General features: G+C 54.8%; 3 protein-coding genes and 1 pseudogene across 35 annotated transcripts in view; 2 read left to right on the forward strand and 2 right to left on the reverse strand.

Moving 5' to 3' along the window:
- Positions 1-24,441, reverse strand: part of TTYH3 (tweety family member 3) — a 33,636-nt gene extending 9,195 nt beyond the window's left edge. Inside the window, exons 1-11 of one of the 2 annotated variants that reach the window (XM_024241271.3) lie at positions 24,110-24,439; positions 9,737-9,906; positions 9,498-9,609; positions 9,113-9,333; positions 8,695-8,790; positions 7,153-7,225; positions 6,803-6,878; positions 4,550-4,605; positions 3,782-3,874; positions 701-793; positions 351-487 (exon numbers count right to left, since the gene is read on the reverse strand). In XM_024241271.3, coding sequence (XP_024097039.1) covers positions 351-487; positions 701-793; positions 3,782-3,874; positions 4,550-4,605; positions 6,803-6,878; positions 7,153-7,225; positions 8,695-8,790; positions 9,113-9,333; positions 9,498-9,609; positions 9,737-9,906; positions 24,110-24,232 — 1,250 coding nt within the window. In that variant the 5' untranslated portion in view covers positions 24,233-24,439. Of the gene's footprint in view, positions 1-350; positions 488-700; positions 794-3,781; positions 3,875-4,549; positions 4,606-6,802; positions 6,879-7,152; positions 7,226-8,694; positions 8,791-9,112; positions 9,334-9,497; positions 9,610-9,736; positions 9,907-24,109 lie in introns of both variants that reach the window. The other variant, XM_054545694.2, reaches the window with a different exon arrangement.
- A 21,173-nt stretch (positions 24,442-45,614) lies between these two features.
- On the reverse strand, positions 45,615-96,767 carry IQCE (IQ motif containing E). Of its 28 annotated transcripts, none has more exons than XM_024241235.3 (22): positions 96,521-96,761; positions 88,811-88,858; positions 86,963-87,008; positions 83,260-83,388; positions 82,589-82,723; positions 81,442-81,512; positions 77,286-77,399; positions 77,118-77,168; positions 73,290-73,360; positions 72,242-72,314; positions 71,768-71,817; positions 69,682-69,845; positions 68,096-68,151; positions 65,893-66,092; positions 62,995-63,099; positions 61,126-61,216; positions 57,723-57,890; positions 54,859-54,882; positions 51,345-51,455; positions 50,372-50,493; positions 49,139-49,242; positions 45,615-46,464 (listed from the first exon to the last, which is right to left on the reverse strand). In XM_024241235.3, exons 1-22 carry the CDS (start codon positions 96,554-96,556, stop codon positions 46,343-46,345), a joined length of 2,091 nt encoding a protein of 696 aa, XP_024097003.2. In that variant the 5' UTR covers positions 96,557-96,761; the 3' UTR covers positions 45,615-46,342. The 28 variants fall into 28 exon arrangements, with proteins under 28 accessions (XP_024097003.2, XP_054401645.1, XP_054401651.1 ...); XM_054545670.2 differs by having other exon boundaries at positions 50,372-50,571; positions 96,521-96,731; XM_054545676.2 differs by lacking the exon at positions 96,521-96,761 and adding an exon at positions 96,218-96,347 and having other exon boundaries at positions 50,372-50,571.
- A 3,198-nt stretch (positions 96,768-99,965) lies between these two features.
- BRAT1 (BRCA1 associated ATM activator 1) lies at positions 99,966-117,935 on the forward strand. Of its 5 annotated transcripts, none has more exons than XM_024241233.3 (14): positions 99,966-100,229; positions 101,115-101,257; positions 108,101-108,255; positions 110,617-110,764; positions 111,726-112,098; positions 112,373-112,492; positions 113,523-113,614; positions 113,897-114,015; positions 114,249-114,435; positions 114,680-114,753; positions 115,836-115,938; positions 116,082-116,180; positions 116,372-116,544; positions 117,025-117,935. In XM_024241233.3, exons 2-14 carry the CDS (start codon positions 101,131-101,133, stop codon positions 117,718-117,720), a joined length of 2,466 nt encoding a protein of 821 aa, XP_024097001.2. In that variant the 5' UTR covers positions 99,966-100,229; positions 101,115-101,130; the 3' UTR covers positions 117,721-117,935. The 5 variants fall into 5 exon arrangements, with proteins under 5 accessions (XP_024097001.2, XP_054401642.1, XP_054401643.1 ...); XM_054545667.1 differs by lacking the exon at positions 99,966-100,229 and adding an exon at positions 100,232-100,500; XM_054545668.1 differs by lacking the exon at positions 99,966-100,229 and adding an exon at positions 100,274-100,500 and having other exon boundaries at positions 110,620-110,764.
- LOC112131323 (small nucleolar RNA U13) lies at positions 104,555-104,650 on the forward strand (annotated as a pseudogene).
- Positions 117,936-121,934: the final 3,999 nt, after the last annotated feature.

The following is a 121,934-nucleotide window of genomic DNA, read 5'->3' on the forward strand; positions in this document are numbered from 1 at the left end:
CCTGGGAGGCGGTACAGAGTAGACAGTCTGAGGCCAGTTCTCAGGGCATAGGGCACAGAGCCAGTCTGGGGAGGCAAGAGACCCCAGTCCTCCCCGCTGCCTGCTCCGGACTCCTGCAACCCAGGCCGGGAGCTCCTCCAGGCTGTTTTCCTCCTGTGAAATGAGGATGCTCACCTGGGAACCAGCAGCCTCAGAGACGCTAGAGAGGCCTAGGGAGGGTCACGAGGTGAGGAAGTGTCTGTCCCTCACCTCTGGGACTGGCACACGGGTGTCCATAAAGGCATGCCCCTGAAGCGTCTTGCATGCCACGTGGCCTGGGGCAAGCTCCCGCGACCCCCGGGGCCCCTCACCTCTTCTGCTGCCAGGTGTGCGGGACGCTGCAGACGATGGAGCTGAACATGAGGGCTGTGACGAAGGAGAAGAGGGCCAGGTAGATGAGGCCCTCCACGCCATCATAGCAGAAGCCGGTCAGTGCTTGCACGTAGTCCTGAGGCCGCGGGACGAGATGACAGGATCCAGAGACAGGGAGGGTGGAGGGGGCAGCGTGAGGCCTTCAGCCCAGCCATGGCGGCCTGGACCGCCCCCCAGAGGCAGGGCTGAGGACCCACTGTCTGCTGAGGGTCCCCGTCCTCCTGAGCAGCTGCTCCCCTGTTCCCACCCTACAAGCTGCCATGGCCCTGTCCCAGGCCCTGCCTCTCACCAGATGCAGGCTGCGGCAGTCCACCAGGGCGGTGAGGTGCTGCAGGTTCACCTCCGTGCCATTCAGCACCTCCTGGACGCGGAGGAGGGGGTCCTGGGGGGCACGCACCACAGATGGTCAGCACTTCATTTGGACGGGGGACCTTGAGCCAGCCTCGCTCCATCTTGGAAGCCCCCAGGTCTCCCTCCACCCCATAATCTGAGACTGAGATACCCCCCACCCTGGGGTCTCAGTGCAGGTCCTGAGGACAAGGACTCTGGGCCTTGAGAAACGGCGACCCCAGGCCCCTCCCCAGACCCATGGGGTCCACCAAGGACATGAGGACCCGGAAGCGCCTGCCCAGTGTGGTTGCCACTGCGTGAAGACAGACCTACCTTTATTGTAATGGGAGAAACAGCGAACCCCCACGTGTCTACTGACACGGACCTGCTCTGCTTTTAAAAGTATTATTTCAAGGAACAGTTAAAGACAAGGCAAAAGTCTCATGTTGACTGACAAAACTCTCCATGCAGAGTGAGCGCAGTCCTGTAATGTGTCCATGTGCTCACCGGTGCTCACGTGTGTGCATGTGTGTGCACCTGTGCATGGACACCACCAGCTCTGTCTCATGCCTGGAGAAACGGCTGCACAGAAACACTGCCAGGCTGACAGCAACCTGAAATGGATTTTGGGGCCGGGAGCGGTGGCTCACACCTGTAATCCCAGCGCTTTGGGAGGCCAAGGCGGGTGGATCACTTGAGGCCAAGAGTTGGAGACCAGCCTGGGCAACATGGTGAAACCCTGTCTCTACTAAAAATACAAAAATTAGCTGGGCGTGGTGGCGCACGCCTGTAATCCCAGCTACTCAGGAGGCTGAGGCAGGAGAATCGCTTAACCCGGGAGGGGGAGGTTGCTGTGAGTTGAGATCACACCACTGCACTCCAGCCTGGGCAAGAGAGTAAAACCCTGTCTCAAAAAAAAAAAAAAAAAAAAAGGATTTCGGGATAATAGAGCCTACTGTTATGGGCTGAATGGTGCCTCCAGAATTCCTGTGTTGCAGTCCTAACCCCCAGGACCTCAGAAAGGGGCTGCATTTGGAGACACAGCATTTAAAGAGGTGTTGAAGGTAAACCAAGGTCACATGGGTGGGTCCTAGCCCCATGTGACGGGTGTCCTTATAAGAAGAGGAAAATTAGCTGGGTGTGGTGCAGGCACCTGTAATCGCAGCTACTCAGCAGGAGAATCGCTGGAACCCAGGAGGCAGAGGTTGCGGTGAGCCGAGATTGTGCCACTGCACTCTAGCCTGGGCGACAGAGTGAGACTCTGTCTCAAAAAAATAAATAAATAAAAATAAAAAAGAAGAGGAGATCAGGACACAGACACCCACAGAGGGATGGCCCTGCGAAGACACTGGGAGAAGACACCGTCTACAAGCAAAAGGGAGGCCGTGGAAGAAGCCAGCCCTGCCCAGAGCTGTGAGATGATAAACGTTTGCTGCGGAGGCTGCCACGTCTGGGCTGCCGTGCTATGGAGGTCCCAGGAAACGAATCCACCTCCCTACCCATTCAAGTGCAAAAACACCAAGAGGGAGCTCTAGCTGTAACAGAAATTCTAAAAAGTAACTTTAAATCAAAGCAATGTGTGTGTGTGTGTATTTTTTACTTAATTTTTATTTATATGTGTGTGTATATATGTTATATATATATACAGATACATACAGAGAGAGAGAGAGAGAGACAAACAGGGTCTTGCTCTGTTGCCCAGGCTGGGGTGAACTGGTGCCATCACAGCTCACTGAAGCTTTGAACTCCCAGGCTCAAGCAATCCTCCTGCCTCAGCCTCCCGTGTAGCTGGAATTACAGGTGTGCTTCACCACGCCTAGTTTTTGTGTTTTTTTGTAGAATGGGGTCTTGCTATGTTGCCCAGGATGGTCTTGAACTCGTGGGCTCAAGTGATCCCCTTGCCTCAGTCCCTCAAAGTGCTGAGATGACAGGCATGAGTGCCGTGCCCAGCCCTGTGTGTATATACACATTTGTTTGCTTTTATCTTTGTGAAGAGCTCCTTGGAGAAGGGCCAGCTGCTCCCAAATGGAGTCTGAGACCCACACTTGTGCCCACAGACACCCACAGTGCTGGGGCGGTGTGCACAGGGGCAGGGATCCCCATGGGTGGACCAAACACCTCCAAAGAGATTTTGGTTTTATTAGGAGTATAGCGACATATTTATTTTTTATTATTATTTTATTCTTTGAGACAGAGTCTTGCTCTGTCGCCCAGGCTGGAGTGCAGTGGCATGATCTCCGCTCACTGCAATCTCCGCCTCCCAGGTTCAAGTGATTCTCCTGCCTCAGCCTCCGGAGTAGCTGGGATTACAGGCGCGTACCACTACGCCCAGCTAATTTATGTATTTTTAGTAGAGATGGGGTTTCACCATGTTGGCCAGGCTGGTATTGAATTCCTGGGCTCAAGTGATTCACCCACCTCAGCCTCCCAAAGTGCTGGGATTACAGGCGTGAGCCACCACGCTGGGCCCTTATTTTATTTTATTTTTTTTAACATATTGTAATGCAGAAATGCCTGGGCCCAGAACACTACAGGGAAAAACAAGAATCCTCTCAAATTTCCACAATGCCCCCAGGGCACTCACCCAGAGAATGGATCTGATTCTGTTACTCTCTTCCCTCATCTCTTTCCATTTTCTTCAATTTTTTTTAAATATAAAGAGCTCGTATTACTTTTTAAATAAAGAATAAAGTTATTTTTTAAAAGTTGGGTGTGGTGGCTCACGTCTGTCATCCCAGACCTGAGACCCACCTGGGCAACATAGCAAGACCCCATCTCAAAAGAAATGATTTTTAAAACCTACCAAAAATTCCCAAGGGAAAGGAATGAAGGAGAGAGGAAGGGGAAGAAAAAAGAGGCCTAACGCAGAAAGGGCTGGAGGAGGAAAGAGGAACACCTCCCAAGCCAACACCAGGTCCCCACTCAGCCAGCATGGTGCCATCTCCAAATCTGCCCTGAGCTGTGTTTGCACCACAAATTCCTTTCATGCTGAGAAAAGACGACCCCTGCCTGCCCCAGTGCCTACTCCACAGCCCCTCACCTTAGTGGCCGGCTGCTCCCAGGGGACGGTCCTCAGAAGCTCAGCCACGACATCTTGCATCTCCACCAGCGCCTTGTGGCTGCCCGACAGCTTCTGCTCCAGAGAGGAGACCAAGTCCATGGGTGCCACTGGGTCCGCCCGCCTCTCCCTCCCCAGGACCCTCCAATGTGGGGCCACCAGCAAGGCGTCCAGCCTGGGAGGCCATCAAGGCTCCGCCCTGCAGGCCAACAGGGCACTCCCTGCCCTTGCTTCCCTCGGGACACAACCAGAGACCACAGAGCCCTGAGGTGGCAACAGCCAACCACGCACCCACACCAGCAAGCAAAGCACAGTCACACGGCCCTCAGGATTCAAAGGGTCACGTGCTACCGGTGAAATGACAGGCAGTGCGTACAGGGCTTGACCAGCTGGTGCGGCCGACCTCTTCAAATTCCCCCACCAGGACGCCTGAACACAGTTACCCTACAGAGGCATCCCTGGGGCTCCTCCTTCCCCCACCAAAGCCAACCCAAGGAGCAAAAGCAGTCCCAGCAATGCAGGTGCATTGAGCAGGTCCCCCCGAAAGGCTCTGAGCCAGGTCACCAGGTCACCGGTGTGGTAACTCCAGGGGCCATTGGTGACATCCACACAGCCTTTGTCCAGCTCCCTCCCCAAGTTCCCCAGTCCTGCAGGCTGAGGAGCCAGGCGCCAGGCCTGCTGGGCCCCTCCACACACAGCAATGTGCTTCAGACTCTCCTGAAGCCCAGTCCTGGCCTCCCAGGCTCTCACCTGCTGGAAGGGGTTGGCGGCGCGGGGTGAGCAGGCCAGGTAGTACTGCAGGATGTCTGCGGAGAGACGTCAGGGCAGGCTGAGCCGCAACGGCTGTCCCTGTGAGACTGCGTGCACGTGTGCCTGTGTCTGCACACAGGTCTTCAGGGCACGTCTGCGTGCATGTTTACATGTGTGCATGGGTGTCTGCGTGCACTTGTTTACACATGTGCACGTGTCTGCACGTTTACTTACACATGCACGTGTGTGCACGTTTATGTGTGCATATATACCTGTGTGCATGTGTCTGTGTGTTTATATGTGCATGTCTGTGTGTGCATGTGTCTTTGCATGTGTGTCTGCATGCATTTACACACATGCATATGTCTGTGCGTGTGGCAGTGGGGTCTGGGCTCCCATCAAGCCAGGGTCCCCACACACTGCCCCTTGCCTGGGTTCCACCTTCTGAACTCTTTACAAGTTCAGTTCTTCCAATTATAAAAGAACATTTAAAAAAAATTTTTTTAAAGTTGAAAAAATGATGAAAGTATTTATTAACATAGGAGAGCACCAGGTATCACTGCGGCCACCTGTGCAGTGAAGCCAGCGTGGATGGCCTTGCTGCCTTCTGGGAGGGGCTGTCTGGCCCGCAGGCTGGAGCTCACACTTACATGTGTGCATGTACACGTGTAGGGGGCAATGCTCATACTTGATGAGACCCCCAAAGGCTGCCGGCAGTAGGGACCTGGAGGGACCAGGATGATAGCACCGGGGCCAAGGACAGTGGTGGGTAGCACTGAGCGGTCACCAGCCCTCCCCGTCCCCAGCAGAGCGGGCCCACCCCTCCACCCTCGCCCCCGAGGACAAAGTGAGTGGGCGGCAGATGACTTTTCCTCCGGGAGGCTCTTCAGGCTTTGGTGGAAATGGTTCCTTCAACAAAGGCAGGTAAAAAACCAGCCCACAAGCCAATCCTGTAGCCTCCAGGGACAAAGGGTGGCAGGACGGTCACTTTCAAGGTCATTCAGTAACCCCCACCCCCACAGGGACAGGCCTTCTATTTTCTATTTGGGAACACACAATAATTCCACAATGGGGGCCTGAGAAGCTTAACACACTGACGGCACCCCGATCTCCAGATTCCCACGTCCACCTGCCTCTGTGACGTCCAACACACATCGCAAACCTCCCAAGGGGGCCGAAACTCCCGATGCCCCAGCTCCCTGCCCCCCACCTCCAGACCTGCTCCCCTACCCGCAGTACAGCTCATGGTCCCACAGCACAGAGCTGCTGAGACCAGGGATGCCAACTCCTGCTCTGTCCCTCTCGCTCCCTACATCCAACTGACTGGGAAGTCCTGCCAGCTCCGCCCTCAAAGCCCATCCCTGTCCACCTTTTGCTCCATTTATTCAAGCCCCTGCTGTCTCCTGCTTGAGGCATCCTCCTCACCCACTCTTGTAACCCCTGAGGCCTGAGGAAGCTTTGAAAGGGACCTTCAATCATGGGTCAAATCTCTGCCCTGCCTCCCTCCCTCCAATGGCCTCCCCTGGAATAAAGCGAAGCTTGCCACAGTGACTCAGCCCCACTGGCCTCCCACCTTCCGTTCTCCCCTCGGGTCTGCCTCCTGCCTCGGGGCCCTTAGAAGAGATGCAGCGTCCTGGCTTTACTTTTTTTTTTTTTTTTTTTTGAGATGGAGTTTCACTCTTGTTGCCCAGGCTGGAGTGCAGTGGTGCGATCTCGGCTCACTGCAACCTCCACCTCCTGGGTTCAAGCAATTCTCATGCCTCAGTCTCCGGAGTAGCTGGGATTACAGGCACCCACCACCACACCCAGCTCATTTGTGTATTTTTAGTAGAGACAGGGTTTTGCTATGTTGGCCAGACTGCTCTTGAACTCCCGACCTCAGGTGATCCACCCGCCTCGGCCTCCCAAAGTGCTAGGATTACAGGTGTGAGCCACTGTGCCCAGCCCTCTGGCTGTACTTTAATGCCACCCGTTTGACCTCCCCTGGGCACCTACTCGAAGCAGCCCTGGGTCATCTGCCGCTCCCCCCGCCCTGTGGGCAACCGCCACCCCACACAGTTCCTGTCATTCTTTGCAGAGCCTCCCACTTGGGAAAGGTGGTCCTGTTTGCTCACTAGCGTCTCGGCCTGGGACCTGTCTCCCTGAGACCATGGGCCCACAGGGCAGGGGTGTCTCGGCCTCAGCCACCTCACTCTTTTGGCTCAGCCCAACCCTGGGGAACCCGCTCAGACATGGTTGTGGACACAGACTCACCCCCACTCAGCACCGAGTACTCCTCCACCATTTTGGTCACGTAGGTATCAGGGTCCACACAGAAGTCGCTGGAGCCCTGAGGTGGGCATGGGCAAGCAAGAGGGGGTGACCAAGCTGGGCCTAAAGGGAAGCTCTCAGGGGTAGAACCCAGCCCCTGGAGTCTGCTTTTAACTCAGGAGGGTGGACTGTGAATCTGGGGTTACAGGCGGACTGTGTCCATGGTGGGTCCCCACCGCTCTTGGGACCCAGTGCCCGGGGAAGATGGGAGGGGAGAGGAGTGTGGCTTCCCCTCGTCCCTCCCCCAGTGCCCAGGTCCAGCAGCCGGGGACCTCACCCCCTCTGCCACTCACCACGGACACAGCCAGCTCCAAGCCCAGCGCACCCCAGCTGATGACCAGGGCCAGGACTCCCAGCAGGCAGACCCTGGGGCAGAGACAGCCAGTCAGCAAGCCCCCAGGCCAGGGTGGGGGCTGTGCCACCTGCCGGGCTGCAGGCCAGAAGGCAGGTCCCAGTGCACGTCAGGGGTCAGCCCACACATGGGCTGGGGCTCTTCCTACGGCCTGGCCTCAGCCAGAGCTGCCCACAGCCCAGGGCCCAGATGGATCCCTCTCCTGGGTGGGGTGGGGCTCAGAGATCTGAGCTGGAAGCAGGACTGGAGGGCCAGGTGGCTCTCGGGGCCCTGCCCCTCCTGTCCCCCAGGTCCCTCTCCAGGTCCCTCTCCTGAACAGGCGACAGTGTCCACTTTCACGTGGGTCCCTGTAACCCACTGCCCACGTAGCAGCCCAAGGGGCCTGATAATCTCAGCTAGATCAAGCCCTCCTGTGCAGAACCCTCGCTCAGCAACTGGGGACATAGAGCTCTTGCTATGGCACTGGCCTCTCCCTCATCTGTGCATACCCCACTGCAGGTGCCCCCACCACGAGTCCCCCATATCCCAGTTCAGGCCCCCAAAACATACCCCAGTGCAGGCCCCATACCCCACTGCAGGCCCCACACCCCACTGCAGGCCCCATACCCCACTGCAGGCCCCACACCCCACTGCAGGCCTGCATACCCCACTGCGGGCGCCACACCCCACTACACACTGTCATCCTTCCTGTCTGTCCAGACGTCTCTTACTCCCTCGGGTTCCTGCTCAATCCCTCCTCGCTCAGGTCTCCTTGGGCACGGCGTGAAGCTGCACCCCCCCAACCACCCTACTGCAGGCCTGCACACCACCCCAGCTTTTCCTCTCCGGGGTGCTATCACCTCTGGCCCATGCCACGTTTCCCTCATTCTGCTCCTCTGTGGCCTGTGAGTGCCACGTAGGGGGAGGCTGTGTGTTCTCCCATCTCTCCCAGGCCTGGCCCAGGGAGGCACCAGCCATGGCCGTGCAGCTGTGCAGTGAAGGGCAGTGACAACACCTCACCTCCCACAGAGGAGCTGCCGCTCTCTCTCCCTTCCAAATGAGGAGACCAAGGCCCAGCACCAATAAGCCACCTGCCCAAGGTCACCCTCCTAGTGAGCCAGAGCTGGGGCTGGAACCCAGGCTGCCCCAGGGCCAAGGATGGAAGGGGTGGAGGAAGGAGCCCCAGCCTGGTCTCTGGGTGGCCCCAGGCACTCGGAGACCTGAGCAGGTTGCTTCAGGTCCTGGGCTACAAGTGCCCCACGTGCAGACTCTTGCAGGAAATCAAGGGCTGGGGGCAAGTGTGCTGGGATGCTGGCCACAGGGGCACCGGCCACAGGCACGGAAGGGGCATCTCAGAGCAGGCCCAGTGCAGGGGGGTCCCGCTCAGCCCCCACCGCAGAGCTTGTGGCTAGGATCTGCAGATGAGGTGGGGGAAGGGGTACCATGGTGCCTTGCCCTGCCCCTCCGCTTCGGGCCCACAGGGGGCCGACACCCCCAGACTCACCCCACCAGGATGCCCTTGGAGCTGCGGATGAGGCCAACCAGCACCAGGAGGCAGATGATGACGTCCAGCAGCAGCAGGCCCAGGTAGCCCAGCCACCTGCAGGCAAACCTGGGAGTGGGCCAAGGCACAGGGATGCGGGGCCAGGGAGTGGGGTGCCAGGGGCCCTTGAGGGGGAGCTGAGGCCAGCAGCCTGGCACCCTGGAGGTCATTCAGAGTGTCTGGGTCATGGGGACTGGTGTCAGTTCTTGAGAAAGGCTCCCATTAGGGGAACCCCAGCCACTGCCTGTGACCTCCTCCAGTGGCCCTGGGCCACCCCCGGCCCATCAGGCCTCAAGTACTAGGTGCTGAGAGCAAAACTGGCCCAAGGAGGGTGATGCTTGCCCAGGTGGGGCGGGCAGGGAAGAGGGTCTGGCCTCACCTGTACCAGTCGTAGAGATCCACCTGCTCCGCCAGCACCTCCAGCGACACCGCCGTGTTCCTCCAAAAGGGGATGGCGGCCGTGTAGCCCAGCAGCGTCTCCAGCAAGCCCTGCAGCCTCTGTACGGCTCGCAGGGGCTCGGGCCGCCCGGCCAGCTGCCGCTCCAGGGTCTGCAGGCTGGGCTCCGCCGTGTGGTTCAGCCCCACCGCCGTGTCCCACACCTGCGCCGGACCCGCGGGCGTGAGGCTGGGAGCGCGCCCCCCTCGCCCCAGAGGCTGGGTCCCTCCTGCACAGCCCCAGTCCCGGCTGCCCCGCCCGTCCTCGCGCAGACGTGGGGCTCCGGAGCAGCAAGAGTGCTCCTGGCCCCAACGCTGCGGCCACTCACGCGGTCCTGGACCCCGGCCACCGTGCGGTTGGCGTGGCGGAGCGAGTAGGTGGCCCTATGGATGCCATCACTGGTCTCCCCGTTGCCGTAGAATCCCACTGCGATGCCGGCGCTGGAGAGGGCGGGGGCATGAGGGCGGGGCCTGGAGATGTAGCCCCGCCCACCCATGACACTCCATCCCCGCCCCCTCGGGCCGCCCTCTCTGGCCCCGCCCTCCGGCCCCGCCCCACCGCGCTCACCTGCACACCAGCGTGGCGATGATGACACACCAGGCCGTGCAGCAGCAGTCGGCGTCCAGGTGCTCCTCGCTCTTGCGCCGCCGGCAGCACAGCCAGAAGGAGTAGAAGAGCAGGAAGAGGAGGTCCAGGGCGAGGCAGGCCAGGGCGGCGGCCCCCAGCAGCAGCAGCGCCTGAGGGCAGGCAGGAAGCGGCGCTGGAGGGGTGGACCCCCAGCCCAGAGCCCCACGCCCCGCCCCAGCAGGGGACCTGGCGCAGACTCCCATTTAATTCTGCCCCCAGCCCTGAGAGGTGGGTGGGCCCCATCCCCGACTTGTAGGTGAGGTATGGAGGCTCTCACCACCTCAGTGATGCACCTGGGGTCACCCACGCCTGGACCCCACACCTGGTACCCCGTTCTCGCCATCCTCAAGGCTGCACAGCATCAAGACTCCATAGCCAGTAGGAGGGGCCAGGTGAATCGACTCCAGGCCTCCGTGGCTCCAGCAAGGGCACGTGTCCCCTCCCCACCGGGTCCCCAGAGTCCAGGGCAGGTGCTCAGGACGTCTGCCCCACCAGGCCCCAAGGAGAGGCGCTGGATGGAGGTAGCCAGAGAATGTGGGTGACAAACGAGGACCCAGCAGGCTGGTGAGCCAGCATCCTTGCAGCCACAGCCCCACTAGGGAGGTCCTTCCACCTCTCCAAGCCTGGTTTATCTTCTGTAGAAAGAAGTGCTGCTGAGCTGGGCGAGGTGGCTCACGCCTGTAATCCCAGCACTTTGGGAGGCCGAGGCGGGCAGATCACCTGAGGTCAGGAGTTTGAGACCAGCCTGGCCAACATGGTGAAACCCGTCTCTACTAAAAGTACAAAAATTAGCTGGACGTGGTGACGGGTGCCTGTAATCCCAGCTACTCAGGAGGCTGAGGCAGGAGGATTGCTTGAACCCGGGTGGCGGAGGTTGCAGTGAGCCGAGATTGCACCACTGCACTCCAGCCTGGGTGACAAGAGCAAGACACTGTCTAAAAAAAAAAAAAAAAAAAAAAGTGCTGCTGCCCCCACGAAGAAGCGAAGCCCTAGGGAGGGGGCTGCCGGCATCAGCTACTGTCCTCACCCCCAGCCGGAGACAGCCCCAGGACCCCAGGGCCCATCCCCATCTCAGGCCCAGAACTCTCCTACCTGAGTCCTGGCGGGATCCCCCACCCCAGCTGTAGTCCTGAGGTTTTCAGGTCTGGTAGGGCTGGTAGGAAAATGGGGAGCCTGTGGGGGACTGAACCCCCTCTTGCTGACCATGAAAGTGTTTCTGAGGGGTGAACATGGAAGAGGCCCCATCAGGAGTCTGATCCTGTCTGGGGTCTGTGCACCGAGAAGCCGCACTCAGGGATGGGCACTGTCCATGAAGTGCCCCCACTCTGGATAAGATGGTGGGGCTGGCCCCACACTGCTACAGGCTGCATACGGGTGCCCCATCGGACACACAGCCCTGTCTGGCTCCAAGCACGGCCTTCTGGTGTGGCTCTCCCCAGATCTCTGAACACAAAAGCCAGACCACAGAACAGACACCAGAGCTCCCCTGTCCCGAGGCCAGGCGACCCCCACAGGAAGTGGCTAATTTGATGCAACAGTGACATTTCCTGAGCACCCACTGCGGGGAGGGAGGGTAACGTGGCCCCAGAGCTGTCCCTTCTCCTGGCACTGCACTTGATCTGCCTGGCCGAGTGCTCTCACCCCATTTCATCCACAGGGAAACTGGGCTTCAGAGAAGCTACAGAGAAAGCACACAGGCCCTGCAACCCCAGGTCCCTGGATTCAGCATAGCCCTGACCCCGGCTCAGCCCTCCAGAACCTCCACACACTTCCTGTGCCAGGGGGAGGGATGGGGAGCTGACACAGGGCTGCACCTCATCATGGGGTCAGGGGCTAACTTGGGGGTGCCCATGGGGGGGTGTCAGCAGCTGGGGCCCTCAGTGTGTGGGGTGGCCACCAGGCATACCTGCACTGCCCTCATTGGCACTACTGCAGAGAAACGCCTCCCTCACCGCATCTCAATGCTTCAGCAGTGTGGCCCTCTGGGGCCCCAGCCTTGGCAGCTGCTAGGGCAGATCGTCCCCTGCCTGGCCCCCCTTGGGATGAGAGGCTTAGCCACAGTGGGCACTGGGATTGCTGCTGGATCTCCCAGGAGACGGTTGCCAGGCAGTGGGAGGATGGCGTGTCCTGCCCTCTAGGAAGCCAGCCGACGCCCACACCCGAAGGCGGCCTTTCCACCTCCACCCAGCCAGGGAGGTGCTGACCAGCCCGGCACACCCAGAAATGAGCCGCCATGGTCCAAAGCCACGTCGGTGTGTCTACAGCTGCCCAGCAGCCAGCAATCTGGGCACTGCAGAGCATCAGGGGTGGGTACCCTCCCACTCCTTCAGCCATGCACAAGTGCCTACCGCCCCTGCAATGGCAGGAGGACTGCTGGGCCCTGCACCCCCACCCTCCTGGGGCAGGCCCTGGGGCTGGCACCAGAGCCACTGAAACTGAATCAGCTCTGGGCGGTCTCATGGTCCCAGGGAGCTCATGTCACAGAGGGGTCCTCAGGGCCCAGTAGGGCTTACCCAAGATCACACAGGGAGGCGGAGACAGTCCAGTCACTTGGTGGGGCCTCATATTAACAGTCCCAGGATGGTGCCCATGCTCTGCACTCAGTGGGTTGTCTATAAACGTTAGGGAGCTTGGAAAAGCCACACTCTGGGGCTCCCTGGGTCTGCCCTTGCCTATGTGGGGCTGGGAATGGAGTGGAGGTGCTGACCCCACCGGCTGTGACTGCAGGCCCTGCCAGTAGCCTCCTTATAGCTCAGAGGCCAAGGGCAGAACAGACCTGTAGGGGCAGCTGACCATGCCCCCCAGGACCAGAGCTCCACAGGACCCATGCCCACATCTACACTTCCATCCACAGGGCCTCCCCTGGGCTCCCATGGCCTGGGGGCCATGTCAACCAGCCGCATCTTGGCCCTGGGCTGGTCATACTCCTCCAGCGAGCCCTCCCTCTGCTCTCCACTTGCAGAGGCCTCCCCAGTCCCTGGCTGGAGTCACCCTCGCTCCCCCGAGAGTCACGTGGGACATGACTCTAGGAGGGCCTGTCTGTACTGTACCCCACATCCGGGACTCACAGCCTCGCAGGGAAACTCCTCCTGGGGTGAGGAGCTGGAGACTGGAAGAGCAGGTCAATCCCAGACATGTATTACGCAGAGCCTAAACAGGTATCCTGCTGTGACCTCTGCAGCCACCGGCCTGGCATGTCCACCCAGAGCTCGGGGCATCAGCATGCATCAAAGGGCTTCCAGGTCCAGATCACTTCCTCGGCGGCGCCAGAGCCACCCACTCCCACTTGCCAGATGAGAAAACGGAGGCAGAGCGAGATAAGCCCTGGCCAAACAGGATCTGGGCGAGGCAAGCCGGTCCCTCAGATGGCACTGCCCTGGTGCGGAGGGCTGATGCCCAGGGGCAGTGGGCAGGGGACACCCATGCCTGGTGGGGAGAGGCTGCTAAGCACCAGGCACCCTCGCCCTTGGGGCCACCCGCAGGGTGGTGAGGCAGCACAGGCACTCAGCATCATCATAAGTGAACTGTGAAGCCTGCTGGATGGTGAGAGACGCTGAGAAAAACAGAAAAGGCAGCACAGGAGCTGGAGTACCGGGGAGTCTACGATTTTTTTTTTTTGAGACAGAGTCTCGCTCTGTCGCCCAGGCTGGAGTGCAGTGGCGCGATCTCAGCTCACTGCAAGCTCCGCCTCCCGGGTTCACGCCATTCTCCTGCCTCAGCCTCCTGAGTAGCTGGGACTACAGGCGCCAGCCACCACGCCCGGCTAATTTTTTGTATTTTTAATAGAGACGGGGTTTCACTGTGTTAGCCAGGATGGTCTCGATCTGCTGACCTCATGATCTGCCCGCCTTGGCCTCCTAAAGTGCTGGGATTACAGGTGTGAGCCGCCACGCCCAGCCTTTTTTTTTTTTTTTTTTTGAGATGTAATTTCACTCATGTTGCCCAAGCTGGAGTGCAGTGGTGTGATCTCGGTTCACTGAAACCTCCGCCTCCTGGGTTCAAGCCATTCTCCTGCCTCAGCCTCCCGAGTAGCTGGGATTACAGGCGCCCACCACCAATGCCCGGCTAATTTTGTATTTTTAGTAGAGACGGGGTTTCACCATGTTGGCCAGGCTGGTCTCAAACTCCTGACCTCAGGTGATCCGCCCGCCTTAGCTTCCCAAAGTGCTGGGATTGCAGACGTGTGCCACCGCACCCAGCCCAAGTCTACTATTAAAAAAAAAAAAAAAAAAGAAAAAAAATTATTTTAGAGACAGGGTCTTGCTCTGTGGCCCAGGCTGGAGTGCAGTGGCACGATCACTGCTCACTGCAGCCTCAATCTCCTGGGCTTAAGTGATCCTCCTGCCTCAGCCTCTCAAGTAGCTCGGACCACAGGCACATATCACCACGACTGGCTAATTTTCTTTTTCTTTTTCTTTCTTTCTTTCTTTCTTTTTTTTTTTTTTTTTTTTTGAGACAGAGTCTCTATCACCGAGGCTGGAGTGCAGTGGCATGATCTCGGCTCACTGCAACCTCCACCTCTTGGGTTCAAGCAATTCTCCTACCTTATCCTCCTGAGTAGCTGGGACTACAGGCATGCACCAACACACCTGGCTAATTTTTGTATTTTTAGTAGAAACAGGGAGTTCACCACGTTGGCCAGCCTGGTCTTGAACTCCTGACCTCAGGTGATCTGCCATCTCGGTCCCCCAAAGTGCTGGGATTACAGGCGTGAGTCACTGTGCTTGGCCTCTGCCCTAATTTTTTAAAAAATTTTTTGTAAAGACAGGGTATGGCTATGTTGCCCAGGCTGGTCTTGAACTTCTGGGCTCAAGCAATCCACCTGCCTCAGCCTCCCAAAGTGCTGGATTACAGGTGTGAGCACCACGATTGGCTGAGGCAGCTTTCTCTTGTTCTTGCCTGGATGGGGCCAGCTGCAAACGGAGCCTCACTCCTCAGCCCCTGGGGGCCAGAGGCCAGGCTTTGGGGCCCCCACCAGGACAGCCTCACTTGGCTTCCCCCAACTGAGGAAGGAGATGGCACCTCCCTCAAAGGGAGCCCACTTGGGCTGCCCGGGTCCCAGCCCACCACTGCGAGCACACAGAGCCTGTCCTTGTCTGCTGTGCAGAGCCCGGGTGTCAGGGTGCTCAGGAAACCGGGCAGCTGCTTTATCCCACGTCGGAGCCCCGGCACCCAACGCGCCAGGTCTGAGCCCAGCTGTCTGCGGGGAGCGTGCCGTGGCCAGCCTGACCTCTGCACCCACTTCCCGAAGCCAGATTCCCAGCAGACGGTCTCCTGCGGGGCACCAGGCCAGCGGCATTCCTACGGTGGCCCAGCCACCTCTCTCCACCAGGCTGGCGGCCCCTCCGCCCCTCCCTGGCCCATTCAGAGAAAGAATGGGAACTGTCTGATCAGCAGCTGGGCTCTGACCAAATGGAATTTTCCGTCTGTGGTGGAAGTGATGTAAGGGCTCGGTCAGGCGAGGCGAAAACTGCACGCTGGGTTCCGCGGAGCACATGGGGAGGACTCAACTGCCACTCACACGCCAAGGGGGCTGGGGGCGACCCCCTCCTGCAGCCTCAGTCCCCCTGCCCCCACCCTAGGGCTCCTGGTCTCCTCCCTGGGCCACCCCCTCCTTCTCCAAGCCCCTGCAGCCCCACAGCCACGGACGGCATCCACGGGGGATGCCCCCTCCCACCGTGAGCCCAGACTCCCCCCACTGCCCTGCAGCCCCCAAAACCCCACCAACTCTGGAAACACCCAGCCAGCCAGAGAGCCGGGGCCTGAAGCCTCACTCTGTCCTAGATCAGGTTGCTACCGATAGGATCCCAATATACCCCGGGCCAGAGCAAGACCTCCCTGGACTGGCAGGGATGCCTGGGGCAGTGGCTGGCGAGCAGCAGGCAGAGCTGTGGTGTGGCTCGGGGCAGGGCTCTGTGGCCTCTACACCCAGGCATATGCTGTCCCTGGGCCTGGAGCCTTCCCCTTCAGGGAACCCCCACTGTCCCCAGACACAGGCCATCTCCTCCAGGATGTCCCCAGGATACTAGAGACCCAGGCCCAAACCCGGTGCTGCAGCCTTTGCTCTGTGTGAACCTCGGCTCCGCACTTGTAAGGCGAGACCCCCAACCTGACCTGGCTGCCTGCACAGGTGGGTGGCCCCAACCCAGCCCTGCTTGGAGAAGGGAGGGTCCAGCGAGCCACAAGGTCTTAGGACGGCCACGGGGCAGGAGACTTGGGGAGATGATGTGCACGAGCAGCTGCGAGGCCTGTGCCCCACGCCTGCCGCGGCCTCCTGGCCATGCCCACTCTGCCTCCAGGCCCTGTCTGGACGTGACTCCCATCAGCCACACAGACACAGGCACCCCCCAACGCAATGCCAGGCTCAGCGCCAGCACAGGCCACACCACACCAGGCTGCCGAGGCGGGAGGGCCATGCATGATGGCAGGGCAGGGCACACTGCCTGCCATCTGCACAGGTGGCTGCTGCTGGGCATCCTGGTGGCTCCCGGAGCACCTGGTGGCAGGACCTGGGCCTGGCAGCATGTGAGGAAGCATGCCACTCAAGGGAGGGTGCACAGTAAGTCAGGGCCGGCCTGTGGAACACGCGTCCCCCCCCCCACACACAGGCGGCTGCTCTACATGCACACCCCTGGGAGCAGCTGCCCACCCCGCTACCCAGCGCCACAGACCCACACGCCGCTCTGTCCCACCAACCTGTGGGCTACTGTGGTGCGTGGCTGGGCTGAGGAGGCCCTGGCCCACTGGGAGGTGCTCACAGGGACTCTGATGAGAAGTTTGGCCCGATGCAGCCTCCAACCCCAGCCACAGGCAGTGGCCACAATCCTGCCACCCTGCCATTCCAGCCACAGCTGCTTGCTCCTTGGCTGGACACTGCTGCGGGTCCGCCCTGAGCAGGGAGGGAAGCAAAGACATAGGGCCCGCATCCTGGAGCCACGCTGCTAGGCACAGGGAGTTCCAGAGTCCACAGTCACACAGCGGGGGCGGGTGAGCCCGGCAGGCCAGGCAGCGTGACCACAGCTGAGGATGATGGCTGCCCGTGGCAATGGGAGGGACCAGCGAGCCCCGGGGTACAGCCGCGGGGCACGGTGAGCAGGGGTGACAGGAGAAGCAGCCCCCGGTGGCCAGAGAAGGGGTGGGCAGAAGGTGGGTTCCAGCCCTGCTCAGCCCTGCCCCGCCCCTCGTGCCAGCTCCGTGTGGAAGTGACACAGCTTGGAGGAGGGAAAGGGACAAGCTCCACAGAGGCCAAGCACGAAGTCCACTGAGGGGCCAGAACCCCGCCAGAGGCGCCGGCATGTGACAGACAGACAATATGGTAACAGCCACACAGCCTGACTGCAGTGGGGACAGAGTCACCCCCGGCTTCCTGGACGGGGACGGAGTCCCCACACTGGTGCCGTGGTCCTGGCTGGGCTCCAGGCTAATTGGGAGCATCGGCTTCCAGGGCGCCTTAGCAGCAGCCTGTGCTGGGTGCTGGGGCCCAGGCTTGGACAGACAGCTCGGCCCCACTAGGTCGGGGGCTCCCCTGTGCCCACAGTGCCAGCCCTGTGAGCTCGGAGGCTGTGGGAGGCAGGAAGAGGAACGAGGCGGTCACTGAAACTCCCGCTGTGGGGAGCATCGTGGGCACCGCAACAGGTGGGGGAGGGCACTCTTGGCCCGGGGACAGTGTCAGCCAAGGCCTGGCACAGGGTCCAGGCGGCAAACGTCTTCTGCACGCCGAAGATCTGCTGGCAGCAGGGACCAGCGAGGCCCCGGCCTGAGCCTGTGCGTGTGGCAGCAGCACGGGGCTCCGGGAGGACGTGGCAGGTGAGAGGTGGGAGTGGGAGGGGAGTGACCCCCACCTGCCTCCACGTATGCCGAACTCCAGCCCTGGAACTCCCAAGGCCTCTCCTCCAGAGGAAGCAACAAGGTTTGGGGGTGTCTGAGAGGCTGGCTGGGGTCCCACACCCCAATGCAGACCGAGGGGTTCTGGCCCGCAGCACTGTGAGAACCCCCCAGGTGTCCTGGGCCAGGGGCAGGAAAGGGGCAGGATCCCTAGGGCCAAGCACTTGTTTGGGGAGGACAGGGTGGGCTCGGCGTGTGCGAGCCACTACCACCGCCCCCGTGTCAGGGGCCCCCCACTGGGAAGTGGGTCCCCCACCTTTGCCTCGTGGGTCCCCTCGCACAAGTCGGGGGTCCAGGGTCACAGCCTTTGGCTAGGCCTCAGCCCCCCACGCGGCCAAGCTGGACACGTGGCCCCAGCCCCCACCCATAGCACACTCGGCCCAGGCTCCCAGCGACACTGGCCCAAAATTAAAAACAGATTTTCCACCAGGCTGGGCTTGGGTTTCACGCATTCCATGACGGTGAGCTCCTGGCCGTGCCTGGAGGACGCGCAGCCAGCAGCGGCCACGTGGGAGCCGGGGTCGGGGCCAACTTTGTGTCCCTGTCCCCAACTCCTGAGGTCCGAGGTCCAGGCCGCCAGGCTGCACATGGCCCCACACCCACTGCCCCACGCCCCCCGGGGCTCCCTCAGGCTGGCCCTCACCCTCCAGGAATGGCCTGGAAGGAGGCCAGAGACGCAGCCCTGGGGCTGAGGCTCAGAGCTGCTCCTGCCCGTCTCCCCACAGGCCGGGCCCCTTCCCTGCACCCTGTAGCCGGGGGACCCCAGTTCTCCCACTGCCCACGCCCGCCCTCCCCCTCGTGCAGGGAACAGACACCAAAGAGCTGCAGCAAGCGTGTCTATTTTGGTCCCCGTGCTCCGACACATCTCTCAGCGTGACACCCGGAAAATCCCCTGCTCTCCCCGCTTGTCTGCAGCCCTCTGCACCAGCCGCCTGGGGACCCACTGTGGCTGGGCCAGGCCCATGTTGGCCGAGGGTGTGGGAGGAAGCCGGGCCACCCACAGAGTCCCAGTGCCTTCGGCCTCTGAGGAGGGTGCCAGCCACAGTGCCCCTAGCCGTTCTGCCCCCTCGGGACTGTGCACGTCAGGCACTTCCCATGTCCTTAACCCCAGGCCCCTGGCTGCAGACTTGGTTCCTCTTCTTTAGCCGAGCAGAACTGACGGTGGGGCAGGTGGGGGAAGTGTAGATGCCCCTGAGCCCCCTAAACCTGCACCCCTGGGCTCACGAACTGCGCTGACGCCGTGTCCACTGGGAGGGACGGAGCTGGGTGGCAGCTGGAGCCCGCGCCATCTTCCGGCCCCCCATGCTGGCCGGCCCCCGTTTCTGCTTATGTCGGGGACACAGTGTCCACCTCCCAGAGCCACTGGGTGGCTCTCCAAGAAAAGTGCTTTAGAAACTAGCAGCACAAGCATCCGGGGAGAGCCGCTGTGGCCTGGGGAACCAAGCTGCAGGGCTCCCCGCTCCCCCAGAGCCTGACCAAGAGCCCCTGGCCGGGGGTCAGAGCAGCTGACACTGCAAATCCCTTAGACGGGGCTGGCCGGCAGAGCCCTGCCCAGGGGCCAGGCGAGTTGGGGGCAGGCGAGTTGGGGGCAGGCGGGGGTCCTGCACACACAGACTGGAGTGGCCCCTGGTGATGCTGGAACCGGTGAGATGGGGGAGCCAGCACCCTGAGCAAGAATTACCACCCCAACATCCACAACTACGAAAAGCCGTGAAGACCTCGGGGACTTCTAGAGGGTCCAGACTGCACTCCAAGGAAAGGGCTTCAGAACCCCAGACTCTCCTGGGGACAGAGGTGGCCAGAGCACCCTCAGAACCACAACAACTGGGAGCTCAAATACAGGAACCCTTGATGCGGGCAGCGGCCGGGCCAAGGGTGGCCTGACACCCACCCCCCAGCAGGTCCAGGGCCCACAGCTTCACACCCCCTGGCCAAAAGGCAAGCTCGCCAATCAGAGTCTCCCCAGGAATGCAGACACCGGCCAAGATGGAAATCCTGAGTGGACCGGGACCAGCCATCAGGGGCTTCCTGCCCGCCTCCACCCCCTAATGCAGAGTCCCATTCGCTGCACTCCCCCCAGCCTAGTTCATCAGCTCCTGTCCACTCAGGGATTGCTCCTGAAGCTTCCGCCCAGCTCCCTGGGGGCCTCCGTGTCTGGCCCGCTTCTGTCACCTGTAGCTACAGAATCCTGCCTGGCATGGTGGGATGCTGGACAAGCATCTGGAACACAGTCCAAAGTATGGGACATGTCAAAAGCAATAGGATTCCAGTTCTCAGGGACACCCACCCTACAGCTCTATGCGCTTGGACTGAACCCAGCTGGAGGGACGCTTCTGTCTCACGCTCTTCCCTTTTCCCCAAATATTCCATGAACGTGTACTGCTTTCGTAAACGACAAGACAGGCGACAGGCGACCAACACTGCCGTTTTAACCAGAGCTCATTTCCTTCTGATGAGTGGGGAGGATGATAACACGCCAGCCCTGCCCCGGGGAACTGCCCCCCAGGCTGCAACTGGGCACGAGGCTGACTTCGCCTCATGGCGGCACAGACAGAGGTGCTGTGCTCTTAGGAGCCGGGCTCCCAACTCTGCTAGGAGAACACTGGCCCTACTCCCAGAGCTCAGATCCCCTCTGAGTGGCCATCCAGCCTGGGCTGGCACAGCGCCTGGCACAGAGGGCTCACCAGTTCCTGAGGCAGCACATTCCCCATGTGCAGTTAGACCAGAGTGACCCTCCGGCACATGGGGCTGAGGCCTCTCCCCGAGGCTCAAGCTTCTCTCTGCCTCAGGGCCTTTGCACCTGCCGTTCCCCCAGCCCGGAAGCTCTTCCCCAAGGTCTCTGTATGGTGACCTCAGTCTTATCATTAAGGTCTCGACAGAAACATCTGGGCATTCCAGGCTCTAGTGGAAAACAGGCCCCCCATACTAGGCAAACTGAGGCAGGGCCTACTATCTGCCCTGGAAGGCAGGTGTCCCAGTGAAACCATCACCTGCCAGGGCCGGCACAGCCCATGGAGGAGTCAGAAAGGAGCAGGCAAATCCTAACCCTCTGATTGTCGGCAGCCAGGCTTGCAACCTCCGTGGCAGGCCAGTTAACACCACCTCCTGCAGGAAGCCTTCCCTGACCACTGGGCTCCCACCGCCTGGGTTCGGAACCCACCACAGTCCACAGCTGTTCTCCTGCATCTGGCCTGCCCTGAGCTGGAGGAGACAGTGAGCCCGAGAGAGAGGCTGAGGTCAGCGGGCATGAACTTGATCCCTGCCTAAGGACACGGGGTCACAAAGGGCTGGTGGGAGCTGAGCAGGCAGGCCTCCCCCGAATAAAGCCCAGGACAGCGGCTGGACCACCCAAGGTCACGCAGGAAGAAGCAACAGAGCGAGGGTGCAGGCCTGCGACGCTCTAGCTGAAGAGAAGGCTCTGCTGCCCTCAAGGGCCCCTGCCCTGCCCGGGGCCAGGACAGCCAGACCCACTTGACATTCAGGACTCACTATGCAGCACTGACTGGCCCCGGGCCACGTCAGAGGCCTCAGGCCCAGCCCTGCCAGCTCAGCTGCGGGGCCACCGGGGAGTCTCAGGCCTCCTGTGGGCCTTCAAATCCCCCCTGTGAACAACAGCCCCCCATTCACTCAGATGCCCAGGCAGCTCGGGTGCCCCTCTCGACAGTCACTGGCTGGGGAGCTGCACAGAGCTGACCCCAGATGCCCCTCCACCCCCTGCCCTCCCACAGATCCCTCAGCCCCCATCAGCTCCTAATCCCATGGTCACACCCCGAGTGGCAAGGCAGCCGTGGGGGAATCCGGGGAGCCTGCGACTCCAGGCTGACCGGGGCTCCTCGGGGGGCCGGACAAGGGACCTACAGCAGGGCTGTGGCCCCACCACTTACTCACTATGTGATTCGGAGCCTCGGTTTGGTAATCTGCACAATGGACAATTCTCCCCACCTCCCAGGGCTGTGGGAAAAGTGACTAGTGACAGGCAGTCCCACGCGGGGCCTTGAAACAGGACCTGGCCCTGGTCCCTCCGAGGGTTTCACCAGGGTTCCCAACAGCAGACCACAGGGGCCAGAAATAGCAAAGGACAAAGGCCAGTCCCCCGTGCCACGCCCCCAACTCCCAACACCAGGCCCCACCTCCCCTCCATCCCCCCGCCCCCATAACCATGGGGCAGATGCCCACTCCCCAGCAGGGCACAGCCCAGGTTGGGGCAACACAGAGACAGCTAAGAGGGAGCCCTCAGTCAGGATGGGTGAGGGGTCCACCCCCCGCTACAGCCAGCAAGTCCTCACCAGGGGAGGCAGGAAGGGGCGCCGGCCACAGCCCAGGCCCACCCACTGCCCATTCTCCCAGGAAGGGGGCTCCCGACCCTTGCCTCCCAGGGGTGACCCTACACAGGAGGCACGGCCAGCCCAGATTCAGGATGAGGCAATGAAGGCTCAGGGACACCAAGCAGTTGCCCAAAAGCACCAGTATTGGAAGGGCAGGGGCAGGACGCACGCCAGGACCAGCTCACGCCACAGCCCCTCGCCAAGAGCCGGGAGTGGAGGCGGCGGGGGATGGAGGCAGGCCGGTTTCCACATCGTGAATTATTCAGTGGCTAATTCTGCTCCGTGGAGATGAGGCAGGAGAGAGAGTGAGTCAGAGCCCTCCCACAGCAGAGCAGAGCGCAGCGCAGGGGAGGAAAGGCGGCAGAAGCCAGGGCCTCCCAGGGCCACGGCACCCTGCTGGAGGCCAGGCAGGTCAGGCTGAGCGGAGGGGCCTGGCTACTGCCCGGAGGCTCTTGTGGGCTGCAGACATCATCGCCCCTCACTCCCTCTCACTGCCTGTCTCGAATGTGGGAATGCAGGCACCCTGGAGGGCTGGAAGGAAGTCCAACTGTGGCTGGCAGCTCGGGCAGGTGGCAGCCCAAGGGGCAGCAGGAAACAGCCGCCCCCCACGCCCCAGGGCTGCCCCGGAGCTTCAGAACTGACAAATGGGCCAAACCCTCAGGGCAGAGAACTTTCCAAAGTGAAGCACACCCTCCCTGCAGCTTCAACAGAGTCCTCCAGGGACAAGTGACAAAGCCATCAGCATGGAAGAAGTTCCAGAAGTTCCTGAATGTGCATTGCCCCCACACTGAACGGTCCCCCAGGGCTGGGCTTCTAGAACGCAGGCGTGAGATTTTATACCAATCCTTCCGCCTCCCTCCTCCCTGCTGTGTCTGGGCGTGCCTGGGCCGATCCCTCGCCCCCTTCCTCATCTGTTAGGAAACGTCATCGGCTCAGCTGGGGGGCCTGGGTGCAAGTGAGTGCGAGGCTGGGAGCAGTGGGCTCCCAGGTGCCCTGCTCCTCCACTTCCGCCTCCCTCCTCTGGATGCGGGAGGCCACAGACAACGCAGTTCTGAAGAGTCCAGGTGCTAGGCTGCCTGCGGAATACCGGATTCCCAAGCCATTTTGATAAGCAAAGCCATCCCCACCCCACCATGGGGCTCTGCCGTGATCCGTCCAGAGAGAAACTCCGGGTGACCAGGGACCCTGGTCACGGGGCTTCTGGAATCCGGATCTCTAGGCAGGAAGGAAGTGCCCACAGCTTGGTCCCCTGCCCCGCACTCAAATGACAGTAGCTTGGCGATGGGGGTGGTGCTGGGGCCTGGCATGATGCCAGGCTAAGGGCTCCCCTGGGAGAGTGCTGCAAAGGGCCCCCAGCCGCCCCCCAGGTCTGCCTGGGCTCAGCCGCTTCCAGCCTCCCTGCCTGAGGCCCACGGTGCTTCCTGGCCGCCAGGCCTCCCTCCCCCGGGGGCTACAGGCAGCCTGGTCTCCCACGGCCACACACGGCACCCTGTGTACATCCCACAGCCTGACCGCCAAGCAGGGGGTCATTACCGGCCACAGAGGGCTGGCGGCGGCCCAGGCCATTCACCCACTGGAAGCCTGGCAGTGGGATTCCCCAGGCGGGGGTGAGTGGGCGAGGAGTCTCTGCCTGCCTGCACCCAATGTGCTCAGGCACCCGCTCTGATCTCAGCCTGGGGGTCATCTGGGGAGGGGTCTCTGCTGGGACACAGCACCAGGCCGCCAACAGTGATGGTGGAGAGGCCCTCCACTGGCCAAGGGGGCTCACGGAGTGGGGAGAGGCAGCACCATGAAACCCCAGGGGCCTCAGTGACACCAGAAGGGAAGGCCAGAATCGGGAGGGGGGCCGTGGACCCTCAATGGGGGTCGGAGGGTATTTAGACCTTTAAGGAGGAGGCCATGACCCTGGAGGAAGGGGTCCTAGGACTCAGAAGGGAACCTCGAGAAGGAAGGAGGCCGGTACCTGCGAGGAGGAGGTGGCCGTGACCCTGGATGGGGGAATGAGGGGTCCTTAGGCCCTCGGGGATGGGGGCCGTGACCCTGGGAGAGGAGGGGGCCGTGACCTGGGGGCCCTGACCCCGCGACCCCGAGGGGCCCGTGTCACCTGCTGGTAGTCGGCGTCCTCGGGCCGGAACTGGCTGCTAGTGGCCTCCCAGCTCAGGTCGAAGTGGGGCAGCCGGTGCAGGAGGCTCACCCACCAGGGCGCCGCGTAGCTGACCCCGGCCATGGCAGGGCCCGGCCGCCTCCCGATGCGCGCGGCCTGCGCGGGGCTCCCTTGCTGGCCCGGGGCGCGGGCTTCAGGGACCCGTCGACCCCCGCCTGGCCGCCCGCATCATCCGCGCGCTCCTGGGCCCGGCCCGGCCCGGCTCGGCCCGGCTCGGCCCGGCTCGGCTGCGCTCGGCTCCGCTCGGCCGCCCGCGCCCGCCGCCTCTTTGTTCGCCGCCGCCGCCGCCACCGCCCCCTCCGCGCCCCGCCCGTCCGCCCGCCGGCCCCGCCCCCGATCCTCCATTGGCCCGCCGCCCGCCAGCCCAGCCCCCGTGCGCCACGCCCTCTTCCCCGCCTCTTACCCACCATTGGCCTATCCCCCGCCGATCCCGCCCCACATTTTCCCCGCCCACTCGCTCCTGCGCCTCTATTGGTCCTTTTACCTGATGGTTTTGCCCCTCCATTCGCATCCCCGCCCATTACCCAATGGCCCCGCCCCTCCACGTGTCCCCGCCCTTCGGCCCCGCCTCTGTACCGTCATTAATCCGCCGGCAGAAGCTCCGCCTACTTCCTCGCCTTCTTGGAGGGATGCCTGGCCCCTAAGGCGCTGGAAGACCGACCCTCAGCGCTGTAAGACCCGGGCCAGCCAGTCTTTCCACGTGGCCGTGGGGGCTGGAACCCTGGCTGCATATGCAGCTGCGCTTCATTCCATGAATTCGCTCTTCGTTTGGATCTTTGCACGTTTCTTATTTGACTCGAGGGTCCGGCCTGGTGGGCTGGGCTGGTCTTGGCCTCCCCATTGCACACACAACAGCCCACAGCCCGCAGCGCCCAGCAAGGCACAGAGTGGCCTATCTGTACAATGGACATGATCTGGATTCAGGGCCTGGCTGGGGCACCTAGAGCTGTGTGATCTGGGGCAAGTTACTTAACCACTCTGTGCATCGGTGTCCTTGTCTGTAAAAGGGGATGATAAAGCTACGAGTGTTGGCCGGGCGTGGTGGTGGTTCATGCCTGTAATCCCAGCACTTTGGGAGGCCGAGGCAGGCGGATCACCTGAGGTCAGGAGTTCGAGACCAGCCTGGCCAAAATGGTGAAACCCCGTCTCTACTAAAAATACAAAAATTGGCCGGGCGTGGTGGCGGGCGCCTGTAATCCCAGTTACTCGGGAAGCTGAGGCAGGAGAATTGCTTGAACCTGCGAGATGGAGGTTGCGGTGAGTGGAGATAGCGCCACTGCACTCCAGCCTGGGCAACAGAGTGAGACTCCGTCTCAAAAATAAAAAAAAAAAAATTTTTTTAAAGGTACGAGTATTAAGTGGATCCGCAGGTAGATTCAGTCCCCATCCGGCCTTCCCTCTGGGGAAGGTTGAGTCTTGTCAAGACCTAAGACGAAGACGGTGCCCTGTTCTGGTGTCCTGGGGCCTAAAAATTCAGGCACCTGCCAGGGAGGGCCCATCATTGTCTTTGGACCCACACAGCCTAATTTCCTAACAGGGCCTCCTCATGCCTGTGCCTCCTCCTTTGCTAAAGGGGAGATGGGAGCTGCCAAAGCCAGGAGGAGGGACATAGTACGTGCTTGGGCCCAGGTGCACGCCTCCCTCCCTACTCTAGGGCAGTGGGTGCATCCTGGCTTTGCTTCACCACCTGGGGCCTTATTCCTGGACCTCCTGTGTACTGAGAAACAGGTTTCCACACCCGGGCTCCACCATCTGCTGTGCCCGACTTGGCCAGCTCTGTGGGCAGGCAGGCCTTTCCTGGCAGGAAGGGCTCTTTGCAGGCAGGGACGGTTCTGGGCAGTGTCTTCCCAGGAGGCCTGGACTTCGGCTCATTGACTGCCCTGACTTACCTGTTTTCCTCTGATAGGGCACCAGGCAAGAGGGCCTAGCTGAGCTGTGGTTTCCACTCGCTGGATAACTTGGAGACACTACCCAGCCGGGAAATAACAGCCGGGCAGAGCGGGGAGGTCGCGTTGTCCATCCCTAAAGGCCGAAGAGCCATAAATTGGGGGAGGCGGGGGCGGATACTGGCTCAGGTTCCTCTCTCTCCAATGCCAAGGATGCTGGGAGCTCCAGGCAGAATGAAGCTCCCCCTAACCCCCTAAGACCAAGGCTGCCTCCTTGGAGTGGGTTGGTACCTGGCCAGGTGAGTCCTCTTCTTTGGCACCAGCTGACTGCTCACTGTGAACAGGTGGCGTAGGCAGGATGCCCACTCCTAGCCTGACACTGCTCCAGCATCCAACCTGTGACCTCATCTCCACAGCCAGGGGATCGCCTGCACAGCCCGTGCCCCGGGCTGACTCTGACCTCAGAGTTCTGTGTCGCATAACTCCAGGGATGAACAGGGCGGTCCCTGGCCAGCTGCAGAAATTGTCCTCATGGCCTGGGATCGTTTCTGGTTCCTGCTATTGGCAGCAGCTCCCATGGCCACAAACAGACCTCCTGCTTACCCCCCGACTCCAGTGCCCTCCACACCAGCCTGGCAGCCCTGCCAGGGTACCCACATGCAGGCAAGGGGTACATGAGTTCCTTCCCCTGTTTCCAGAAGCCTTGCAAAATTGTACCTTTTCTTTTGATAAAGCCAGAAAGCCTGATGCAGACATTATGTGAAATGATAACTCAGGGCTGGGCACGGTGGCTCACGCCTGTAATCCCGACACTTTGGGAGACCAAGGCAGGGGGGATCGTCTGAGGTCAGGAGTTCGAGACCAGCCTGGGCAAATGGTAAAACCCCATCTCTACAAAAAAATACAAAAATTAGCCAGGCGTGGTGGCACATGCCTGTAATCCCAGCTACTCGGGAGGCTGAGGCAGGAGAATCACTTGAACCTGGGGGGTGGAGGTTGCAGTGAGCCCAGATTGCACCACTGCACTCCAGCCTGGGCGACAGAGCAAGACTCCATCTCAGAAAAAAAAAGAAAGAAATGATAACTCAGGTGTAGTGGATTGAATTATGTTCCCCAAAAAGATATGTTCAAGTCCTAACTCCTGGCACCTGTGAATGTCACCTTCTTTGAAGAAAGGGGCCAAGAGCAGCGGCTCATACCTGAAATCCGAGCACTTTGGGAGGCTGAGGAAGGAGGACCGCCTGAGGCCATGAGTTTGAGACCAGCCTGGACAACATAGTGAGACCCTTCTCTACAAAAAAATTTAATTAGCTGGGTGTGGTGGCTTGTGCCACCGCAGTAGTTCCAGCTACTTGGGAGGCTGAGGTGGGAGGATCACTTGAGCGTAGGAGATCTAGGCTGCAGTGAGCTATGATCGTGCCACTGCACTCCAGCCTGGGTGACAGGCTCACGCATGTAATCCCAACACTTTAGGAGGCTGAGGCGGGCGGATCACCTGAGGTTGGGAGTTCCAGACCAGTCTGACCAACATGGAGAAACCCTGTCTCTACTAAGAATACAAAATTAGCTGGGCGTGGGGCCATGCACCTGTAATCCTAGCTATTCAGGAGGCTGAGGCAGGAGAACAGCTTGAACCCGGGGGACGGAGGTTGCAGTGAGCCAAGATCACGCCATTGCACCCCAGCCTGGGCAACAAGAGTGAAACTCCGTTTCAAAAAAATAAATAAATAAATAAATAAATGAGAGTCTTTGCAAATGTAATCCAGTGAAGATGAGGTCATACTGGATTAAAGTGTTCTCTAATGCAAAGATGGTGTCCTTATAAGAAAAGATAAACTTGCACACAGACTCAGAGATACAGAGACACAGAGGGAAGCACCCATGTGAACACAGAGGCAGAGTCTCAGGGATGCCGCTACAGCCCTGAATGCCGAGGGGCCACCAGAAGCTGGGACAGAAGCCTGCGGTGCTCCCTCCCTCAGAGCGCCCCGCCTCGATCTCGGACTTCTGGCCTCCAGAACTGTGAGACATTGCATGTCTGTGTTTGAAGCCACCCAGTTTGTGGAGCTTTGTCACGGCAAATCCAGAAATGAATACACCGGCTTTCTCAGAGCTTCCTGGTGGCCAGCGCCCTGTGTCTCTGATTGGTATGGGATGAAAAGGTGCTGATGACTGAGTAATACTTGCAGTGCATTTGGGCCGTGAAATCTATTCCTAAGGGGCCTGTGGAGGAAGAATTTGGTAAAAGGGATCCAGGGTGGAGAGAATAAGGGGCCCACAGTGAAGGTTCTGGAAGAAGACAGCCAGAGTCCCTACCTCACCCCCGTGCAATGCTGCTTGGGATCCGGGTGTTGAAGAGAAACTCCGTGGGTCCCTCCCTCCAGCTTCCAGGAAGGGTAAAGGAGAGAAGGCCAGAGAGAGGATCTAGTGTGCGCTGGGGCATGGAGGACGCTCCGCCCACCAGCCCACCTGCTTTGACCCGACAGTCACTGCCCAGAGCTGTGTGGTTCTTCCCGTCTGTCCTGCAACCACTGTGGCTGGAGGCTGGACTTTAGTCCCACTCTACAGACGGAGCAACTGAGGCCCGGGCCCCGCCATTGCATGGGAGGGCTTGAGAATCACAAGCTGGTCAGGGAACCAGGCTTCAGCCTAGTTCCAGGGGCCCTTCCTCCCTCCCCACTTCTTCCCTCCCTCCCTCCTTCTGTCCTCCCTCCCTTCTCTCCTTCCCTCCTCCCTTCCCTCCCTTTCTCCCTCCCCCACCTCTCTCTTTCCCTCCTTCTCTCCTTTCTCCCTCCCTCCCACCTTCCCTCCCTCCCTCGTTTCCTCCCTCCCTCCTTCCCCCTCCCTCCCTCGTTTCCTCCCTCCCTCTCTCCTTCCTCCCTTTCTCCCTCCCTCCCTCCTTCCCTCCCTTCCACCTTCCTTCCCTCCCTCCTTTCCTCCCTCCCTCCCTCCCTCGTTCCTGCTTTCCCTTTTTTCCCTCCCTCCCTCCTTTCCTCCCTCCCTCCTTCTCTCTTTCCCTTTTTTCCCTCCCTCCCTTCCTCTCTTTCCCTCCTTCCCTCCTTTCTCCCTCCCTCCCTCCTTCTCTTCCTCACTCCCCCTTTCCTCCATCCCTCTCTCCATCTTTCCCTCCTTCCTTCCTTTCTCCCTCCCTCCCCCTTTCCCTCCGTCCTCCTATCTCCCTTTCTCCCTCCCTGCCTCCTTCCCTTCCTTCTTTCGAGTGAAATAGGGATTGTGAGCAAAAACCAGGCCTGAGAAAGTCTGTGAGAGACTGCTGAGGCAGTCTGGCACAGAGGGAGGGGAGCAGCCAGGCCAGGAGCTCCCAGGGTCTTTTCCCCCACACCAGGAAGGCGGCGGGGTTGAGGCTCCGGAATGGTTGTCCGAAGGCCTGCAGGCACCGGAGAGAGGCCAGGCCTGAGCTGAGCGTGGCCAGGCCTGGACCGCTCCTCCAGATGCTGGAGCGGAAGCCAGGACAATGGAATTCCCTGTGTTTGGGCCCCATCCAAAGAGGTTCACATTTTCTGTGGAGACGGACCTCACTGGCCGGGAAGAGAGGGCTGCAGGGCTGGGCTTCCTGGCGCCTGCTGAGATGAGGCTGGGTGACGCTGTGGTCGCACAGCTAGCCGATGCCTGGCTGACCACAGACACCTGGCTGATAGATCTCGGCCACAGGGGAGCCACAGAAGCACCATTTTCAATCTGGGTCTGAGGCAACCCGCCTGCAGCTCTGGAGGCTGGGAGAGATGCCAGCCAGCATGGTCCCCAAGAGGACCATGGAGCAAGCCACGCAGACCTGGCCAGAGTGAGGATGTGAGCACCTCTCATTTATCTGGGCTCATCTGGCCAGCAGCCTCGCCTTGTCCAGAAAGCCACTGGGAGCCAGGAGACCAGTGGGGATGGCCTCTGAGCTGCCAAGAATTCTGCCCCAAGTCCCGTCACTCAAGTCGAGGGTCTCATTCAGAGCCTCCCTACTTGCCACATAAGACTATCAAGACTGGGTCTCAGAGTCCCAAGCCCAGTGTAGATTGAAAATAGTGTCCTGAGGCCAGGCGACTCACGCCTGTCATCCCAGCACTTTGGGAGGCCGAAGCGGGATTGGATCACCTGAGGTCGGGAGTTCGAGACCAGCCTGACCAACATGGAGAAACACCACCTCTACTAAAAATACAAAATTAGCTGGGTGTGGTGGTTCATGCCTGTAATCCCAGCTAGTTGGGAAGCTGAGGCAGGAGAATTGCTTGAACCTGGGAGGCGGAGACTGTGGTAAGACAAGATCACGCCATTGCACTCTAGCCTGGGAAACAAGAGCGAAACTCTGTCTAAAAAAAAAAAAAAAGGAAAGAAAGAAAGAAAAAGAAAAGAAAAGAAAATAGTGCCCTGAGGCCAGACATGGCAGCTCACGCCTGTAATCCCATAGCGTTGGGAGGCCGAGGTGGGAGGATCACTTGAGCCAGGAGTTCCAGACCAGCCTGGGCAACACAGGGAGACCCCATCTCTACAAAACATTTACAAAATAGAGGCTGGGTGCGTTGGCTCACGCCTGTAATCCCAGCACTTTGGGGGGCCGAGGCGGGTGGATCACGAGGTCAGGAGATCGATTCCATCCTGGCTAACATGGTGAAACCCCATCTCTACTAAAAATATAAAAAATTAGCCGGGCGTGGTGGCGGGTGCCTGTAGTCCCAGCTACTCAGGAGGCTGAGGCAGGAGAATGGCGTGAACCCAGGAGGCGGGGCTTGCAGTGAGCCGAGATCGCACCACTGCACTCCAGCCTGGGCAACAGAGCGAGACTCCGTCTCAAAAGAAAAAAAAAGTTAACCTGTCCATGCAGCCCCACCCAGCAGCTAAGTTTTGTTGCAATGAGCACTGTGCTGAGAGTCATGAGACCTGGGACTTATGTCAGGCTTGGCCCAACTGCTATGACCCCTTTGGGAACCCATGTCACCGACAGGGGGACTTAGTGTCCAGTTTCCTATTTTACAGATGGGGAAACTGAGGCTCCAAGAAGGGAAGAGACTCATCTGAAACCGCAGCCCTGACTCATTGAAGAAACAGCCATAAAAAAAGAATGAAATCATGGCTTTTCCCGGAACATGGATGGAGCTGGAGGCCATCATCCTAAGTGAGCTCACACACCGCAGGTTCTCACTTATAAGCGGGAGCTAAGCAATGAGTAAGCATGGACAGAAAGAGGGAAACAATAGATACCGGGGACTCCAAAGTGGGGGAAGGGCCGGGCGAGGCAGCTCATGCCGGTAATCCCAGCACTCTGGGAGGCCGAGGCGGGTGGATCACTTGAGGTCAGGAGTTCGAGACCAGCCTGGCCAACATAGTGAAACCCCATCTCTACTAAAAATACAAAAATTAGCCAGGTGTGGGGCACATGCGTGTAATCCCAGCTACTTGAGAGGCTGAGGCAGGAGGCTCGCCGGAGCTCAGGAGGTCGAGGCTGCAGTGAGCTGTGACTGCACCGCTGCACTCTACAGCCTGAGCCACAGAGCAAGACCTTGTCTCAAAAACATAAAAACAAAAATGAAACAAACAAACAAACAAAAAACGAAATAGGGAAAGCTTTCTTAATGCTCTGATGCTTTCAAGGGATGTTTGTTGTCTGCCAGTAAATTCCTGCTCTAGGGGTGCCGGGAGCCGGCTGCGTCTGAGCAGCATATTCATCAAGACCCAGTACTACCGTCTCTTCCTAGCAGCCCCCAGTGCCCCAATTCCAGGAGCAGTGGGAGGGGGTATCTGGCCGCTCCGTGGGCTGCAACTGGTGACAAAGGCTGGCTGAGTCGCTGTTGGCAGGTGGACCACCGACCCCACTGCCTGAGCTCGGTGAGTAAGACGTCTTTCACCGACCTTCAGAAAGAGGCCAGCAGCGGGCGTGGAGGGAGGCGCTGGGGCAGAGTGGGTGGGGAGGGGTGGGGGGATGGATTCTCACCTCCCTCTCGGGAGCCCTGCCCGCTGCTCTCACAGGACCCACAGGCTGTCACAGGCTTGAGCTGCCGAGGAGACATTGCTCCCCCTCCAAGAGCAGAGACCTTTCGGCCAGGCAACTCCCTAAGCCTTGGTTTCCCCAGCTGTAACAGCAGGAGGGTCATGCTTCCCTCCCTGGGTGGGTACTGGGACTATGCTGGAAAAGGGGTGTCCAAGGCCAGGCCCCACATAACCTGCGTGCTCTGCCCCATGTCCCCTTGGGGTACCCTGTCCTCACCCCACATCTACTATGTCTCTGTCTGGCCTGGGCAAGGGAGTGTCCTGCACCCTCTAGGTTTCAAAGCCTGGATCCGACAAACTTCACTCCAGTTTGCGTGGGGGAAGGCCAGCTCAGTTTCCTTGGCTGGTTTTCTGGTCAGGGCGGGCCCAGGAGCCCAGGGAACCCGGGGTCTCCCTCGCTGGGCCGGGCAGGCTGCTGGGTCTGGGGAGCCTCTGGAGAGCTGATCCTCCCCTTGACATGCCATTTCCAAGGCAGGGGGCCCAGGAGGGAATGCAGGCCCCCCCAGCACCCCCGAGGCTTTGTCCAGAACACAACACCCTGGAGACCCGGCTCAGCGTGGGAGGAGTGCTGTGCGTGGAGGTGGGCGACAGGCAGCCCCTCCGTGGCCTCCACCCCTCGCCCAGCCCCCAGCCTAGGACAAGCATGGAAGGTTCTAGAGGCCGCTCTAGGGGTGGCCTACTTGCCCGGAGGGGCTCATCTCATGGGAGAGGTCTGGAGGCAGGAGGTGGGGCCTTTTTTGGGTCATGTGAAGACGTCCGGGGGCCACCTGGGGAAGCCCTTCAGAGGCATCACCGTCCTGCCCCTGGCAGGGCCGCCTCCTCCAGGCACACCCAGTGCCAGCCGCCGTTCAGGAAGGGCTCTCCAGCTCCACTCCTGCCAGTCTCAGCTCTGGAGGCTCGGAAAAGGAAGTGTCTTGCTCAAGGTCCCCTGGAGCACGGGGCAGCAGGGCCCTGCCCTTTGTCCTGAACTTCTCTGCACCGCCCCAGTTCATCTCTGACAAGGAATCTGGCCTGCTGCCCCCCTGCCAGCCCCTCCCTGGCCTCCCAGGGCCTCAGGACCAAGTCCAGAGTCCTCCCAGGACTGGTGAAGCCTCCACGTCTCCCCCGGGGGTGGGGGGCAGTGCAGGGGCGCAGGGCTCTGGAGAGGAGCAGGCAGAGGCTTCTGAAAGTGAGATGGTGATGGTGATATTATGAGGGCCAGGGCCGGGCCTGGGATAGACGCTTGGGATGTGTGTCTGGGATGAATGGTGTTTTGCTCTTCCAGAGCTCTGCCAGCTGGCATAGGCCCTCCCCGCCCACTGGCTCACAGCTACCCAGAGACAGGGCCAGCACGCCCTTGGGTACAGATGGTGAACCTGAGGCTTGCCACAGGTCGCCCGCGATGGGGGGTGGGGGGTGTTGGGAGGGTGGTGCTGGCTGGAACCCTGGGCTCAATTCTTTTACCTGCAGGCCAGGACCCCTATTTTCCTTCCCAGACATCCCAGCTGGGCCTACAGCCTGGGAGGGGGGACATGGGATGCAGGAGGCCCTGCCGGGCTTGATCAGTCGGGCTAGAGTGGAGGCCCAGCTCTGGGGACCCAGCCCAGCCTCCGTGGACCCCAGAAAGCCCTCTCTGCTCCACAGGGTCCCTGTGAGCACAGAAAGGCTGGGGCAGGAGGAGATGGGGGCAGGAGGAGCAGTAGGAGCTGGGAGGAGGAGGAGGAGGAGGAGCTGGGGCAGGAGGAGCTGGGGAAAGAGGACCTGGGGGCAGGAGGAGCTGGGGGCAGGAGCAGCTGGGGCAGGAGGCGCTGGGGCAGGAGCAGCTGGGGCAGGAGGAGCTGGGGCAGGAGGAGCTGGCCGGGATGTGGCTCCATTCCAAGGGGAGGGGTAGGTGGAATGTGCTCCCCTCTGCTCCCCCGCCTGGCCAGGCCTCCTTCCCCTCTGCGTCTCTTGGCCAACAGCCAGGCTGTCCCCTTCCGGGGGCCCTGGGCTCTCTCCTCCATGGGGTCAGCACGCACATGGTTCCTCATCAGCCCATGATGTTCCCTCCTGCTCCCAGCCTCCCCTTCTCAAATGCAAATCCAATCCTGTTCCCACAGCTCTCAGGGCAAGGTCCCCCCAGCCGGGCCTCTGTGTCTCTCCTGAGCCCTGTCGCCCCTGCCACATCTGACCCACTGTGTCTGGCCACCTTGGGGCCCTTCCCATCCTGGAGGTGGGGGCCCTGCTCCCTTTTCCTCTGGAAGGAGGCTGATAGTTCCCTGGGCCTGGAAGGTACTCGCCTCCCCACCTGCTCAGCTGCAGCCCCGACTCCCTTTTCTGGGATACCAGAACTGCTCTCCAACACTGGGTCTAAACCACCTGGGTCCCCACCACCCTGGAGGGGAGCCCTTGGTTGTGGTCTGCCCCACTTGGGTTCTCCACACCTAAGCCAGTGGAAATTTGGTGAGTAAATGAATTTAGGATGGGTGAAGTGGCTCATGCCTGTCATCCCAGCACTTTGGGAAGTCAAGGTGGGAGGATTGCTTGAGGCTAGGAGTTTGAGGCCAGCCTGGGCAACATGGCAAAAAAAAATAAAACAAAATTTAAAACTTAGCCAGGTGCGGGAGCACACACCTGTAGTCCCAGTTACTTGGGAGGCTGAGGTGGGAGGATCACTTGAGCCCAGGGGTTCAAGGTTATAGTGAGCTATGATTGCACCACTGCACTCCAGCCTGGGCAACACAGCGAGACCTTGCCAAAAAAAAAAAAAAAAAAATTATTTCCTGGCCCCAAAGATCCAGTCCTCACAGAGCTTAGTCTAGTTGCAAACAGATGAAATAAACCCTAATATAATGTGTACAAAGTGCCCTCAGGTGCAATAAATACTAAAACACACACGTGGGCTGGGTGCTGTGAGATTACAGGGAGGAGGAGCTGATCGTGAAAAGCTTCTCAGCAGAGGGTCACCCGGCCGGCTCCACAGGGAGGACATTCCTGGCAGCAGAAACAGCACAGGCGAGAGGCCAGCTGGAGGTGGGGGAGGGCCTGGTGTTTTCGGCAAAGGCCTGCGATCAGGGGTGTGTGGCTGGAGGCGAGGCCAGACGAGGGCAGGCGTGGGGTGCCCCGTGGAGGTGCTGATGGGATCCAGGGTGCCACGTGGGACCTGAGCACGTCTGTGGAGCAAGGGGCTGAGGAACAGCTCACCCTGATTCTGGACTAAGAGTCCCGTAGCAGCAGTGGGGAGGTGAGACAAAAGCCTGGGACCCCAGAATCAGTGGTGCCAGAGGGAGATGAGGCTAGTCTATACTTTTCTGTTTTTCTTTTTATAATGTGTTAGATATCTTTTTTTTTTCTTTGAGACAGAGTCTTGCTCTGTCACCCAGGCTGGAGTGCAGTGTGTCTCCAGCCTCCCAGGTTCAAGCGATTCTTGGCCTCAGCCTCCCGAGTAGCTGGGATTACAGACACCTGCCACCACGCCCAGCTAATTTTTGTATTTTTAGTAGAGACGGGGTTTCATCATCTTGGCCAGGCTGGTCTTGAACTCCTGATCTCATGATCCACCCGCCTTGGCCTCCCAAAGTGCTGGGATTATAGGCGTGAGCCACCATGCCTGGCCAGATATCTTTTTTAAGAAACAAAATGTTGGCCGGACGTGGTGACTCACGCCTGTAATCCCAGCACTTTGGGAGGCTGAGGCGGGCAGATCACGAGGTCAGGAGATCGAGACCATCCTGGCTAACACAATGAAACCCTGTCTCCACTAAACATACAAAAAAATTAGCCAGGCATGGTGGCAGGCACCTGTAGTCTCAGCTACTCGGGAGGCTGAGGCAGGAGAATGGTGTGAACCTGGGAGGCGGAGCTTGCAGTGAGCCAAGATCGCGCCACTGCACTCCAGCCTGGGTGACAGAGTGAGACTCCATCTCAAAAAAAAAAGAAACAAAATGTGACTGTAAAATAGAAATGGCCCATGGGAAAGAGCCAGGTGAGTATGTGAAGTGAGGCATCGGAGTCGGAGCATCCCTCGGGGTCAAAAAGGGAGGAGCATCAGGCTTAGGAGGTGGGAGGATGAGGCAGGGGCTGAGATTGGGAGGCCACTGAGCTTGGCATTGTAGAGGGGTTCTGCAGGCTGAGGCTGAGGGGCGAAGAAGGCCCTGGTTTCATTCTGGGACAGTTCAAATAGAAGTGGGGGATTCCCCTTCCCCCCAAAAAATTATCCTTCATGGCCTGGTGGCTCACACCTGTCATTCTAGCACTTTAAGAGGCTGCAGTGGGAGGATAGTTTGAGCCCAGGAGGTCGAGGCTGCAGTGAGCTATGATCGCACCACTGCACTCCAGCCTGGGTGACAGAGCAAGACCCTGTCTCTACAAAAATAAAAATGAGGCCTGGCATGGTGGCTCACACCTGTAATCCCAGCACTTTGGGAGGCTGAGATGGGTGGATCACTTGAGGCCAGGAGTTCTAGACCAGCCTGGCCAACATGGCAAAACCCCGTCTCTACTAAAAATACAAAAACTAGTTGGGCGTGGTGGTGTGTGCCTGTAGTCCCAACTACTCAAATGGCTGAGGCACGAGAATCGCTTGAGCCCGGGAGGCGGAGGTGGCAGTGAGCCGAGATCGCGCCATTGCACTCCAGCCTGGGAGAGAGAGTGCAACTCCGTCTCAAAAAGAAAAGAAAAAAGAAATGAAAACATTAGCCAGGTATGGTAGCACACACCTGTAGTCCCAGCTACTTGGGAGGCTGAGGCCAGAGGATTGCTTGAGCCCAAGAGGTCAAGGCTGCAGTGAGCTGTGATTGTGCCACTGCACTCTAGCCTGGGGTGCAAGATCTTGTCTGTAAAATAAATAAATAAATAAAATTTAAAAAGTATCCTTCACAAAAGAGGGAGCTGCCTTCTTAAGTCCTTAGAAAGTATCTCATCGCATGAGGCTCTCAATTAGTTTATTTTGACAGCCACACACTGTTTGGGAACCGACGGAGGAGTCTGAAAGCTGGGAGCAATGTGTATGGAGGTCGCCTGGCAGAATCCACTAAAAAGATGTCAGAAATAAATTTAACTCAGATTAGTCATTTTTCCAGGAGCAGAACCTCACATTTGCAAGCATTGGCTGTCTTTGTGAATCAGCCTTTAAAACGTTTAAAAATACAGCCAGCCGTTCCACTGTGGAAACGTGATCATAAAGTCACTACCACCTGGACAACCGTCCTCAGGTCCAGCACACCGGCACTCGTGGCTTGGGGAGAAATGCTCCAATCATGGCACACCCTGTTCAGATTTTTTTTTTTTTTTTGGGGGGGACAAAGTCTTGCTCTGTCGCCCAGGCTGGAGTACAATGACGCGATCTCAATGCACTGCGACCTCCACCTTCCCCGGTTCATGCAATCATCCCACCTCAGTGTCCCAAAGAGCTGGGACCACAGGTGCATGCCACCATGCCCAGCTCACTTTTGTATTTTTGTAGAGAGGGGGTTTCACTATGTTATCCAGGCTGGTCTCACACTCCTGGATTCAAGCCATCTACCCGCCTCGGCCTCCCAAAGTGCTGGGATTACAGGCATGAGCCGCTGCGCCCGGCAGGAGCAGATTTCTCAGCCGTCACGTGGATTGCAAACAGCTTAGATGGAAGTGGAGATGTCGTGCACGGGAAACTGTGTCAGAGGATCCAAAACTCGGGGATGAAGCTGCTGGTGCGGCCAAGTCCCGGGAGCACCACCAGAGGCATGCTCCTAGATCAGTGCCTTCTTTTAGCTATGACTTTAAATATGCATGATTTGTGACCAAATTAACATATTAATTATTCACAAGTTGGCACCTGACACTTTCGTCCACACCTATAAAAAGCTCACACTTTCAAGTTGGTTGGATGGGTTTTCTTCTTTGCAGTCTCCTCTTTGGAAAAGTGGAGCCTCACATAGCTCAGGCTGGCTTGAGCTTCAAGTGCACGCGCATGTGTGTGCATGTTTGTGTGTGTGCATGTGTTTTATGTGTATGTTGTGTGTGTGTGTGCCTGTGTGTACCTGTGTGTGGGATGCAAATTTGTGTATGTTTCTGTCCTTGCAGGTGTGTTTGCATGCATGTTTGTATGTTTGCATGTGTGTTTGTGTGTATTTGTACGTGTGTGTTTGTGTGCATGTCTGTGCGAAGTGTGTTGTGTGTGTGTATCTGAGAGTGCATGCACTGGTGTGTGCATGTTGGTTTTGTGTTTTCAAGTTTGCATTGTTTCATGTGTGTGCATGTGTTGGCAGGCATATGTCTGCTCATATGCAGGTGTTTGCATGTATGTTGCATCGTGGTGTTTTGTGTGTGCGCGTCTTTGTGTGCACGGACATGCAGCAGTCTGGCATGTTCAGGAGTTCAATTTTGTCTTGGAGCCCGTGGGAACTGTCTGGTGGGGTCACTTGGCCTCACTGCAGATGTGGCAGCAGAGTTGAGGGCTGCTGAGGGGGTAGGCCCTGTGGGGCCTGGTGAGAATGGGGAGACAGGGATGATCTCTGGGTTTCCGGCAGGGACAACCATGTGGCTTGTGATGTCCTTTACTGAACAGGGAGCAGGGTGACGAGGGAAGATAAATTGAAGCTGAGCCAAGCTGAATTGGAGGCATCTGAGACAAGAATGTGCGGATGTCCAGTGGACGATCCAGGCAGGTTGGGGTGTTGGGGACGGAGCTGTGGGGACACCCATGCTCAACAGGCAGAGGGTAGGACTGGGTGCCAGAGCAGAAGAGAAATCCCGAAAGCAGGGAGGAGTGATGAGGCGGGAAGGGTGCACTCCCGGGCGAGGGTAGCAGGAGCAGTGAGCGTAGTGGAGCCAGCAGCCCACAGGGTGGTGGCGGGGGAAGTGGGTGAGAGAAGGGAATGAGGCGGGCGAGGCTGCAATGAGGGAACCAGCTCCCTTTGTATATTTTATGCAAGCTGCGCCCCAGCCCACCCACTCACACCCTTCCCTGCTTTCATTCCTTTGCAAGCCGGGCCTGGGAAGGGAAGGGCTGGTGGGGAGGAAGCCCCCAGACAGGGCTGCCATGAATGGCAGCCGCGGGAGCCCTGGCAGCGCTGGACTCTCTCCTTTGAATCCCAGGCTGCTCTGGGGCTTCATTAACGAATAGCTCAGGGGCACCCCCTCCTCTTATTCAGAAAGGGACACAGCACCATGGAAACGTCCCTAGGTTCCTGAAGCAGGCCCCATCTAATGGGGCTGGCCCTCGGGGCTGTCGCTGGGCCCTGCTCCCGGGATCCAATGGGGAGATGCTGGCCAAAGGCCATTAGCTGGCACCCACGCAGAGACATGCCACCCTGTTCTGCAGCCCGTCATTCATATTCCAAGCCCGACAGCAGTGCTGAAAGGAGCGAGGGATTCAGAGGCTTACTTCTTTTTTTTCCTGTGTCCCCCAGGGACCTTGGAGGAATCTCATATTTAAAATTGTCTTGGCAAGAGCTTGTGGTGACTCTCACTCGGTCTTTGAGGAGGCCCTCATGCACTCAGCGCACGTCTGGGAGCACCAAAAACCAGCGGGCCAGATGGGGAAGAGGAAGAGGGTTCTCCCCGTGTGCCTGTGCCTGTGTGCACAGATGTCCACGCTCACATACTTCCACATCTTTCCATACCCCAGCCCACGGCGGGTGGAGGCCTGAGGTTGGACCTTCTCTCTCCTCCTCTCACCAGCTCTAGCTGAGAAGCCCCCACAGTCTGCCTCCTCTCTGCTGCTGGGTCTGAACCCCTCGGGGAGATCATAGCTGGCGACTGCGGTGGCAGCGAGCTTGCAGCGGGCGAGTGCCAGGTGCGCCATGCTCTCCAATGCCACAGGCTCCTTCAGGCCCTACCAGCTCCTCTGCAAAGTGCAAGTCTGCAAATGAACCGCTTGCCAGGACAGCACACAGGCCATCGGAGTGTAAAGATGGGCTCGGGGCAGGCCACAGTGGCTCGCACCTGTAATTCCAGCACTTTGGGAGGCCGAGGTGGGAGGATCGCTTGAGGCCAGGCATTGGACACCAGCCTGGGCAATATAGCAAGGCCCCATCTCTACCAAAAAAAAATTATTTATTTATTTATTTATTTATTTATTTATTTATTTATTTATTTATTGAGACGGAGTTTTCCTCTTCTTGCCCAGGCTGGAGTGCAATGGCTCACTGCAACCTCCACCAAAATAAAATTTTATTTATTTATTTAGACGGAGTTTTGCTTTTGTCACCTAGGCTGGAGTGCAATGGCTCGCTGCAACCTCCACCTCCCGGGTTCAAGTGATTCTCCTGCCCCAGCCTCCTGAGTAGCTGGGATTACAGGCACGTGCCACCACACCCGGCTACTTTTTGTATTTTTAATAGAGACGGGGTTTCACCATGTTGGCCAGGCTGGCCTCGAACTCCTGACCTCAGGTGATTCACTGCCTCAGCCTCCTAAAGTGCTGGGATTACAGGCGTGAACCACTGTGCCCCACCCCTCAAATTTTTTATATTAGCCAGGTGCATACCTGTGGTTTCAGCCACTTGGGAGGATGAGGTGGGAGGATCACTTGGGCCCAGTAGTTTGACTAGCCTGGGCAACTTAGCAAGACCCCATCTCTACAGAAATTTTTTTTTTTTTTTTTTGAGACAGAGTCTCACTCTATTGCCCAGACTGGAGTGCAGTGGCACCATCTCGGCTCACTGCAACCTCCACCTCCCAGGTTCAAGCAATTCTTCTGCCTCAGCCTCCCGAGTAGCTGGGACTACAGGCGCACACCACCACGCCCGGCTAATTTTTGTATTTTTAGTAGAGATGGGGTGTCACCATATTGGCCAGGCTGGTCTTGAACTCCTGACCTCGTGATCCACCCACCTCGGCCTCCCAAAGGGCTGGGATTACAGGCGTGAGCCACTGCACCTGGCCAGAAATTTTTTAAAAAGTGGGCATTGTGGTGCACACCTATAGTCCCAGCTACTTGGGAGGCTGAGGCAAGAGGATCGCTTAAGCCCAAGAGTTTGAGGCTGCAGTGAGCTATGATTGCACCACTGCACTCCGGCCAGGGCAAGACAGCAAGACCCTATCTCAATTTAAAAATATACATATATTTTCACACACACACACACATATATATATATGAGATCGATAGAGAGAAAATAGGCTTGGGCAAGTGCTGGAGCCAACCACAGTAACTGTGGAGGCTTCAGACAAACTCCACCCAGGATTTAGGGCCCCAGGGCAGGCAGCCACAAGCACACAAAGCCACAGATGCACCTTGTTCTATGCAACAAAATATTGGAAAACAAAACCCAGATATCAGCTCCTTTTGGTCGTTTCCATCTGTGTTTGATTCCTTAGTAAATTATTCTTTCCCTGCTCCTGAAACAAAAATGAAATCAAATTTGGAGAAATAACTCCCTCACGCACGCACATTTTTGTGTCCTCATATCTAAGGAATAGATGATATTCGATGGGGGACTGGGGTGTCAACAGATGTATCCGAGGTCATGCGTGGCAGGGAGCTGGCGGTGGGACTCGTCCCTCCAGCTGGCTCTCCAACCCCAAGCCTGCACTACGACCACGGCAAAATGCCAGAAGCCCAGAGAAGCAGGGTTTCTGAAGCGGATCGTTTGTGCAGCCTGAGTACGTGGAGCAGGAGCACACCTGGAGGTACTTAAAGGGAAGTCTTTACGGGGCAATCAAGGCACCCTGCAAAACAACTTTTTATTTAAAAGGCCAATAATGAGAATAATGAGTTGCACAAGAATGAAAACCTTATCCCTTCCAAAAGATCGGCCTATACATTATGTATAAAGTTAGAATAATCCTAAATACAAAATGCCAAAGACCAGCGGGTCCACTCCTTCCTCTCCTAAGCCATCTTGACAGTTTCACATTTCAGCTTCCAGACGTCATTTCTGTTGCTTTTAAGGGTGCTTACCCAGCCGTGGTCTGTACCAGACGGGGCAGTTGGCACAGCGTAGGCGCTGCCAGCAGGCCCTTGGGAGCTTGGCGAGGTGGGAGCCTTGAGAAATAGCTGGCTCGGACCCATGGCGGGGTGTGTGTGTCAACTCCCTGGTCCTCAGAGAATCCCTGAGCCACGTGAGAGCAAATGCTGCTTCCAAAACCAAAGGAAGAATTTTGCAATCGTTTAGACGGGTTAAAATAGAATCTCATTCAGATCTTGAAGGTTATCGGTGCTTTCTGCAGGTTTTTATTGCTCAAAAATGCAGCCATTTTTATCTTGGTGGATCTGAGCCAGGTTGGGCTATCTTTCCCTAATTCAATTGGCTTTTTTTTTTTTGCAAGGAAGGGGGTTTCTGGTCCATCGGAGGGATCAAGGGCATGGTCCTCACGTCTCTTGTCAGGAGACAAAAATAGACATTCAGCAGACAGACCACAGCCAGCGCGTGCGACCAGCGTCGTTTGGCTATTTTAGTCTCTTCTTAATACACAGACAAACGAGCAAAGAAAAAGCTACTTTGTCCAACACCGGGCCCTGGGTTGGAGTTTAGCCCTGCTTGGCTCTGCCCGCTAGTCTCATAGTCAGGTCACTCACCCCAGGCCTGGGGGAACGGTGGTCTTCTCTGGCCCTTCCACCTCTTCTCCCTTGTGGGGACCACCCAAGCCCTCTCCCGACTTGCCCAGAGGCTGCATGCCTCTCTGGCATCACAGTCCGCACAGAACCTGGCTGTAGGACTCCACTGAAATCCCCCCGGTGCTGGCTTTGTGCCCCAGGCACACCCACCTCACTTCTGCCTCCTTTCTGCCAGTTTCTGGCCCGTTTGGTCCCAGCCCCTCCCTGCACTTTCTCTGCAGCTGTGTCTGGTGGGTGATGTGAACCAAGGGACACCCAGGGTCATGGCACTGCCTGGGTACAGTTTGGTAATCATCGGCAGTCTGTCCCTGGCTTCTGAGCCTAGGGCCTCCTCCTCTTTCTCCCCATCCTGGATGAGCAGGACACACTGGGGAGACAGCATCCTACAAAGGCCTCCTAAGAGCTGTGCCCTGTGCCAGGAAAGCCTCCCGTATCTCCAAGGATGTCCCTGGAGCCCTCCAGCTGGTATCTCTGCTGAGGTCCGTGAGCAGTGGGAATAGGCCTCTAGGGGAGGAGTTGGGGACAGGCCTCCAGGGGAGAGCACACCTCCGGGTAGCTGCACCCGTGGCTCACCAGCCCCCTGCACTGGGGCCAGCTTCAGCCTCAGCGGTGTCGGCTCAACAGGTGTGACTGCTGTCAACACAGTGGGGCCAGGCCCTGGAGACTGACATCTTCTGTGGCTGCTTGTTTAAAGGGCATGGGATGGAGAAAGAGTATGTTATTTTAAAGCTGGACTACCTAACAGCCTCTGATAGCAGATACAGCTTTGCTGCTGTTCTTGAAATTCAAGGTGATGTGGAGGTGTTACAGTGACAATCAGGACACCGTGAACAACACCTGCCACCAACGTCGACCCCGAAGTGGTAGATGGGGCCTGCTTTGGCACTTGACGCTGGGGCAGGAGTCCCTTTCTTGGGGACTCACTCTCTACTTCCAGTCTCCCCCGGGAGTTGTCTACTTTCCTAGGCCCTGCCAGCAGCCCCCACAGCTCCGCCCAGCCCACTCCACCGGCTTGCCGCTCCCACGGCTCAGCCCCACTCACAGCTCACGCCTCCCATGGCTATGCCCCGCCCACAGCTCACCCCTCCCATGACCAGGCCCCGCCCACAGCTCACCTCTCCCATGACCAGGCCCCGCCCACAGCTCGCCCCTCCCATGACAAGGCCCCACCCACATCCCGCCCCTCCCATGACCAGGCCCCACCCACAGCTCGCACCTCCCATGGCTATGCCCCGCCCACAGCTCACCCCTCCCATGACCAGGCCCCACCCACAGCTCGCCCCTCCCATGGCTATGCCCCGCCCACAGCTCACCCCTCCCATGACCAGGCCCCGCCCACAGCTCACGTCTCCCATGGCTAGGCCCCGCCCACAGCTCGCCCCTCCCATGACCAGGCCCCGCCCATGACACCCCTCGTATGGCTCCATGGGCTTCTCTTCCCCTCCTGCTTAAGTCCCCGCAGGGCCAGAACCCCTGATCCCCAGGCCCTGGGGCCGCGGGCAAGGAGACCTCTCCGCTTGGTGCTGTCTCCATGGAACAAAGCCATACTGCAGCATTCCAGGACCGCAGAACAGCCGGGCGGGTTGTACCCAGCAAAGGGGACTGGTGACCAGCACTGGACACTGGGCATCAGCTGAAGACACAGGCTTGAGAATGCATTGCCATTTACCCAGCGAGCTTCAAGATGGATGCTGGCTTTTAACAGAGCAGCCCAGCTGCACCAGAGGAGGACATGGCGGTTTACGTATGGAACATTCTCCTCCAAGCCTGAGGCAGGAACGCCCTTTCCATACCCGTAACCCAAAGCTCTAGGCCACTGGTTCCCAAGAGTGAGCACGTCCCGCAGAAACAGCTTGGTTTAACAAGCAGGAGCAGCTGCCACAAGAGAACGGAGGGTCTCCCCCAGCGAACGTGCAGGTGTCTCACTTTCTCAGGGCTTTCGAGGTGGACTGGCTCCTAGGACCTGAAGCTTTGAGCTGGCAAGCAGGGATGGCTGGGACGGCGCCCCAGGGAGTGGACCCGGGCGGGTGGGGTGAAGGCAGGGGTCTACAGAGGGCCTGTGTCAGTTACACAGTCCGTCAAGTTACCAGCCAGTTCAGTGGAAAAAAAAAAATGGACTTGGCAACCCACAGACCAAATAAGGAAAACACGTACACAAGCCAGGCCCCCCGGCTGACTCGCTTCCACCCACTGTAGAAACAGAACCTAAGTGGAGACAGGGGCCAGGCTACGAACCGCAGGGTGGGGCAGGTCCTGCACTTTGGGTGGCCCCATCCCTGAGTGACTGGGAGAGAACAGGCTGGGCTGGGGACACCTGTGTCCTCCTCCCCTAGGGCAGGTGGACATGCAGAGCCTCCTCTCTCCCTTCCACAAGCCACTGTGTTGGGGCCATCGGCCTTCTGACCGCCATAGAGGATGCCCCAGGCTCAGCTTAGGTGACTCAGAAGGCCACCATGCTGCAGAAAAGGCGCCCAGGGGTTAGCCTGTCCCCGTAGACAGAAGCCTTGGGAGAAGCTGTCGGCTGTGTAAGAAGGGGCTAACGTTGGGTCTCTCCTGAGACAGCGGCTAGCCCCGGCAGGGCTCCCCACAGGGGTGCTGTGGAGATACAGACACCAGGCCCGGGCTGTGCAGGGGGTCTAGATGCCCCTGAAGGCCCGCCCAGGTCTAAGGCTCTTCCTCTTGACGCCCCAGCAAGGGCTAATCTCACACACAAGCAAGAGATGGGCACTGGACACTGCGCTTCCCCCAGGAACTCCCTCCTAGGCCTCTGCAGCTGCTGCCTCCAAGGGCTTCTCCTAGGCCTCTGCAGCTGCTGGCTCCATGGGCTCCGCACACCCAGCCCAGCCCAGCCACGGAGCTGGGAGAGCAGAGGCCACACACATGGGGTGACGGGGACTGTCCCAGACACCACATGCAACACGCCCCACCACGAGCCTGTGCTCTCCCTTGGAACGGCGAGCCTGCCTCCTCACCCTCCTCTCCTCCTCTTCCCCAGGTGGCCCCACAGAGGCTAAGGCTCCTGCCACCAGCTTGGGAACAGACATCACCCCGCTGTTCTCAAAACCAAGTGTGATGCTGCTTTTGTGATTATAATTGGGAATTTTAAAAAATCTTGGTCTCCACAGTGACAGAATCCAACCAAACTCCTTCCTGAGAAGGGCAGCTCTGGAGGGCAGTGCCTCAGGGGGTAGCAAGGGTGACAGGAAAGGATGGTGTGAGCGGGTGGGGCATGGAGTAAGATCATTTGGGGACCTGGATGTAAGAGCTCCTCACTGGCTTGGGACAGGCCGTGTTTTGCTGTGGGGATGGGGGAAGCTGGTCTCACACCTTCCTAAGGCACAGCAGGGCGTGTCTGCCTGGCCTACTGAGATCGAGCAAATCCTGGTTGTTGAGGGTGTCACCAGGAAGAGGGGGCATGGTGTTGGTGCTGGCTGCGGATAGCAGCTCCTCATGGTCAAGGTCTTGGGCAGGCGGCAAGGTGCTGTCAGAGAACGTGTCACTACAGGGCTCCCTGGCGTCTGCGAGTTCACGGCAGATGTGTCTGTCTGCACTGAAAATCCACCATCCGAGCTGCAGCTGGAGATGAGGGGGATGCGAGCCGCTGGCCCTCTCCAGAGAATAAAGTAAAGGCATTTGGGTCTTTTTCCACAAACAAAAGCACAAAGAGACACGATGCAGATGCTGAGGTGTTAAGTAGGTATCATCGTTCTTCTCCTAACACGATAAATTATCTTTCCCGTCGTGGCTCCTGTGTCCTTGGCAGCGCTGCTATCACGGCATGGAGACAGTGACGGGGACCTAGACTGGAAAGTTCTTCTTCGTGGGCAGAGATGGTGCAATGACAATATCGTCGGAATCATCGGAGTTGACATCATCCCCAGGTGGAGGTGCCACGGCCTGTGGCCCTGAGGGAGAGGGGTCTGCGGAAATGAACCACAGGGAGAGGGGTCAGCCATGCTGACCTCAGGGGCTGCCACCACGGACACCCTTACACTGTCTGCTCTTCCCCAGCAGGCAAGACGGAGGCCACCCCCAGAAGCAGTAAGCCATGGGGCACAGAGGCCCTCAGGACCAACTCACACACCTGCCAGAAAGCCTCACTCTCCACCCTCAGGACCAACTTACACACCTGCCAGAAGCCTCACTCTCCACCCTCAGGACCAACTCACACACCTGCCAGAAAGCCTCACTCTCCTAGCCTTCAAACTCAGCTCTGAGTATTCTGACCATTTCCCCCAACCAAAACACCTGCAAAAGCAGACATTTGACAGCACCGAGGAAGCTCGAGTACGCACTGGAGGCATTCCCTGAAAGCCACTCCCACAGCAGCAGTCCAGGAGTCTGGGGCCTGGGCGGGCGGCTACCCGTGTGTAGGAGCGTTTCTGCTGGGTGCAGTGGCTCATGCCTGCAACCCCAGGACTCTGGGAGGCCGAGGTGGGAGGGTGGCTTGAACCCAGGAGTTCTAGACCAGCCTGGGCAACACAGCGAGGCCACATCTCAAAAAAAAAAAAAGTCAACTTCCCTGTTAACTCGCTGGCCACTGGTATGGAGGGCAGGAAGGGGCAAGGAACGGATCGCTGTGAGCTTGCAAGCTGCTCGGCCATTCCCCCTTGGATGCTCCTTCATAAGCAACTAGAGCATTCAGAACTTTTAATCCACTCTAGAATGGGACGCCACCTACAGACGGGATGGAGGTGGGTACCAGAGCTGTGGTAGGTAGGGCAGGTCCTACCACAGCAGCAGCCCCAGAGCTCCTCGCCAGGGAGCCTGACTCTTACTGCCTTGAAAGATGAAAGTAAAAAAGTAATGAACTGCTGATGTGAGATTTTAAAAAGGGAAGGAAATGGCAATTCGGCCATGCCGCAGATACTGTAACTGTGTCAGCTTTTTTTTCCTGCAACTTTCAAGAAAATTCATATTAAAGGGGAACCTTATGAAATTAAAAACGTGGTTATCTTCAAAAACAACCAATCAGCTCAAACAAAAGCTTGATTTATACTTTTCACAGAGACATTTCCTTAGGTCAATAAAGCTGAATCCCTGGGTCACTGGGATGAACTTGCCTCTTTAAAATCACTTGCGTTTAGCAAGAGAAAAGGGCAGCATCAACGCACGCTTTAGCCCTGATCAAAGCCTCTAAAGGTCACGAAACACAGGGTCTGGCGAAGCCGGTAGAATCGGCTCCTGGAGAACAACTGAAAGCCTTTTGCAGAGCCCGCGAGTCACAGGCCGGCCCGACCGCTTTGCGTGTCTGTACATTCTCCCCGAAACCCCAGGCTGCTCATCTTTGTGTTGAGCTTTACAAATGGAGGTTTTGGAGAGAATATCAAAGTTCAAAGTTTTCTGGCTCTGACGAAACTAGGTTAAAAAATGAAAAGAATAAAATGTGATTTCATACGTGGTATTTCCAGGTCAAACGTGGTATACAGTTTTTAGCTCGTGCAGGAGACTCTCTAAAACACAGCCCCTAGCGGGACCCCCTGGGGAGGGAAGGCTCTCGGGCTCCAGGTCTGATGCGGGCCTCAAAACGGCCTCTTCTCAACTCCGTGACTGCACGTCAGCACAGGAGGGATCTCCTAGGAAAGTGAGGCCTCCGCCCCCCCCAGGCCCCCACACTGACTGGAGCGGTACTGGGGGGCTGCCGGCTCCCTGGGCCCGTCCTGAAGGGACATTCAAATTAAGGCATGTGGGTCCTGGGCAGGCCTCACCCCTCCTCCACCCCCCGGCCTTCCTCACCCTCACCCTTTGGGCTCAGAAGAGCCTCTTCCTTTGTGGTTTTCCTTGCTGTTCTCTCTCGTCCTTCCCTGACTCCACCCTGGAGACCTAAGGACTCAGCACGGCAGAGCCCTTCGCCTGACACTTCCCACGTGAGACAGCCCCGCACGCCACACTCCACTCCTCAACAGGGTCTTAAGGCTGCCCTTCTCCATATCCCGATAGTCCCGAGTCTCAACAGTGTGCCTCTGCACTCATCCTCCCTTTACAGGAAGTGTCAATGGGGGGTTTCTAATTGCAGGATAAGACACGGGATCTCAAGTCCACACACAGCAGCATAGATTTGGGGTGGAGAGTGGCTTTCGAGCTGTCTAGCCCGTTCTCTACTTTAAACATGAAAGGACTGACGGCCAGAGAAAGGCAGGGCCCTGCTGGGGCATCCCCATCAGCTCTGGACAGAGCAGGGATGAGGCCTCACACGAGGGTGTGGCATCCTGCAGTGCCAGCGGCTTCTTCACTGACTGTTTTTGGACTTTAACAAAGTAGAAAAGGAAACAATAACACGGTTTTACTCAACAAACAAACAGGAGAAATGCTGGCCCGAAAGAGGAAGCCACCTCGGTCCCGTTGGAGCTGAGAGCAAAAATAAAGACAGCAAGGACCTCGGCAATTCCAGGGACAAAGGACAAGCTGGGGCAAGGGGGGCCCTGTTGGGGGCCTTCCTGGCATGAGGCGATGCTTAGTTCAGAGGCAGCTCCAGATGGGACACTCCTCCCTTCCGTCCCGACACAGCCCGGGCTTCCTGGAGGTGGCCACTCTTTGGCTGAGACCTCAGCAGACCAGCTGCCCTGGTGCCAGAATCCAAATGAATGAAATTACCAGGAAGAGCTGCGAGGAAGGGTGGGGAGGAGGCGTCCCCGTGTGTGGCTGAAGCCGATCTCCTCTTGGTAGAAGCTGCGGTGGTGGTTCTTTTACCGGTAGCGCTGGAAAAAAAACAGAAAACGCCAGCTGATTCTGCCTTTAGAGAGTACAAACCTCTCTGAGATTTACGGCAGCCTCAGTAATTTGCCTGGAGGCAGGTATTCCAATGAGAGCAAACACAGCCAGCCCCGAGCCCCACGACCAGCGCTGTACCCGATATGCACCCAGGGTCCAGAAACATCTGGCGGTGAAGAGCCTCAGACACGACCCCGTCCATCTCCTCGGGGAGCATGCTGAGGTCAGGCCAGCACGGTTTTATAAGCTGGCCTCAGACGGCTCCCTTCCCTGTCTCCTGTCTGGGTCAGCCCAGCTGCCATTCCCTGGGGACATGCTTGCAGGCTGCATGGCCCTCCACCTCCTGGCTGGGGCTCGCTGCCCAGGGATGGGTCCCCGACTCCTGAACCCATGGTGTGTCCCAGGTCACGTGGGGTTAGGACCATGAGCTGCAGGTGTGGCCTCGGAGGGAGAAACTGCCCACTCGGAAGTGCTGGGTGGCAGCGCGGCTCCACCATGGAGGCCGAGAACCAGAGCAGTCTGTGATAAGAGGGGAACAAACCCCACGCGGGGTGAAGCAGAGGGGGGTGACAGAGCAGGGCCGTCTCTTCCCCTTACTGTAAACTCCCCCTCTGCCCAGGCTCACTTCAAGGGGTTTTGATTTCTGCAATCAAGAGAGTCCTAGTGAACCCACCAGGAGGCCTGTGGGAACGCTGCCATCTAGACCCTGCACACGTCGCCTGTCGCATGCCGTGTCCAACAAGGAGGTCACATCACAGTTTTCTTTCACAGGGATGACCTATCAGCACAGCCGAAAGCCAGGCCACAGACTGATGGTGACCTGAGCTACACGGTGTCTGAAGCTCCTCTTCTCATCTCCTCCCAGCAGGGAAGAAGCGACTCCGGAAGGGCCTCCCCTGAGGATCACAACTTCCAGCCCACTCCACATCCGTGGTGCAGCAGGGAGTCCTCAGGATGTGAAGCCTTTACTCTGGCTCCAAACCGAGGTCCCGCGGGCAGGCGGCAGGCGCTGCTCCAGTTCCTGCTACATGCCCTGTGCCCAGTGCTCCGGGCCCATTGCGGTGGGCAGCCTCTCGTGCCACCTCTGTGTCCCGCGTCCCTGTGATCCTGACTCACCTGTGCCTGGCCCGGGCCAGGTGTGCCCGCAGAGCAGACTGGATGATGACGATGGCCTCCTCCTGCACAGGGCTGCCCTCGGCCTGGGTGATGGGGCTCGGAACGCGGGGCACGGGAGAGCTCTGGGGCGCAAGGACAGCAGGGAAGATGACTGTTTGGCAGCCCCCTGCCGGCTCCCGGCGCTCTGCCCCCAGGGCACCCTGGGCGTCAGGGACACAGGAAGAGCTCAGTTTCCTTTTCAGGTGGCCCTGCCTCCCGGGAATTGCTGGTCAGTGAGCAGCCTCCTGGTGGCAGGTTCTGAATTTTTAAACTGTAGGGATTCTTATTTATTTATTTATTTATTCATTTATTTTTGAGACGGAGTCTCACTCTGTTGCCCAGGCTGGAGTGCAGTGGCGCGATCTCGGCTCACTGCAAGCTCTGCCTCCCAGGTTCACGCCATTCTCCTGCCTCAGCCTCCTGAGTAGCTGGGACTACAGGCACCCGCCACCACGCCCAACTAATTTTTTGTATTTTTAGTAGAGACGGGGTTTCACTTTGTTAGCCAGGATGGTCTCGATCTCCTGACCTCGTGATCCACCTGCCTCGGCCTCCAAAAGTGCTGGGATTACAGGTGTGAGCCACGGAGCCTGGCCTACTGTAGGGATTCTTAAACAAACACCTGGTCCTCAATACAGAGGAGGGGCCGGCATGGCCTGCATCTGTCTTTAGTAGTTTTTAGCTACATCTTCATGGAGCTACTTGACTCTCCAACAGCTTAAGGCAATCTGGCCCTAACGCCACATCCATCCGGGGCCTGCGCAGAGGGGCCTGTGCAGAGGGGCCTGCGTGGCCAGGGATGGAGTGTAGGGGACACCTGCTGGGCGGGTGGGGATGTGGAGGCTGAGGGGTGCCCTGCGCTTTCTCGGTGGATGGAGTGCGAGATGAGCAGCTCTGGAGATGGCCACTGGGATGTCCAGCACCCCAACATTACCTGGTCTGGGAGGCCTGGCACGCTGGGTGGCTCTGAGCCATGTGCTTTGCTTGCTAAGAGCTTTGTCCGCGCCAGATGTCCCCTGAAAGCTGCCTGAAGCACCACAGCTGCCTGTCAGGGAAGGAAGCAGGGAGAGAAAAGCGGGTGTGAGTGCCCGGGGCAACGGCGGGCGAGAGGGAGGCGCCAAGGGGAGATCTGCCACGGCAGCAGAGAACGTGACTCCCCTCACGGCTGCGCAGCCACGGTCTCTCAAAGAGCCGTCCGTGCTCCCACTCACCCCAGTCCGGGAGAAACTCACCGGCGCCCCAGGGAGCACAGGGCACGGCGCCTGTCAGCACGGTGGGGACTCTGGGAATGGCAAGGGGCCTGCTGCTCACTGCAGTCCCTTTCAGCGGCTAATAGGAGCTGGTTATGTTTTCATGTTGGAGTGTTTTTTCAGGTTAGAATAGTTTATTGGTTTCATCTACTTTCCATAGATGTCTTCTAAATCAAGCAAGGGGCCACAAGACCTCTAAAGTGATCTTAAGAGAATTATTTATCCTTAAATGATTTTCTTAGGAAATGTGGCTGGGTGCAGTGGCTCATGCCTGTAATCCCAGCACTTTGGGAGGCTGAGGCAGGATGATCACTTGAGCCCAGGAAATTCAGATCAGCCTGGGCAACATAGCAAGACCTTGTCTCTACAAAAAATTAGCTGGGCATGGCACACACCTGTCATCCAGTGCTTTGGGAGGCTGAGGTGGAAATATCCATTGAGCCCAGGAGTTTGAGACTAGCCTGGCCAATATGGTAAAAACCTGTCTCTACTAAAAGATTAGCCAGGCATGGTGGCACATGCCTGTAGTCCCAGCTACTCAGGAGGCTGAGGCATGAGAATCGTTTGAACCTGGGAGGCAGAGATTGCAGTGAGCCAAGATTGGGCCACTGCACTCCAGCCTGGGTGACGCAGTGAGACTCTATCTCAAAAAAAAAAAAAAAAAAGACAGGGAAGCTCCGTGAGAAGTTCACGCTCCATTTTCGGGGAAGCACTTATTTTTGAACCATCTGCCTCTAGCTCTGTGAACCCTCCCAGCCTGATAGATGGGCAGCTCTCAAACACGTTAGGAGAATGACAAGCGTGCCCACCGAGCCCCATGCCACGTGAGTTTAGCAGGCTTGCTGCTGTTGGAACAGAAAGCACCTTTGTTTTGTCTTAAAGCTGGGGTGGGAAAAGAGCTCAGCAAAGGAGGGCGAGGCAGCACCAGCTATTAACAATGAATGACCCGCCAGAGTGTGGTGACCACGTGGAGGCTGCCCAGAAGCTTCCGGTAAAGCAGCTGCCAGGTACAGGGGGCTCTGCACCAGCCGGAGGGGTGACAGGGGCACGCATCTCCGTCACGCCACACACTGCACACACACTGGCAAACCCCACGTTCACCACAGCCCCACACAGGCAGCCTCACTGCTGTCTTTACTTAGAGATGAGGACCCTGAGGCATGGGGGGCGCCAGGGAGAGAAGCAGGACGGGGAGATGGCACCCACCATTGATTGGCCCATGAGCCGAGGAGCCTGCATCCCCTCACCTGCTCGCTGGAGGGCATTTACCCCACGCCTCCCATATGCCAGGCGCTAGTCTAGGCACCAGAGGTGTTGTGGCAAAAAGACAGAGCTTGCATTCTGACAGGCGGCTGGCAAGAATAACCACAAAGTGAGATGCCAGGCAGGGGCGTGTGCTAGGAACCGCAGCCGGCTGTGGGGACCGGGAACCTGGGCAGGCTGTGGTGGGTGGACAGGTGGGAGGCTGACGTGCTGGAGACCTCGGGATGAGGGCCTGAGGGCTGCTGGAGGATGGCAGGGACTGTCAGAGACGGGGATGTTGGAAGTTGCCATTGCAGATGTGTAAGATGGGTATGGACAAGGGTGTGTCTGTGGGGCAGGTCTAGGGACTAGAAGGCCAGGCACGGAAGGGCTGCAGAACCGAAGGCTGAGGACTAGGGCAGTGGCGAGCAGGGGTCCCTTCCTCAGGGGCAGTGTGCTGGGCCAGGTGGGCAGTCCAGCTATCTGCTCGTGGAGGGAGCTCGTGTGGCTGTGGCCTGGCCATCAGATGCCAACATGCTCCCACTGCAGCTGCGCGCAGGCCACTGAGCCTGGTGCGCCGCCCACACCCGCGACCATACTGGCTGTCCTGACTGCAGAGTATGAACCCCGTGACATTTGGACAGTATCTGGCTCGTCTGTTACAAGCTCCTCTGGTGCCCGGCACGTGGCAGGAGCCCAGCAAACACTTGTGGATGGGTAATGTGGCCAAAGGGAAGGGGACAGTGGGTGGGGCAGGGGGAAGTCAAGCCCCACCCTGACAGCAGAGCTGTCAACCCTGCTGACATCAGACGCACCTGGGGAGTGTGAGGACAAGCGGGTGCTGAGTCTGCCCCGCCACTGAGAAGCAGCTGTGGGCGAGGAAGAAGGCAGCATGAGAAGCCCTGCGGCCCAGCGCCCGCTCTGACTGACTGGGGCTGGGTCCTCTCCTGCAGTCTAAGTGGAAATACACTGCTGTCCCTGAAGGGGCCCTAGAGGAGAGGGCAGCATCTCAGAGGCCACCAGGACTCCAGCAAAATAAAGATCTCACTTTCTAGCTCCTCCCTAAATAGGGCCATGGCTGGAACCGCACTGTTCATCAATCTGTCAGTTCTCAGGTGTGGGTGACATACTCAACCTTCATTCCAGTTCCATGCCCTCGCCCCGTCTCAGACTCCTTGTCCCACCGGCTCTGCTGGGATGCCCTCCCCTCACTTGCTGGTCTAGCGAGCTCTGATGTGTCCTGCGAGGCCCACCTTGCACGTCACCCCTTGCAGGGACCTCCTGGCCTTTGTGTGCAGGGCCGGCCACCCCCAGCGCCACCCCGGGCTGTAACCACTCGTTCACTTGTGTGTTTGGGCCTTTGTGTCCCAGGGCCTCTGAGACCGCCCCACGCAGGGCTGGTGATCAGTGAACGTGCATGAAAAGAAGGAAGGAATGGAAGGAAGGAAGGAATGAAGAGATTTTGAAAGTGGGAAATTGTCCAAATATTTATTTGATGTTTCTGTTTCTTATGTATTTTATACTTAATGTTGGGGTCTGGTTTGGTTTCATGAAAAGAAGGACTCGCTGGGCACGGTGGCTCACGCCTATAATTCCTGCACTTTGGGAGGCCAAGATGGGCAAATCACCTAAGGTCAGGAGTTGGAGACCAGCCTGGCCAACATGGAGAAACCCCGTCTCTACTAAAAATGCAAAAATTAGCTGGGCACAGTGGTGCGTGCCTGTAATCCCAGCTACCAGGGAGGCTGAGGCAGGAGAATCGCTTGAACCAAGGAGGCGGAGGTTGCAGTGAGCCAAGATTGCACCACTGCACTCCAGCCTGGGCAACAGAGTGAGATTCCGTCTCGAAAAAAAAAGAAAAGAAAAGGTATCAACACATCTTTAAATATCCCCTCACCTACTTTACAACAAAATACAAATCCGAATTTCGAAACTGAAGAAATAAACCTCACTTACCTCATCCAGAACAGCCTTTTTTTTCTGGAAAAAAAAAGAAAAAATATATGAATTAATACGAGAAGGATGAATGTTTCCCCACACAGTGGTTTTCATTCCTTCATCTGGCCAACAGGTGTCGATCAAGCCAACAAGAGGCCTGGCTGCCCTGGCTCCTCCCTCCCGAGCTGCCAGGGCCCAGCAAACAAACGCCTTTGTAAGGAGGACGAAAGTCAGAGGCAGAATTAGGATGGCGGGAATTCTCCAGGAGTCACATGAGGTGGCCCAAGCTGCAGATGAAGGGATGTGTCTGTGCCGTGTGCCAGTCCCCTGGCTGTGCAGAAGGGACTCCATTAGGCCAAGCTGTGCACCTAAGGAGGTGGATGTGGGCCCGATGTGAGAGCTCTCTCACAGCACAGGTGTCTGGACCACCGTCCTCTCTGGATAAGCTCCAGAATTCGGAGGCTGAGGCTGCCTGCTGGGGATGTTCTGAAGGGGGATTTGGTTCAGGGGTCTGGATCACTGGCCCCAGCCTGGCTGGTCATCAGTCACCCTGGGGTGTCTTGGGAAGTTTCTCAGGCTGCAGCTGACACACAGCGTCACAGTCAGTAGAGAGGGTCCCTCGGAGCACGTGTTCTTATAGATGTGAGCGAAGTCCTCCCCGGATGTTGACGCCAAGTTAATCAGCGTGCACTTAATGGCACGGAATGACCACGGCTGGATGACAGGTACATCAGCCGGCTGATTTTCCATAGTCATCAGAGTGCATGGCCCACGTTTGTACTACTGTACACAGGATCTTTCCCTTGGGAGATTAAGGAGGAACTGAGTACAAGGACCAGCACAATATAAGATGGAAGCAAAGAAATATATATACTGAATGAGAGAGAGAGACAGACAGACAGACAAGCCAGCATCTGCTTAGCACCTAAAGAGAAGTCACTAAGTTTTCTCCCACCCTTTTGGGAGGACCAGGAGTTGGCCCCACTAATAAGGAAACTGCTTTTCAGACAAAGACAGCTGTGACATGAAGGACACTAAGGCCACAAGGGGAAAGGTGGTGGGGACAGACCTCATGGAGGCCAAACTCTCCCCTATAGACTGCTGGCCAGTTACCACGGGAAACTCGTTTCTTTAAAATGGCGAAAGCCAGCAGCCATGACCAGGTTAGAAACACAAACAGGGGCCGGCCTGGCCCATCCGTGTCTCGAGGGGATGGGGGTACACAGCCTCGACGTGAGACATTCTTGCCAAAAGCAAACCCAGGTGAATCAGAGCTGGAGACCTTATTTCTCATTTATGGGAAATTAAGGGGACAGAGGAATAAGTTAATGACCCCACAAGGAAACAGATCCAGGACAGGGAACATTCTGTAACACACCGGCCTGCCCATTGCCAAAGAAAATCTCTTTAAAAAGAAAAAAAAAAGGCCAGGCGCAGTGGCTCACGCCTATAATCCCAGCACTTTGGGAGACCAAGGCAGGTGGATCACCTGGGGTCAGGAGTTTGAGACCAGTCTGGCCAACGTGGTGAAACCCTGTCTCTAATAAAAATACAAAAATTAGCTGGGCGTGGTGGCACATGCCTGTAATCCCAGCTACTTGGGAAGCTGAGGCAGGAGAATCGCTTGAACCTGGGAGGCAGAGGTTGCAGTTAGCTGGGATCACGCCACTGCACTCCAGCCTGGGCCACAAGAGCGAAACTCCATCTCAAAAAAAAAAAAGGAAAAGAAAAAAATCTAGGTGTGGTAGCTCACACCTGTAATCCCAGCACTCTGGGAGGCCGAGGCAGGTAAATGGCTTTAGCTCAGGAGTTCAAGACCAGCCTGGACAACACAGCAAGACCCGTCTCTACAAAAATTGGCCAGGTGTGGTGGTGCCTGCCTGTAGTCCCAACTACTTGGGGGGCTGAGGCCGGAGGATTGCTTGAGCCCAGGAGGTCGAGGCTGCAGTGAGCTGTGATTGTGCCACTGCACTCCAGCCTGAGTGACGGAGTGAGACCCTGTCTCTATGAAAAAAGAAAAAAAAGGCCGGGTGTGGTAGCTCATGCCTGTAATCCTGGCACTTTGGGAAGCCAAGATGGGTGGATCACCTGAGGCCAGAAGTTCGAGACCAGCCTGGCTAATAAGGTGAAATCCTGTCTCTACCAAAAATACAAAAATTAGCTGGGTGTGGTGGCGAGCACCTGTATCACAACTACTTGGGAGGCTGAGGCAGGAGAATCGCTTGAACCCAGGAGGCGGAGGTTGCAGTGAGCCAAGATCATGCCATTGCACTCCAGCCTGGATAACAGAGCAAGACTCTAACTCAGAAAAACAAACAAAATCTGCCAGGGTGAACTGTTGGTGAAAGAAAAGAAAGGGTGGAGGCTGCTGTGAACCACACTAAGGAGACGTAACCAACCAACCCCCAGGCTCTGACGGGACGTGGGTTGAGAACCTCCGAGGCTGAATGCTGGCAGGAAACAGATAGCTGCAGGTGGCATCTCGGGACGTTTGGGAAATGTGAATAGGAAGGGCTGTTAGGTGAGGATAGAAAACTGCTGGCAGTCCTAGGTGCAGTCACGGTGCTGTGGTCAGGTAGGAGAAAATACTTTTTCTTAGAAGATACATGCCGATGTTTCATAACATCTAAAACTTACTTTCGAATAGTTCTGCAAGAAAACTGTATGGAAAGAAATGTGGCGTGTTATTCACTACTGCACAAAATGCACCCAGAACGGAGGAGTCAGTGTGTGAATGAGGTTTTTATTTTCTGTATGTTACGGTGCTCAGACACCTGGGCCCGGCTGCGCCTCCAGGCCTAGTCATTCCTGGAGAGTGAGTGGCTTGCCTTGGAGCACGAAGACTCACAGGGAGCAGCCCGGGTCGCCCCGGGGAGCCTCACCTTGTGCTTGTACACCTTCCACTGGGCCTGCAGGACTCTGGCCGCGGCGTCTCTTCTCCCATCAGAGCAGGGGGAGCGTGGCCGCAGGAGCCCCTCCTCGCTGGAATCCGGCGGCCAGTCTTGCTCGCAGTGCCTGCGGCTGGGAGTGGGAGCTGGGAGCTCTTGGGCCTGCAGGAAATTGAAGGAGTAAGAGGACGATGAAGCCAGGGCAGGGACAATCAGTATCCGGCAAGGGGACAGGATATTACTTGGCATGGTGTGGCTGTGCTTATCAGGCGAGTCTTATTAATGTGGAGGAGAGAGCTGTTCCACACTGGTCTGCAGGCCACATGACAGCGGTCTCTTGTACTGCTGAGAAACAGCGTCTAGGCGAGCACACAAGTGCAGACGCGCTTCTCATTAAACTCCCTTAACTCTGCCTGGCAGTGCCTCCTGGGAGGGAGAGAGGACGCTTCTTCACACGGCTGTCACACACTCACTACACTCAGTCACATTTTGTTCCTGCAAGAATTGTCTGTTTTTCTGGGGTCCTTTTCTGTTTTCTAGTTTAATACTCTAAATTATAAACATGGGATTTCTGGGATTGATATATATTTCTAGCATGGTTTTTAAGGTAGAAACAAGCCAGGATTGCTATAACAACCATTGAAATAGCCATGATTTCAGGCTGGGTGCAGTGGCTCATGCTTGTAATCCCAACAATGTGGGGGGCCAAGCAGGGAGGATCCCTTGAGCCCAGGAGTTCAAGACCAGCCTGGCCAACATAGCGAGACCCCATCTCTATGAAAAAATTCAAGAAATACCCGGGTGTGGTGGCACACCACTGTGGTCTCAGCTACTCGGGAGGCTGAGGCAGGAGGATCGTTTGAACCCAGGGGTCAAAGCTGCAGTGAGCCATGATTGTGCCGCTGTAGTCCAGCCTGGGCAACAGAGTGAGACCCTGTCTCTAAAAAGAAAAAAGAAAAATTATGATTTCTAACACTGATGACTCCAAATGTATCACCCATAGGACACTACCCAATACAAATGAAAAGGCCTCTCATGTCAAGAACGCAAACTCTGTAGAGAGCAGGCTGCTGCCGAAAGCCCTCCCCGGAGGGAGACACAAGACTGCTCCCAGTGCACACCTGGCCAGGCGCCAGATGCAGGTGGCCTGTCCACAGACTTCAACAAACACAGAACGGCTTGCTCTGGCTTTTCATTTTCTGTGTGTTAACAATGCTTGGGCATCTGGGGCCTTGCTGCCCCTCTGGGCCTGGCCAATTCCTAGACAGTGAAGGGCCTGCCTTCGGGCACAGCCATCCTATGCGAGCAGCTAATCCAGTGCCCACACTGAGAATCGTCTCCTGTATTGGGGCCCACACTCCAGAAGGCAGTGTTTCTCAGCCTTAATCACTCAAGGCCAGGTGCGGGACAGCTGAAGACCACCCTGTGACCCAGATCCTGCTGAAATTCTTCAAGCTTCCAGCCCACTGGCCCTAACCAGCCGGCTCACCTCACCTCACCCGCTGCTTCTCATGATAAAGGCCCTGGCCCGGGTCTTCCGCACGACGCTGCCGCCTCCTGGCCGACGCGCCGCTCCTGTGTGGCCTTGTGTGCCCTGCCTCCTGTTTCTAGGGACCTGGGAGTGTAAACTTCCTAGGACGGTCACTTGGGTGTCTGCACATCTTAACATCCCTGACGAAGATGCCCTGGGTACATCCACACAGCCAGCTGTTTCCAGATCTCTTTAGCTGTGGCACCAAGTTGCTTGGCACCAGCATTCCGGCCCTGGGCTTCCACATTCCGATTTTGTAACCCTAAGAAAAGCCTCATCTTCCCCCAGTCCTGACACATTTTCAGGTCTCCGTTCCACTAAAGTGAGATCATCTGTTAGTACGTGGCCCGTGCCAATGTGATCAGAAAGGTAAAATCAGCTTCTCAGAAGATAAATGAACATTTACTCACACAACTACAGACAGCTAAAAAAATCTAAATTTTCACATGCTTATAAATTCCTTGAGGCAACTCTTAAACCGACTCTTGTCACTCCATTTAACCTACAATTAATCATTCCCACGTGAATGCTGAGAACTGATTCCCCTACTCGGAGAGCTGATCACTCAATTAATCCCACTCTTCCTTTTCTCTAAAATAGAAATATTTCCTGAGGAGGAAAATAACACAAAGCTAATACATGCTTATTACGAAAAATTCAGACAACACTAAAAGAAAGTAAAAAAAAAAAAAAATGCTTATAACCCCACCATACAGAAAAGGCTGTATTTCAGCAGTGTTTTCAGACACTTTTGTTTTTTCTCTCTCTCTCTTTCTCTCCTCTCTCTATTTTCAGACCTTTTTCTTTTCTCTTTCTCTCTTTCTTTCTTTCCTTTTTTTAGTGAGACAGGGTCTGGCTCTGTGGCCCGGGATGGAGTGCAGCGGTGCTGGGCTCGAGCCATCTTCCCACTGCTGCCTCCCCAGCAGCTGGGACCACAGGCGGTGGCTTCTACTGGTTTTATCCATGAGCTCCTGTTAGAGCAAACTGCAGCCTCAGGATGGTGACACCAAGTTCCTTGCTTTTTGTCTGAACATGCATGGGCTCACACCTGCCCTCTGAAGGATCCTACCCATTGGAAGGGGATTTATGAGGACGCCCTTCTAGCACCAGAAGTGCAAGTGCAGGCAGCGCCGGCCATGGTGAGCAAAGCATGGCTGCGACCCTCCAGGGAGGCAAGTGCAGCACCGGCCATGGTGACCGGAGCATGGCTGCGACCCTCCAGGGAGGCAGCAGAGAGCAGGGACCTCGGAACCACAGAGACCAGCTGCCTCCGGGTAGCGTCCACACACGCTGAGGGAGTGGAGAGGCAGGAGAGCATCCATCTGGGGTCCCTGCTCACCTGCCAGTTCCCTGCTCACAGTCACTCCACGTTCAACCCGTGCACAGATGAGTGATGGCAGGGAGGGCACAGGAAGCCCCACCCCACCCAGAGGGCAGTGCCCGCTGAGGCGCTGCCAACCTCGTGTTCTGGAACTTAGATGAGAGGAGAGGACGCAAGCCCAGGTCCATGCAGGGGCCTGGTTGAGCCTTCGTCCTTCCCCCCAAGCCCCTCCTGCCTCTCAGTGACAGCTCCGGCCGTATAACTACACCCTCCGCATGACCAGGCTTTTGGGAAACTCTTTACTCACCAGCCTTGAGACTCAAATATCAGTTCGAGAAGTCAATTTGCTGACAGTCAATTAATCCAAAACCCCGGACTTCGATACACACCACATGAGTTATAGAAATCAATGGTGATGATAAAAGGGAGTGGGATTGTCAGTGGATGGTCAGAAAAAACTCTGGGCAGGGAAGCGGTCAGAACCGTCACGACCAGCCAAAGTCTCACCGCACTTGACGGGAGACTCAACCGAATGGTCACTGTACCTTATGAGGAACTTCCGGGCAATCCTCTTTCTCTTCTTTCTTCATTTCTTGCAATTCTTGGAGCTTGCTGATGAGCGTCTGAATCTCCTCTCTAAGGCGGAAAGGGAAAAGATGAGACACCTCACCTGCCACTATGTGATGAAGGCCGGCACAGGGCAGGGTGGGGCGGGCGGTCCACGCTGAGACAGGGGGACACCAGGCAGCCTCCAGAGAGCTGGTGGGGCCACGTCTCCCTGAGCCACTGGGCTCCAGCTATGACCTGACAACACCAGAAACCATCGCAGGCCGGGATTTCCTGTTGTCTCCTGCTCTGGGCTGGAAGCCCCACGAGGCCGGGGCTGAGGACCCCCAGGGCCCAGCACCTCTCCTGAAACAGCTAAGAACTAAAAAAAGAATCCGTTGTGTGAATGATAAGTAAGTAGGAGGCCGGGCCGGACGTGGGGACTCACGCCTGTGATCCCAACCCTCTAGGAGGCCAAGGCCAGAGGATCGCTTGAGCCCAAGCATTTGAGATAAATAAGCAGGGACCACTGACCACTGGGGTTTTAGTAAACAGTATGAACAGAAGGCATTGCAATTTAGATATTCATTCCAAGTACTAAAGGTAAAAGAAACAAACAAAAAAATTCATTTCTGCACATGTGCCCTTTCAGATTTACTTTAATTCAAGCCTTCTGACAGAATTCAGTCAGATTTCTCCTGAAAATGAAATGTTTTCTATTTTTTTTTTTTTTTGAGACAGAGTCTCACTCTGTCGCCCAGGCTGGAGTACAGTGGCATGCTCTCTGCTCACTGCAACCTCTGCCGCCCGGGTTCAAGCTATTCTCCTGCCTCAGCCTCCCAAGTAGCTGGGATTACAGGCACCTGCCACTGTGCCCGGCTAATTTTTGCATTTTTAGTAGAGACGGGGTTTCACCATGTTGGTCAGGCTGGTCTTGAACTCCTGACCTCAAGATCTGCCCGCCTTAGCCTCCCAAAGTGCTGAGATTATAGGCATGAGCCACTGTGCCTGGCCAAGGTTTTCTTCATTCCGGTAGTCTATGTCTTACTAATTATTCTGAGTGCTAAATATGTCTGCTCAGATTTCTAACCTAGTTTTTTGTGCATTTTAAAAAGTTAAGACTCATCACATAAAATTCACTATTTTAAAGTGTATAATTCAGTGAATTTTAGCATATTCACAATGTTGTGCACCTACCACCCCTATCTAATTCCAGAATGTTTGCATTGCCCCAGAAAGGAAGCCATGCTCGTCAGCAGTCCTCGCTCCCCTCCCAGCCCCTAGCAGCACCACTTGTCACGTGGGTCTGCCCGTTCTGGACATTTCCTGTGCAAGGAATCGTGTGCTATGCGGCCTTTTGTGTCTGGCTTCCTTTGCCGAGCACCACGTTTTCAAGGGTCCCCGGGCCGGGCTGGTCAGGGCTTCCGTCCACTCTGCGCCTACGTGTGGTCAACCTCAGGGTGTTTGTCCACCAGCAGCTGATGGGCCGTGGGGTGGGCGCTGCTTCCTGGCTCTCGCGAATGGCATTACTGTGAGGGCACGGGTGGCCCCTCTTGAGGATGTGGCCCACACCTGGGTGGTTCTGACCAGAGGCCAGTGTGACGGCTGGTTGGGAAGGGGCAGGTGCTGGCACAGCCAGAGCAGAGGATGCCCCTGAGAGGTGGCCACGATGCCAGAGGGCAGGCCCTGCTCAGCACCAAGAGGTTAGTCCCGGGCTGGGTGACAGAAAACCATGGAAAGACTGTGGGGAGGTTTGGCCTTTCTAAGAAGCCGGCTGGCAGCAAGGCTGAGATGTCATGGGGGGCTGCAGTGGTAGCAGCAGTGCGGACTCGCCTGGGTCCTCTCCAGCCCTGACCCGGGTCACGTACCTCAAAATCTCCTCTCGCTCTCTCCTCTCCTCCTCGCCCTCCCTCGCGCGCTCCAGCTCCTTCTCCAGGTCGGCCTTCGCCTGCAGGAGCTGCTTCACCTCCAAACTGCACACAAGAATAGGAGACTCGTCAGCGTTCACGAAAACTGTAGGTTATGTCAGAGCAGGAAGGCACTTCAGAAAATGACGGTGCTCAACCCTTCCTTAGGACAGCGGATGGTGGGGCAGGAGGAGCACAAAAGGCCCATTTCTAATCACACATTGCCAAGGACAGACCTCAGGGCCCCGCCTGCCCTGAACCGAGCATCTGCTGCGTGCAGGGGATCAACAGGACTAAGCCAGAGAAGGCCCTGCCATCAGGCCGTAGAATGAGGAGCTGCCCCTCCAGCCGCCACTCGTTGGCACGGACCTCGCACCCGCGTGAGAGTGCTGCAGGCAGGCGCAGGGTCCGTGAATGGGGCAGGGGCCTGCCCTGCCTAGACCGTGGCACTGCCTGTGCGGGGCTCCAGCTGAACCGCTCCCAGATGCGTTTCTTGCGTCCCACGCGGTGTGATGGCCACACCCTGGCCTTCGATGGAGACTTCTGTCCGAGTCTCAGATGGACTGTATGCTGTCTGCGAGCCCCGACTGCTCAGGGCCTGTGAGTCTCTGTATTAAATGCCAGAGACCCTAGAGTGCTTCGCAGAGCCCCTGTCACACAGTAAGGGCTCATAAGAGGTGGCTCTTGTCATGCCACTTGACAGCTTCACAGATAATTCCAGAAGTTATTTACCTTTCATAATGACTACCTTAATTTTTTTTACCTAATGTCTACGAACTCTGTAATGACTGCTTAATTGGAAAAGCTTGTCGTGAAATACTAATTTCTACAAAGGACCTATCAATTGGCATAAATGCGCTCTGAGACCTCGTGTGAGGGGTAAGGACAGTGGTGATGGGCTGGCCTTCTGCTGTTCACAGCAGGCAGCAGAGAATGTAGCAGGCCGGGAGGCACTGGTCAAGTTTTTCTCAGACCCTGAAGTGCACACAAATCACCTGTAGGGCTGGGTGTGATGGCTCACACCAGTAATCCCAGAACTTTGGGAGGCCGAGGCAGGCAGATCACTTGAGATCAGGAGTTCCAGACTCAGCCTGGCCAACATGGTGAAACCCCATCTCTACTAAAAATACAAAAATTAGCCAGGTGTGGTGGCGTATGCCTGTAATCCCAGCTACTTGGGAGGCTGAGACACGAGAATTGCTTGAACTGGGGAGGCAGAGTTTGCAGTGAGCCCAGATTGTGCCACTAAACTCCAGCCTGGGCAACAGAGTGAGATTCTGTCTCAAAAAAAAAAAAAAAAAAAAAATCACCTGCAGATCCCATTGGATGCAGAGTATGATTCCGAAGGCTGGGGTAGGGCCTGGGCGCCTGCATTCTAACCAGCTCCTAGCTCTTGCTGCTGCTGCTGGTCTGAGGGGCAAGTCACTGTAGTTCTTGCAAACTAGAGAGAAACATCATTCCAAAGATGATGGAGGTGGCTGACTCATGAAGGAGCCGAGCCCAGAGGAGCTGCAAACAGGAAGAGGACAGGAACCAGGCCGGGTGTTACGTGGCCACAGGTCATTGAACTCCGGAACACCCGGTGAGGCCCTGCTTCCCAGCCCTATGGTCACACCAAGTATTTCATAGCATTTATGTCTTCTTTTGTTTTTTTTTGAGACAGAGTCTCACTGTCACCCAGGCTGGCATGCAGTGGTACGATTATAGCTCACTGCAGCCTCGACTTCCCAGGCTCAAGTGATTCTCCCACCTCAGCCTCCCAAATAGCCGGGATTACAGGCTTCAGCCACTATAACTGGCTAATTTTTGTATTTTTTGTAGGGACGAGGTTTCGCCATGCTGCCCAGGTTGGTCTCGAACTCCTGGACTCAGGCAATCCTGCCACCTTGGCCTCGCAAAGTGCTGGGATTACAGGCGTGGGCCACTGCGTCAGGCTGGAGCATTTATGTTTTATTTCATACGTATTAATAGATCATATGCCCCATAAACATATTCTGAATTAAGATCATGCTGCATAAAATCTAATTGATTTTACATAACCCAATGAAAGTAAATTCCTCTCTAATAGACAATTTGAAGATTCCTCTGGAATTCAGGGTGGAGAGATTTAAATGTGCTCTCCCACCGTTCCCTACACTTTTGAGTTGAGGTCTCACTCAGTTGCCTAGGCTGGAGTGCAGTGACACAATCATAGCTCACTGTAGCCTCAAACTCTTGGGCTCAAGCGATCCTCCTGCCTTGGCCTCCTGAGTAACTGGGACTATAGACATGAGCCACCACGCCCAGTTAATTTAAGAAATTTTTTGTAGAGATGGAGTCTTGCTATGTTGCCCAGGCTGGTCTGAAACTCCTGGCCTCAAGCAATCCTCCCACTTCGGCCTCCCAAAGTGCTGGGATTACAGGCGTGAGCCACCGCGCCCAGCCAGTATCTTCTTTTTATCACTAAAGCTGCCTTTATTTCACCACCAAAATGTAAGCAGTTTTAGAATCATATAAAAATATTTATGCAGTGACTACTACGAGCTGAACAGTTTTCCAAATTGACAACTGTTTAACCCTGGCAACAATCAGTTTCCACAGGGAGTGAGAGCTGCTTCCCTGGTGAGGCTGCTGGCGGGGTCTCGGGAGGATCTACTCTCTCTGCAGCAGCTATGCCTCTGGGGACACTGGTTGGGCCTGGGGAGGACCTACTCTCTCTGCAGCAGCTATGCCTCTGGGGACACTGGTTGGGCCTGGGGAGGACCTACTCTCTCTGCAGCAGCTGTGCCTGTGGGGACACTGGCAGGGCCTCGGGAGGACCTACTCTCTCTGTAGCAGCTGTGCCTGTGGGGACACTGGCGGGGCCTCCGGAGGACCTACTCTCTCTGCAGCAGCTGCTCCTGCAGGGCGGTCCGCTCTTCCTTCAGGTCTCTCAAGGCCCCTCGGAGATGCTCATGGTCCTTGTTGCGGTCACCTCTTGGCTGTCTGTGCAGCACAGAGCTGGATGCAGGGCAGGCTGGCGGGTGTGATCTGACTGGCTCTGCGGCATGTGATTTTGAGCTCTCCATCATACTTAGTTTCTGGAGGCAACACAGGCATGTATTAGATGCTAGTTCTCATTTCTACTTTCTATTTACCAAACCCAGAAAAGGGACACTGAACCACGGCCAACCGAGTCTCCAGCAGGGCCATGAGAAAGCTTTGAGGGGACCTGAGTTACCCGGAGAAGCCGCTGAGCACAAGGCTGCTGGAAGAGCATGATCCCTGCTCAACTCTCTTTAATCAAAAGCGAGGCACGTGCAGACCCCCGCCGAGGCAGGGCGCCGGCAGAAGGCGTTAAAACAGAGAGGAGAGCACAAGGGGAGGGGACTCAAACGACTCTGCACATCTACCCTCCTGTCCCCTGGAACTGCCGACATTTTCAACCTTCATGCTTTCAGTCTCGAGTGACATCCTGGTGTCGCCTGCAAAGTGCCGCTGAGCCCATCCCCGCCCTCCACTCCTGCCTCTCCCGGATCTGGGACGTGCTGCCCACTGTGCTTCCGAACTGCCTCTGGGTGGCTTGACTTCCCAACAAGTTCTATATTTTAAATGCCCACAATTTATAGAAATTTTTCTTCTTTTTTTTTTGAGACGGGGTATGGCTCTGTCACCTAGGCTGGAGTGCAATCACAGCTCGCTGCATTCTTGAACTCCTGGGCTCAAGTGTTCCTCCTGCCTCAGCCTCCCAAGTAGCTGGGAATACAGATGTGCACCATCACACCCGGCTAATTGTTTTTATTTTTGTAGAGATGGGGTCTTGCTATGTTGCCCAGGCTGGTCTCAAATTCCTGGGCTCAAGCAATCCTCCCAGCTTAGCCTGCCAAAGTACTGGGATTGCTGGTGTGAGTCATTGCACCTGGCTAGTTTTCCACGTTGTAAATATGTAAAAAACTATTTTTTAAAAATGTTTTTCCCTCTAGGTTTATTTTGCTTGGCCAAACAACACAGACGCTCTAATTTACTATTTAAAATACAAAGGTCCAGGCCGGGTGCGGTGGCTCACGACTGTAATCCCAGCACTTTAAAGGCCAAGGCAGGCAGATCACTTGAGGTCAGGAGTTCGAGACCAGTCTGGCCAACATGGTGAAACCTCATGTATACTAAAAATACAAAAATTAGCTGGGCATGGTGGTGGGCACCTGTAATCCCAGCTACTGGGGACGCTGAGGCAGGGGAACTGCCTGAACCCAGGAGGCAGAAGTTGCAGTGAGCCGAGATTACGCCACTGCACTGCAGCCTGGGCGACAGAGTGAGAATCCATCTCAAAAAAAAAAAAAAAAAAAACACCAGCCAGGCACAGTGGCTCACGCCTGTAATCCCAGCACTTCAGGAGGCCAAGGTGGGTGGATCACGAGGTCAGGAGATCGAGACCATCCTGGCTAATGCGGTGAAACCCCGTCTCTACTAAAAATACAAAAAATTACCCGGGTGTGGTGGTGGGAACCTGTAGTCCCAGCTACTGGGGAGGTTGAGGGAGGAGAATCACTTGAACCCGGGAGGCGGAGGTTGCCGTGACCTGAGATCGCGCCACTGCACTCCAGCCTGGGGACAGAGTGAGACTCCATCTCAAAAACAAAACAAAACAAAGGTCCAATTCCAATAGAATCAGCCTAATTCCTACTTTGCAGTCGCGTAGGGGATGTGGGGAAACATTCATTTCCCGACATTTCTGGCTGGCCAGGAGTTGGGTCAACAGTTTCCTGTGGATTCCAACACAACTCGAGTGGTGGGAAGCAGTGCCTGGTCATCGGCGGGCAGTGCACAGCCCACAGCCTGCATAGGCGGGCTGGACTGTGAGGGGCTCCAGTGCGAAGCGCGTCTGCCTGCGGCAACACACAGAAGCTCACAGCCCAGAGAGGGGCGTGAGACCTGCCTTCAGCGTTGTCTAGACCTGGAAGAAGTCTCCTTGTGGTCTGTGTGTGGCGCTGCCTGGCGGACAGCCAGTGCCATGCTCAGTGCCACCTTCCGCACCCCGTGAGCCTGTCCCCACTGCATGAGGCCCCTGGTCCTCAACGACAGTGGCACTGAGACGCCTGCTCACCTTCTCCAGCTCCACAATGCGCCTCAGCAGCCGGGGCTTGCTCCACTCCACATAACCTGATGGAAGCAATGCGGTTTCAAAACGGCGTCCTGGTGGGCACTGCCAGCAGGGCCACCCTTCTCAGGTACGGCCTGAGGCTCCTCTTCCGCAGCCGGAGCAGCCTGCGGGGCTGCAGAGCCACACCGACAGGTCCTGGCCACCTGAGAGTTTTGCCAGCACTGGCCCAGTCTCTGCCCCCTTGGATTGTGAAGAGATGTCTGTATTAACGGCCTCCAAGCATCTCGGGGTGACATCCTTTCCCGATTCCACCTGGCCAGGCCATTAAGACAGTTCTCATCAAGATCTCCGATGACTGTCACTCTGCCAAATCCAACAATCGGTTCTCAGCCTGTCCCCTTCCTGGCATGCACAGCTCCTCGCTGGCCACTCTTACCCTCTGCCTCGCTGGCTGCCCCTCGCCCCCACATACACCGCCAAGGTCAGGGCCTGACCCCCTGCTCCTCTCACTCCAGGTGACCTCACTCGATCCACCTAAGTGCTGGTGACTCGCATGCTCAGTTCTCCAGCCCAGGCCTCTGCCCCGCACCCCCACACACACAGCCATTGCCTGGCCCGCACTCCCACACACTCAGACCTCCCGTGGCCCTTCCCCAAACCTGCCCCTCGGCCTTCCCCATCTCAGGAAACAGCAACTCTGTCTTTTTCAGTTGCTGGGACAAAAAGACTTGGAGCCTGGCCCTTCCCCAAACCTGCCCCTCTGCCCTCCCCATCTCAGGAAATAGCAACTCTGTCTTTTTCAGTTGCCAGGACAAAAAGACTTGGAGCCCGGCTGCTCCCTCTCAGAGCCTACACCCTCTCTGCAGTTTCCCTAAGCTCCGGCTACAAGATGCAACCAGACCCTGACCACCTTTCACCACACCCACCGCTCCCCGCATCCAGGCCACCAGCAGCCCGACTAGACAAGTGCAGAAGCCTCTGTCTGCCACCATCCCTGTCTCTGCACAGAAGCCAGGGGGCCTCGGGAAGCAGCATGGCCCCCTCCACCCTCTGCCTAACACTCCCACAGCACCCCTAAGGCTCCCATGGCACCCTGCCTCGCCCCGCTGGGCCTCAGGGGCCACACTCCACGTGTCTCCCAGGCACTCAGCCCTGCCCCGCCCATCCCACCCCTGCTGCCGTCTTCATGGCTATCTCGCCCCTTCCGGGTCCCGCTCAGCTGTCACTGTCTTGGGGGCGCCTTCCTGTCAACCTGCTTGCAGCTGCACACACCACCTGCCTCAGCCCAAAGTGTGTCCTCCTCCCCTCTTCCATGTCTCTTACGGCCATCTGACAAGTGTCACGCATCTGACCCTGCTCCTCCCTCCCTGCCACAGCACTGTCTCCTCCAGGGATGTCTGTGAGCTTCCGTTTGCAGCTCCATCCCCAGGGCACCGCGTGGCCCGCGGCAGGTGCTGGCACACGTGGGAACTGGCATCGCCCAAGGGTTCACATCTGCCCTCGTGGTGCCTGCCCTCAGTTGGGCCTACCCAGTGGCCACGCCCCACCCTTCCCTGGCCTGCCTCCTGGAGTGGCTTTCAGGAAGGTACCCTGTGTCTTGGAGATGGTTGGGGAGGTGCTCAGCACACGGTCCAGGTCCTCCTTCAGGCTCTGGTTCTCCTCCGTGAGCTCCTGGACACTCCGGGACAAGCTCAGGAGGGCACTGCCCATCTTCTTCTGCCTTTTGGCGCCCATCTTCTTCTCCCCCAGGGGCCTGGAACAACCAAATCGTGGGCTGAGGTTTGCATTGCTAAGCTGGTTTCACACACGCTTGAAATGAGGGACAGGTGAATCACAGCTTGCTCTGTTGGCTGTGAGCTCAGAGTGGTTTTTGCAGGTGAGTATTTGAAATCGAATAGGCAGTAATAACTTTGAACCCTAAATAAGCAAAACGTTAGCACCCAAAATGGAACTCCATCCTTATGCAAGGTAAACCTGTGTAACAAAATATCGTGTTCAAGCATCAGTATTATACTTTCCATGCCACCGCTAGAAGGGCTGTGGAAACGTATCTTGTTACACCAGGTACCTGCAGAATAGCTTGGATTTCGCCTCTTAGCCCATGAGGTCTAAAGTACAGTCAATCCTCATTATCTGCAGATCCCGTAACTGCAAACATGCTTGCTGCTAAAATAGATCCGTCAGCCCAAAATCAATACTCATGCGGGTTTTGTGGGAATTCTCTCATGTGCACAGGTGATGAAAAATGCCAGTCGCTGGCGCGCACGTTCCCAGCTGGGGCTGACCCAGATGGTGCTCGGCTCCTCACTTCAGCTCATGTAAAAACAAGTGTGCTTTCTGTAGCCTGCCTGGCGCTGTGGCTCTCACGTTTCTGTGCTGTTTGCTGGTGATGCTGCCTTGCGTGGGCTGGACTGCAGTGCTGAGTGACGTCCAGTGCCCCTAAGCTCAGGAAGGCTGTGTGGGCCCCCGTGGAGACACTTATGTGAGTGCAAGAAGCCTCATTCAGGCCAGTCGTGAGTTTGATGAAAATTAATCCACAATCACTATTAAATAGGGTGTCTTTAAACAGAGACACACGTTAGCCAGGTTATACATTGACTAGCTGATGAAAATGTTGTGACCAGGCCGGGCGTGGTGGCTCACGCCTGTAATCCTAGAACTTTGGGAGGCCGAGGCAGGCAGATCACCTGAGGTCAGGAGTTCGAGACCAGCCTTGCCAACATAGTAAAACCCCATCTCTACTAAAAATACCAAAATTATCTGGGCGTGGTGGCACGTGCCTGTACAGTTCCAGCTACTTGGGAGGCTGAAGCAAGATAATCACTTGAACCCAGGAGGCGGAGGTTGCAGTGAGCTGAGATCACACCACCGCACTCCAGCCTGGGTGACATTTTCCAAAAAAAAAAAAAAAAAAAAAATGTTGTGAGCAGAAGCTCGCAGGAGCCCTGTACCTCCCATTTCGCTCATTCCGTGTTCATGGAGACTTTATAACTCTGTAAGGCAGATGTGATTACCACTACACAACAGAAACCTACAGATGCTTTATAACTGAATAATGAGAATTGACTGTAGTTAGTATATGGCCCTTTACAGAAAGTTTTCCAACCAGTCTTAACGATTAGGGGTAAAGAAAAAGGAAAGCAGTCCATGACGTCAGCAAACTGCTGCAGAGGACAGTGACATGGCCAAAGCCATGATCAGGGATCAGCCACCTGAAAGTGGATGGAAGCCTGGTGCTGTATCCTTTGGGAAAGGGATGTGGGAGATCTACCAGACAAGGAGAACCTCAGTGTTTCTCCTGATAAACTTATTTAGGAAAACATTAGGTGGCAAAGTAAACTTGTCCTTGTATGCAATGTCTTCCTAAAAAGGTGGATCTGCTTTGAAACAGCATTTTCTAGCTTTAAGCTGGAAGGCAGGATGTAGAATCTATAACGAACACGGGCAGCATTGAACACGCGTTGGCCGTCAACATGTGGTCACTATGAGGAGTCTGTGAACACCCCAAATGGAAATGTGTCAACTCTAACCCTGAACAGAACAGGTGCAGTGTTGGCACTGCTGCCAAGCTAAGGGCAGTATATGCCGCACCCACGTGACAGCCACACACTCTCAGAGGAGCTTCCATAACGTGAAGGCAACACACAAAACACAGCTTGCAAACGGCCATCATACTTCTTTCCGGTGGTTTCAGAACTTGCCAAGAGGGTCTGAAGACGATGCACCTGTAAATACCAAATTGAAATGCATGAAAACACAAGGCTAGCACGGAGAAGACCTTATCTGAAAAGACCGACATCACAGTCCTGACTGCTGCCTATGGCCAGAAGCGGGAACTAAGTGGCTGCACTTCATCCTTCCGTTGGGCTGAAGCAGGAGCGGGCTGAAGGGAGTGCAGCTCTGGGCCACCTGGGCTTGGCCTACGACCTGGGGCCAGCGCCGGCCCCCTCCCACTCGGTGCCCGCCCTCCGCTCCGCCACCCAGCACGGTGCCCGCCCTCCGCTCCGCCACCCAGCACGGTGCCCGCCCTCCGCTCCGCCACCCAGCACGGTGCCCGCCCTCCGCTCCGCCACCCAGCACGGTGCCCGCCCTCCGCTCCGCCACCCAGCACGGTGCCCGCCCTCCGCTCCGCCACCCAGCACGGCACACCTCCTCGTAGTACGTCTCCATGGCGATCCGCATCTCTTCCAAGTTGGTAGTCTTCATATCGCTCTGGAGTTTGCTGAAAACCCAAGTTCAGCGTTAACAGGGACGTGCCAGTGTTCCCAGGGGACAGAGCAAGAGGAAGAGTTTCCCAGAACATTCGGAAGAGGAGAGGCTTTGGAAAAGACCCAGGATGGGAGGGAAAAACCTGAACGGGCCTTCATTTGACTTGTTCCTTGAACCAGTGACTCGTTTCGAGCCTGATGGGAGAATTCCTCACGCCAGAAAGCATCTCCTGTGTAGACCAGCTGCTTTCCAAAGTGAGTAAACAGCTTCCCTAGAGATATTCTTCTCCAAGTAAGATGCTGTCTTTAAAAGACTAGATTAATGGTGCAGAAAGACATTGGAGCTTAGAGAGGACAAGCTGTCTTTGACTGGTTGGTTTTGTAAGGAAGAGAGAATCACCTTTTCCCGGCACTGTCAGGCCATCCCCTTGCTCTCAACAGAGAGTAGACTAGATAGAGACACCGATAGAGAAACGAAAGCAAAGTCATGGAGGTTCTGCACTGAAACGAGACAAAATCTGCAAACTTAAGTTGACAAAATTCAGCAGGAAATGAGGGGGGAACTATTGTATGAACAGGAGACATGAGGCAATGGATATGTGGCCTCAGTTTCCCTTAAAGAAACCAAAACACGGCCCAGAAAGACTCTCCCTTCGCACTTGAAAGGCAGGTAAAGAAATGCGAGTAGCCACACCAAAAACAGCACAAGGACGGCGCGGGACTGAGGCATTAAAACCTCATCCTGGAAAGATACAGGGGCCCACAGAACAAGCAGGGAGAAAGCATTTCTTAAATACAAGAAGAAGTTAAAGGGAAATACTTGGAGGGAACACAGACAATACAAAAATTAAAGAGGCAGCTAATATTCACCTTTGGCTTTGGGCTGGGAGTCGGGACACAGGACAGGGTGGGGGAGGAACAAAGGCTGGCGTCTGAGCAAGCAGAACGGGGGGCAGAAGGCAGGGGAGAGGGTGCAGCCCTGCGCCCACCTGATGGTGCCATCCTTCTCCTTGCACTGCTGTTCCAGCTTCAGGATCCTCTGCTTCAGCCCGTTAATGACCTGCCCGGGGAATGTGCCCATCAGGCGGGCTGCCCCCACTCTCCCTCGGTAGACGTGGCTGTCCCCTCCTCCCAGAGCACCTGCACACCTCACTGTCCTTCCTTCCTCCAGCGCTGTCCTCTCTTCTAGACTACAGGCCCAGAGAAGAGGGAGGGCCCCACTGTGCTGTCCTCTCCCTGAGTAAGGCTGGGTGAATGGCAGGGGTGCGACACCAGCTAGAGCAGGAGGTGGCAGCCATTGTGGGCACACTGACCGACTGGCAGCCCTCCCCCAAGCACATTGCACACTTGGGGGACAGAGCAGGGTGTGCCCTTGATTATATTAAATAAGGGAAGCAGCCCCATCACCAGCTGGACAAACCACAGACCCGAAGCCCCTAGGGCCGCCCATTTCAGTCTCCACGGGGCAGTGAGTGAGGCTGAGAGACAGCGCGGCCGGAGGGGCCTGAGGAGCCGCTCGCCTCTATTTGGGGAAGGGAGAACAGCTCCAGCGGCCTTCTCACCTCCTTTTCTGTGAATGTCTTGCTTAGAGGAGATAACATTCTTATATTCTTTAAAGAACATTCTTTTCTTCTGAATAGACAACTTTTAAATAGAGATGGGGTTTCACTATGTTGCCCAGACTGGTGTTGAACTCCTAGGCTCAAGCAATCTGCCTGCCTTGGCCTCCCAAAGTACTAGGATTATATGTGTGAGCCACCACACCAGGCTTCAACAGACAACTTTTAAATTGGATTTTAAAGTCATTTTGAATTATGTTAGTTGGCCGGGTGCAGTGGCTCACGCCTGTAATCCCAGCACTTTGGGAGGCCAAGGCAGGCAGATTGCCTGAGGTTAAGAGTTTGAGACCAGCCTGGCCAACATGGTGAAACCCCATCTCTACTAAAAATACAAAAATTAGCCAGGCATGGTGGTAGGTGCTTGTAATCCCAGCTACTCAGGAGGCTGAGGCAGGAAAATCGCTTGAACACGGGAGGTGGAGGTTGCAGTGAGCCAAGATCTCGCCACTGCACTCCAGCCTGGGCGACAGAGCCAGACTCAGTCTCAAAATAAATAAATAAATAAACAAATAAATTATGTTAGTCATACATGAATACATTTTCCTTAAAAAAATGAAGACGTTACAGGGCCGGGTGCGGTGGCTCACACCTGTAATCCCAGCAATTTGGGAGGCCGAGGTGGGTGGATCACAAGGTCAGGAGATCGAGACCATCCTGGCTAACATGGTGAAACCCCGTCTGTACTAAAAATACAAAAAATTAGCCGGGCATGGTGGCGGGCGCCTGTAGTCCCAGCTACTCAGGAATAGCTGACTAGCGGGAGCAGACTCCGTCTCAAAAAAAAAGATGATGTTATAGAGGCTAAAATACTCTGACCTGGCCATTCCCCTCTTCGGCCAACGGAATCCTGTTTCCACTTGTGTGCCTCTCAGCACCTGGTTCCGTGCATGGCCGTGTGTGTGCATTTGGGGAGTCAAGCCCTCTGTTCTCACAGAAACAGGGCTCTGCCACACGCATCCCTCTGCATCTTGTTTTTTTTTTTTTTCTAACATTCAACAAACCCTCCTGGTGCTCTGTCCCTGCTGGCGCCTGTGAATCCACACTATTTCCCACAGTATCTCTATCCAGTCTGTCCTATTGATGGACACTTTTTTTTTTTTTTGAGACAGAGTTTCACTCTTGTAGCCCAGGCTGGAGTGCAGTGGCACGATCTCAGCTCACTGCAACCTCCACCTCCCAGGTTCAAGTGATTCTCCTGCCTCAGCCTCCTGAGTAGCTGGGATTACAGGCACGTGCCATCATACCTGGCTAATTTTTTTGTATTTTTAGTACAGACGGGGCTTCACCATATTGGCCAAGCTGGTCTTGAACTCCTGACTTCAGGTGATCCACCTGCCTTGGCCTCCCAAAGTGCTGGGATTACAGGCGTGAGGAACTGCGCCTGGCAGATAGACACTTTTAAAATCTTTTTTTTTTTTTTGGCTATGCTCTAAAATCTATCACTGTAGCCTACTGACACATACTTAAGTTGTAGCCCATTTTTGTGATTCTGGTCAATCCTCCAATCGAAATCCTTGGCCAGGCCTCCTCAGGCATATCTGCAAATGTTTCTTGAAGGCAGGTGATGATAAGTAGACACGGCAGGCCACAGGGCACAGCCACACTGATGGACAATTTGCCATATGATAATGAATACTGCATATACCCTAGGATCTAGAATTCCTACTTTAAACTAACCTTAGCCAGGTGCGGTGGCTGAGGCCTGTAATCCCAGCACTTTAGGAGGCCAAGGCAGAAGGATCACATGAGCCTGGGAAACTTCGCAAGACCCCATCTTACCAAAACTGAAAAAAAATTAGCTGTGTGTGGTGGCACGTGCCTGCAGTCCCGGGTGCTCAGGAGGTTGAGGTGGGAGCATCCCCTGAGCCAGGGATCACCTGAGCTGAGTGCTGCAGTGAGCCATGATCCTGCCACTGCATGCCAGCCTGGGCAAGAGTGAGTCCCTGTCTCAAGAAAAAAAAAAAAAATATGCACAGACACACACACACACACACACACACACACACAGAGCACCAGAACAACAAAAATATGGAGCCTTTTCTTTACAAAAGTACCCACTACTTACAGGCATTTGTTAAGGATTTACTTTGTGCCATCCTAGGTGCAGAGCTAGGCTTTTACCGTCTACTTTAAACACGTAATGATTATACAATCTTTCTACATTCTATATCTGTGACATAGTTCAGAGGACACAGCCTTTTTTCTTTATAGAGATTTATAGTTTTTTTGTATTTTCTAAACAGAAAACTTTGTTGTATTGATCCATAATATCCTTCTCCTCCCCCATTACAGTGATCTGGTTGCTACCTTAGTCCCATGGGTTTTTATTATGTAACTTTTAATTTTACATTATCAAATCCATTAATCACATCATTAATGTTATTTTATTCCTTGTGTTCAATAATCTCAAAATCGTATCCCTTTCGGTTTTCTTCCAGCATTTCCCACTTTAGAAAAGTACTTCCTTGACTCCCAGGAGGTGTACTGTGCTACCTACAGCTGATCGCCACAGCATTCCCCACTGAACGGCAACATCTTCCCTCCTTCCATTTCATTCAACTTTTTACATATTGTCACATAGTATCTGAGGGGGGTCTGGATCTATCTGAAGGACTTTATTGCTGCCCTGGTTCCCTGATTTACATCTGTAGCACCCTTTTTTTTTTTTTTTTTTTTTTTGGTCACCCAGGCTGGAGTGCAGTGGCGCGATCTTAGCTCACTGCAACCTCTGCCATACAGGTTCAAGCAATTCTCCTGCCTCAGCCTCCTGAGTAGTCGGGACTACAGGAGCATGCTGCCATACCCGGCTAACTTTTTTGTATTTTTAGTAGAGACAGGGTTTCACAACGTTGGTCAGGCTGGTCTCGAACTCCTGACCTCAAGTGATCTGCCTGCCTCAGCCTCCCAAAGCGCTGGCAGCGCTTGTTAAGCCTAACGTATTTTCTCAGGTGTGAGGGGGAAGTCGCCCGTTGTGATGGGTTTTTCCTACAGTGTCTTGCTTGGCCTCTGTGGTGAGCCTGCTGGCCCTGCTCCCCGTGGCGTCCCCAGGTGTCAGTGGAGAAGGGTTTGGGGGTCCGCAGCCTCCCCCCTGCCTGCTGCTCTTCATGCGTGGGTGCTGCAGGGAAAGGCGTCCCTCTGTGGCTGTCCCCAGTAACTAGCGTCTGGGGAAAGGCTCTGTCCTGCACAGACCATACTCACCCAGCTGGCATCGGGCCTTTTCTCTGCCAGAGTCCGAACAAAATCCGTGCCCTGTGGTAAGCAGATTGAGGCATGAAGACGGCCTTCGGTGTAGCCCCCAGCAGGACTGGCTGGCAGATGCCCCGAAGACCCTCCCCCTTCCCCGTCCGTGAAGCGCCAGGAGCTTACGCGGCTGGGATCCAGGAGCTGCTCTATCTGCCGGTCCTTCCTGCTGTTTTCCTCCTCCAGGCGCCGGAGCTTCGTTCTCATCAGGTCCACGTCGCTCTTCTGCACGTGCAATGACTGAAGAAAAGAAGGGCCATGCACAGCCATCCACACGCCGCTGCGCACACGCCGCACACACGTCCCCGCGCACACAGCCACGCACACGCCAATGCGCACAAGCCGCATACATGTCCCCACACACACAGCCACGCACACGCCAATGCACGCACGCCACACACGTCCCTGCGCGCACAGCCAAACACATCACATCGCGCACACGTCGCACACACATCCCCGCGCGCACAGCCAAGCACACGCCGCTGCGCACACGCCACACACACGTCGCCGCGTACACAGCCATGCACACACCACTGCACACACACCGCACACAGCCACGCACACCACACCGCGCACAGGCCCAGGGAAGCACTGAGCTGGGGGATTTGGAAAGCTGCGTGGCTCCCACTCAGGGCTCTGTGTGTGGTGGGTGGGGGGAGATCTGGATGTCACGTGAGGGCACCGGAGGGCACGCCTGGCATTTAGTGGGTGGGGACGTGGAAGGCTGGATAGGCAGGAAGCCCCCCACAGAGAAGAACTGTCCCACCCTAGATACCAACGGCACCCGTGCTGAGAAACCCCGTCCCACGGAATGCACGCCTAAACGAATACCGCCAACACCGGGGCTGGACGGCGCCGCAGCACACATTTTCTCCCATGACCATACAAGAAAGTCCATTTTGTTCGCATTTTTATCAATAAAACTCATCCAAGGCTAATATGCATTTCAAATGCTCATCCTCAGCTACAGCTCAGGTGGAAGGCAGTGCTTCCCAATCTTTATCTGTGGACAAATTCTTGACCAATTTGTGGTGACGTGAGTGGGGACAAAAAAGACTGTGTAGTCGAGGCCGGGCACGGTGGCTTACCCCTGTAACCCCAGCACTTTAAGAGGCCGAGGTGGGCGGATCACGAGGTCAGGAGTTCGAGACCAGCCTGGCCAGCATGGGGAAACCCCATCTCTACAAAAAATACAAAAAATTAGCCAGGCGTGGTGGCACGCGCCTGTAATCCCAGCTACTTGGGAGGCTGAGGCTTGAACCTGGGAGGGGGAGGGTGCAGTAAGCCAAGACTGCGCCACTGCACTCCAGCCTACACGAGAGTGAGACTCTGTCTCAAAAAAAAAAAAAAGAAAAAAAAAAAGACTGTGTAGTGGGTTTCTCACAAAACTAAGTTTATTCAATCTCTACAACTATCCTGTACTTTGAAATTATGTTCTTCCTACTATTTTTGTGGTAAAGTCCAGGAAAGAAACAGCGTGTAGGCTGGGCTGTGCCGCAGCTCACCAGCTCCCAGCCTCAACCTGCATCTAACCGCCAGCCATCCTCACACACGGCCTTCTCCTTGCAAAAGACTGTGGCATTCCAGAGACTGGACCTCTGAGCAAAAGACAGTCTGGAATGCACACCCCGCGGGGGCGGCTCGGCACTTCAGCCACATCCACAATTGGCAAGATCGTTGCAGACAAACCCACAGATTCAGGAGGCATGACGGCAAGCCGGTACTCAGCTTGTGAAGTAAATTAGCGAAGGCCCAGCCATCAAGGAAGACGGGAGCTCTAGTAACGGGACTGCCGCTTCCAAGAGCGTCAAGTAGATTTCACTCCTCCCAATTCCTCCTGTCAGTACCACTCAACACCTGCGCTCCATGCAACCTAAGACTGGAAAGGTGGAGAAGGAGGCGGATAGGGCGGGAGCCGGCGGGGCCAGCAATCGACACGGCAGGGAGCTCCTTCAGTTTTCTTTCTGCCTCATCTGAGCCGGATGCTGGAGAAACCAACAGCCTAAAAAAGCCAGTGGGTGCAGACAATAAAAGCCCACGCAAAGCCTCTTCTCTCCAGCCAGAGGACAGGGAGAGGAGCAGACCAACAAGGCAGAAACTGACAGGCAGGAACCACTCTACCCCAGGCAGACCACGGAAAACACCACAGTCCCCGCCCACAGCACAGGCTGCGTGGGGAGCCCAGACACTCACCCTTGCCTGGCTGTACCCAGGCCCCTCCCCTCCCTCACTGGCGGGGCTCCAGAGGAGGCCGGGCAGAATCGGGACCATCATTACCTGGCGGCAACATGGCCATCCCTGCATCAGCAAAGGCTGAGCAGGAACAGTACAGGTGACCCTTCCCTCCCAGCTAGGGTGGTGTCAGCACCGTCCCTCCTAGCTAGGGTGGTGTCAGCAGAGGCTGAGTGAGGGGCCCGAACTCCCGCCCTGCCCAGTGGGAATGAGGAGCCCCTTCTGGTGCAGGTGTCGATGACGGCTGAGTGGGAAGTGGACCTCCACCCTCGAGGGTGGTAACGAGGTGGTGCCCCCTTGACCCACAGGGCAGTGTGAGAGGAGGCCTGCTACAGCACAGGATTGAGCAAGAGTCGGAGTCTCGCAACAACACACTCAGAGCGTCCTGGTTTCAAGGAAATCACTTTTTATACTAAGAACCAAGAATAGTTCAACCTGAATGAAGAAAAACAAGCCACAACGTCAACACTGAGATGGCTTGGACATTAGAATCCAGCCGCAGACTTAGGGCAGCCGCCACAAAGATGCGCCAGTGACCGATGACAGGCACGCTTGAAACAAGTGAAGAGGCAGGGTGGGCGTCTCAGCGAAGACCAAGACAGAAGGAGCCGCACAGAGATTTCAGAACTGAACACAGACAGTAAGGTTACACCCAACTAACAACGGGCTCAATTGCAGGATGCAGAGGCCAGCAGAAAGCATCCGTGAGCTCGAGGACAGAACAGTGAAGCTACCCAATCTTCACGAGAGAAGACAGAGGGGAAAACACTGAACAGAGACCAGGGACCTGAGCAGCTGTAACCAAAGAGGGCAAGGCTGAAAAAACAACTCAAGACTCGATAGCTGAAAATGGCCCAGATTTGACAAAAGACAAACCTACAGATTCAAGAGACTGAGAAAATCCCAAACGAGATAATCCCCCCAATCCACACTGAGTTCATTCGGCACAGTCTTCCAACCGAAATGAGGATCCCCTCTGTAATATCCCTGACACACAGCCGCCACCTGTGCTCAAAATCTCCATGGCCAGGGCGCGCACTTGCTCCTCAGCAGCGCGGCCACTGTCAGACAGCTCTCGTGGTTAGAGGGTTCTTCTCACACAGCCTCAAGTCTGACTGTTCTCTATGGCCAACAGAGAAGGCGCTGTCTTTTGTATAATGGCCTACACCAGGTTCCCCAGTTTCTTCCCAGGTCCCCAATGGAAACGGCTTCCAGATCCTCTTCCGTGCTCTGGGGATGAGGCTGCCAATGCCCTATTGCCCTCTGGTGCCCCAATTGAACACAATGTCTCAGACACACATCAACTGGTGGAGACAGTAGATCTATAAACAGACCAAAATTATGGAACGAAATGAACGCAGATGATTTCTCCAGGGGCAAACATTTACGGATACTGAAAGCCAGTGTGATGGTCACGGTGCTGGTGGCAGTGACAGTGACGATACAGCTCAATGCAGTTCATGCTTTCATGAATGGGAGGGGCCATGGGGTAATCTAGAGTCTTGGCCTTGGGAGGCAGGTGACCTTGAACCTTGGTTCTGCTACTGGTTAACCTTGGACAGACCAGTAACGTCGCTGAGTCTCAAGTTCTATCAGCAGATGGTGGTTGTAACAAGCGGCTCTGCCTGTCCCACAGAGCTTCTGTAGAGGGCAACTGAGACAGGGCATGTGAGATGTCTTGACACCATAAAGCATGGCAAGCATGGAAGGTTACTGATAACTCTACCAGTGACCTTATCACAGTACCCAATCTCAGGACACAAGGCGACTCTGAAGTTAATCTAGTCCTCATCCAGTCTTCCCCATCATGCTGGAGAAGCAGACCACGGATGGAACATGAGCTCTGCTGCCTTTTATGTGCTGGTGCTACGGCCTTTAACCAGGGACACCAGCTCCTAGGGCACTACGCCATGGCTCAAACTCAGGTTCAACCCTAACGCTCCCGCTCTTCCCATCTGGGCACCTCCCAGCACAGGCACTGATGTTCTAATACATTGTTATAGGAAGATTTCACCGTTTCAAATCAATAGAGAACAAACCGAAATACTACCTTCTTTAACTCAATAATCTCATCATACATATCTTCTTTTTCTCTGTAGACAGGAGTCCCAGGGACATGACCTAGAGAAAGATAAACAAATCTTTTCAAAGACTATCTAAAAAGTAGAAAGAATTCTTGGCTATACTTTAAGGAAAACCTGGAAGTTAATAACATTTCCTTTTAAAAAAGAAGAAAATAAAAAAGCAAAAATGATTCCATGTTTTCTAGCCTGATCATGATATTTTCCCAAGTAGCAAGAAAACCAAAAATGGTAGATATAGAGAGATGAAGCAAAAAGTAAATAAATAAAGATGTGAAGACCGAGTTTAATGGCAGTAAAAGGATGAAAGAAGGGACTCACGGAAGGAGGAGGGACATGTTCACATTTAAATAGCAAAACAAACAAATACCAAACAAAAAAATGCACAGAGCATCTCAACACCCATTCCAATGTAAAAACAGTCAGGCTTACTTTGGTTTTAATGATACCTAGTATATTAAACATCTAAATTTCAGCCTAAAAGATAACTCCTAACCAGTAAAAGCAGGAAGGTGATCAATTCCTGGAGTACAGTGAGGAGGTTTTCAATACACCCTGGAGGCTGTTCTTCCTTAAGGAGGATAGGTGGGAAACAGGTGGGTAAAGAGAGAGGCCGGGCCTGGTGGCTCACGCCTGTAATCCCAGGACTTTGGGAGGCCAAGGTGGGAGGATCACTTGAGTCCAGGAATTTGAGACCAGCCTGGGCAACATAGCGAGATCCTGTCTCTAAAAAAAAAGAGACTAGGCAGGAACATAAACACAGAAACAAGCTGATTCTCTTTGGTGCAACTTGGACTTTTTATCATTATTTATTTATTAGTATTTGTTCCTAATATCATTTACTCAGTGAATAAATTTAAGTAAGCCTCTATGTTTAGGGAGGGAGGTACAAATGACACCTGGCGAGACATCCCTGCACCCACGAGGAAAGCTACCTTCTGGGGCAGGCGGGTTTTCGTGAGTCACTGCTCCCACGACCTCCCAAAACCTCCCAGTGATGGAGCTCATGCACGAAGCCAGAAATCCTGCTCTGACGAAGGACGCCTCCAGCCCAGAGACTGTCCTTTCGTTTCTGCTCTTCCTTGGCCTCAGCCTCGCCACCATCGGCATGCTCACCGTTGCTGGCAGAGCGCCTGAGAGGTGGCCTCTTCACTCTGAAGGCGTCTGTCAGACAGTCGGGAGTGCCGCCGGGGACGCCGGTCCACGCGTGCTCCCAGGTGAGGGGTGAGTTCAGGGCCTGGGTCAGACTTCCTGGTTTGAATGTGCATGGGTTTAATATGACAGATACAAGCACATACAATGGGAGGTTTTGTTTCTAATCAACTTTCTTGGATGGAAGAAAGCTTAATCACTGATAGACACCAGCCGTCAGTGTTGTGCTGGTAAATGGTTAACAACCAGCTCCCAAATATAAATTAATAAAGTCCTGATTACAGTATTTGCCTATTTCCACGGTGTAAGTATTTCTACCATGTCTAATATCAAGTTGCCAGCATGACACTGACCAGCCCACCAAACTCCTAAGACTGTAACAGTTGGCTCTGGCAAGACAACTCACCACTCCCACGCAGAGACAAGATGGGGCCAAGGGAGGCTAAAGCGTCACTTGGCAAAACCACATTTATGCATGACATAAAACTACGATGTGTATATTCGATGTCTTCGAGAAAATTAAAGACAATGTAATTCAAACAAGGGATATTAAAAACTCCATCTCAAACCACTCCCTGAAATTTCTTGAACTCTTCTCTCAAGCAGGAACGGTCTCCAGTGCGACAACCACATACCTGGCTTTGCAGTTCCCAGCCACAGCTTCTGCGGGGTCAGGGATGCTCGGCCGCCCAGAGGCATGCTCCCTGCCGTCCTGAGGGACCTCCAGGAGGCCACTTTTCTCGGCTTAGAGAGATAAGGTGACTCTAGAAAAGCCAACACGTGGATTCAGAGGTGCTGGACAGCAACGCGTGAGCTCAACACATGAGCTTCAGAAAGACAGAACTAGGAAAACAAAACATCCACGAGGGCAGTGACTCTAGTCATACATTCCGGCAAAAATGAAAAAAGAGTTACTTTACCTATATACTGACATTTCTCCTTTAACTTTTATTATAAAGAAATAGCATAATGGGGCCAGGCATGGTGGCTCATGCCTGTAATACCAATACCTTGGGAGGCTAAGGCAGGAGAATCGCTTGAGGCCAGGAATTCAAGACCAGCCTGGGCAACACAACAAGACCCTGTCACTATAAAAAAATCTAAAAATTAGCTGGGTGTGGTGGCTCACACCTGTGGTCCCAGCTACTCAAGGGGGCTGAGGGAGGAGGATCTCTTGAGCCCAGGAGGTCGAGGCTCCAGTGAGCTATGATGACACCACTGCATTCCAGCCTGGGTAACAGGCTTTTCTTAAAGAAAAGAAAAGAAAAGAAAAGAATGTTGTGGGCGGCAAGCCACCCAGGCGCCAAGGCAAGAGACAGAGGACACGAGCTGTTCCAGTATAATAAAATATAAAACAAGAATAGTTATACCAGATATAGATCTTAGATATGATTATATATGAATATCGTTAATCATTAGTTTGTAGCAATTACTTTTTATTCCAATATTATAATAATCATCGCTCTATAATCATAGCCTAGGAAAAACCAGGCCATACAGAGATAGGAGCTGAGGGGACATAGTGAGGTGTGACCAGAAGACAAGAGTTCAAGCCTTCTGTTATGCCCGGACAGGGCCACCAGAGGGCTCCTTGGTCTAGCGGTAATGCCAGCGTCTGGGAAGACGCCCGTTGCCAGGTGGACTGTGGTCCAGCAGTAGCGTAAGTGTCAAGGGAAAACACCCGCTACTTAGCAGACCGGGAAAGGGGGGGTCTCCCTTTCCCCGGGGGAGTTTAGAGAAGACTCTGCTCCTCCACCTCTTGTGGAGGGCCTGACATCAGTCAGGCTCGCCCGCAGTTATCCGGAGGCCTAACCGTCTCCCTGTGATGCTGTGCTTCAGTGGTCACGCTCCTAGTCCGCCTTCGTGTTCCATCCTGTACGCCTGGCTCTGCCTTCTAGATAGCAGTAGTAAATTAGTGAAAGTACTAATAGTCCCTGATATGCAGAAATAATGGCGTAAGCTGTCTTTCTCTCTGTCTCCTCTCCCTCTCTGCCTCGGCTGCCAGGCAGGCAAGGGTCCCCTGTCCAGTGGACACGTGACCTACGTGACCTTACCTATCATTGGAGATGACTCACACTCCTTACCCTGCCCCTTCTGCCTTGTATCCAATAAATAACAGCGCAGCCAGGCATTCGGGGCCACTACCGGTCTCTGCGCATTGGTGGTAGTGGTCCCCCAGGCCCAGCTGTCTTTCCTTTTATCTCTTTGTCTTGTGTCTTTATTTCTACACTCTCTCGTCGCCGCACACAGGGAGAGACCCACCAACCCTGTGGGGCTGGTCCCTACAGAATGGGAAGAATATAATGGGAAATATATGAATTCTACCAACATTTATTATAGTATTTAATTTCTCACCCCCAATTTTTAGAGATACGTGTATGTTTTTACACAGTCACAATCACAGTGAACACATAATTTTGTATCCTTTTTAACATGTCACTTTTTTAATGTCACTACATAGTGACATAGCAATATTTAGAACTTAATATGAAAAATATCTAAAATAAATGAGAAAAATTATACTGTTTCAGGGCATTCTTGATTTTGTATGAAAGTAAGGGAAATGTTTTAAAATTCTTTTTCTGAGATTTTTCCTCTTTAAGTATAAAAAAGATAATAAACGTATGCAAAAACTAAGGCACTCTTAAAACATTCTTATATATATTAAATTGCAAAATTTACGTCAGTAGGGTCTGAAAATTTAAGTCTAATATGTTCAAAATGTTTAAATTTCTAAGTTTTTCCCGTGGTTTCACAATTTATGGGAAATCTGCCACTGTAACTTTGAATGAGGGAATAAAGATGCAGGGATCCTGATGCATCTTCACTCACCCCAGGACCACAGAACCTCGCCTCCAAGATATTCTCAAGTTCTTCCAAAATGTAAAGATTTAAGTTGTCATTTATACAAGTAAATGAGTGAGCGGAAAAAAGCCCCACACATTACATTTCCCTCCTAAGAGTGTGTGGGCTTATCGGCGAGTAGGAAGGGTTCCTCAGGAAAGCATAAAAGCGGGGATAAAAGCGTGGATAAAAGCGGGGAGGGAAGAAGACAGGACGGAGACAGGGTGGTGAAGAGATGCCAGCGTTTGATACTGCCCGGAAAACGACAAACTCGGAAAGCACGAAAACATCATCGCCTGCCTCGCCCTCCTCGCAGAGTGACCAGGACGATGAAAAACCTCGGAACGCGGTGGAAGCTGCAAACCTACAAGCAGGTTGACCAGGCCTTCAAGAAAAACACTTGCTGAGTGAACTGGACAGACATGGTCCCTACACTCACGACACCAGAAACCCGGAGAAAAACAGGTCCCGAGTGTGAGTCAGGAGGCACCCCCGGTCCTGGCCTTTTACTTTATATCAATTCTCAATTTTCTCCATGGAAGGAGAGAAAGGACATCAAAAATCCAAATTGCTAGGTGATTTCCTTCTAGCGTTTATATTGATTTGTAACATATAACATGCATTCTTTTCTTTGCAGGGATTTACCTTTCTAATTATGTTTTCCTTGGGCTAGTAGGAAAGTTTGTTTATATTCTCTGAGTGCGTCATATACTTGACTGAACCTTTGAAATATATGATAAGTGTATATAAAATAGACACACATCTACAGGTGGCACAGCCAGGGAAGGCCACAGGCTTTGGGGTAGCACAGGACGCCGGCCTAGGATTTACAGGGTCATGAACACATTCGTACGCACAAGGTCGGCACATGGGCTGCTGTACACGAGAGCGGCATTAGAGACAGAGGGGCCTCGGGGCCACCTGGACTAACCCCACCTCCGCGGCACCCTCCCAGACAGGCAGGGTGGCAAATGCTGCCCTCATCCTGCTGAGGGTGAGGAAGAACAGAACCCTGGCAGCAAAACAAGCCCAGGACGATCCAAAGGGGAAAAAGGTGAACTTGCCACCCATCCCACCAACTACACCTTCTCAGTAACTTCGACTCTCAGGAACAAATCCCAGGTCAAAAATCCTTTAACTCTGGCAGCACTCAGAAGAGGTAAGCCTTTGAGAAAGCAAGAAAAAGAAAACAAAAGGCCTAGAGGCACTGTCGGGGGGAGACTGGGGGGTTGGTGGCAGCCTCAGCCCTGAGAAAGGGCTCATCACTCTGGCACCAGCAGGGACTCCACGTGCTCCTGAGCATGAACCCAGCATGAACCCCAACAGGAAAGGGGGAGATTCCAGCGCGAACTGGGAGACCCCAGTGGGAACGGGGTGAGCTGGCTGAGGCGTCAGGTCTCAGCTACCTAAATGTACAAAGCAAATACCCTTCATTCTCTCCAGGACACCAGGGAACGTGGGCGTGAGAGGGAAGGCAGGCCTGGTCATACTTACTTGGTGATGTGGGTGGAGGTTTGTGGAAAGCTTTCCTTTTTGCTTTCTGAAAGAAAGAAGAAATGGCATAAGGCTTGCTGAGCTCCCACAGTGGTGTGTCACAAGACCCTACCACGTTCAGAAAGGGTCAGGGGTCATGTAAGAGCAGCAAGAGGACGTGAGCTTACGGGGACGTAAGGAGGGTCCAGGAGCAGGACACGCAGGGCCCGACACAGAAAAATGCACCCCAGAAAAATGCACTCACGTCAGTGCTCAGGGCTGGGCTCTCAGAGCACAAGTTCCAATTACAGAAAACCATCAGGCCCGGGCTCCTGACGTTCAGACTGAGGGTCCCACACAAATGGCGGATCTGCCCCGACCCAAACCAATCGCACAGCCAGCTTGGGAGCCCAGCGCACCTGTGTCCACTCAGCTGGAGGTGGTGAGATGAATCCCTGCACATAAGTCAACTGCAAAGCCCACTAAGGAAGAAGGCCCAGCAAAGGGAGACCCTGTCTGGAAGGTGGTCTCCTGTGACAACCACAATGCCAAACACCCAATGGGGTCCAGATCTCACAGAATGGGGTCCAGATCTGGTTCCACTGCTTACTACGGGGTGAGTGTCCCATATCTGAAATGCTTGGGACCAAGAGTGTTTCTGATTTGGGAATATTTGCATCCATATAATGAGGTATCCTGGGGATGGAACCCAAGTCTAAACACAAAATTCATTTATGTTTCATATATACCTTATACCCATAGCGCAAAAGTAATTTTATATTGTGTTTTTAATAACTTTGTGCATGAAACAAAGCTTGTGTGAAGTACTTAAGTGTGGAATTTCCCACTTGTGGCCTCATGAGGGTGCTCAAAAAGTTTCCATTTTTGGAGCATTTTGGATTTTGGATTAGAGACACTCAACCTGTCGTGCCATGGCCTGGGGAAGATGCTGCCATGCTCCAACCTTAACTTCCTCATCACCTTGCACTAGACCGAGCAGGTAAGGGTACTGCGGCCAGGTCTCCTCACTTCCCCTCCAGTAGAAACACTGAGCCCCAAGTTCTGCGCGGGGGGGAATTTTCCCTGGGGCTTGGTTTGGATCCCTCCTCCTCCGGGGAGCATCAGGGGAGCATCCCCTGCCCTCTGTGACATGGAGGGAAAATCCTTAACTTTGCGGACAGAGGTCCCTGGAGGGAGACAGTGGAGCTGAGGCTCCCCCTTGAGTCCACAGAGCAAACGTGGAATCGAGATCTGCTGGCGCCGGGTTCGTTCTGCTGGCTGCAGTTTTGCTAGATCTGCGTCTGCAGTAAGAAAAGCTTTTTTTGCTCATACACGATAAGAGCAATTGGCACGCTTCCTTTTCTACCCAGCACAGCTTGCCAAACAAACCCAAAGCCCAGTCCGCGGCCACAGTGCGCCACCGGGCCATCAGACACCGCTCCTGCCCCGCTCCCTTCCGGGCTGGGAGGCCAGGCAGCTGTTCAGCTTGGGATGGCGGCTGCCCAGGTCTGCCTTCTCCCATCGGGTCCTTCCGACGGCATTAGCAGGGGCTCTCCTCCTCCCCTCAAGTGTCAGGATGAGGGCGTGGGGTGCAGGGCAAAACCAGCTGCAGGCCAGGGACTAGCAATCTGTCTCACATGAGCCCTGCTCAGGATTCACGTCCAGATAAAAGTTTTAAAGTTATCACCACAGGTATTTAAACCTAACTAAGGGCTGGAAACTTTTCAAACACCAAGGAGCATTCGGAATATGCATTCCAGCTCTCGACACAGTATTGTGGAGAACGGCCTATTTTACGCGTCCGAGTGCAGTCTGCAAGGGCAGCGCAACTAGCCCTGGGGTGCACGGCTGACGCCCAGCGGCACTCACCGTCTCCACGTCAGAGTCAAAGGTGACTGCAGACAGACTGTCATCTCCCTGGAGGAAGAGAGGCAAACACTGTAACTTGACGGCACCTGCTGGGCTTCCGACCATCACGTTTACAAAAGTGAAAACAGCCCGTCCACAGCTGCTGAAACAGAAACTCCAGAAATCCAGCTCTGAGGCCACTCAGAACACTCCAGCTGGGCAGCAGCCAGTTCCTCAGTCTCATCAGAAGGAATGGGTGGGTGGGGGGAACAAAACACAAAACGCCGCCCAGAAGGCGTGCAAATGTCTGCAAATCTAGTAACACTATTTCCCACAGAATTGTGTCTTGACAAAGAAAAACAAAACCAGTTCTTGCTGAAAGCATTTCATTTTTACATAAATGTTCTCACTCTTATTCATCTTTACATCAAAGCACAACGAATCTGTGACTGTCTCCTGGTAAGAACGCGTGAGAGTCATCTTTTAAAAAGCAAACTCGGCCTGGGCAACATGGTGAGACACTGTCTCTACAAAAAAAATCTTAAAAATTAAAAAAAGCCAGGCTGTGGTTGCACACACCTGTAGTCCCAGCTACTGGGGAGGCTGAGGTGGGAGGATCACTTGAGCCCAGGAGGTCGAGGCTGCAGTGAGTCATAATCATGCCACTGCACTCCAGCCTGGGCAACAGAGCAAGACCCCAGCTCAAAAAAAACAAAAAACAAAAAACCGAAAACCAACAAAAACCAAAACATATGCATTACAATGAAAAGGCATTTGGGCCTATAAAAGTTCTTGCCTTCTTATTCCAGTGACTTTGTCCTGGTCCAGGGAATGAATGAAAACTTGCACTGTCTGATGTCAGCACTAGGATGGTGGAAAAAAAAAAAAAAAAAAAAGGAAGCTTTTTGAAGACAAAAATGTTTCTGTATTAACTCATTCACTCAAATTGAAATCCAAAAAGAGAAGCATAAAATGTTTAAAGTCTCTTGGAAGATCGTATGGGTGCTTTCCAATGCAGACACTGGAAGTTAGAGCTGAATGCCCCATTATGAGCCAATAGTGCTACAGCTTGGGGTGGAGGTGATGACATTTGTGCTACCTGTCCCTGGTATAGCTGAGTCCACGCAGTATCATAATAGGATGCTACTGCATTCTGAAAAGCAAACATATTTTCTACAAGGTTAATAGTACATGAAGTGCCAATTTTGCTAGCAGTGTGAAACTGTATTAGAAATGGCTGCATGACAACATGGATAAGGTGCAACTAGACAGGCCAGGGCACAAGTGCAGTGTGACTGCATTTCAAGGGGCAAAGGAAAGACGGTGCATTCCAAATAAATGGAATCTTTAAAAAAATCAGCCATTGACTGAAATTTTTTATATCATTTTTTATATCACCTATTTAAGGTGACCTTTTAAGACATAAACAGCATATGACAATTATAGAGAGAAGTTTTCCTTTTAACAAAGTGTATTAAAATTATGTACAAAATTGAGGAAGGGCAGGCCGGGAACTGGACACACAGGTTAGCGGGGGATCAGAAAAGCCAAGTCAGCCCTGCGCATCACAAGGACGTGCCTGCAGAGAACAGAGGGGAAACTGCTGAAAACTGTCTAGAAAAGCAGCAGCAACTTTCTCTGTAAACATCTGTCATTATTCCTTGCTGTGAATAAAATCTTGAAGACTTTTTGAATGACCTGAAATTCAACAAAGGAAGGAGATTTTATGTGTAGTAAATAAAATGCATTGATCTCACCCACAACAGCTGCCCTCTCCACCACTCCCAGCTGTGCTGCCTCCAGCCTGCCGGTCATAGTGCAGGGAAGAGGTGAAACGCAGTCAGGACAGGAAATCACACAACAGCCCAAGGATCCACGACACCAGTCAGCAGAATACAACCATACACAGCACACACACACACGCACACACACACACTCACGCATGCACCTGAAATCACACAACAGTCCAAGGATCCATGCCTCCAGTCAGAAGAATACAACCATACACGGCACACACACACACACGCACACACATGCACACACACAAAATGGCCCATCTGTTCCGCCTCCTTCAAGCACTATCTGAGGTTGCCACTTATTTCCACAGTAGGTTAAGCTCATTCAGCCTGTGTCAGTGTGGTTGTAACAGAAGAAATAGGTGGCTTCACACTGAAATTAACTGTCTCAGTTTGGGAGGCTGGAAGTCCAGAATCAAAGTGTTGGCAGGGCCAGGCTCCTAACAGACAGGACAGCGAGGCGGAAGATCAACAAGGAGTTAGAAAGACTTGATCAGCAGACACTAAAAACCTAACAGACATTTACAGAACACCCCACTCAACAATAGCAGAATACACATTCTACTCAAGTGTACATTAAACATAAACCAGACCATAGGCCCCAAAAAAGCCTCAATGAATTAAAAGAGAAAATCATTCAAAGTATATTCTTCTACAACAAGGAAAACTAGAAATCAACAAAAGAAAGGAATTCACAAATGTATACTTTTTTTTTTTTTTTTTTTTTTTTGAGACAGAATCTCGCCTTGTCGCCCAGGCTGGAGTGCAGTGGTGCAATCTTGGCTCACTGCCACCTCCACCTCCCGGGTACAAGCAATTCTCCTGCCTCAGCCTCCTGAGTAGCTGGGATTACAGGTGCTGCCACCACGCCCGGATAATTGTTGGATTTTTAGTAGAAATGGGGTTATATTCACTATGTTGGCCAGGCTGGTCTCGAACTCCTGACCTCAGGTGATCCGCCCGTCTCAGCCTCCCAAAGTGCTGGGGCTATAGGTGTGAGTCACTGTGCCTGGCCTGGATATTAAACAACAAATTCCTAAATAATCAATGGGTCTAAGACGAAATCACAAGGGAAATTTAAAAATATCTTAGATGAGTGAATTTTTTTTTTTTGAGGTGGAGTCTTGCTCTGTTGCCCAGGCTGGGGTGCAATGGCATGATCTTGGCTCACCACAACCTCCGCTTCCCAGGTTAAAGCAATTCTCCTGCCTCAGCCTCCCGAGTAGCTGGGACTACAGGCGTGCACCACCATGTCCGGCTAATTTTTTTTTGTATTTTTAGTGGAGACAGGGTTTCACTATGTTGGCCAGGCTGGTCTTGAACTCCTGACCTCGTGATCCACCCACCTCGGCCTCCCAAAGTGCTGGGATTACAGGCGTGAGCCACTGTGCCTGGCTGATGAGTGAATTTTTTTTTTTTTTTTTGAGATGGAGTCTCATGCTGTCACCCAGGCTGGAGTGCAGTGGCGCAATCTCGGCTCACTGCAAGCTCCACCTCCTGGGTTCACACCATTCTCCTGCCTCAGCCTCCCAAGTAACTGGGACTACAGGCGCCCGCCACCACGCCCGGCTATTTTTTTGTATTTTTAGTAGAGACGGGGTTTCACCGTGTTAGCCAGGATGGTCTTGATCTCCTAACCTCGTGATCCGCCCGCCTCGGCCTCCCAAAGTGAGTGAATTTTAGAAATCAAAATTTATGGGATGTACCTAAAGCAGGGCTCAAAGGGAAACATACAGCTGTAAATGTCTATATTTTAAAAAGATCACATCAAATAAATAACCTAATCTTCCACCTTAAAAAACAAAAGCAGGGCCGGGCGTGGTGGCTCACACCTGTAATCCCAGCACTTTGGGACTCAAAGCCCAGGAGTTCAAAACCAGCCTGGGCAACATGGAGAAACCCTGTACACACACACACACACACACACACACACACACACACACACACACACACACACACACACACACACACACACACACACACACACACACACACACCCCCACCCCCACCCCCACACACACCTGGGCAACATGGAGAAACCCTGTACACACACACACACACCTGGGCAACATGGAGAAACCCTGTACACACACACACACACACACACACCAAAAAATTAGCTGGGCATCATGGCACATATCTGTGGTCCCAACTACACAGGAGACTGAGGTGGGAGAATCACCTGGGTCCGGGAAGCTAAGGCTGCAGTGAGCCATGATCGCACCACTGCACTCCAGCCGCAAAGAAACAAAAGCAGGCTGAGCACCGTGGCTCATGCCTGTAATCCCAACACGTTGGGAGGCTGAGGAGGGAGGACTGCTTGAGCCCAGAAGTTCGAGACCAGCCTGGGTGACATAGTGACACCCAGTGTTGACAAAAAATTATAAAATTCACCAGGCATGGTGACACACGCCTGTAGTCCCAGCTACTTGGGAGGCCGAGGCAGGAGGATCACTCAAGCCCAGGAGTATGAGGCTGCAGGGAGCTGTGATTGTGCCACTGCTCTCTAGCATGGACAACAGAGTGAGGTTCTGTCTCTGAAAAACAAAAACAAATAATCAAAAACACAAAAGCCGTGTTTAGAGGGCAATTTGTAGCTATAAATGCCTATATTTAAGAAAAAAAAAGAAAGATCTCAAGGCAATAATCCAATAATCTAAACTTCCACCTTCAGAACTAGGAGATAGAAAACTAAACTCAAGGAAGTAAAAGAAAGGAATAAAAATTACAGTGAATAAATGAAATAGAGAATAGAAACAATAGAAAAATCAATGAAACCAAAAGTTGGTTCTTTGAAAAGATCAACAAAACTGACAAACCTTTAGCCAAGAAAAAAAACCCAGAGACACGAAATTATCAAAATAAGGGGGCGGGGGGAAGAAGGGCCTCACTACTGACCTTATAGAAGTAAAGAAACACCCAGAACCACATGGTCTTGCTGGTGAATGCTATCAAACATTTAAAGAGAAATTAACACCAATCCTTCACAAACCCTTCTAAAAAACAGAAAAGAAGGAAACGCTTCCCAATTCATTCTATGAGACCTATATTACCCTGATACCAAAAGCAGACAAACAAATATCACAAGAAAAGAACACTACAGACCAACATTCTTTATGAATACAGTTGCAAAAATCCTCAACAAAATGCTAGTGGGCATGAAAAGGATTTTATATATATATATATATGTACCCTAATTGGTACTGGTATATATTTATGTGCACATACACACACACACACCCCAATACCAAGAATGAAACATTGGTTTAACATACAAAAATCAGTCAATATTCCATATTAATAGAATAAAGAAAAACATATGATTTTCTCTAAAGATATAGAAGGTACATGTGACAAAATCTAACACTCATTCATGATAAAGATACTCAATAATCTATGAAGATAATTTCCTCAACATAATAAATGGCATCTACAAAAATCCAGTGCAACACAATATTTAATGGAGGAAGATGGAATGTTTCCCTTCTAATATCAGCAGCAAGACAAGGCTGTCCTTTCTCATCACTTCAATTCAAATTACACTTGAGTCTCTAGCCAGGACATTAATGTGAGAAAAGTAAATAAAAGACATTCAGATTGAAAAGAAGGAAGTAAAACTATCTCTATTCACAGACAACATGATTTTATACATAGAAAATCCTAATAAATCTACTAAAAAACTAGTAAACATAATAAATGAGTTCAGCAAGTTTGCAGGATATGAGATTTATATAAAAATATTATTGTATATATTAGCAGTAAAGAAGCTGAAATGAAGTTAAGAAAATTCAATATACAGTAACATCAAAAAGCATAAAATACTTAGGAATAAATTTAACAAAAGCATAGGCTTTGTACACTGAAAAATATAAACCATTGTTGAAAGAAATTAAAGATCTACATAGGGCTGGGAGCAATGGCTTACGCCTGTAATCCCAGCACTTTGGGAGGCCGAGGTGAGTGGATAACCTGAGGTCAGGAGTTAGAGGCCAGCCTGGCCAACATGGTGAAATCCCATCTCTACTAAAAATACAAAAATTAGCTCGGTGTGGTGGCGGGTGCCTGTAGTCCCAGCTACTGAGGAGGCTGAGGCATGAGAATCGCTTGAACGTGGGAGGCGGAGGTTGCAGTGATCTGAGATGGAACCATTGCACTCCAGCCTGGGTGGCAAAGCAAGACTGTGTCTTTTTTTTTTTTTTTTTTTTGAGACGGAGTCTCACTCTGTTGCCTGGCTGGAGTGCAGTGGCACAATCTTGGCTCACTGCAAGCTCCATCTCCTGGGTTCACCCATTCTCCTGCCTCAGCCTCCCAAGTAGCTGGGACTACAGGCGCCTGCCACCATGCCCGGCTAATTTTTTGTATTTTTAGTAGAGATGGGGTTTCACTGTGTTAGCCAGGATGGTCTCGATCTCCTGACCTCATGATCCGCCCAACTCAGCCTCCCAAAGTGCTGGGATTACAGGCATGAGCCACCGGGCCCGGCCAAGAGACTCCGTCTTAAAAAAATAATAAAAAATAAATAATATGTGCGAATTATTTTTATAATCACAACAAGCAGTTCTGTTCTTAAAGATGAAGAAGCAGTAACTGAAGGCCAGTGTAGACAGGCAGGCCCTCCAGGTGAGACTGGACGTGGTGCCCTGGGGAACAAGCAGGCAACTTCAGCTGCTCCAAGTTGGCCAGCAGCACCAAGCCCCTACTGCGGGTGCGGCTGTGCTGAGCCCTGTGGTCTCCTTAGGAGGAAGCAAGGTGAGCACAGTTCCCTTGGTGTGAAACCTTCCAAAGGCTTCCTCTGTTTCTCCAATAAAATCCAAATTCCCTGCATGGGAACTCCCCATAATCAGGCTCATACCCATCTTCTGTTCAGTCTCCTTGCCCGCGTCCCAACGGGCTTTCTTTTTTTTTTGAGACAGGGCCTCACTCTGTTGCCCAGGCTGGAGGGCTGTGATATGATCACAGTTCATTGTAGCCTCCACCTCCTGGGCTCAAGCGATCCTCCCACCTCAGCCTCACTCTGTCGCCCAGGCTGGAGGGCCGTGATCACAGTTCACTGTAGCTTCCACCTCCTGGGCTCAAGCGATCCTCCCACCTCAGCCTCCTGAGTAGTTGGGACTACAGGCAGGCACCACCACAGCTCGGCTAATGTGATGGTTTTTTGTAGAGATGGGGTCTTGCTATGCTGCCCAAGCTGGCTGGAACTCTTGGCCTCAAGCGATCCTCCCACCTCGGCTTCCCAGAGTGCAGGGACTACCAGGGGACTACCCGCCTGAGCCACGGATCCCGGCCATATGGGCCTGTTTCATTTTCTGCACAGCACTTCTCACTTTCTGACACGATCTTAATTACCTGCTTATTACCTTGTCCCTCCGCCCCCCCCTCCCCCCCGCACTAGAATGCGGCTTATTCCCGTGTCTCTAACACACAGTAGATGTTTACCGGGCAAAGTAACTAACCTAGGGCCCATGCACCCTCGCCCTGGGGAGTACATCGGGCCCCACCCTCCTCCAGGAAGCCTCCTCTGACCAAGCTGGGTTCCCAGACCCTGGGGCTGCCTCCCTCCCACCACGAAGGCTTGGGGCCACACGGGATCCGTGGATCCGGCCTTAGATCGGGGGTGCCCGGAGGCACTTACACCGTGAGCTCCGTCACCTGCGGGCCGCAGACTCGCAGGCGCCCAGAGGCGAGGGCACGGCGTCCCGGAGAGCTTCCTGGAAGCGGCGGCCTCTGCGAAAGCGGGCGCGGGCGAGGCTGCAGGCGGCGCGGGGCCCGCAGCGCGCTCTTGTGCGGTAACAATAATGGCAGCTGTCACCCCGCCGTGCGCCCCGTCCTCACGCCCCGGGCGGGCCCCCGCGCGGGGCCCCGGGGCTGCGGGCGACGGGGACGAGCCGAGGCCTCGCGGACGCCCGCCCGGCGTCGCCCCCTCGCCCGTTCTTACCGTCTCCGAGGCCGGCTCCCCGGTGCCCAGGAACATGGTGGGGGCGCTGCCCGGCCGCCCCTCAGGGCTGCAGGCTCGGGCGTCCGGGTCAGGGGATCCGCGGGCAGCCCTGGCCGCCCGCAGCCTCGGGGCCTTCCCGGGCGCCGGCCCGCGACCCCGCTGCCATGGCAACCAGGCAGCCGACCCGCCGAGCCGGGTAAGCGACCTGTGTTCCCCCTGCGGCGACCATGCGCGTGCGCAGAGTCCGCGGGCGCCGGCCGGCCGGCCGACCAGGAGCGCTCCCGGAGTTCCCGGGGCGGAGCGCGCGGCTGAGAGGGGAAAAAAACCGGCTGGGCGCAGTGGCTGGCGTCTGTAATCCCAACACTATGGGAGCCTAAGGCCGGAGATTCAGTTGAGCCCAGGAGTTTGATACCAGCCTGGGCAATGTAGTGAGACCCCGTCTCTCGAAAAATAAAATAAAAATAAAAGTCAGGCATGCTGGTGCACGCCTATAGTCCCAGCTCCTCGGGAGGCTGAGTTGGGAGGATCGCTTGGAGCCCAGGAGGTCGAGGCTGCAGTGAGCTATGATCGCACCACTGCAGTCCAGCCTGGGCGACAGAGCAAGACCCTGTCTCAATCAAACAAACACACATAATAACCTTTCGTTTGCTTTCAGGGTCTCATCCAGGGCGCTTTGCTCTTCGTGCTCCCTGTGCATAAGTACCTCTTGCCACTCTCCCACCCTTGGGCTTCGCAAACTTCTTGCCCTTCTCTTATCTAATTATAGAGCCAGCGCCTATCTACGACCTTTTATCTGTGATTCTGAATTCCACAAACTTCCGAAAGCCTTTCACAACTCATTTGAAGGCCGGACCAGTCCTAACCTCAACTCTCCGGGAGGAAAACTCTTGAGCTGAGGCTATTTATAGTGCTTATTTATCCCACGGGGTGTACATGAGTGAGTTTCACTGAATAACTTTTTTTTTTTTTTGACGGAGTCTTGCTCTGTGGCCCAGGCTGGAGTGCAGTGGTGCCATCTCCGCTCACTGCAACCTTTGCCTCCTGGGTTCAAGCGATTCTTCTGCCTCAGCTACCCGAGTAGCTGGGACTACAGGTGCGTGCTACCACGCCCAGCTAATTTTTGTATTTTTGGTAGAGACGGGGTTTCACCACCTTGGCAAGGATGGTCTCGCTCTCTTGACCTCGTGATCTGCCCGCCTCCGCCTCCCAAAGTGTTGGGATTACAGGCATGAGCCACTGCACCCGGCCCTGAATAACTATTAATACGTTTAATTATGGGGTGTGTCTCACACTCTGCTATAATCTCATATTTAATGTACATGTGACATGTCACATTTCTAAAATCTGAACAGTTCTGAATTCTGAAAAAACATTTGTCCCCAAAAGTTTGAGATAACAAATTGTGGACCTGGGCCGGGCGTGGTGGTGGCTCACGCCTGTAATCCCAGCACTTTGGGAGTCTAGGGTGGGTGGCTCACTTGAGATTAGGAGTTTGAGGCCAGCCTGACTAATATGGTGAAACCCTGTCTCTACTAAAAATACAAAAATTAGCCAGGGGTCGTGGGTGCCTGTAGTCCCAGCTACTCGGGAGGCTGAGACAGGAGAATTGCTTGAACTGGGAGGTGGAGGTTGCAGTGTGCTGAGATCATACCACTGCACTCCAGCCTGGACATCAGAACGAGACTCCATCTCAAAAAAGAAAAAAAATTGTGGACCTGTACAATACAGTATTCAAATCTGGAGCCAGACTGCTTGGGTTCAAATCCAAACTGTGCCAATCCAGTAGCTGTAAGGCCTTATGAGTTAGCCTCTCTGTGCCTCAGTTTCCTCATCTGATGGGCTGGTAGTGGTACTCTCCTACAGTTGCTGTAGAATCATACAAGTTTACAGTAAGTGAAGCACTTACCACAGTGCTGTTGAGTTTTCTTTACTCCACAATTACCTAACTGGGTGAATATTAGTATCTCATTTCACAATGAGGAACCAAATTTCAGGGAGGATAACTGTGCATTTCAACTTTTTCACACATGTAGTTCTAAGGATCTACGTGTGTGTGTGCAGGGGGCATGCAAGCATCAGGGAAGTTGCTTTTCCAAGGTTACCCAGCACGGCTGGGCCCATTGGCTCACGCCGGTAGTCCCAGCACTTTGGGAGGCCTAGGTGGGCGGATCACCTAAAATCAGGAGTTTGAGACCAGCCTTGCCAACATGGTGAAACCCCGTCTCTACTAAAAATACAAAATTAGCTGGGCGTGGTGGCCAGCACCTGTAATCCCAGCTACTTGGGAGGCTGAGGCAGGAGAATCGCTTGAACCCAGGAGGTGGAGGTTGCAGTGAGCCAAGATTGAGCCACTGCACTCCAGTCTCGGCAAAAAGAGTGACACTCGTCTCCATAAATAAATAAATAAAATAAAGGTGACCCAGCAAAGTCAGTGCTTTTAAATTTTAAAATTTTAATATCCATAGGAATTCTGCTTTGTTTCCTAAATCTGGTGTTTGCTCCCAACAATCTTGCTATAAAACAATGCTTTGGGAACATAAGCCTTGTCTGTCCACTGGCTTTGAGACTCTCGAACACACAGTTGGTGTTTTGAACTCAATTTTTTGGACCTAGTTTTTCTGCCTGTTTGCTTTCTTAAAACACAGGGTCTTGCTCTGTTGCCCAGGCTGGAGTGCCGTGGCAGGATCATAGCTCACTGCAGCCTTGAACTTCTGGGCTCAAGCGATCCTCCCGCCTCAGCCTCTGGAGTAGCTGGGACCACAGGCGCATGCTACCAGGTCTGGCTGATTTTCTTTTTTTTTTTTTGAGACGGAGTCTCGCCCTGTAGCCCAGGCTGGAGTGCAGTGGCAGCATCTCGGCTCACTGCAAACTCCGCCTCCCAGGTTCAAGCGATTCTCCTGCCTCAGCCTCCCGAGTACTTGGGATTACAGGCGCGCGCCTCCACGTCCGGCTAATTTTTGTATCTTAGAGATACAAAAATTAGAGTAGAGACGGGGTTTCGCCATGTTAGCCAGGCTGGTCTTGAACTCCTGACCTCGTGATCCGCCCGCCTGGGCCTCCCAAAGTGCTGGGATTACAGGCGTGAGCCACCACGCCTGGCTTTTTTTTTTTTTTTTAATTTTAAGAGATGGGGTCTCGCTTTGTTGCCTAGGCTGGTCTCAACTCCTGGCTTCAAGCAATCCTCCCAACTGCGCCGCCTAAAGGGCTGGAATTACAGGCATGAGCCACAGCGCCGCCGCGGAGGACTTAATTTGAGAACCTGAAGCCAAATGACCAAGGGCTTTGGTGCACGGATCAGGACGCTTCTCTCCGGCACGTAGTTTTCTCGCTCCCGCCGGTGCAGACACTGGGCGCCCCGGCAGGCGAAGCCCCGCCCCTCCGGACACAACCCCGCGCCTTCGTCAGAGATCCCCGCCCCCGAGACGCCCCGCCCACCCACCGGATGCTCGGCATGAACCACCAGGCGCCTGGCGGGGGTGATCGGTCGGAGCGACCGGCTTGTCGCCTGCCTGTCCCCAGCCCCTCTCAGCTTGAACTCCTTCCTTCAAGTCTGGGCCCTCGAGGTTTCCAGAGCGGCCTCCAGGGGTGCAGTCTCAGTTCCCCACGCCAGCCGTCTCCGTCCTCCGCCTCCTCCGGGCCTGGCAGGTGGCACTGTCCGGAGGCGGAGCCTTGGGCCAGGGGTGGTTGCGGCGGAGGACTGAATCGAGCGGTGAGGCGCGCGGGGCTTTGAGGGTAGTGGTCGCGGTAGTGGGGCCGTGGGGAGGCCAAGGCCCGGCCGAGGGGGCGGGCGGGCCAGGGAGCAGCCCAGCCCGGGGCGTGCGCGACCTGGGCTCGCTTCCCAGCGCGACTGTGGCCGCCTGCTCTGGCGCCCCTTCTGGACCCTCGGGCATGGCGCTCGCGGCCAAAACTGACTCCAAAGTGTGGGGAGGATTCCTCTTCCCGGGACGCAGCCTTCCCGGGCATTGGCAGACAGTAGCCGGGTTAGACAGAGCCGCTGACGACCCCGCCCACCCCCGAGGCCGGACGCACGGATGCACACCCCGTCCTGGGAGGGACAGGCGCCCCTTCCCCTCCGCACCCCGCCGCCCCCGCACCCCACCGCCCCCCTGTCCCCGCCGCCGGCTTCAGGACGTCAGATGCAGCCACCACTTGACGCTGAGAGGGACAGAAACTTTCCAGCCCAGACTGGCCCTGGGGCATGGATAGACATCCCCCTGCACACATGGCTGACCCCGGAACTCAAAGATGCCCCTGACTCTGGCCCACCTGCAGCCTGGGCCAGCACCACGCTGTTGCCCCGACTGCACCAAAGACCAAGGGTGACAGTTTGAGCTCCGGAGACCTTGTGGTTTCAGCCAGACTCTCAGCTGCCCCTTTCAGCCCCGCCACCAGCACTCAGCGCCCCGCCTAGACCAAAGCTTTGCATCCATCCCTGCACTACAGACCTTTGGTCTGGGGATCATGGTTCTCCTGGTCTGAGATGAAAGTTCTGGGGCCCCTTCCCAGGCCTGAGCAGGCATGGTGGGCTGCTGTGACTAGAGCGAGCTGGGTCTGGAGTGGGCATTGAGGTTGGGCTCTCACATTGCCTTTGCAGGGACTGTGGCCTCACCATGGACCCGGAATGCGCCCAGCTGCTCCCGGCTCTCTGTGCTGTTCTGGTAGATCCCAGGCAGCCGGTGGCAGATGACACCTGTTTGGAGAAGCTACTGGACTGGTTTAAAACGGTCACTGAAGGAGGTAAGGAGGTGGTGCTGCTGTTTACTGTCTATCCAGAGACCAGACGCAGAACCTGGGACAGGGAGCAGGGGCCAGGTGGGGACTCCCCTGTCCTGGAGGAAGGGCAGAAACTGCCAATCAGATGTCTTTCCTTCACTTCCTAAGGATTATCTGTGGCAGACTGAGGGCAAGTCAAGATGAAGCCCTAGAGAATGATCTGGAGAGTTAGAGCTTGAAATTCAGCCAATTCAGCCACGATCAGGGCACCCCAAGGTTCAGTTCTGCAGAAGGCGTGAACAAACTTGTTTTGTTGTTGTTCTCATTGTATTTAGTGTGTTTAAGACATCAGGTTTGTTTTCTTTCTGCTTATGAAAGTAGGGGCTGGATGCAGTGGCTCACACCTGTAATCCCAGCACTTTGGGAGGCTGAGGCGAGCAGATTGCTCAAGTCCAGGAGTTCAAGACCAGCCTGGTCCAACATAGCGAGACCTCATCTCTAAAAAAAAAATAACAAAAATTAGCTGGGCCTGATGGCGCACCTATAGTCCCAGCTACTCTGGAGGCTGAGATGGGAGGATCCTTTGAGCCCGGGAGGTGGAGGTTGCAGTGAGCTATGATTGTGCCACTGCACCCTGATCTGGGTGATAGAGTGAGACCCTGTTTCAAAAAAAAAAAGTAATACATGTTCTTTAAAACATGAACAAAAGAGTAAAGAGGAAAATTAAACCATCAACCTTTTAATTTCCTCCCAGCCTTTTTCATAACACATAAAGCTGTATTTTTCTGGGGGAAAAAAAATGAGGTAATACCATAAATAAAATCTTGGTGTCTTGCTTTCTCTCTTGCTATCATAGTGAGTGTTTTCTCCACATAATATGTTAATGTTATTGACTACATGTTATTTGCTGTAGGAATGGACCATAATTAATTGAATCACTCCACTGTTAGATGTTTATATTTCTCATTTTTCATCATTTTAAGTAGTATCATAGGTCAGGCGCAGTGGCTCATGCTTGTAATCCCATCACTTGGGGAGGCCAAGGTGGGTAGGTCACTTGAAGTCAGGAGTTCGAGACCAGCCTGGCCAACATGGTGAGACCTCGTCTCTACTAAAAATACAAAAATTAGCCAGGCATGGTGGCATGCGCCGTAATCCCAGCTACTCGGGAGACTGAGGGGAGAATCGCTTGAACCCAGGAGGCGGAGGTTGCAGTGAGCTGAGATCGTGCCACTGCACTCCAGCCTGGGCGACAGAATGGACTCCGTCTGAAAAAAAATAGTGTTGGTCGGGCGCGGTGGCTCACGCCTATAATCCCAGCACTTTGGGAGGCCAAGGCGGGCAGATCACGAGGTCAGTAGATCAAGACCCTCCTGGCTAACACGGTGAAACCCTATCTCTACTAAAAATACAAAAAAAAAAAAAAATTAGCCAGGCGTGGTGGTGAGCGCCTGTAGTCCCAGCTACTCAAGAGGCTGAGGCAGGAGAATGGCATGAACCCAGGAGGCAGAGATTGCAGTGAGCCGAGATTGCGCCACTGCACTGCAGCCTGGGCGGCAAAGCGAGACGCCGTCTCAAACAAAAAAAAGAGTGTCATAATGGCTTTCCTTTTACATACTCTCGCATGTAAATGTTTATTCTCATGGTTGATAATAGCATTGGGATACACTGCATGTTGTTAATTTCTGCTATCCTTTACTTCCTTTTTTTGGTTTACCCTGTTCTTTTATTCTTTTTATTTTTAAATTATATTGTATTTTTTTTTTAAGGATGGGGTCTCACCGTATTGCCCAAGCTGTTTTCGATCTCCTGGGCTCAGGCAGTCACCTGCCTCTGCTTCCCAAAGTGCCTAAACTCTTTGAGCTAAATATCTAGGTCTTCCTTGTTTTCTAATATATATATTTAAGGCCAGGCACGGTTGTTCATGCCTATAATCCCAGCACTTTGGGAGGCTGAGGCAGGCAGATCACTTGAGGTCAGGAGTTGGAGACCAGCCTGGCTAACGTGGTGAAACCCCGTCTCTACTAAAAATACAAGAATTAGCCTGACATCGTGGTCCATGCCTGTAAATCCCAGCTACTCGGGAGGCTGAGGCAGGAGAATGACTTGAACCTGGGAGTTGGAGGTTGCAGTGAGCCGAGATAACGCCATTGCACTCCAGCCTGGGCAATGGAGTGAGACTCTGTTAAAACTTTAAGACTATGCATTTCTCTAAAAGTATGACTTTAGCTACGTCTTACAAGTTTTACATTGCGGTACTTTGGTTGTAATTTAGTTCTGAGTATTTTATGCTTTTCATTATGTTTTTTTTCACCCACAAGTTATTTAAAAGAGTATCCTTTAGTTTCAAAATATGGAGTTTTCCAGTCTTTTTATTATTGATTTTTAATTTACTTTATGGAGGTTAGAAAATATATGTTTTGAATCTTTATAGCTGTTGAGACTTTTATTGAGACATAGGACCCAGGGGAGTTTTCTCAATGTTCTAGAGATTTCACTATATAATTTTCATGTTTTGGTATTTGAAGGTCTTCAACTGTGGCCTAGTTTGTAGTCAGTTTTTCTTTCTTTTTCTTTTTTTTTTTTTTTTTTTTGAGCCAGGGTTTTTACCTGTCACCCAGGATGGAGTGCAGTGGCATGAACATGGCTCACTGCAGCCTCGACCTCCTGGGCAGTCCTCCTGCTTCATTCTCTTGAGTTGCTGGGATCAAGGTGTGTACCAGTCCCAGCTATTTTTTTTTTTTTTCCCATAGAGATGAGGTCTCACCATCTTGTCCAGGCCGGCTTGGAACTCCTGGGTTCAAGCAGTCTTCCCACCTGGGCTTCCCAAAGTGCTGGGATTACAGGAGTGAGCCACCATGCCCGGCCTGTATTCAAATTTTAAGAAGTATTTTTCAGTAGCTTTATTGAGATATAATTTGCATACCATGCGATTCTCCCATTTAATGTGTGCCAGATCCTTTTGTAGTTTGTGGGCATTTTATATATATATATATATATATATATATATATATATTTTTTTTTTTTTTTTTTTTTTTTTTTTTTTGAGACCAAGTCTTGCTCTGTTGCCCAGGCTGGGATGCAGTGGCACAATCTTGGCTCACTGCAACTTCCACCTCCTGGGTTTCAAACGATTCTCCTGCCTCAGCCTCCCGAGTACCTGGGATTACAGGCGCACGCCACCACGCCTGGCCAATTTTTGTATTTTTAGTAGAGATGGGATTTCATCATGTTGGCCAGGCTGGTCTCGAACTCCTGACCTCAGGTGATCCCTCCGCCTTGGCCTTCCAAAGTGCTGGGATTACAGTGGAGAGCCACTGCACCCAGCCTAAGCATGGTAATTGAGTGTTCAGGTGCACGTGTGAGGTGTGGCACTATGGAACCCTGGTATGATGTCGGTACGTGACCCATCTGACATGAGAAAAGGACAAAATAAATAAATAAATGGTACCAATTCAACAGTTCTTAGTAGATTTACAGGGCTCTGAAATCATCAGCACAATCTAATTTTGTTCCCCCTAAAGAAAGCAAGTCCCTGTTTCCTCCTCCCTGCCAGCCTCTGTCATTTCTCCTGCATTGTACTCGATGGAAAGAGTGTAGTTTCCACACTTGTTCATTAGTTCAGACTTGCTATGTTCTTGCTAATTTGTTTGCTTGTTTCTGAGAGGTGTGTAAAAAGCTTACACCAAGATCATGGATTCATGATTTTTCTTTGAGATGCATCCTTTTTTTTTTGCTTTAGATTTTTTTTTCTTTTTCTTTTCTTTTTTCTTTTTTTTTTTTTGAGATGGAGTCTTGCTCTAATGCCCAGGCTGGAGTGCAGTGGCGTGATCTCGGTTCACTGCAGCCTCGACTTCTTGGGCTCAGATGATTCTCCCACCTCAGCCTCCCTAATAGCTGGGACCACAGGAGCCCGGGGTTTCACTATGTTGCCCAGGCTGGTCTCAAACTCCTGAGCTCAAGCAATCTGCCCGCCTTGGCCTCTCAAATCGCTGGGATTACAGGTGTGAGCCACTGTGACTTGCATTTTTTTTTTTTTTTTTTGGAGACAGGGTCTCACTCTGTCACTCAGGCTAGAGTGCAGTGGTGTGATCATGGCTCACGATAGCCTCAACTTCTTGGGCTCAAGTGATCCTCCTACCCCAGCCTCCTGGATGGCTGGGACTACAGGGACACACCACAACACCCAGCTAATTTTTTGTATTTTTTTGCAGAGACGGGGTTTCACCACGTTGCCCAGGCTGCTTTACACGTTTTGAAGTGAGGTTAGGTATACATAGATGTAGGAATGTTGTGTCTTTCTGGAATTTATCTCTGTGATCAGTGAACTTTTCTTCTGTGTGAATACTGCTTTTTGCTTTACAGCCCATTTTGTTTGCTATTCCTGTTGCTACATCAGCTTCTTTAAAGTTAGAATTTGCCTACTGTGTCTTTTCTCTCCTGCTCCCAGCCTTTCCTGTCGTTGCATTTTATTGCTTTTAGAAACACCAATTGCTCGTTTTTAGTGTTTAATTTAATCTCAGCAAGTCTTTCTTTTAACAGATAAGTTTGATCTCTTTAATTTGTTGAGGCGACTGTTAGATTTGAATTCTTTTGTATTTTTTAATTTCCTGTGCCTTACCTTTGTGCCTTTATCCTCCTTTTCTTCCCTCCATCAGATTGATAAAGTTTTTTTTCTTTTAAATCTTTCCTCTTCTGGTTTTGAAGTTATACATTCTGTTTATGTTCTTTGTTTTAGACAAGTTCTTGCGCTGTTGTCTAGGCTAGAGGACAGTGGTGTAATCACGGCTCACTGCAGCCTTGACCTCCCAGGCTCAGGTGCTCTTCCCATCTCGGCTTCCAGTGTAGCTGGGACTACAGATGCGCGCCACCACGCCCAGCGAATTTTTATAGAAAGGGGATCTTCCTGTGTTGCCCAAACTGGTCTTAAACTCCTGGGCTCAGGTGATCTGCCCAGCTCGGCCTCTCAAGATGCTGGGACCACAGGCCTATTTATGTTCTTTAGTGGCTGCCCTTATATTTTTAACATGAGAACTGGATTTTTTAAAAAGTCTGAAGTTAATTAGACTTTCCATTCTCTATCCAGGCAGCTGAAGGATCTCAGAGCACTTGAACTTCAGGCCATCACAACCTTCTGTTATTGTTGTTTAGTATTTTAATTCTGTTTCAAAACCCTTCAACAATGATTTTTTAGATTTTGAACTCAGTGGGGTTGTTTTTTGTTTGTTTGTTTGTTTGTTTTTGAGACAGAGTCTTGCCCTGTCACCAGGCTGGAGTGCAGTGGTGCGATCTCGGCTCACTGCAACCTCCACCTCCCGAGTTCAAGCAGTTCTCCTGCCTCAGCCTCCCGAGTAGCTGGGACTACAGGCACCTGCCACCATGCCTGGCTAATTTTTTATATTTTAGTAGAGACAGGGTTTCACCATGTTTGCCAGGATGGTCTCAATCTCCTGACCTCATGATCTGCCTGCCTTGGCCTCCCAAAGTGCTGGCATTACAGGCGTGAGCCACCATGTCCCGCTTTTTTTTTTTTTTTTTTTTTGAGACAGGGTCTCCCTCTGTCGCCCAGGCTGGAGTACAGTGGTGCAGTGATAGCTCGCTGCAGCCTCGAGTTCCTGGGCTCAAGCGATCCTCCTGTCTCAGCCTCCTGAGTAGCTGGGACTGCAGATGTGTGCCACCATGCTGGGCTAATTTTTTTTTTTTATTTTTTGTAGAGACAGGGTGTTGCTATGTTGTCCTCCTGCCTTGGCCTCCCAAAGTGCTGAGACTACAGGTATGAGCACCTCACCCAGCCTGCAGTGCTGATTCAGGTGGACTCAGTGCTTTTTGGGTCCTGGCCTGGTTCTCCTCCTCTGCATGCTCCTCTCTCCTTCTTACTGAACCACATTCTTTCCACAAGGGCTTCTCACTGGGAAACTCTCCCAGCCTTTGCCTCAAAATGTCTTTTTCCCCCACTGGTGCTTTTGAGCGATAGTGTAGCTGGGTATAGAAATGCAGGATTCCAGTTCTAGAGAGGAATGCTTGTTCCGTTGTACCTGCTTGCATGGAACACTGTCTAAGGAAAAGTACCCATTTGAAAGGTGAAAATGCTCTTCCACTTTTTTTTTTTTTTTTTTGGAATGGAGTCTTGCTCTGTCGCCCAGGGCTGGAGTGTGCAGTGTGCAATGATGCGGTCTTGGCTCACTGCAACCTCTGCCTCCCGGGTTCAAGCGATTCTCCTGCCTCAGCCTCCCAATTAGCTGGGACTACAGGCATGAGCCACTACACCTGGCTAATTTTTTATATTTTTAGTAGAGACGGGGCTTCACCATGTTGGCCAGGCTGGTCTTGAACTCCTGGGCTCAAGTGATCCTCCCACCTTGGACTCCTAAAGTGCTGGGATTACAGGCATGAGCCACCACGCCCAGCTAATTTTTTGTATTTTTTTTAGAGATGGGGCTTCGCCATGTTGGCCAAGCTGGTCTCAAACTCCTGAGCTGAAGTGACCACCCGCCTCAGCCTCCTAAAGTGCTGGGATTCCAGGCGTGAGCCGCCGCGCCCGGCCTGGTCTTTCACTTTAATTTGCATTTCTTTTTCACTATCAGTGAGACAGAACACTTTTTCAGCGTTTTTGGCCATTCACCTGTTGTGAAAGGTGAAAATGTTCTGCCTTTCACCTGTTGTTAAGGTGTTGGCTTTCTAGCCCTTACTGAATTAAAATTATGAGTCGTTTGCCGTATTTGTTGCAGATATTTTTTTCCCAGTTGGATCCCTAAATCTAACACCCTGTAAGAAAAGGGTCTGGGAATTGCTAGGAGAAGAGCGGTCATCCAGGGGGACACCTGGTGCCGTGCCCCTGGTGACCCCTGGGCTGGGCCGTCCCCACAGAGTCCAGTCTCGTGCTGCTGCAGGAGCACCCCTGCCTGGTGGAGCTGCTGTCCCATGTGCTGAAAGTCCAGGACCTGAGTCCCGGGGTCCTCTCCTTCTCACTCCGTCTGGCAGGAACCTTCGCGGCCCAGGAAAACTGCTTCCAGTATCTTCAGGTGAGCCTGGGGGCCTCCCACCTGAGTGTCCCGTGGAGGGGTGGGCAGCCTTTTCCTCCCGCAGCCAGGTGGGGCATTTGTACCATCCCAAGTCCCAGCGGCCTGCCCCGACCCTGTGTCCTCACTAGAACTGCATGTTTTTTACCCCCGACTGTAGCCCCCTTTGAAAAATTCGCCTGGAGTGATGCTGGGGCTAAGGAGTTGAGGTTTTTTGGAATAAGATGACTGGGTTGGGCTCCCGGCTCTGACCGGCTCTCTGACCTTGCCCATGGCCGCAAGCTTCAGTCTCTTCCTAGGACGGAGATAGGAGTCGTAGCTGCGCCATGGCCTCAGTCTCTTCCTAGGATGGAGATAGGAGTTGTAGCTGCGCCATGGCCTCATAGCTGCGCCATGGCCTCAGTCTCTTCCCAGGACGGAGATAGGAGTCGTAGCTGCGCCATGGCCTCAGTCTCTTCCTAGGACTGAGATAGGAGTCGTAGCTGCACCATGGGGTTGTTGTGAGGACCAAACGAGACCGCACATCCTGCACCTCCAGCAACCCAGCCTACAAATGAATGAATGACTAATGAGAATGTGAATGACTAATGAGAATGTCTTTTTAAAAAAAAATTAACTAATTTTATTTATTTTTATTTTATTTTATTGTTATTATTTTTTGAGACAGAGTCTTGCTCTGTCACCCAGGCTGGAGTGCAATGGTTCGAACTCAGCTAACTGCAGTCTCCACCTCCCAGGTTCAAGCGATTCTCCTGCCTCAGCCTCCCAAGTATCTGGGACTACAGGCGCCTGCCACCACGCCCAGCTAATTTTTGTATTTTTAGTAGAGACAGGATTTTACCATTTTGGCCAGGCTGGTCACGAACTCCTGACCTCAAGTGATTCGTCTGACTTGGCCTCCCAAAATGCTAGGATTACAGGTGTGAGCCACCACACCCGGCCTTTTTTTGTTTTGTTTTTTAGAAACAGAGTCCTGCTCTGTTACCCAGGCTGGAATGCAGTGGCAGCTCACTGCAGCCTTGACCTCCTGGGTTCAAGTGACCCTCCCCATTCAGCTTCCCGAGTAGCTGGGTGCACAGGTGCATGCACCACACCTGGCTAACTCTTTTATCTTTGGTAGAGATGGGGGTCTCACTATGTTGCCCAGGCTGGTCTCAAACTCCTGGCCTCAAGCGATCATCCTGCCTCGGCCTCCCACAGTGTTGGGATACAGTCATGAGCCACTGCTCCCAGCCAAGAATTTCTACATAGCAACAAGGCATGAGAGCTCGAAAGCCTTCCAGAGCTGTGTCTTCCAGCTTCAAGTGCCTCAAACAGGCACCACTGAGTCTGTCAGGTGATGCCTGGTGTGAGCTTCAGGGCCCTTGCCCGTCTAGCACGACGGCTTCTCTTGGTCCCTCACAGGCCCTCGCCAGGCACGACGGCTTCTCTTGGTCCCTCACAGGCCCTCGCCAGGTTGCGCGAAGGCACATCCAGTACCATTAGCTTGCCGTTCATGGTGCCCCCCAATTAAGCAGCTGCAGGCTCCCTAGCAGCCCACCCAGGCACCATCTTGCTGCACGACAGACTTTCCAAGGTGTCCTAGGGCGCTGCTGTACAGTGAATCCGGGGGCCCTTGTCTGTCAGCAGCTGGTATGAAAGTGCCCTCCAGGCTGGGCATGGTGGCTCATGCCTGTAATCCCGGCACTTTGGGAGGCTGAGGCAGGCGGATCACCTGAAGTCAGGAGTTCGAGACCAGGCTGACCAACATGTTAAAGCCCCGTCTCTACTAAAAATGCAAAAATTAGCTGGATGTGGTGATGGGCACCTGTAATGCCAGCTACTCGGGAGGCTGAGACAGCAAAATAGCTTGAGCCCGGGAGGCAGAGGTTGCAGTGAGCCGAGATTGTGCCACTGCACTCCAGCCTAGGCAACAGAGTGAGACTGTCTCAAAAAAAAAGAAAGTGTCCTCCAAAAGTACCTCCACCAGCCCTGGAAAACTGAAGACCCATCTCTGCTTTGGTCCACATCCCTGGAAACCTACCAGGTCCCCTCACCTCTTTTTTGTTTGTTTTTTTGAGATGGAGTCTCGCTGTGTCACCCAGGCTGGTGTGCAGTGGTGCAATCTTGGCTCACTGCAGCCTCCGCCTCCCAGGTTCAAGCAACTCTCCTGCCTCAGCCTTCTGAGTAGCTGGGATTACAGGTGCATGCCACCAGACCCAGCAAATTTTTGTATTTCTAGTAGAGAGGGGGTTTCACCATGTTGGTCAGGCTGGTCTCGAACTCCTGACCTCGTGATCTGCCCTCCTCGGCCTCCCAAAGTGCTGGGATTACAGGCTTGAGCCACTGCGCCTGGCCCCCCTCACCTCTTTTTTTGCTTCCCAGCAGGGGGAGTTGCTACCAGGGCTCTTTGGGGAGGCAGGACCCCTCAGCCGAGCAGCCTGGGCCGTCCCCACCGTGCGCAGCAGCTGGATCCAGGGCCTGCGCTCCCTGGCACAGCACCCCAGCGCTCTGCGCTTCCTGGCCAACCACGGTGAGTGCGCCCACACCCCACCGCATTCCTCATCCTGCCTGTGTGATCCCAGGGTAGTCACTGCACCTTGCTGAATCTGAGTGTCTGGTCTGTGCGATGTCGCAGGGTTGTTGCAAAGAATGCACCGTGACAGTACGGCTGTCCAGTGTCCTCTGGTTGGCAGGTCAGGCCCTAGGAGCCAGGACAGCTTTCTCAGCCACTTACAGATCAGCCGTGAGGACTCAGTCTTTGAAACTATTTGGGAGCCAGGTGTGGTGGCGCATGGCTGTAGTCCCAGTTACTCAGGAGGCTGAAGCAAGAGGATCACTTGAACCCAGGGGTTCGAGGCTGCAGTGAACAGTGGTTGAGCCACTGCACTCCAACTTAGGCGACAGAGCAAGACCCTGTCTCAAAAAACAAGAAACGAGGCTGGGCACGGTGGCTCATGCCTGTAATCTCAGCACTTTGGGAGGCCGAGGCAGGTGGATCACCTGAGGTCAGGAGTTCAAGACCAGCCTGGCCAACATGGTGAAACCCTGTCTCTACGAAAATACAAAAATTAGCCAGGCATGATGGCGGGTGCCTGTAATCCCAGCTACTTGGGAGGCTGAGGTGGGAGAATGGCTTGAACCTGGAAGGTGGAAGTTGCAGTGAGCCGAGATCGCACCATTGTACTCCAGCCTGGGCAACAGAACGAGACTCTTGTCTCAAAAAAAAAAAAAAAAAAAAAAAAAAAAAAGCGACAAAAAACAAGGAACGAATTGGGAAGCATCACAAGCTGTGTGTGTTTAACGCTCGCGGGGAGGAGGTGCTTGTCTCCAGGAAGCTTCAGTTCCTGTTCTTTTTTGCTTTTGAGTGGAGAGGCATTTGGGGGCGTCTTGGGGGGCCCTCTGCTGTTTGTATCTTCCTTGAGGCCCTCTGCCTCCCCCAGCTCTATTCTGGCTCACCCCCTTTTTTCTCTCTTCCCTCGTCCCCTACCCAGGTGCGGTTGACACCATCTTCTCCCTGCAGGGAGACTCCAGCCTGTTTGTGGCCTCGGCGGCCAGTCAGCTCCTGGTACACGTCCTGGCTTTGTCCATGCAAGGTGGAGCCAAGGGGCAGCCCTGCCTGCCGGGGGGTGACTGGCCCGCGTGTGCCCAGAAGATCATGGATCACGTTGAAGAGTCCTTGTGCTTCACGGCCACCCCCAAGGTCACTCAGGCCCTGAACGTCCTGACCACGACCTTCGGGCGCTGCCAGAGCCCCTGGACGGAAGCCCTGTGGGTGCGGCTGAGTCCCCGCGTGGCCTGTCTGCTGGAGAGAGACCCCATCCCCGCCGCACACTCGTTCGTGGACCTGCTTCTCTGTGTGGCTCGGTCAGGGCCCCGGGACGCAGCTGGGGGGCCTGGGTGGGCAATTGTTTTCCATCCCTGGGCAAATGACTCCCAGGGATGTCCCACTGGCAGCCAGAGACTCTCTGAGGACGTGGCCTGCAGTGAAGTGGCACCGGAGTGACCCTGGAACCCTCATGGGGAAAGGCCTGTCTTGGGCTGGGCGCCTCCAGCGTGGGGGCCATGGCAGTCTCAGCCAGGCCTCGGATGGAGTTTTGCAGGTGGAGGAGTAATTTTTCTCTCTGGGGTCTCCCTGCAGTTCTCCCGTGTTCAGTTCTTCCGACGGCGGCCTGTGGGAGACGGTGGCGCAGGCTCTGAGCTGCCTGGGCCCCACCCACGTGGGACCCCTGGCTTTGGGGATCCTGAAGCTCGAGCACTGGTATGGTCTGGGGTGTGTTTCATGCTGAGGCGGGTGCTGGGAGCTGGGGCAGGCAGGGAGGTTGAGAGCGGGGCCCTCACGGCAGGAGAGTTCCGGACACCAGGGACAGTCAGACGGCCGTGCGGGGGTGTGACTGGGCCATGCGTGGGTTGCGCGCGGCAGCCTTGCAGGCTGGCAGCTTCTGCAGGATCTTTAGCGACAGAATAATTGTTTCAGACCAAAGCTCTGCGAGATCCACAGAGGTGAGAAGGATGCCGGAGCTGCTCTACTCAGAGCAGGGTGGTCCTGCCCACGCCCTGCGCTCTGCTGCCCTCCCACCTGCCCCTCACCGCAGCTTTGTCTGGGGGTGCTGGAGCTCCCCAGCACACACACCATGCGGGTGGGGGGCCTGGGGGCGGTGGAACGGCAGATCCTGGGGTCAGGACAGGTGGGAAGGCCGTGGATGGCCTGCCAGGGTTCCAGGTGGGCTCCCGTTAGGGGTGGAAGTGACCTCAGGACCTGCTGCCCAAAGGGCCCGGGGTACCATGAGAGTCCAGCACTGAGCTCCGGGGTCTCCGAATGTTTAGGAGAGAGTAGACTTGGGGGAGGATGGAGGAACAGGCCCGGCCCTGCGGAATGCAGTGTGGGGACACTGCCCCCACCTGGGCCCAGACGTGAGGGCAGGTCCCTCCCACAGAGTGGATGCTGTGCACACCTGGGGACACCCGGGAGGCTGGGGGCACCCTGTCCCTGACCCCCTGAGCGGGCACTGCCCCTCTGTCTGGGTGCATGGCCAGGCCCTCCTGGAGGCCCCTCAGTATCTGTTCCTAAGGACATCAGGAGTGTCAGGCCCATCTCCTTGGTCAGGCCTGTCCACCCCGCCACTCTCTGTCCCATGGCGTCCCCTGGCCAGTGGCCTGCAGAGAATCTGTTTCTCGGGGGGTGTCCCAACCCCCTGGCTGATTTGCCCCAGGCTTGCTGGGGACGTTAGGAGCATAGCCAACTTGTCTCACGGGCAGGGTTGCGGCACTCACCTCGTGTTTGTCTCCAGTCCACAGGCACTGAGGACCCAGGCCTTCCAGGTCCTTCTCCAGCCCCTGGCCTGTGTCCTGAAGGCCACGGTTCAGGCCCCCGGACCCCCAGGTGTGCTGCTCAGAAAGGGCTGGGAGGGCGGAACCTGGGTCCTGCGGCTGGGGGAAGGGAGATGGATGAGAGTACCCGGCTCGCCACCCCCGCCCCACTTTAATCACACCCAGGCCTCCCTCTAAGAGCAAAGGGGACCGGGGGCATGGCCATCTCCCCTGGTGAGCTGCTGCTCTGCACCTAGGTCCTGACCTCTGCTGTGGGTGGTTACCGTGGGGTGGCTGGTGACCGTGGGGAGGCTGGAGTGCTCTCTAAGGGAGCTCTTCCTGGCTTGGCCCCCAGGCTTGCTGGATGGGACGGCAGACGATGCCACGACGGTGGACACGCTCCTGGCCTCCAAGTCGTCCTGCGCGGGCCTCCTGTGCCGCACCCTGGCTCACCTGGAGGAGCTGCAGCCGCTGGTAGGTGTGGCCCGGCCCTAATGCAGCCCAGCAGCATCCACACTGGCGGTGGGACCGCAATGTGGGCTGACGCCCCTGACCCCTCGCTGCCCCAGCGCCCTTGCTTCCACGCCGGCAGTGGGACCGCAGCCTTGGCTGATGTCCCCCGCCTCACGTGCCTCGAAGTCCCAGCGCCCTTGCATCCACGCCGGCAGTGGGACCGCAACCTTGGCTGATGGCCCTCTTCCTCGCAGCCCCAGCGCCCTTCACCGTGGCCCCAGGCGTCCCTACTGGGAGCTACAGTGACTGTCCTGCGGCTCTGCGGCGGCTCAGCTGCCCCCGCCTCCCGTGTGGGGGGCCACCTGTGTGGGACCCTGGCGGGCTGCGTCCGGGTCCAGCGAGCAGCCCTCGACTTCCTGGGGACGCTGTCACAGGGGACAGGTGAGTGTGTTCTGTACGGCTTTGGCGTGGGGCGATCCCTGAGCCCCCACTCTCCTACCTGCTCGGAGGTGCCTGGGAACTGCCGTCCCTCTCTGTTTCTTCTTGGGGCGGGGGCTGAAGGGTGCAGGGGCCGTGCAGGAGGTTTTAGCTGACAGATGAGGCCTTGTCCTGCTCCTTCCCAGAGTTGATGGGGAGGGTCCCAGGGTGGGGGTGGGGGTGGTTTATCCACTCACCTCTGTCTCAGGCCCCCAGGAGCTGGTGACGCAGGCGCTTGCTGTCCTCCTGGAGTGCCTCGAGAGCCCTGGCTCCAGCCCCACGGTATGGCGGTGGGGATAGGGAGCGAGGAGAGGAGGGAGGCAGAGGCAGTGGGACCCACCCCCGACTCCACCCCGGCCCCGTGCAGGCCTCCGCAGATGGAGCCTTCACACAGGGCCACAGAGTTGCTGCTCAGAGAGCTTCACGATGCAGGTGGCTGCATGGGTCAGGCTCAGGGCCTCTTGTTGGTGAAGATACATCAGCACGCAGGGGTGTGTGGGGCCGTGGGGAGCAGGGGCACTGGCCAGGCGGCCTGCAGGGAATTCTGGACAAGGGAAACGAGGTAGCACCAGGACGGCCCTGGGCGTGGGCTCCGGGTTCTTCTAAGCACCATTTGTGAACGTGCCCACTCCACAGCCCCTCACGGAGCTGGGCCCTGGCAGGTACAGACCTTGCACCACCTGCCGCTGAGCAGACAGCAGACAACTTTGGAGGAAGGGCCCAGGGCTTCTTGGGATCCTAAGGAAAAGGTGCCCTGCGTAATTGCTCATGTTTTGATGTAGAAATCCTGTTGCCTGGGTTGTGGGTCTTCTGGTGGGGGCTGCCGCCACCTCCTCCTCCTCACAGTCTGGGAAGCCAGTTCTGCAGCAGATTCTGCCCTATTAAAATCAGCCCAGGAGGGGCGTGGGGCTCACAGCTGTGATTACTGTGCGTTGGGGGGCCGAGGTGGGGGGATCAATGGAGCCCAGGACTTTGAGGCCAGCCTGGGCAACATAGCAAGATCCCATCTCTACAAAAAAATACAAAAATTAGCCCCGGAGGTATAGCTCAGGGGTAGAGCATTTGACTGCAAAAATTAGCCGGGCGTGGTGATGTGTGCCTCTAGCCCCAGCTACTCATGAGACTGAGGCAGGAGGATTGTTTGAACCGGGGAGATGGAGGCTGCAGTGAACTGTGATTACAGTCCAGCCTGGGTGACACAGTGAGACCCTGTAAAGAAGGAAGCCCAGCGTTCTCTTCTCTCTTCCCTTCCTGTCCCCATCTGTGTCCTTGGAGTAGGGGCAGCACAGGTGAAGGTGAGGGGGACAGACAGACAGCTTGCCCGTCCCCTCCCATGGCCCTACAGCCCACCCTGTGTGCTCCAGGTTCTGAAGAAGGCCTTCCAGGCTACGCTCAGGTGGCTGCTGAGCTCACCCAAGACCCCCGGCTGCTCTGATCTCGGCCCCCTCATCCCGCAGTTCCTCAGAGGTAACGCAGCCCCTTGCAGAGGTGAACAGAGCTGGAGTCGCAGGGGTGGAGGCAGCAGGGGCTGGGTGGAAAGGCTCAGCTGGCTCCGAGGGCAGGGTGAGCCTGGCCCCAAGGTCGCCCTGACCTTTCCCTTCCCGCCCTAGAGCTGTTCCCTGTGCTGCAGAAACGCCTGTGCCACCCCTGCTGGGAGGTGAGGGACTCCGCCCTCGAGTTCCTGACCCAGCTGAGCAGGCACTGGGGAGGTGAGTGCTGGCAGATGGAGGGGCTGCCTTCCCTGCCTGTGGGGGCTCACTGAGCTGGGGTGCACCGGCAGCCTCTTGCTGGCTCGAGAAACTTGGGCCATGTCGGCTGCCCACAAAGGGGTGGAGGCGGAGGCCAAGGCGACAAGGCTCAGCCCTCAGTCACAGCTGCATGTGGCCGTTTCGACCCCCAGGACAGGTCGGCTTCAGATGCGCACTCTTGGCTTCAGAGGTGCCTGAGCTGGCCCGGCAGCTCCTCCAGGACCCTGAGAGTTATGTCCGAGCGAGCGCGGTGACCGCCATGGGGCAGCTGTCCAGCCAGGGCCTGCACGCCCCCACCAGCCCTGAGCATGCAGAGGCCCGGCAGGTAGGAAGTGGTGGGTTCCTTGGCTGCCAGCCCCCATGAGCCCTGAGCACGCAGAGGTCTGGCAGGTAGGAGATGGCGGGTTCCTCAGCCAGCACCTCCCGCCTGGCCATCGTGTGTGCTCGTTTGCTTGCGGGTGGGCGAGCGGCCAGCATCCAGCGTGGGAGCAGCTGCTGCTATGGGCAGCGCCTGCAGGAGTGACTGCCGAGGCCCTGGGGCTCTGCTGGGTGTAGCACCTGTGCGCTTCGCCTTCTGTCTCCCCAGCACCCCTCCAGTTAGTCATGGTGACCTCCATTTGACAGATGGGTAAACTGAGGATTGGAGGGCAGTGTGCTCACCGCGCAGCATGGGAAGGTGCCAGAGCGGGCTGTGGCCCTAGACTGCATGTCCGGGGCCAGCCCCCATGATGTACCCGGGGTCCTGTTGTGGGAGCCTCGCTCCTGCTGCCCCACCAACCATCTGCACCTGCTCCCTGTCCCCCAGAGCCTGTTCCTGGAGCTCCTGCGCATCCTCTCCGTAGACTCGGAGGGCTTCCCACGGCGGGCGGTCATGCAGGTCTTCACCGAGTGGCTGCGGGACGGCCACGCCGACGCGGCCCAGGACACGGAGCAGTTCGTGGCCACTGTGCTGCAGGTGGTGAGCCGGGACCTGGACTGGGAGGTCCGCGCCCAGGGCCTGGAGCTGGCACTGGTGTTCCTGGGCCAGACTTTGGGGCCGCCACGTACCCACTGCCCCTATGCCATGGCCCTACCCGAGGTGGCCCCAGCCCGGCCACTCACCGAGGCACTGAGGGCTCTCTGCCACGTGGGGCTCTTTGACTTCGCCTTTTGTGCCTTGTTTGACTGCGACCGCCCTGTGGCGCAGAAGTCTTGTGACCTTCTTCTCTTTCTGAGGGACAAGATTGCTTCCTACAGCAGCCTGCGGGAGGCCGGGGGCGGCCCCAGCACCACCTCCATGGAGGCCACCCTGCCAAGGTGGCGGGTGGGTGAGCAGGCCCAGCCCTCGGGAGACCAGGAGCCTGAGGCTGTGCTGGCCATGCTCAGGTCCCTAGACCTGGAGGGCCTGCGGAGAACGCTGGCCGAGAGCAGCGACCACGTGGAGAAGAGTCCCCAGTCCCTCCTGCAGGACATGCTGGCCACGGGAGGCTTCCTGCAGGGGGACGAGGCCGACTGCTACTGAGCAGAACCAGAGTCTGCCACTGGGGCTCAGGACTGAGGGAGGCAGCACCATGTCCTTCTGTGGGACACTGCCAGCCCCAGGGCTCCAGCTCAGCCTGGTGGATCCTCTGGGGAAGCCAGGACCAGGAGAGAAGCAAGGTCAAAAAATCCAACATTTTGATGTATTAAAGAAATGACTTATTTTCTACTCAAAATAAATGGCATTGAAGTCTTTAATCCATTTTGAATTAATTTAATAATAATGATCTGAGACAAGGGTCCAGTGTCATTCATTCACATGTGGATATCCAGTTTTCCCAGCACCATTTATTTATTTTTTATCTATCTGTCTGTCTATTTTTTGTGATGGAGTTTCGCTCTTGTTGCCCAAGCTGGAGTGCAATGGCACGATCTCGGCTCATTGCAACCTCTGCCTCCTGGGTTCAAGCAATTCTCCTGCCTCAGCCTCCCGAGTAGCTGGGATTACAGGTGCAGACCATCATGCCTGGCTAATTTTTTGTATTTTTAGTAGAAACGGAGTTTCACCATGTTAGCCAGGCTGGTCTCGAACTCCTGACCTCAGGTGATCGGCCCACCTCGGCCTCCCAAAGTGCTGTGATTATAGGCATGAGCCACTCCACCCGGCCAATTTATTTTATTTTTATCTTTATTTATTTATTTATTTTGAGATAGAGTCTTGATCTGTCGCCCAGGCTGGAGTGCAGTCATGCAATCTCAGCTCACTAGCCTGTGCATGCCGGGCTCAAGTGATCCTCCCACCTCAGCCTCCCTCAGTCACACGTCACCATGCCTGGCTATTTTTGGGGGGTATTTTTTGTAGAGACAAAGTTGTGCCGTGTTCCCAGGCTGGTCTCGAACTCCTGAGCTCAAGTAATTTGCCTGCCTTGGCCTCCCAAAGTGCTGGGATTATAGGCATGAGCCACTGCACCCAGTGCTGTTTTAGTGTTGTTTTAGAGATGGGGTCTTGCTCTGTGGCCCAGGCTGGAGTGCAGTAGTACAGTCATAGTTCACTGCATCTTCAACTTCTGGGCCCAAGCCATCTGCCTGCCTCAGCCTCCCAAGTAGCTGGGACTATAGGTGCATCCCACCACACCCAACTAATTTTTAAAATGTTTGTAGAGATAGTCTCCCTAGGTCCTCTTTTATTTATTTATGTATTTATTTACTGAGAGAGTCTCACTCTGTTGTCCAGGCTGGAGTGCAATGGCGCAATCTTAGCTCACTGCAACCTCTGCCTCCTGGGTTCAACTGATTCTCCTGCCTCAGCCTCCTGAGTAGTCTGTTCCTCTTTTATTAAAGGGACTGTCCTTTCCCCACTGTGTATTCTTGGCACCCTTATCAAAGACTAATCATGTGTGTGAGGGTTTATTTCTGTACTCTCTCTGTTCCACTGGTCTGTGTGTTTGTTTTTATGCCAGTACCATGCTGTTTTGCTTACTGTAACTTTGTAGTATACTTTGAAGTCAGGTAATGGGATGCCACCAGCTTTGTTCTTTTTCAGAATTACTTTGGCTCTTTGGTCTTTTGTGGTTCCATATGAATTTTAGGATTGTTTTTTCAACTTCTATGAAAAATGCCATTGGAATTTTGATAGGAATTGCATTAAGGCTATAGAGCACTTTGGGTAGTATGGACATTTAAAAAATATTAGTTACTCTCATCTATGAACCTGGGATTTCTTTCCATTTATTTCTGTCCTCTTCAGTTATTTAAATTGGTGTCTTAACAGTTTCCAGTGTACAGATCTTTCACCTTTTTGGTTAAAGTTATTCCTGGGGGCCGGGCGCAGTGGCTCACACCTGTAATTCCAGCACTTTGGGAGGCTAAGGTGGGCGGATCACCTGAGGTCAGGAGTTCGAGACCAGCCTGGCCTCAAGTGATCCTCCTTCCTTGGCCTCCATTAGTGCTGGGATTACCGGCGTGAGCCACCACACCACATCCAGCTAGGCAGTTATTTTCTTGTAGTACATTGGTTTGTTCAGCACATCCCAGCGTCCTCCTCCGACTTCTGTTGCTGTGTTCAAGAGTTTGGCTGTCAGTCTAATGTCCGTTCTTTCAAAGTAACCTCTCTTTTTCCTCTGGCTGCTTTTAAGATTTATTTTATTTTTTTTTTAATTGTCCTTGGTTTTCTGCAATTTTACTGTCTTGTGTAGGTGAGAGTTTCTTTTTATTTATTCTGCTTGGAATTCGCTGGGATTCTTGAATCTGTGGATTAGTGGTTTTTTCATCAGTTCTGGGAAATTCTTAGCCTCTATCCTTTCAAATATTCTTTCTCTCTCCTTCCTCCTCCTCTGATCTCCTCTTCCCCCTTTCCTGTTTTTTTTTTTTTTTTTTTTTTTTTGAGACAGAGTCTCACTGTGTCACCCAGGCTGGAGTACAGTGGCACAATCTTGGCTCATGGCAACCTCTGCCTCCTGGGTTCAAGCGATTCTTCTGCCTCAGCCTCCCGAGTAGTTGGGATTACAGGTACGTGCCATCACACCCGGCTAATTTTTGTATTTTTAATAGAGATGGAGTTTCGCCATGTTGGCCAGGCTGGCCTCAAACTCCTGATCTCAGGTGATCCACCTGTCTCTGCCTCCCAAAGTGATGGGATTACAGGCATGAGCTACCGCACTCGGCCCTCCCTTAACTAACTTCTTTGAGAGCTTATTATGGGCTGGGACTGGAGGTTGCTCCTGTCATTATCACCCACATTCCATCGTCCAGACTTCAGCCATGTGGCCGTGCCCAGCTACGAAGGATTCTGGGGACTGTAGTTAGGCCGGGTGCCTGGAAACAACAGGACCACCTGGCCAGTGTCAGTCATAGCACACAACCACCCCAGTGTCTGGCATAGTGCATGACCGTCCTCGTGTCTGCAGCCTGTGCAGGTCACTCATGGTGGCTTGTTTCCCTGTGTTCTTGGTCATCTTTAGCTGCGTGCTGCTCTTTGGCTTTGAAAAATGTTGATGGAGAGATTCTTTGAGGCCTGGGATGAAGGTGGAGTCCACTAGGGAGGAGCTAATTTGGGTCATTACCCCCCGGAGGCCACAGCAAACCAAATATACTGGCCCCCCAAAGGTCTGGGGGTAGTGGCTCACGCCTGTAATCCCAGCACTTTGGGAGGCCGAGGTAGGAGCACTGTTTAAGGCCAGGAGTTTGAGAATAGCCTGGACAGCATAGCAAGACCCCATCTCTACACATTTTTTTTTTTGTTCGGAGATGGAGTCTCACTCTTGTTGCCCAGGCTGGAGTGTGGTGGTGTGAGCTCACTGCAACCTCCACCTCCTGGGTTCAAGCAGTCCTGCCTCAGCCTCCCCAGTAGCTGGGATTACAGGCGCCCACCACCACGCCCGGCTAATTTTTGTATTTTTAGTAGAGACAGAATCTCACCAGTTTGGCCAGGCTGGTCTCAAACTCCTAACCTCAGGTGATCCACCTGCCGTATTTCTTCAGTTTTTAATTCGCTGGGCATGGTGGTACACACCTGAAGTCCCAGCTACTTGGGAGGCTGAGGTGGGAGGCTTGCTTGAGCCCAGGCTCAAGTTCGAGGCTGCAGTGAGCCGTGATCACGCCACCACACTCCAGCCTGGGTGACAGTGAGAGACCCTATGTCAAAACAATGCATTGAGTGCTTGGAGTTCTCTGCATTCTTGGGCCTCAAATCTGTACTAGAGAAGACCTGTAGCCCTAACTTCTCAAGAACTTTTTCTTTTTACTTCTCTTAGCACCAAGTGTCTTTCGTGTGGAGGGAGCAGGGCTAATTCCGTTTCATTCTTACCCTAAGAGTGTAGCCCTTTAGGTTTTCAGCTGAAGGTGGGAAGGGTTTTCTATAATGCTCCCCATTTTGGGCAGGACTGGCCCTGACTCCTGTCCCCCTGACCCCACAAGGCCACAGAATGAGAACCCAAGTTTGCTGGTTTTGGCAAATGCCCTCCGACAAAAGGGCACCTCCCGGGCAGCACAGCCATGGGCTGGTGTGTCCCACCAGGGTGCAGCAGTGACATCAGGCCCGCCTCAGGGCACATGTCCCTTCCCGGTGACAGCAGGCTAGGTGCCTAGACCAGCCGTTTCCCTGAAGACAATGAAACACGCTGGGTGAAATATCCAAAGGCCAGGAACACTGAACAGCTGACAAGATAGCAGGTAACTAAATGCCAGGCCTCGTGCTGGAGGAAAACTGGACTCAGATACAAGGCCCTCCCATAGGGATCTGGAGAGCCTGGCTCTCAG

Source organism: Pongo abelii, chromosome 6 (assembly GCF_028885655.2).
Source record: "Pongo abelii isolate AG06213 chromosome 6, NHGRI_mPonAbe1-v2.0_pri, whole genome shotgun sequence".
Lineage (NCBI taxonomy): Eukaryota > Metazoa > Chordata > Mammalia > Primates > Hominidae > Pongo > Pongo abelii.

What these genes read in the sequence shown, in the direction of transcription:
- IQCE (XM_054545670.2), bottom strand. Translation starts at nt 96,556, where the DNA reads ATGTTCCTGGGCACCGGGGAGCCGGCCTCGGAGACG. An exon ending in AAAGGCCCGATGCCAGCTGG is followed by an intron (nt 73,361 to 77,117) that starts GTGAGTATGGTC and finishes TTCCCCGGGCAG; the next exon opens with GTCATTAACGGGCTGAAGCA. An exon ending in GAGAAGGATGGCACCATCAG is followed by an intron (nt 72,315 to 73,289) that starts GTGGGCGCAGGG and finishes TTGGGTTTTCAG; the next exon opens with CAAACTCCAGAGCGATATGA.
- BRAT1 (XM_054545667.1), top strand. Translation starts at nt 100,409, where the DNA reads ATGGCGCTCGCGGCCAAAACTGACTCCAAAGTGTGGGGAGGATTCCTC. An exon ending in TAAAACGGTCACTGAAGGAG is followed by an intron (nt 101,258 to 108,100) that starts GTAAGGAGGTGG and finishes CCGTCCCCACAG; the next exon opens with AGTCCAGTCTCGTGCTGCTG. An exon ending in GACGCTGTCACAGGGGACAG is followed by an intron (nt 114,436 to 114,679) that starts GTGAGTGTGTTC and finishes CCTCTGTCTCAG; the next exon opens with GCCCCCAGGAGCTGGTGACG.